The following is a 141,232-nucleotide window of genomic DNA, read 5'->3' on the forward strand; positions in this document are numbered from 1 at the left end:
CCTCACCTCCATAGAAACAGATACCCTGCAATCATTTGAGAAAAAATGAAAATCTAGTATGAGAGGAAACTGAACATTTCAATGAGAATTTAAATAGAGAGACCCAGCAACAGAAAAGCTGGTTTCTAAAACTGAAGGAATTACACACTTGGATGACACTGAAACTCTGCTGAACTAGCAGATTGGTATAAAATGTTTCTAAGGGCTGGAATGTAGCTCAGTGGTAGAGTACTTGCCTAGCAAGCAGGCCCTGGGTTCCATGTCCATGACTGCCAGTCTTTCTGTCTTTCCCTAGATAATCTGGAAATTTTGTCCAAGAGCCATGGGGTCCTACTGCCTATGCATTTGGCCAGGGTGCCTACAGCCAATCTGTGAATTCTTTGCTCTGCCAAACTAGAGACAACTGAGCTGTCACCAAGAGTTGTATGGTCCACCCTAGAGAATGGGGGGCTTTTCCCTGGCAAGCATGGCAATGTGGGTGTTGAATGCCCTCATGCACATGAAGCTCCTTCCACACTCCTCACAAGTAAAGGCCTCTCTTGGTTGTGATGATGCAGATGGGTCTTCAAACTTCTCCTCTGGAGGAAGGGCATGTGCCCTTCCCTGTGCATGTGCTGATGGACCTTCAAACTTCCCCGGATGCAGTAGCTCTTGTCACACTCCGGACACTGGAAGGGCTTCTTCCCACTGTGGACACGCGTGTGTTCCGTGAGCCGGTACTGCTGCGTGAAGTTTTTGCCACACTTCCTGCACAAGAATGGCTTCGTGCCACTGTACTGGAGAAGGTGGCTCTTCAAATTTCCTTTCAGACGGAAACTCCGGTCACACTGGGGACACTGATAGGGCTTCTCCCGCTGTGGACGCGCAGGTGTTCGATAAGCTGGGACTGGTGAGCGTAGGTCTTGCTGCACTGGCTGCTGGCATAGGGCTGCTCGTCCCTATGTATGCGCTGGTGGAACCTCATGGAGGCCTTCCAGAAGAAGCGCTTGTCGCACTCGGGACACTGGGAGGGCTCCTCTCCACCGTGAACCCTGGCGTGCTCCTTGAGGTGCGAGAGGCGGCGGAAGCCGCGGCCACAGTCCGCGCAGGTGAAGGGCTTCTGGCGTTGTGACTCTTGAGGTGCTGCGTGAGCCTGGAGCGCAGGGGGAAGGTCTTCCTTCACTGGCCGCAGGCGAACTCCCGCTGCCTGGTGTGCACCCCCGCGTCGCGCGCCAGCTTGAAGGGTGAACCTCTTGCCGCACTCGGCGCAGAAGGGCTTCTCCTCGCTGTGCAGGCGCTGGTGGGCCCTCATGGCGTTTCTCCAGAAGCAGCTCCGGCCGCACTCGGGACACTGGAAGGGCTTCTGCCCCGAGTGCTGGAGTCCGGGGCTTTCAGGCTTCTCTTCAGGCGGAAGCTCTTCTTGCATTCAGGGCACGAGAAGGGTTCTCCCGTGTGGACCCGCACGTGATCCGTGAGCTTGGTCTTGTGGACGAACTTCCTCCCGCAGGCCTCGCAGGAGAACGGCTTCTCCCCGCCCCGCAGTGCGTCCTCTGGTGGGTCTGCAGGGCGGCCTTCGGGGCAAAGGCCCTGCGGCATTCGGGGCAGCCTAAGGGCTTCTGGCCGCTGTGCTGGCAAAGGTGCGCCTGCAGGCTTCTCCGCAGGTGGAAGCCCCGGCAGCACTGGGGACACAGGAAAGGCCTCTCCCCACTGTTCAGCCGGCGGTGCTCTGTGAACTGGCACTGCTGGAGGAAGCCCTGGCCGCAGTCCCCACAGCGAAACGGCCTCTCACCTTTGTGCAAACACAGGTGCTTCTTCAAGTTGGCCTTGTAGCCGAAGGTCTTGCCACACTGAGGGCATGCGAAGGGCCACTGCCGAGTGTGGACCACCTGGTGAGTGAATAGGCTGCACCTCAGGTGAAAGCTCTTCTAGCACTCACTGCATGGGAACAGCTTCTTACAACCGAACATCCGTGTCCACGCGAGTTCCGATTTCCCTCTGGATTTGTTTTTGTATTTTGGACTTTGAGAGGTTCTTTCAGCGTTCTTGGAGTGGCTACTAATGTGCTTTACCAAGTCGTTCTTTATCTGGAAGTCTTTCCTGCAGACAAAGCAGGAATACAACCTTGGCCCTGGAGGAATTTCCATATCTAGTGGGACATCCAGACTTACGCCTTGGATCTTTCTTGTCATGATTAGACTCTGGGACTTGGAGCATTTTATTTGGAAATTCTTTTTCTTGGAGGCTTGGAGATTGTAAGGTGGCCCTTTTTGATAAGGTAGCACACAGGTCCTGATTCTGAAGACCACTTGAATGGCATTCTTGCTCTTTTGTCCTGAGAGTCCCCTGGTTATCTGTTTTCTTCGAGTCCAACAGTTCATCAGCAGAAGGGTTAACTGTCCTTCTGTTTTGTTGCAACACCTCTGATCACTGATTAATAGCGTTCTCTCCCTTGTTCCATCCAGATGATTAACTCTGGCTTAGGAGAAGTGTAGCCCAGGAAATCAAGGGTCTCATAATTGGCCTTCATCACTTGCTGGTAATTTCCTTCTGCCACTCCTCCAGGATCTCCCACTCTTGCTCCAAGAAATATAAGGCTACATCAGCCAAAGATCATGGTAACCGAAGACGGCTGGGCTATGACGGCTCCGCAGGGACCCGCCCGGCGGCTGCTTTGCCAATAAACATTTCTAAACCTTAGCATACCTCCACCACCATTTTACAAACTGCACTTTCACATGAATAAAACTAACTCTCTTCTGTTTTTCCAGGAGCCAGTCTGGTCAGTGCTGTGTGTTCATCTGAAATAGAAGCCTTAATAAAAGCTTTGCCAGTATGTCCTTTTGCCTGACTTGTTTCATTTCTACCATTGATAAGTAGCAGAGAGATATGAGAGGTGGAAACATAAGATTAAGGGGATAATTTTATACACTGGGTCTCCTGTGCTGACCCCACATGCTTTAAAAACAAAAAAAAAAAAAAACTTGGGGTTGGGGAGATAGCTCAGTGGGTAGAGTGCTTGCCTTATAAGCACAAGACCCTGGGTTCGATCCCCAGTGCCCCCCCCCAAAAAAAAAAAAAAAAATTTACCTGCTGCCCTCTCCAGGCTTAAGTCAATAGGATATGCTATATTCTTAGCAAAGGACCTATTATCTGCAGGAGTAATTTAGGCCCAAAGACCCCTCCCTGATGATAAAACACACACACACACACACACACACACACACACTACCATAAAGGGAAAGACTTACGAACTTTCCAGCCAAAGTTTCCAGGATTCAAAAAGGCAGAATTTTACAAGTTTTGGTTCCTTCCTAGTCCAGGAACATTTCTTACCACATCAAAAGGGAGTGAACCTTCCTAGAGCCAACATTTGCATCTTCAGCTGGAAGAGGATATCCAAATTCACTTAGTTTCAGTCCCCTTAAAACAAACAAATTTTAAAAAAAACCTGAATCTCTGAAACATGCTGTCCACTCAGCAGCTTTTATTGTATGCTTATCTCTCTTCTTATTCTCCAAATCAACTCCTGCTTGTGTGACCTGCCCAAAATCTTTCCTGAGAGTTTTCAAAGAACCAACAGTCTTTAGAACCCTGTAACCATTTCAGCTCCAGGGGCGACCCCATAGCCACTGTTGGTCCCAGCAAGCATCTTGGCTGCTGCAGTTTTTCAGCTTGCGAAGGGTCCCATGCTACAATACAATCACCAAGTAAAAGTGCACGGGTCAATTTTTTTCTTTCTTTCTTTTTTTTTTTTTTTTGAGCAGTGTGAGTTAAATCAATGTTAAGAAATATCATCATGTGGGAAAAGCACACATATATGCATGTAATTCTTGTTATTCTTGACTTGATCAAAAAACATGTATTTGGCCTAGTTTTTGTGGGTAGCCTTAATTTTAGTATTAAGTCAGAGCAAAGATTTTGCAAACCAACATGATGTCAGTTGTGGTGATAATCAAGCTACCTATAATTTTAGCTACCCCCCTGGGAGGCTGAGGCAAGAGGATCACAAGTTTGAAGTCAGTCTGAACAATTTAGTGAGACCCTGTCTCAAAATGAAGCTTCATTGTTTGGGGCATAAATATGATTATTATGCCGGTGCATGTCTGTAATCCCAGTGGCTCAGGATTCTGAGGCAGGAGGACTGTGAATTCAAAGCCAGCCTCAGCAATGTCAAGGTGCTAAACAACTCAGTGAGACCCTGTCTCTAAGTAGAATACAAAATAAGGTTGGGGATGTGGCTCAGTGGTCAAGGGCCCCTGAGTTCCATCTCCAGTACCGCCCCCCCAAAAATGTATAATTGTTATGTCTTCTTGATGTATAATTCCCTTAAGCAATATGAAATGTCCTTCTTTGTTCCTTCTGATTAACTTTGGCTTAAAGTTCACTTTATCTGATATGAGGATAGAAATCCCTGCATGTTCATGTGATCCATGTGAGAGATATGTTTTTTCCTATCCTTTAACCTTCAGTCTGTGGATATCTTTGCCTATGAGGTGAGTCTTTTGGAGAAAGCATATTGTTGGGTCTTGTTTTATAATCAAATCTGCCAGTCTGATTTGATTGAAGAGGTTAGGCTATTAATATTCAAGGTTATCATTAAGATATGATTTGTATACCTGGTCATGTAGGTTTATTTCTAGTTTTTAACTTAAATTAGTTTCTCCTTTGTTCGACTGTTCCTTTAGTGTAGTTCCTCCCTTTGCTGGTTTTCACTTTTTTTTTTCCATTTCATCTTCATGGAATATTTTGTTGAGAATGTTCTGTAGCACAGGCTTTCTAGTAGTGAATTCTTTTAACTTTTGCTTATCATGGAAGGTTTTTATTTTATCTTCGAATATGGAGCTTAATTTTGCTAGATATAGGATTCTTCATGGTCATTCATTTTCTTTCAAGTTTGGTATATGTTATTTCAGGACCTCCTAACTTTAAGGGTTCAGGTTGAGAAATCAGCTGAGATTCAAATCAGTTTCCCGATATACATGATCTGATATTTTTCTCTCACAACCTTTAAAATTCTATTTTTATTCTGTATGTTAGGCATTTTCATTATAATGTGCCTTGGCATGGGTCTGTTGTAATTTTGTACATTTGGGGTCCTACAAGTCTCTTTTAAAATATTTTGTTTTAATTGTAGATGGACACAATACCTTTTATTTTATCTTTATATGGCACTGAGGATCAAACCAAGGGCCTCACACATGCTAGGTGAGCACTCTACCACTGAGCCAGGACTCCAGTCCCATCCTATAAGTCTCTTGTAGTTGATTATCCATTTTATCCTTTAGATGTGGGAAATTTTCTGATATTATGTCATTGAAAAGAGTGTGCATTCCTTTTATTTGTAACTCTGTGCCTTCATCTTTCCCAACAAATCTTAAATATGGTCTTTTCATGTTATCCCATAATTCTTGGAACTTTCTGTTCATGGCTTCTTACCATCTGCTCTGTGCAGTTGACTTTATTTTCAGGATATATATTTTGTCTTCATTGCCTGAGGTTCTATCTTTCAAGTGATCTATCCTGTTAGTGATGCTATCAAATTTTTAATTTGGCTTATTGTTTCCTTCATTTTGAGGATTTCTGCTTTTTTTTTTTTTTTTTTTTTTTTTTGGTGTTGTTTTTGTTTTCAGAATATCTACCTCTTTATTGAAGTGATCTTTCACTTCCTGTATTTTCTCTCTGATTTCATTTCTTATATCGTCCTTTATTTCACAGCTCAGTTTAGCTTTGTATATTCTAAATTCCTTCTCTGACATTTCTTCCACTGTGGTGTCAATGGATTCTGTTATTGGAGTATCTTGGTTTGTTTGAAGTGGTTTGTTCCCTTGATTTTTTATGTTGTTTTTGGGTCTAACCATCTAACACTATGGATCTGAGGCAGTAGAGTTTCTACCTTGTGAACTGACAACATCCCTGGAAGTTTCCAATACCTCACTGTTTAGGGACAGACAAATAATAACAACAATGAATGCAAATGGTATACAGCCTTAAACCAAAATAGTTCCTACTATGATATCTACAATGTAAATTATCACAATAAACAGAAATAATATGATCAGTTATTGCTTATAATAAAAAACAACTAGTTTGCAAAAAAGTTTATAATATCAAATGGTGAACAGGTAGAGAACAAAAGTGATATATGTTGATGATTATGAGAGAGAAGGAGAGAAGAAGTGAAAAATTAAAGGAAGAGTAAAAGAGAGAACAATAGAGATTGGCTGTTAGCAGAAGAAAAGAGAGAATCAAGGAAAACAAGTAGGAGAAAAAATAAATACATGAAGTAAAAATCTTTTAAAAATTAAAAATAAAAATAAAAGAATGTAAAATAAGACTAAAATACACTAATCAAACATCCTAGTTCTCAAAAAACTAATCCATGAAAACTAATGGGCTTCAAAAATACTAGAAATATGCAGCAAAATAAAATTAAACCCCTATCTCTCACCCTGCACAAAACTCAACTCAAAATGGATCAAGAACTTAGAAATTAGACCAAAGACACTGCACCAAATAGAAGAAAAAGTAGTCCCAATTCTTCATTATGTCGGCTTAGGAGCAGACTTGCTTAACAAGACTCTACAGTGCAAGAAATAAATTCAAAAATCAATAAATGGGATGGATTCAAACTAGAAAACTTCTTCTCAGCAAAGAAAACAATCAATAATGTGAAGAGAAAGCCTACAACATAGGAGAAAGTTTTTACCACACATGCCTCAGATAGAGCACTAATCTATAAGATATATAACAAACTCAAAAACTTAACACCAAAAAAGCAAATAACCCAATTGATAAATAGGCTAAGGAACTGAGTAGACACTTCACAGAAGAAGATATACAATCAATCAACAAATATATGAAAAAAATGTTCATCATCTCTAGTAATTAGAGAAATGCAAATCAAAACTACTATAAGATTTCATCTCAGACTGGCAATTATCAAGAATAATAAGCAACAATTAAGTATTGTTGAGGATGTGGGGGAAAAGGTACACTCGTACATTACTGGTGGGAGTGAAAATTGGTACAACCACTATGGAAAGCAGTATGGAGATTCCTCAGAAAACTTGGAATGGATCCACCATTTGACCCAGTTATCCCATTCCTTGGCATATTCCTAAAGGACTTAAAATCAGCATTCTACAGTAACACAGCCACTTCAATGTTTATTGCAGCTCAATTCACAATAGCTAAATTGTGGAACCAACCCTTCAATAGATGAATGAATAAAGAAACTATGACAATGGACTATTACAGAGACTTAAAGAAGAATAAAATTATGGCATTTGCAGGTAAATGAATGGATTTGGAGAATATCATGCTAAGTGAGATAAGTCAATCCCAAAAAGCCAAAGCCCAAATGTTTTCTCTAGTAAGTGGATGCTGATATATAAGGGGGTTGAGGGGCAGTAAGGGAAGAATGGAGGAACTTTGGATTGAATAGAGAGGAATGAGGGGAGGGAAAGGATAGGGGTATGGGAAAGATGGTGGAATGAGATGGACATCATTTCCCTAAGTACATGTATGATTGCATGAATGGTGTGACTCTACATCCTGTACAACCAGAGAAATGAAAAGTTGTACTCCATTTGTGTACAATGAATCAAAATACATTCTGCTATCATATAAAACTAAAAAGAACAAATTTTAAAATGCTAGAAATGAGAAAAAACACATATGAATATGTACAAATGTCCATGTACCATAAAAGTCACAAGTAAACAGAGATAAATAATTTTAAAAAAGATCTTGATGAAAAGTTAAAGAATTTTTTCCATTGGTGTTCAAAAGATTCTCAGGTTCTGTTCTCAGAAGTTTTAGTGGGGTTGCCTGGAGCATGAAGCTCTACCCTCTGGATTCCTCAGTGAGAGTGGTAACCCACAGGCAGAACTCCTGGAGGCAAGATTTAGGTTTAGGAGGGCTCCAGGCTCTTCACTGAATGTCAGTTGTTCTGGAGATTTTAGATCAGCGCATCTCCAGCCCTCAGTACTTACTGGTCCACACTGGAAGACTGTTCCCCAGGGATCTCCCCTGGGTTCCACTTGTGTGGCAGGGGACCCAATTCTTAGTCTCCTACATCAGCTTCAGACTCCACTTTTCCAGGTCTTGGGTTCGGTCTCCAAACAATCTCTCCTGCCCCAGCCCTTCGGAGTTCCCAACCAGATGTGTCTCTCCCAGCTGGTCCTACAAGCAGTTGGAGGGAGATAAGTAGAGCTGGTGGGTTTACACCACTAGTTATCCCCTGTGAAAACCTCTCTCCATGTTTGATTTTCTCCTGGTCACTTAAGCACTCTGTGTTTTGTGGTGTGTGTTTACCGGGCCTGTATTTGAGGTCAAACTCAGGTTTGCCAGGAATCGGTCTCCCTCAGATGCCAGCCCCCTCGCAGCCACTGCAAAATTGTTCTTTCCTTCATCTTTCCCACACCTTCTGGGTAGATAGTAGCTTCTTTCTCCACACTTGGAATTGTGCAGCATGTATTTCAGATTTCCCAAGCAATGTCCTCGATCTCTAAATGCTCCATACTCAGACAGGCCTCCTGCCTCCCAAATATGTGGGCTCCATTAATTCCCTTATCCCTCCAATATGCTCACAGAGGGACCACTCTGGCTGGTGCTTCCAGCCAGATTGTGGCAGTGGTGTGCCACTGGGGATTTCTTCCTTATTTTATTATATCCAACTTCCTGAGACCCTGATCTGCTTTGAATGTCCAGTTTTAAATTCCAGTAAAGTCCTCCCCCTTGTTTTGGTTCACCCATCTTGCTGAGAATCTGCCTGTCAGCTTTCTTGACAAAAATACTCCAGGGAGCAGCCAGGAAAACAACCTCCTCTATTTCGCCATCTTGAAAAAGCCTTAGAAGTCCTTCCTATCTCACCATGAACCACAGAGTTTTCTGGGCACTCACTGGTATTTGCCCCAACAAAAGGGATTATTTTCCCCCTAATTGTTATTTTTAAATTTTTTTCCCTAATGTAATTGAGTAAAATATTTTTTGCTTGCATTAGAAAGCATATAGTACTCTAATGCTTTTAAGTCTATCAAGTGCTGTTTAAAACTCAACAAAGTTTAGATTATCACTGAGGTTTCTCCAAGTGTCTATAGGAGCTCTGAAAAGTGTAAGGCTATTTTTCAAAACAGTAGCCATTAGCCATATGTGACTATCATTTTTGTATAAAAGCATTTTTTTTGTTTTTACAGAATTAATTTTGATTTATTTTACACAAATGGGGTACAACTTTTTATTTCTATATGGAACAACTGAAGTGTGGCCCATCTGAATTGAGATGTAACTTTTAGTATAAAATGTGCATTTATCTCAAAGACTTAGGATGAAAAAGAGCATGTAGAACATTTCATCAATAATTTTAATAATTTTTCTAGTTGAACTATTTTGCATATATGGAATTAAATTATATAGGCTCTTGCCATAGCGCCTAGCTGAATAATTTTATTAAAGTTAATTTTATCTGTTTCTTTTGCCTTTTTAATGTAAGTTTTACATTATGCATGAGGCTTACACTACATTTCTACTGCAGAAACTGCCTTCCTCAAAATTAGTTTCTTTATGTCTTTGTCCTTAGAATGTTTTTTGTTGCTTCTTGCCACTGAACAAGGTACATGGGCTAAGTTTCTTTTAGTTGGCTTTTTATTCATCGTTCTGAATGTTTTTGATAACTCACTTAAAAGAACCTGATTGGTCACTTTTAGGTAGAAGGGCTTTGTCTTTACTTATCAAGGATATGTCTAGAGACCCAATATCCAAACTCTAGTTTTGTAAGAATTTCTCTGTGACACAAGAACAAAACAAATCTTTCATTTTTTCCTTTGTTTCCCAGTTGCAAATAATTTTTGAAAATGACTAATGTGTGCTGAAGGCTAAAAAACATGTTGTGTTGCTTTTCTGTGACTGTAACAAAATACCTGAGATAATAAACTTAAAAAGGAAAGTTTGGATTCATCATTTTGGAGTTTTCAGTCCATGGTGGCTTGACCCAGTTGCTTTTGGACATATAATAAGGCAGTGCATCATGGTGGAAGCACATGGCAAAATTGTACACCTCATGGTCTGGATTTAAAAAGGAAAGAGGAAAGAACTGGGCTCCCAATATCCCCTTTGAGCTCACACACCAAATGACCTAACTTCCTGCCACTAGGCCTTCATCTCTTAAAGTTTCCATCACCTCCCATTAGTACCATAGGCCAAAACTAAGCCTTTAACACATGGGTCTTTGGAAGAGATTTAAGATCCAAACTATAGCACAAGTCTTCCCTAAAAGGGAAGCTTTCAGATGAAGCTATGAGTTTTCCAAGGTTGGGAGATAATGTTACTTTTGCAGCAGGGAGGAACTTAAGTAAACTAGAATTATTTTCATTTAAATCTTTTCTAATATAGAAACAAATTTTTAGTGTATTTCGTCTTGCTTGGGAAAGTAATAATTGACTTTTTCTGTTTTGTAAGCATTTTATTTCCAAATGCTACACTAATGATAAAATGAATGATGGCAGTAAACCTTGAAAGCTACATAACTACTTTTTTTGTAGTGTACATAATCACCTCTGTGAAAAGAGCTCTGGGGAAGCTGGAGGTGCAGCTCAGTACTAGAGTACCTGCTTAGCATGCACAGGCCCTGAGTTCAATCTCCAGCACCAAAGCAACAAAGAACATGAAATGAAAAACAAGAACTCTGGGAATTTAGGAATTCAGACTTTACCTGAACATTTTTTGGTAATCACAAGGACTTTTAATAATGATGTCAAGTATGTGAAGATTTGGAATATTTATACAGATTGTATAGTTTTATAACACAAGTTCACGTGGGCACTAGAGGGTTCTTTTCTGAAGCACTTAAAGAATGAAATAGATGATGGAGAGTGAGAATTCAGCAGCAAATTTAATAGAAGCAAGCAAGGAAAGCTCCCACAGCATGGGAGGGTACACTTAATGACTCTCTGTCTAGTAGTCTTTATACTGCTTTGATGAATTAATTTTTCATTGGAAGGTCTCTCTTAATTGTTCTCTTTCTGACTCAATTGAAGGTGTGCAATTTTACTTTCTTATTTCCATAATGGGATGGTTTAATGTGTTTCTTAACCTGAGTTTGTCCTATACTTGTTCCTTAAAACAAAAGAATTGCTTGGATTCAAAACAATTCTTTGGGGTTGACTTATGGTAAGGTAATCAAGGAAGCCAGGGCAACAACAGAATGTATGAGCATCCAAGCCTTAGTGAAGCCATCCAATCAGGCAACCAAAAACAAAAAACACGCTTAACCTAGGTTTTTAATCTGGGGTGGTGGGATCACATTCTCTGAGGCCCCTATTTCTATCTCCTGCCTCAGTTTCACGGAACTTCAAAAGTCTCAGAGAAAAGTTAAAGCCTTTGTATAAGATACTTGGCACTATAGATACAACTGTATAAAATCTTATTTGTCCTGTTAGGTCCTACCTTCAAGTTTCTGAATTAGTTTGATCAGCTGGAAGATAGAATTTTGATTTCTTCATCCTTTCACTCATTTAATGATTAATTATTGACTAACAACCTTAAGTGACTTCATGATAAAGCAATGTCTCAACAACAGAATTATTGACATTTTGGGCTGGATCATTTTTGGTTGGGGTTGGAGGGCTGATCTATGCATTATGTCTAGCACCACCCTTCCTCAATTGTGACAACTAAAAATATCTCCTAACAATGCCAAATGTCTCCTGGGGAGCAAAACCCTCACCACAGTTGAGAGACATTGGTGATAATGGAACAGAACAGATGGGAGTTGGAGGTGGGGGTGGGAAACAAGCAAAAAAAGTAACATTTCAGATGGGATACATGAGTGGATCTGAGACATTGATGAGTAAGAATAGAGAAATCTCTGAGACTGTAAAATTGTAAGGACTGGGGGAAATGAAGGAATCAACAAATAACTCTGGTTTGGGCAACTGGAATGATCGTGACACTTTCACTGAATAAATAAATAAATAAGGAAGAAGTATGCAAAAGAAGAGTTGAATTTCAGACCTGTAGTTTCAGATGCAACTTGGGCTCAGGGACCTGTTGTCCAGGAGCAAGGTCAGAATGGAGAGGTGAATTTGAGTGGCAGCAGCTTAGTAATTGACACTGGAAGAGAAAATATGTCCCTTTTAAGGAAAGATCATTCATTTGCTGGAGAAAAGGATGAATTGGATAATTAAAATGCAATCTAATTCTTCTACATTCTACCAAGATTAAGTAAGCTGAAGTAAAGTTAAGAAAAACTAAAAAAGCCTCAAACCTAATTATTAAAAACTTTTCATTATATTTCATTCCTTCTGTGGTGCTGGGGACTGAATCAGAGCCTACAGGTAAGGCTCTATTACTGAGCTGTACTCCCAAGCCCCCATCTGAGTTTACTGAGTGCCACTAACCATGACATGATTTTAATGTCAAAAAAGCTGAGAAATTCACAACTTTCAAAACCTGCTTTTTTCTCCAACTGTTTAGTATGAAAATTTCAAACATACATAAAAGTTGAAGGAATTTCCAAGTATCCATATATCTACCATACAAATTATAGCTTAACATTTTAATATATATGTTAACTGTTATCATAGATCTGTTCATGCATCTGTTAAAGCATTTTATTTTTTGATGTATTTTAGAGAAAATTGCAGAGATTAGGATAATTAATCCAACTATGCAGCATACATATTATGAACCAGAGTTCAATATTTATTTAAAGTTTACCAACCTACTTTTGCTAATTTTATTTATTTATACATTCATTCATTTTTGTGTGTTGGGGATCCAAACCTGGGCCTTGTGCATGCTAAGCATATGCTCTACCACTGACCTATACATCAGTGCACCAATTTTTTTTGTTTAAAATCCTTATCCAGTTCTGAGGTTGTGTCTCATTTAATTTTAGAAGCAGAAATATGACATTCTCTCTCTCTCTCTCTCTCTCTCTCTCTCTCTCTCTCTCTCTCTCTCTCTCTCTCTCTCTTCCTTCTTTATTTTTGGTGGTACTGGGGATCCAACCCAGGCAGCATGTACTCTACTGCTTAGATATGTCATCAGCCCTGATACTCTTTCTCAGTCAGATGGACTTAAGCTTGGGCCTTGTCAAAGGCATTTTTGGGATTACTAAGTACCTCCTAAATATAAAGGAATACTTTGACAAACCATCCATATTTCCCTTTGTGATACTCTTACCTTTCCTCTAAAAAGTAAACAATATTGTGGTATTTGTTATAAAAAATTTGGGACCTAAATTTGTGGATTCAAATGCTGTTTGATTTATATGTTAAACACATAGAATTTTGGAGATTAGCATTTTAATCAACTCTAATCTCAGTATTTTCTGCTTCTCTCACTTCTCCTTTGTCTGAAGTTTGGAATGCCAACTTTGGAAATGACAGCTAATGTCCTGTTCTGGAGAAGCAAGGTCTGTGTAAAACATACGTGCAGAACCTTGTGTAGTAACCTTTCCTAAACCATGTGCTCAAGCACTTTAAAGTACTCAAGGAGATAATCAATTGTTCAAGGAGATTATCAATTATTCAAGAAACAGCAATCCATTCATTCAGCAAATATTTATTGAAGAGTCATATAGAAGCAGGCAAATTGGGGTTAAGGGTTGTGTAAATGACAAATATATTATGGCACCTTTAAATTGGAACTGTGCTTCAGTTTTTTCCTGTTTAAATTTTTTTTTTTTCTTTTCTCTTTAACTTTTTTCATTGCAGGTCCAGAGCTTTGAAGTTCGCGTGCATCTTCCAACCGAGGAACTATTTGAAAGGAGGCAATGCAGTCTATTTGCACCGTGAAAATTAAAGTTCCCAGAATAGAGGAAATGTTTTTCGTGCGTGGGTTCAGCGAAGAGCCGAAAGGGGGCCAAGGGGCTGGCAGCAGCGGGCGGGTAGCCAGGCCCAAGCTGCGACCCGCAGTCATTGGCGAGCGCCGCGCGCTCGACTGAGCATGTTCGCGCCCCGCTGCCAGGGCTGCAACAGCAGGGAAGGCAGCCACCCGAGCTGCCGCGCATTATGCAAAGCCGCAGCAGAGGTCAGCGGGGCCAGCCTGGTGCTTGTTGGCCTCTTCTCCGAGCGCCTCGCCCAGTTGCTTGACGTGCCCTGGAGACTCCCCTGGCCCGGGCCGGGGCTGAGAAGGGTCGAGATGGTCTGAGTACCCGAGGTGCAGCGGCGTAGAGCAAGATTGTAACATGGGGAACCAGGATGGGAAGCTGAAGAGGAGCGCAGGTGATGCCTTACACGAAGGTGGTGGCTACCGTGCCGAGGATGCTGTGGGGCCCAGGGATGTGGAAGCCCAAAAGTGAGCGGGAGCAAGAATGTGCTGGGCAAACACAGCAAGGGGGGAGGGGTAGCGGCGGGGAACCGGGCAAAAAGAAGAGCAAGTCGAACTCCACAGCCTCGGCGTTTTACAACCTGCGGATTAGGAAGAACCTCTCCAAGGGGAAGGTTCTGGCGGCCTCCGCGAGGACGTACTGGACTCCCAGGCCCTGCAGACAGGGAGCTGGACAGCGTTCATTCCCTGGTCACCAAGACCCGGGACCTCAGCCTGTCTGCTGATGAGAAGGGCCTGTCGGATACCCAGTGTGCGGACTCTTTTAAGATACCGGTCCTGGTGGTCGTAGGCCTGCCGAAACTGGTTAGGAGTGCAGGCGGTCGCCGAGGATTTGGAAATTGTGGCAGGGGCGCAGGATGAACAAAAGATCAGTTCGGGTTCAGACACGCATCTATAGCTTCCATTCGGCTGCGGAGCAAAAGGATTCTATTTTTTAAAAAATATTTTTTAAATGTTGATGGACTCCATTGTGTATATACCACATTTTCTTTATCCATTCATCTGTTAATGGATGCTCAGGCTGATTCCATAACTTAGTGATTGAGAATTGTCCTATGGTGAACATGTAAGCATGTATCTCTGAAGTATTCTGACTTTAACTCTTTTTGGTAAATACAGAATACTGGTATAGCTGGATTATATGATATTTCAATTTTTAGTTTTTTGAGGAACCTTCATACTGATTTCCATAGTGATTTCTAAACATTTGTACCATCTATAAAAGAACCTTTTCCTCCTATCCTCACCTTCCTTTTATTGTTTTTGTATTCTTGATGATTGCCACTCCTACTAGAGTGAGATGGAAATCTCATTGTAATTTTGATTTGCGTTTCCCTGATGGCCAAGATGTTGAACATATTTTTTGTATAATTATTGGCCATGTTGTAATAATTATATGTATCTGTTTAGTAAATTTACCCAATTATTGAATGGGTTGGGTTTTGTTATTTTTGGTCTTGAGTTTTTTATTTATATATTCTAGATATCAATCATCTGTTGGAAGAATATCTGTCAAGGGTTTTCTTTCATTCAATAGGCTGTCTCTTCACTCTCTTTTTTCCTTTGCTGAGTAGATGCTTCCAAATTTTATGCCATTTCATGTATTGATTTATGACTTTATTTCCTGATCTTTAGGAGTTCTGTTGCAGAAGTCATTGCCTGTGCCATATTGGAGAGTTGATCCTGAGTTTTTTTCCTAGCCATTGTAATATTTCTGGTCTTTTACCTAGGTTTTAGGCTATTTTGAGTTGATTTTATACAGGGTGAGAAATAGGAATCTAGTTTTGTTTGATATTCAGTTGTCCCAGGACCATGTGTTAAAAAAAGCTGTCTTTTCTCCAGTGTGTGTTTTTGGAACCTTACAGATGACTGTAGCTGTGTAGGTTTTTCTCTGCATTTTCTATTCCATTTTATTGTTCTACATGTCTGTTTTTATTCCAGTACCATGTTTTGTTATATGGTTCTATAATATAATTTGAAATTGGATATTGTGAATCCTCTAGCATTGCTTTTTATCCTCTTTTAGTTTGTTTTGGTTATTCTGGGTTTTTTGTACTTTCATATTAATTTTAGGGTTTTTTTCTAGTTCAGGAAGAATGTTTTTGGAATTTTGTTGGGCATTGCATTGAGTCTGTAGATTACCTTGTTAATATGGCTATTTTAATGATATTAATTCTGCCTACTCTTGCCTTGAACATGGTAGGTCTTTTCATCTTCTAGTGTCTCCTCAATTTTCTTTTTCAGTGTTCTATAATTTTCATTTTAGTGGTCTTTCCCTTTCTTGTTCAGTTTTATTCCTAGTATCTTAAAAGCTATTTTTAATGGAATGGTTTTCCTGTTTTTTTTTCTCAGTAGATTCATTATTGGTGTACAGAAAAACTTTTGGTTTTTATATGTTAATTTTGTTTTCTGATACTTTGCTAAATTTGTTTAGCAGGTCTGTAAGCCTTTTGGTTGAACCTTTAGGGTCTTTAAGTATAGGATCATGTCATCTACAAATAGGAATAATTGGATTTCTTGCTTTCCTATATGTATCTCTTTTATTTATTTTTTATATTTTCCTTGTATTTCTCTCTAGTTAAAATTTCAATTACTAAATTGAATACGATGATAAGAACAGACATTTTTGTCTTGTTCCTGATTTTAGAGGAAATGTTTTCAGTTTTTCCCCATTCACTATGATGTTGGATTTGGGTTTGTCATTTATAACACTTATTATGTTGAAGTAATTTTCTTTTATTCCTAATTTCTTCAGTTTTTTTTTCCCATAAGGGGGTGTCACGTTTTTTCAAAGGTTTTTCTGCATCTATTGAGATGAACATGTAATTTTGTCCTTATTACATTTATTGACATGCTAATATTGAACCACACTTTTTGTGTTAAATGTGTGTTGAAATTTGGTTTGCAAGTCTTTTATTAAGGATTTTGGTGACTATGTTCATTAAGGATATTGATCTGTAATTTTATTTTCTTGATGTGTCCTTAATCTGATTTTGGTATCAGGGTGATTCTGGCTTCAAAGAATGACTTTGGAAGTGATCCCTATGTTTCTATTTCACAGAATATTTCAAGGAGAATTGTTTTAGTTCTTCTTTAAAGATTTGGTATTCAACTGTAAACCCATCTGCTCCTGGGATTTTCTTTGTTAGTAGACTTCTTATTACTTCAATCTCATTGCTTGCTATTAATCTGTTTAGGTTGTCTGCCTTATTTCAATTTTGGTAAATCATCTGCATCTAGAAATTAATTCATTTCTTCTGGATTTTCCAACTTATTCGAGTATGTGTTTTCAAAATAATCACTGGTGATCAGTCATGTCTATTGTAATATTCCTGTTTTTCATCTTTCCCTTTCTTTTGGTTAGTTTGTCTTGGAGTTTATCGGTCTCATTTATCTTTTCAAAGAATGAACTTTTAGGGCTGGGGATATAGATCAGTGGTAGAAGACTTAGCATGCCCTGGGTTCAGTTCTGACTATTGTGACAATGAACCAACTCTGTTTCATCAATTCCTTGTGTTGTTATTTTATTCTCTATTAACTTTAGTTCGGAGGGGGTGGTTTGGGGTGGGAGTGAGGGGAAGGCACCCCGGGTACTGCCTGAGGAGCAGTGGTGGCAGCAGCAGGAGCAGAGGGAGAGAGGCAGAGCGGGCGCGCTTGTCACGTTCCCTCTCTCACCGTGGGGGCATCCTGCAGAACCTCTCCTTGGAAATACACAGGGAAACGGCAAAGAGGATTGACAGGTTTCACAGGTTCCTCGCTAGGCAGAGTGTTGGGACTAATGACATGTTAACTAACTCAGGCTGACTCCTTACTCCTTGGCGAGTGAGCAAAATCAAGGCTCAAAGGCGGTTTCAAAGGTTCATGACAATAAACTGGACCACCGTCAGGGATTAGTTAACAACAGTTCAGCAACGTGATCAGCTCGTGCTTGCCAATGGGACTCTCGCCTGTGTGAACCCCCAGCCTTGCTGACCTTTAAGCTGATTGGTTCCCACCTAGCCCCCACCCTACATAAAAAACTGTGTGACTTCCTCAATAAATGAGTTCCTGCTGTGACTGGCCTCCCTGACGTGTCTGATTGTCCTCCTACCCGAGGGCTGGGAGCGGGCGGTCAGTTGGCCCTACCTATCCTGGTCTGACCTTGTTGGGGAGTGTCCCCTTCCCTTGTGCTGGTCGAGAAGTAAAGGGGGCTTACGACCCCGAAATCTGGTGCCCAACTCGGGCCCCTCAAGGCTGATCTGCAGCCGAAGAGGCAGTTCGGAACTGAAAGTACTGGCAGATCGGGCCAAGTGAGTTCTGAGGTAAGGCATCCCTGAAAAGATGGGGCAAACACACACCACACATGGTGACCCTGTGCTCTCAGCTCTTAGACTCATGCTGAAGAGTAGGGGCCTTGAGTGGTCTGATACACGGATGGAAAAAGCCTGGGACACCTTTACTCCGGTGGCCCCTTGGCTCCTCGCCACTAATCTTTTTGACTGGTCCACATGAGATCGTGTAGAACAACTTGTTAAGAAGAGGGAAATCAATTTAGGGGAGGTTCCCCCATTGGGAGTCTGCCCTACATTATCTGCCTTTAAGGCCTGCTTCTCTCCAGGACCTCCCAAAGGGGGCTCCAAGTTTCTCCCCAAAGAGCCACCACCTAAAGAACCGCCGGCTCCTCCCATTGCATCTCCTTCCAGAAACTTGCCACATAGTAAACAACGTTGGGAGACCTTTAATGAGGAGCCCAATCCATCTCCATCCGCTCCTCCCAAGGTTGAGGAAACATGAGGGCAGCCAGCCTCTACACATAGGGAGGGCCCACTACCGCCCCGGGGAGGCTCATTGCTGCCATCTTGTATTCTGGGGCCACATCAGACTCCAATGAAAGCCCTTGCCCTCTTCCTTCCAGATGGCAGGAAATCTTCCCAGCGGCCTATTTTATGATACTGGGCAAGAACTCACTGACTCTAACCTCCCCCTCCCTGTATGGCCTTCCTGGTAAATGTTAAAAAGTTAGTTTGGGAAGGAATGACTACTGATCACAAATTGGCCTGTGCAGGGATGGAAGATTGCTCCATGGGAAGGTGGATTGTGGCTACCAAAGATATTGGCACACAGCTTCCGCAAGCGAGCGCGCAGATGGAAAGGGATTCCTTATCTTCAAGTCTCTTCTTTCTTGGGCTTCTCTGCTCTTCCTGCAAACTCGACGCCTCCTTCTTCTCCCGCTTTTAATTCCTCCTCCTCCTCCAACTTCGCCCCACCCAGCCCACCTAGTCCTCCTGCCATGAGGTCCCACATACGCCCATGTGGAGGGAGTAACCAGCCCAACCATCAGTGGCATGTCCTAGTAAGTAGTATGAGATAGCACCCCAGTCCCCACAAGTATTGGGAGATAATTGTTTCACAATTTTCTGCGTCCAAACCTGAATTGATTACTAACCAGGAATAAGGGTTAAAATGCCCTAGGCATCAAGTTTCTGCTGGAACATTTTAGCCCCTTTCAGATCCTGATCTCAGTCAAGGCTTACATTGAAATGTAAATAGAGAAAGCCTGAGGGCTCAGTAGGAGACAAGTCTCAAACCCAAAATAGAAAAAAAAAGAGCAAAAAGTCTTACCTGAACTCCAGCAAAAGTAAATTTTATGGTGCTTTACTAAAGTAATTAACGGCCATATCATTTTTCCAGGACTCTTGTTTTTTTTTGAATTCTACATTTTTTTTGAGCTCATGACTTTTTTGATCAGTTCTATTTTTTATTCAACTAGAGTTTTTGAACATGTGTTACATTGCAATGGAGATTCACCTATAAAGTTTCAAGGCCCTTCATTTTGTGTTATGTGTATGCTGTGCTGTCTGATGTCATGTTTTGTCTGTATCAAAACTGAGTGCTCCTAAAATTAAAATTTAAAAATGGATCCAAATACTTTTAATTCACATGATTTAAGAAGGTTCAATTTAAATTGGGTAAACTAATAGAAGTAAAATGTCTTGAAAATAACTTGCAAGTCTCTAGGTGGTCAAACTAATAAAATGTTGATGTTAATAAAATGTCTAACATCAATTTTTCTAGGATTTCCTCCAACAAGAAAAAGATGGCAAATACTGTTCAGGACACTTGTCTAATATCTTGTTGTTGTTTTTTTTTTTAAGAAAATAAGTGAATTAGAGTTGACATGCATGGGATTACTGTGTTTGTAGAGAAAATTATTTTGTGTCATCGCTAAACTAAAAACAAGGTTACTAAAAGTTATGTCCAAACAGGCATAATTCTATATACAAAGGGTTCTAAAGGTTTCAACTGTGTTTCAATTAGAGTACTATAAATAACAAAATATTTAATCTTATTAAAATGGAGTAATTTATATAAATTAAGAAATTTCATAAGAGTTGTTTCAGAATGTGAACAAAAAGGTCAACAGATAGGAAAGAAAAATATAAAAGGTTCTAGATATGGAAATATATTTAGTGAAAAACGAAATGTTTCTGGGTAAGAAAGTGCTTATGTGATAAAATACATGAGGGTCTAAATAAGTGCTGAGAAAGTCTGTAAAGGGCAAGTTTCAATAAGTTTGCATGTAACTAAGTTGGTTGTATGTATGTGACACAGTTAAAGCTATTTAAGGTTTTTTTCCTAAGGTGAAATACTAATGTTCTGATATAAACCAAAGTTTAATCTATATGGTAAAATGACAAGGATTTCTTAGAAACACTAATTTACTCTTAACTTTGTGTCTATTAAGTTTTATTCTTTAGAACAATTAGTCTTAAAAATTGGGATTTATACAATTATGGTTCAGCAACTGTTAGAGTATTGTACTACGTTACAGAGTCTAAATTTTTCTTTAAAAACTAAATTTGGTAAGATAAAAATGTCAAGGTAATTGTGAAATGGTCACTCTTTGTATATTAAATGTGTTCATATTTTCCAGGTATACAAATTTTTAAAGCAGGGAATTTATCAAGCTGCTATTCTCCAGATAAAACTTGTCTGTAATGGTGATTTTAAACTTATAAAGAGTAAATTTTATTGGGGATTTATCTCTATCATTTAATGTTCTATTATAGGACCTGTTATCAATAAGGTATATGTAAAATTTGTTACTTTTTACACTGAGAAAATTTTACGTGTAAATGTATTTCTAAAGGTTAGAGCCTGATTTGTTTAAAGGTTAATATTGTGAAACATAAAAATATTTTGCCACACAAAAGGAAAGTTAAAAGCTCTCTCAGTCTTTCTTTAATTCATGTTTTAGATATAATGTTAAATTGTGTTAACTAATGTTCATGTAGACTCAGGAGTCAATATATGTAAACTGCTTAAAATGACATTTAAGAAAGAGTGTAATTCACAGTAGCAAAAATGGGACAACAGTGATTGAGATTGGGGTCTCTGACCTCATGACTTTGAACAGTGGACTTCCTTGAGAGCTACCCAGAGCTCTTAACATTGCACTTTGCAGCTCTACCATCTTAGATCTACAGGCTCAACTTGATTCCTTGGCTGCTGTCGTCCTGCAAAATCGTCATGGTTTGGATCTTCTAATGGTGAAGGAAGGAGGGCATTGCCTGTTCCTTGCTGAAGAGTGCTATTTCTATGCCAACCACTCTGGACCACTCTGGCATTGTACAAGATAAAATCAAAAGCCTACAGGAAGATTGGAACATCGTAGGAGTGCGCTCCACTCTAATTTCCTCTGGACTGGGTTACATAGGTGGCTCCCCTACCTCCTCCCGCTTATAGGACTGCTAATCATCACTGTCCTTGTGTTCACCTTTGGGCCTTGCGTAATCAATAAGCTTATCCATTTACTGAAAAGCCAGGCTAAGTCTGTGCAGCTCATGATGGTCCGACAGCATTATACCACCCTTTATAATGATGATTGGGAGCCCTATGGGATCATGGATCACTCGTATCAGGACACTGGGGTCTAAGTGTCTCTCCCTTAAGCCCTGCTCTTCCTGAGGGGCCCGCCTGAAGTGCTAAGGTGGTAGTCAATGACGGGTAAGACCCTCAGAGGAGAACAACCTAAGACAGGCACACCTTCGAGTAAGGCGGACCCCCAAACTGCTAGGGTGATGGTCCATGACAGGTAAGACCCTCCCAGGAGCCACCTAAGACAGACACACCCTTAATATAAAACAAAAAAGGGGGATGTGTTGGGACTAATGACATGTTAACTAACTCAGGCTGACTCCTTTCTCCCTGGCAAGTGAGCAAAATCAAGGCTCAAAGGCGGTTTCAAAGGTTCATGACAATAAACCTGACCACTGTCAGGGATTGGTTAACAACAGTTCTGCGAATGTGATCAGCTCGTGCTTGCCATATTGTCCAATGGGACTCTCACCTGCGTGAACCCCCCTACCTTTCTGACCTTTAAGCTGATTGGTTCCCACCTAGCCCCCACCCTACATAAAAGCTGTGTTGTGTGACTTCCTCAATAAATGAGTTCCTGCTGTGACTGGTCTCCCTGACGTGTCTGATTGTCCTCCTAAACAGAGGGCTGGGAGCAGGCGGTCAGTCGGCCCTACCCATCCCAGTCTAACCTTGTTGGGGAGTGTCCCCTTCCCTTGTCGCTGGTCGAGAAGAGCAAGGGGGCTTAAGACCCCAACAACAAAACCGCTCATTACCATAACCATCTGCAGCCATGGTGGCGCAGTGCACCAGTTGCTGCGGCAGGACCTGCCGGGACCCTCGCCGGCGGGCACCAGCAGCCCCCGCCCACCGTGCCACCAGGCCAGGACCTGCGCTAGTGTGCACTGGTGGTCGGGCTGGTGCCTAGCCCAGAGCGGACCAGCGGCAGCCCAAACGCTGTGGCTGCCGCCTCCCCGCTGACCCCGCAATCTGAGGCTGTCAGAAATGACTCTGGTTCTGTCCATGAATAGATTCTGCGAGCCCATTGTCTTGGAAGGAGCTGCTGAAATTGCTGGGTACCAAACACTATGGGAGGCTGACAGCTACAGAGGCCAGAGCCCCCGCCCCCAAGGGCCAGCACAGGCTCCTTTGCAGGGAGACCAGGGAGCTGGTCCCCCATTGGCATGATCACATTGCAGGGGAATTTCAAATCCTATCACAACATCCAAGACCACATACTTTAGGAGGAAGTATGTGGAAGAAGAGGACTTTCACCCACCACTCAGCAGCTGTAGCCATAAAACCATCTCAATTTTTGAGGAACGAGCCCACGTCCTTTACATGTCCTTAGAAAAGCTAAAGTTTATTGATGATGCTGAAGTGTACCTCCAAAGATCTAGCCTTATAAACAATATTCATTCATTCCGTGGATGAAAAGACTCCACGGAGAAATCATCATGCAGAATAACTGGTGCTCTCCCGCCTGCTCCTTCAGTGGCACCTCTGCCCAGGAGTGGTTTATGGCTCAAGACTGTCCTTACCGAAAACGACCACGGATGGCCAAAGAGGAATGTGGAAAGTTTCATGCCTGCTGCTTTACCAAGAATGCGGTGGTCACTACCTGAATTTACCCCTTTCTGTCAATGCAAGTGTGGGAAGTGCTTCCTCCTCTTCTTAATCCTTCTCCTCCTCCTCTTCCTCTCCCCCTCTGCCTTTGTCGAGTTGTTCCCAGCAGGTGGATTTTGATGTAGGCGGGGCACCCATTTACAAGAGTGATGGCTAGATACCTTCCAAGGAAATCTTTGTCACTAATGTCAGGTCGCTTGGTGTTCAGGAAAAGGCCAGGTTAAGTGAGGAGAAAGCTAATAACACCAGCAGAGAAGGTGACCCCCTCAGTCATGAACCTGTGTGGGCAATGACCTTGATCTTGAGTGCAAAGGCCCATTTTATGATTATTTCAAGACTGGATATAATGAAAAAAACAATGTAAGTGAGTCCTGGAAAAAGTCTTTAAGGAAAAAGGAGCCTTCACTACGCAACAAACTGTGCTGCAGCAAAGGAAGTAAAATATGAACCATCTTTTCACTGAAACTTGGAAACATGCACAGCATGATCGATTAGCTCTCATAAATTTTATTTTGAATGGATTTTATAGTTTTGTACAACTTATAAAATTATGCCGTGAACTTATAGTGTCGTTTTAATGCCTGGAGAGCAGATTGCATAAAACATCTGTATAGTAGGCATCAGTGAGCTACTTATAAATGTGATGATTCTACCAAGAAAGTGATTGATTTAACACTTGAAAGTTTATCTTAGTTTTCTTTCAGAAAAAGACCAGTAGGTTAGTTTGGGAGACAACCTGCCCTTGTGATAGTTCCATGACCCTCCAAAGAGCCTGTCACTAGCTAAGAAAGTTCAACACATTTGCCAGTTCATTAGGTAGATATTTGGTAAGCAAATCAATATAACCAGCAAAAGATGTCTGCTTCTTCAATAAGATACAGTATTTTTTTCTGAATAAAAGACCGAAGACAGGGAGCTAGATGAAATGGCTTCATGGTGCTGTTAAGTATTTGTATTTAACAGTCTCTGTGTGACAGATGAAAATAGGATGGAATGGAATGAAACACCTGTCTAGGGGTGGCAATCACACTCTGTGGAGAGGGTATTCCCTGCAAGTTCCCGGCTTGCCTGTGAAGGGGGATGAGGCTTTTAGGGAGGTGGTGTACAGGGAGATTTTTGGTGCCTTACTTTATCTTAATTTTTGCCAATGTGAGAATTAAGGATAAATCAGAGTTACAGCAGAGATTTAACAAACAGGAATAAAAACACAGGGTGGACCTATATGGTTTGGAAACTTAACTTTGAACTATTGCATTCAGCTTGTGATTCAACACCTCTATTCTTCCTTTATTTTTGATGCCCAGTTGCTTTGGGTTTAGCATTTTTGGATAGGGATGGAGGACACAATAGAGAGCTGTTAGGAACAAGCACTAGCTGCTTGAGCTTTTCTAGGGCAATGATCTGTTGCTGGAATCTGGGTTTTCTGGGTTTGGGGTTGTTTTGTTTTCTTGTCCAATGATGTTCATGAACCCATGGCATGCATTATACTTTAATCTGTTTTGCATCATTTCACTCATTTAGATTATAAAAGCATGTGGTTTTTTATATATGACTTTTGCTGTTGATGAAGAAGCATGTTAATAAAAGATGTGGTGATTGATAAGATTTATCTTAAAGAATGTAAAGATTTTAGTTTTTGGAAAGTTGTTTTGGAGAAATGGGACTTGGTCTGTAATTACTACTGTGTATTTGACCGACAGTCTTCTCAATAATATCTTGAATTTGTACATTAAAAAAAACTTTAACTCTGATCTTTATTATTTCTTTCCTTCTACTGATTTTGAGATGACTTTCTTGTTTTATTAAGACCTTGATGTGCATCACTGGTTATATTTGGAATTGCTCTGCTTTTTATGTAGGCATTCATAACTGTAAACTTCCCTCTTAGAGCTGCCTTCATTGTATCCCATAGATTCTTGTATGTTGTGTTTCTCTTCTCATTTGACTCTAATAATTTTTAACTTCTCCCCTCATTTCTCTGATGACCCACTCATCATTCAATAGTGTACTATTCAATCTCCATGTGTTTGTATAGTATCTGTAGTTTTTCTTTATATTATTTTCTAAATTTATTTATGATCTAATAAGATGCAAGAAATTATTTCTTTTTATTTGTTAAAATTTGCTTTGTAGTGCAATATGTAATGTATTTGGAGAGAGTTCCTTGAGCAGCTTAGAAGAAAGCATATTTAGCTGTTGTTGGATAAAATATCCTATAGATATATATTGTCTATTTGATCTAAGGAGTAGTTTAATTCTGTAATATCTTTATTTTTTGTTTTAATAACTATTAGTGAGAGTGGTGTATTGAAATAACCCACTATTAATTTATTGGGCACTAACTATCCCTTTATGTCATGTAATTTTTCTGTTGTTCTTATTTTGGGCAGTTGAAAGGTTAAACCTGGGGCTCACATGTGTTAGGCAAGCACTGAGCTACATCCCCAGCTCCCCTTTATAAGAATTTATTTTGAGACAGGGTCTCACTAAGTTGCCCTGATTGACCTCAAACTTGCAGTCTTCCTGCCTCAGCCTCCCAAGTAGCTATGCTTACAGGTGTGTGCCACCACACCCAGCTGTAATGCTTTTTTATAATTTCTTTTTCTTTTTTGGTGCTGGGGGTTGAACTCAGGAGCACTCAACCACTGAGCCACATCCCCAGGCCTATTTTTTGTATTTTATTTAGAGACAAGGTCTCACTGAGTTGCTTAGTGCCTCACTTTTGCTGAGGCTGACTTTGAACTTGCCATCCACCTGTCTCAGCCTCCTGAGCTTCTGGGATTACAGGCGTGGGCCACCGTGCCCAGTTGTAATGTTTGTTTATGAATTCAGGTGTACCAAAGATTGGGGCATAAATATTTACAATTATTGTATCCTCTTGTTGGATTGTTCCCTTTACCAATATGCAGTGACCTCCTTGTCTCTTCTGATTAATTTTGGCTTGAAGACATCTTTGTCAGATATGACAGCAGCCCCTCCTGTTTGCTTTCAGATTCAGTTGTCATGGAATATTGTTCTCCATCCTATTGCTTCCAATCTGTGAATGTCTTTGTCAGTGATGTGTGTTTCTTGAAGACAACAGAGTTGGGTTTTGTTTTTCAGTCCAGTCTGCCAGTTTATATCTTTTAATTGAAGAATTAAAACAATTTACATTCAGTGTTATTAGACATAGGTATGTATTCCTGTCTTTTTGTTTTATTTTCAGTGTTTTTATTTGTTTGAGTATCTTTCAAAATGCTGCCCTAATAGTCATGAATTCCTTTAGCTTATGCTTATCTCAGGTTTTCATTTCTACTTTAGTTCTGAAGGATAGCTTTGCTGGATGTAGCAATTGAAGTTGGCAGTTAGTTTCTTTCCAGGTTCAGAATATATCTTTCCAAACTCTCCTACCCTTTAGAGTTTCATCTGAGAAATCTGTCATTCTGATTGGTTTGCTGTAACTTCTCTTTTACAGCTTTGAAATTCTTCATTCTGGAGTTTTGGTATTTTTAACTGTAATGCATCATGGAGAGGGTCTTTTCTCATTTTGTCTATTTGGGGTTTGAAATGCTCCAGTATCTTAATGTCCCTATTGTTCCTAATATTTGGGGAATTTTCTGCTATTATTTTACTGAATAGATTATCTATTTCAATAGTCTGTATCTCTCCTTCCTTCTTCAAACCTATGAGTCTTAAATTAGGTCTCTATAATGTTGTTCTAGACTTCTTATATACTCTGATTCTTGTTTTTACTTCCTTTTTACTGTCAAACACCTTGTCTTCAAGTCTCACTTAATCTAGTCTATTGATGAGATTCAACTGAGTTTTTTACTTGATTTACTGTATTATTCATTACCAAGTGTTCTGTTTAGTTCTTTTTCAGAATCTTATGCTTCAGATTTCCAATTTGTATTCTGCATTGCCTTCTTTAATTTATTCATTTGTTTACTCATATCATCTTTGAGTTTATTGGTCATTTTAACAATCAATTTTTTGAATTCTTTGCCTGAGATTTCATGTACTTTGATACCTATAGATTCACTTATTAGGGAGATAAGAACTTTTGGGGGGTTATTTTGTTGGCCTATTTCCTCATTTTCCAGTCATTCTATGTTGAGATTTGCACATCTGTTGGGATTCATTTATCTTCTACTTTTTAGTAAGCAGTTATCTTTTCAACATGTACCTTGAACTGGGGGTGTATCTCAGCACAAATGCATCTTCTTGGTATAATCTTGGTGGTTGGTTCAATCATCAGAACTACTTTGAGAGGAAAGTGTAACTACCAGTAACATCAGTATTTTTTTTGTGTGTGAAAGCACAGTTTATTTTCTCAGACTTTTGTAGTTTATTTTTACAAAATAGCAGAACAAATTTGGTTCTTTGTATTAATACAGAATATGTAATACATATTGAAATATATATATATGTACATAGCACTTAAGTTATAAAGGGGACAGCAAAGTCAGCATCACTTAAACAGCCACGTGTTTTTCACATAATTAGGGTTTCATCAGGAGCTAAATAAACAGTTTTCAGCTTAAATATATAGTCTTTGATGCTTTATCTCCACCAGTGTTTACAAAAGCTAGTCTAAAAACTATTACCGCCTACAAAAGTAATAAGTTTCAGAATATAATTTTGCTATCATGCCATAATAAAAACTTAACATTATAGAAAGCCAGAGGGAACTAGTCACTTCAGTGCAACTGCGGTAGGTAGACTTAATCGTGATTTTAAGAAGAGTGCTATGGGAATCCAAAAGGGATGCTTCTGGATCTTCAGTTGCCAGATGCTTTATGATCCAACCACCTCTTAATCCAGATTAAAATCATGCCACTAATCACCTAACTATGACAGAGGGATGTTGCATAGGGACTCTCTTCATCTCTGCTCTCTTCTTTTAGTTTCTTGGCTGCCTGTATTGATAATTTAATCTGCAAATCAAGTCTCTGTAGGAAATCTCTGGCTGACACTTCCTCGGGCTGTATCTCGGATTCCTGAGGACTGGGAGGAGGGAGGTCTTCCCCAGCCACCACAGGCTCCTCTTGTGAAAAACTGCTATCAACAGTTTATTTTCGTGACTTGGTACTTGAGCGCGATGCCCTGCAGCGTGTCTCCGGCTTGGACCAGGTGCTCCACCAGGCGCTCGATGACGCCGGCGCCCAGCGGTGCCCGCACGCTGGCAGTGCTGCCCTACGAGCGGGTCTTGGTGCGGGCCAGGCTCAGCGACAGCTGCGCCGCGCGGCGGCGGCGGCGAGGGGACTGAGGACCGCAGCGCTCGGGGCCGCCTTCCCGCAAGGACAACGTGGGCGAGGAGTCCGCCTGGTCGCCAGGTAGGGGAGCTGCCAGGGGGGCGGTGCCTCCTCTGCCGCCTCCGCCTCTTCCTCCTCACAGGGGCTGCGGCTGGTTGTTCCGCGGGGCCGCGGGCGGGAAGCCGAAGAAGGGAGCAGCGGGCTGGGTATGGCGGGAGTCTCCCCCCTGCAAGGCTTGCCTTCCCCGGTCGCCCGTGGCACAGGCGCACCTGCAAGGGGAAAAACGAAGTGAGAGCCCGCAGCAGTCAGGTGGACTGCGGCAGCTCCACCCTGCCCGCCCGTCAACTTCAGTATTTTAAGAGCAAACAATACTTACTATTAAAATATGTAGATCAAAAGGAAAAGAAAAACAAGCCAAGAAGGGAGTGAGGGAAAAGAAAAACAAGCCAAGAAGGGAGTGAGGGAAAAGAGAAAGAAGAAAAGGGGAGAGGAGGAAAGAAAAAAGAGAGGGGATTACAAATGGTAAAGACATTAAAAGATATCAAGAACAAAATCCAGTTAATAGGGGGAAAAAAGTGCTGCAGGCAGCAGCTTTCCATCTAACCCAGACCTGGCCTACTGCTACACCTTACTGGCATTGCTTCTGATTAGAGTTCAGATTGTCAATTGCTAAGGAAAGAGGCTTCCACCTTTCTCTGCTCTGTAGATCTGTAGATGGCCTCCTATGGCCATCCAGAGACCTGTAAGTCTCTACCACATTTTCACTTCAGAGCCCAGATTGACTCCAGGTGTTACTGGATCTAACGATCCAAAGAGATTTAAAGCATATGTGGCTGCTGAATTTTAGCTAGCTAGCTAGCTAGATAGAGTTGAAAAACAGGAAAGAAAACCACAGGAATTTCTGATCTCTTGCATAGAAGCTTAAACAATAAGGCACTTATAAAACTGGCTGCCCTTTCCACTTCAAGTGAATATACTGGGCAGTGCAGGGACCATCTTCTCCTGCACCAGCTCACTAATTAGTATTTGAGTATCTTTTCTGTTCAGATTTGTTTTGCTTAGAAGTGGAGCCTGCCTTTCTCAAAGTTAATGGGAAACTTTCTTTTAGCTCATTAGAAGGGAACTCTCCCTATTCCACCGCTGTCCTGGACCCAGTTCTGTGTATTCTATTTCTTGCACTAACTCTCTTACTCTAAACACCAGTATTTCTGGGTTTCACTTGGTTGCTAACTTTCTGAGTTGCACTCTAGCACTTCCCTGTGGTATATCTACTTCATCACGCAGCCACAGAACTATTGTCCCAATCAGTCTTGGAGAGAGCTAGTATGCAGGAGATGCCTTAGTCTGCCATTTCCAGAGTTCCCCCAAAAGACGATTTTATTAATGCAGTCATAGTGATTGAGTTGTTTAAAAAAAAGGCACGTTTTCTCTTTTAAAAGGATAATAGAAGAAACGGAACAATAGTAGGAGTAATCTTTCGTAACCCATTTTTAAACCTACATACTTCTAGGCCCTCTTTTTCCTGTAGACCAATGCTTGCCTGCTTGGAGAAGCTAAGTTTTATCAGCTCTCCTGATGGTGTTACATTTTACAGATACAAAGATATTCTACAAACCAATTATATCATACTATCCTTGCAGTGCTATTTTGGTTAAATGGTTTTGAGGGTATAAAATGTTTGGCGAGTATCCTGGCAGTTTATATGAGAATGTAGGATATGAGGATGTTGGGTATCCTTCTATTCTGTTTTTTAGAAAACTTCAAAAGTGTGTTGACTCTGTTGTGCCCACTCTTTTGGGCAATGAACAACTCAATCACTATTACTGCATTAATAAAATCGTCTTTTGGGGGAACTCTGGAAGAATAAAAACTTCCATGATTTAGGTGAAGAAACATATGACTGGGCTGAAAATGTGATCAAATGAGTGATCTCCAGAAACCTTTAATTTATGACTTGGAATATTTCTCTGAGGTGCCTCATTTGACTCTAAATTCACAGATCAGTTTTGCTATCATCTGCTTTGAGATAATAAAGACTGGTTGTGTAGCCTTAAGTTTAGCTTTAGGATACACCTCTAAGGTTTAGTCCCCAATTTCCTTTTGTAAGTCTCCTCTTGGCTTCCTTACCATCTTCAGTTACCAGTAGACTGCTAATCTGTATCCCTACTTGATAACTTTCTTTTGGGAATCAGGCATATCTCACTTATATGTTGCAGATCTAGGGGATTCACCTTGTCTAAAACCACACTTATTTTCCCCATCTTCTAAATACCCTCCTCCTGTGTCTCTCAGTGAGGACATTATTGCCCAATCTTACCATATTTCCTGATTCCTTCATTCTCCTCACACCTTATACTCAATCTTAATCTTTACACTTTAAATATCTCTTCAAAACCTGTTCTAATTTCTGTTGTATTACATCTTACTTGCATTGTCTTTTGCACAATTGTTCAGATCACTGTCACCAGCCTCTTCATCATTCTCCTGCCCTCAGTCTGGCTCTTTTCCAGTTCATTCTCCACAAGGCAAGAGAGTGAAGTATGTAAAATGCACGGTTGGAGCCAGGCAGCCAACTTGGGAGGGTGTTGCTAGAGAATTACAGGTTTGAGACCACTCTCAGCAACTTAATGAGACCCTGTCTCCAATAAATAAATAAATCAATAAATAAAATGAACTGGGATGTAGCTTGATGATAAAGTACCCCTAGGTTCAATCACCAGTACAAAAAATAAAATATGTAAAACACACAGTTGGGGGCTGAGGGTTCAGCTCAGTGGTAGAACATGTGTTTAGCATGTGTGAGGCCCTGGGTTCAATATGCAGCATCAAAAACTAAAAACAAAATAAAAGTATACATTCAAATAGTCTAATCCTAGTTTAGAAATATTTCAGTACTCCCATTTTGCCCAAAAGCTAAAGTTTAAAGTCTCCCTGCCCTCCCCCCCGCATACTGGGAATTGAATGCATTGCACATGTGAAACAAGGGCTCTATTGCTGATATATACCACTGGCCCTAAATTCTTGGTGTGAGCATGCAGGTGTGTGTGTGTGATGCTGGGAATTGAACCTATGGCCTCATTCATGAAATTATATTTAATATATATGTATAAATTAAATATTTTAATATATGTAGTATGTTGTATGCCATTATATTGCTAAAAAGAAAAAATCTTGAAATAATTTAACAGACTTTGAGCAGAAAATAAAAAGGACTCATAAACTGAGTAGCACTGAGAATGAAAAGCAGTTCAGAGACTTCTGCTGCAAAAGCTATGGACAGGGAGAATTTATAACCAGAAAATGGAAGTGACATACATAAATAACTGGATTGGTTACAATTTTCTTCTTGTCTTATTTGGACATATTTTTGGCAGTTTTTAACCTGTGTTTGGCTGAATGTCCAGCTGCTATGACAGGCCAAGACTTTCCTGTGATTGGCCAAGACATGGGGACACCAAATAAACTCTCAAGTTAGATTACAATTTGTTTACATATTCAATTGGGTTTATAGTTCCCTACAAATGGACTCAGTATCAGGATTAATTTAATAATATGTAAATAATTATATTATATTGCATATTATGTATGTGTCAGAAAATATGTAGTTGAATATACATTAATATTTAATGCTCTGCACTATGTCCCTTCATTGCTCAGTCTCCACTACCCTTCATCTTGTCCTAAATGAGTTAATTGATCATTCTTCAGATATAATATTTTAGATATCATATTTTAGATATCATGAACATTATTTTCAGTAAAAATAATCTATTTTGTCAATTCTTCATTTCATGACAAATTCACATCATCAATTCTTACAGAACTCTTCATTTTGTTACTGTTATTTTCATTTCCCAATCTAATATGCCTCATGAATACATGCTTTTATGTGTTTGGTATTCTTGAAAGTATATGTATTTTTGTAAGGTGTATAGTATTTCTGTTTGTGTTTAGTTTATACAAATACTCTTGAGTCACAGACATCATTTTTTTAAAACTCAACTGGCTTTGGAAAAAATACTACTAATTTTTTCTGGGTGAATTCCTATCTAGTTTTTTTGCTTCTTAGTGCTATGTAGTATTCTAAAGGGTGAAAGTTTTGCTGAGTTGTACAGCACCAGAGGGCACTATTCACCTTTTATTGCATGTGTTTAATATTCCCCTGCAGTTTTGCAATGTGGTGGCCCTGGGTGCATTCCCTAGATTTTATTCAAATGTTTGCACATTGATAACCGTCTATATTTCCTTATTTCTCAGGTCACCATAGAAAACACTCTGATGAATATTCCCACATTGAGTTCTACATGGGAATTTCTCTAACATGTATTACAAAGTAAGATTACTTGGCCATACAATGGCCTTACTCAATTTGTCTAAGTCTGTTGAGTTGCTTTCAGATTGCCTTCTCTACATTATAATCCACAGGCACAGTAAATTGCTGTTATTTAATTTCCACTAATACAATGGGCAAAAGTAGTCACTCATTGTTTTTTACTTTTACATTTATCTGATGACTAATGCCTTTGAGAAAACCTTCGCATACTTTTAGCCATTTGGGTTTACCCTTTTATGAACTGCCTGTTCATATCATTTTACACTTTTATGTAGTATTTCCTGATTTTTCTTATCATTTACAGGGTTTCCTACTATATTCTGGATATTTTTTCTGTTACTAATGTTGAGGATATATGATAGATTGTCACAAAGCCTCCTTCTGGTCTTCTTTCCTTTTATCAGAAGCTAGGAATCTAAAGTGACTTTTCTGAATCCCTTGCAGGTTGTGTTTCAGATGAAATTTAGGTTTGATTTTGTGACACATTTGGAAGCTCTCAGTCAGTCTTAATGTCCATTGTTTCTACTCGCAAGCAGAGTAGAAGACCTCTCTAACACTTCTGGGGCAGGGTTAGCAGGGGTCTAGTAGTGTCCAGGTCCTAACTTTGTGAAGATCCAGTGTAGGTATTATGTGCCAGTCTTTCTGGTGTGACTGGTGCAGTCACAGCAATGGGTCGGAAGCCAGCTGCATCCAGAGGTAACATCTAGAGATAGCAATGAGGCTTCCTGATCCTGGCAGCAGAAGTGTGCTTTTAGATCATAGAGGTGGTAAGTGCTTCTTTGATATCCTGGTCCTACCTTATGGCTTTCTGAATAATATCTAAAAAGATTTTAGAACCCTTTTATTCAAGTTTTCCAAGATTCTGTAAACCAAGTCACACCCTATAGTAAATCTCTTTCTGTTAAAATTATTTGGAGTAGATTCACTTCTTTGTAATCTCAACATACAGAATTGGTTTTAAATAGCAAATAGTTTCCTCTAATATTTATCCTTTTTAAATTTTATAGTATGGTTGGTTGAACAGAAATATTTTCATATAATCAGATACATATCTAAGATAGATTTTACTACTTAAACACCTTCATATGGTATTCTTCTAAGCAACTTACTAATTAGATGTTGCTTTCCCCCTACATTTCATATATATTCCATCTTAATATCTGAATTCCAGATGCAAATTTCATATTATAAAATCTGTATCTAAGGTATAGTTTGTACCGTTTTCCTCTCATTTAAAAAAGTGTTGCTCCTAAATCACAAAAAGTCTTCCTCCTATAATCTTCTATTTACTTTATCACTTTGCCCTTTACATTTAAGCTTTTGAACTAGAGTCCTCTTTAGTGTATGATTGTAATGTAGAAATCTAGTTTTATTTTTCTTCATATAGAAAACCAAATTAATGGACTTTTTTTTTTTTTGATACAGCAGATTGAACTCAAGGACCTTTTGCCATTGAGCTCCATCTCCAACTCTTCTTATTTTTTGAGACAGGTTCTACCTAATTTACTGAGGCTGGCCTTAAACACATGATCCTCCTGCCTCAGCCTTCAAAGTTGCTAGGATTACAGGTGTGCACTGCCATACCCAGCCTAAATAGTCTTTTTTTTTTTTTTTTTTCCCAATGATTTTTATTACCAGTTTTATGTCATACCATATAGATTAATCTGTTTCTGTGGTTTCTGTTTTCCTTTGTTGTGAATCTTTCTGTTGTAAGCCAGTACTACATGAGTCTTATAACTGCAAAACATATGATTACTACTCCCAGAGATGTACTCCTTTTTTTCAAAATTGACTTAGTTCATCATTATGTACCTTGTATGTAGTCTTCCCTGTAAATTTAGAATAGTGAGGAATTTGGAAGATGGTGGAAGCAAGCTGGGCAGTGAGTCCCGATTTCATCACAACACAGAAGGCGATGAAGGAAAAGCAGAATTGAGAGGTAGGTGACAAAATAAATGTTCTAAGACTTGATATAGTCTGATATCTGGAGACACTGGAAGAGTGGTTACCAGAGAAGAAAACAAACTTAAGAGTTCCCGAATCCCAAACCAAACCTGAGGATGAGAAGGGGAAAGGGGCAACAGAGGATGAGGGAAGCAAACATTTGTCTAAGTTCACTCACTTAAAAACAGTTGAACAGAGATAAAATTTAAAGCTTGATGGTAATAAAAGGCCCTCAAAGGAATGCAAACAAAATCAAATCATGAGTTGTGCAGCAGGAAGGGTCTGATCCCAGTGTTAACAGGTGCACAAGGTGAGCCATGATCACAACTGGCAAGTGTCCGGGCATTGTTTGGACACTTGTGGGATCTTGCATCAAACTTAGTTAACAGAAGAAATCAACGCAACCCAGGGCAGTGGAAACTAGAGTCCAGGTGAACCACCTGAGACCCTTCACTACAATACCTCGGAGAGTAGTATCAACTGGGGGAATACTTCTGCACCATAGAATGCCCATGGAAAACCCACAAACATTCTTGTGCTTACAGACAGCTGCCAGGATCTTCACTACTGTGAAAAAGATCCTAAAGAGGGGAGCAGGTAAACTGACCCACAGTAATCACAGGGACACTCCAGAGCCTACATCCTGAACTACTGCACACAATGGAAACAGCCAGACCACAACACTGCACACTCTGAGGAATCAGCTGCAGGCCCTGATATGACAAACCAGAAGCTGCTGGTAGGAGATTCAGAATATCTAGGGAATTGGCTTCTGTGCCCTATAGCTCAGGAGAGAGCCACAGCCCAAAACTGATGGAGATCTTTAAGTCCAAACTCCAAGGAAATCCAAACCAAGATTCAACAAGAATTTTCTTCACCTTGACATGGTATACTCTAAACAACTTTACTGTCAACTTTGAACACATAAGTAACTCTTTAATGTAATGTAAATTATCCTTCCTTTTATAGATTTCTTTTCTCCCTCTCCTGTTTGCCCAATCTTTCTTCCTGTCCCCTTCTAGCCCTCATGTAAGGTTACAGTACATTTACTAAATTTAACAAATAATATTTTGACCTATTCTAGAATTTTGTTATCAATTTACACCTGAATTTGAGGAACCACAGAGAATAATTGCATCAAGTTTTTGTTTTGTATAAAGCTGAATAGAATGAGGCTTGGCTCAGAAGTGATTATAGTAAATAGGGCACAGTGGCATCTCTTAAAGTGTTGCTGATATTGGGATCAGCAGAGGACACATTGACTTAAAATATCATTATCTGGATATTCATGCAACCCAGGGCTGTTAAGAAAAGGAAGCTCACAAAGTAGTCCTTCACTTAGAAGTATAACAAAAGACAAAAAAGCAATGGAAAAGCAAGGGAAGAAACCATCCCAAACAGCCCATAATGCTTCAACAATAAGACTTCATTGACACCACACCACAGTGGAGGAAATGTTGGCGATGGAATTTAGAAAGTTCATAGTTATACTGTTCTGAGGTAAAACAAGATACAGGAAGTGAAAGGTCACTCTAATGATTGAGATTCTGAAAAAGAACCAAACAGAAATCCTTAAAATGAAAAAATCAATACACCAAATTAAAAATTCAATGGAAAGCATCACCAATAGATTAGACCACTCTGAATATTGATTTTCAGATCTTGAAGACAAAGTGTGTAATCTTGAAAATAAAGTTGACCATAGAGATAAGATGTTAAGAGACTGAACAGAATATTCAAGAAATCTGAGATAACATTAAAAGAACAAATTTAAGATTCACTGGGATAGATGAAGGCCCTGAAATAACAAACTAAAGGAATGCACATTTTTTTTTTTTTTTTATCATTAAGCTTCACATTTATTTTGTATACTTTTCTGTACCTTTTTTTTTTTTTTCTTTTGGAGATAGGGTCTCATTATGCTGCCCAGGCTGGTCTGGAATCTGCTGGGCTTGCTATCTTGCCTCCGCCTCCCCACTAGCCAGGACTACAGAGCATGCAAGCATGCCCAGCTCATGTGTGCTGTTATTAAAAGGTTTAAAAAGTAATGATGCTGTCTACAGTAGTGGAAATGAAGATGGAGGAAGATGGTTGATTTTTGACTCTGTGAAAAATGGGTAGAGGGAAGAGATAAGGAATACATCAGAAGGAAAGGCAGATTAAGATGAACAGCAGGCCCAGGGGCTTAGGTCCAGTCCTCAGAAACACAAAAAAACAGAAACATGAAGAGTAGTGTTGAACACTCTGGTTAGAGGACACCTGTGATACTGAAGTGGTAAGGTCCATGGCTGCTGTGTGAAGTCAGAGAAGCCACTTATCCAGAATTGAGATTCCATTCCCCACAGGAGGCAAGTCAGTGAGGTTGATGATTCTGATACTGAGAACACTGGGTTTAAAACTCCAGTTCTGTTACTTCATGGTTATTTAATCTTGAACAATTACTTCATCCTTCCCTCCTAGCCTCAGTTTCCTCATGCACAGAGTCTGAAGTTTTAATTCCTCACAGAACTTCTGGTAAATCAGGACTAGGCACTTGAGATGTACGGTGCCTTGGTTATCAATTAACAATGAATGAGAAAACATAAAAGACCAGGTAACAATCACTGCATGGTTCTTACACCTTTGTGTAAGAACTAGCCCTTGGGCTTGTAAATCTGGCACTCTGTAGACCTGCAGTGATTACAACCCCATGTCCCAGGCAAGGCATGCCACTTGGTCCTCCTATACTGGTTTGTGGTATAGCCCAGGCACGTGGCTTCCTACCATCTTCCATCAAAAGGTGAGGACAGGAACTGCTGCACTGCTGTGCTGGCAGAGCTGATCAGACCTACTTGAAGCAAGCCTCGCAAACCTGAGATGATTACAGCTAACATTTACCAAGCACTAAGTGTAGGGCACTGTGCTGAGTACATCACCAGCATCACCTCAGTGGGTTCTCCAAACCTTAAGGAGGTGGGCGAGTTTATTATCTTACACTGAGAAAAATGAAAGTTTAAAGAGGTTAAATTCTTCAGGGTTACATATCTTGTATGGAAAGGCAGGGATCTGAAACTAGGCTGCTGAGATCCCTAGTTACTCTTGATACTGTTTTCGTCCGTTTTTTCTGGACCTCCCTGGCCGGGCCCCCAATCTGCAGGCAGCCAACATCACGGGCATCAGAGGCTGCCCAGCTGCAACACCTGCTCTCTGACTGACTGGTTCTACACAAGCGCTAGTCGAACAGCACAGGGCAAACTTGCCCTCTCAAGCTACCCCTGGCACTGGGCTCACTTAGCAGGCCCGAGGGATGGGGCACCTATTACAATTGTTGGGCAAGGGGTACCCAACAAATGCCCAGCTCTTGTGCTTTTACTAGGCTTTGAGGCCTCAGTGAGGCTGCCTCGAGTGTTTCTGCGGCCCTGGGGATGGCACCCAGGGCCTTGCTCATGCTTGGCAAGCGCTCGACACTAAGCTACATCTCAGCCTTCCTGAGGCCCATGGGCTCTAACTAAAGACCCGCAGATGCGTTTAGGATGGAATTTCCTAACTGCCCAAAGCCATCTTCATCCCCCATCCACGGCTGTCTTCTACTCAAGAGCACGTACGACCAGTGCGGGCTTGTAACGGGAGGTTCACGCACGTAGCCTGGACACTGGGGCAAGTCGGGGATACACCCTGGTACCTTAGCGACACTGGTCCAGGGAGGACAAGAGGCTGGCATGAGGCCGTGGAGACCCGCGAAGGCTAGGACCCAGGTCCCCGCTACGTTAAGCCTACGTCACCAGGACTCTGCCCCCGAGTCCGCGGCTGAGCCTGAGCCCCCAGATTCCAAATCGGCCCCGTGTCCCCCAGCGCGCCCAACCGGGTCCTTCGGACCCTGCAGGTGTACTCCGAGTAAACTGCGGCGAGGGCGTTTGTGAATTCACTTCTCCCTCAGTCCCCAACCTGGGGGCAGCAAAGCTGTTTTCCCTCTCCTCAAAAACGCACGGGACAGCAGGAAAGAACGGAAGGAAGGGGAGGGGGTCTGAAACAAGGAAGGTGGGAGAGCCAGCCGACCCTGCCACACTCGAGATGGCGGCAACGGCAAAGTGGGAGGTCGAGCAGAACGTGTAGCCGCGTCTCCTTCAGTCCGCTCCCGGCAGGTAAGAGCCCCAGGAAGCAATGGCCTCGCCGCGATCCGCGCCAGGGTCCGGGAATCCGAAGCCGGGCAGCGGTGGCCTCTCCGGCGCTTTCCGCTCGGGACTGCCGCTTGCCTGATGTCTTTCGCCACCGCCATCTTAGACCGGGTGGGCAGCCGGGCAGGTGGCTGGAGTGAGGTAGATGGGCCCGGAGAGCGTGGGCGGAGCGACCTCCAGGTTCCCTCCGCTGCAGCCACGGCCACCGCCTTCGTGTGGAGCTCCGACTCTGAGTCGCCTCAGCCCGGGGGCGGGAGCGCGCGGCCGGGTTGGGGGGCGACTGAGAGAAAGGAAGGAAGAGGGCGGGGAGTCCTCCCAGGAGGAGGCGGGGCGGCTAAGCCCCTCCCTCGGCGGCGGTGTCCGGAGGCGGTGCCGCCCCCTGCCCCGCGGTCTCTTTAGCGCAGACGTTCGCCGACCCGCGGGCATTGGGCAGCGGCGGATGGGCGGAGGCTGGATCACTGAGGCGATCACCATGGCGTTTCTCAAACTCCGCGACCAGGTAGGTGAGGGGCGGCAGGTCGGGATCGCGCCGCGCGGGGAGGAAGGGAAAGAGGGCGGGCCAGCGGTGCGAGCCGCCAGGGCGTCCGCTTGGCGGTCTTGCTGCGAGGGAAGCGGGATCCTGGGCCGGGGCCGGGCGCGAGGCTGCGGGCGGCTTGCTTTTCAGTGTAGTTCGCGCTGGGGGAGCCAAAGTGCAGCCCAGGGTTTAGCCGCCGCGCTGAGAGGGGCGGGTTCCGCGCTGGCCTCGCTCGCGTCGGGCGCGCTGCCGGTTAGGCGCCTCCTCTTTCCTGTCTCGTGAGGCTCGGGCTTAACCGGTGGCTTTCCGCTGCCGGACTGGAGATGTGCTAGCGACCGTGACCTGGGGTCACCACCTTGCTCTCCTGTTTGCTTCGTGGTACAGCTGGAGGCACATACTCTCTCGGGGAAAGGTGGTGGTGGTGTGGGGGGGAGGGGGAACCAAAAAACAAAAAAAGGCCTGGTTGATTCTGCTAGGGATTCGTTGTTACTCAAGTGTGCAAGTCCTCAGACTGTTTTCGTTTGACATTTTGTGCACCATCTTAGTTTTAGTTTAGGTTAGTTTTCTTGACTTAGGAAGAGCTGGTCAAATACCCGAAGTGCCACAGACTGTGACACTTGGGAACTGAAAAAATACTTTGTGTCTAGGAATGAAATCGCAACCATACCTGAGAGAGTCGTATACCTAAAAACCTGGGAAGAGGTGCAGACGTTTCAAAAGTGAGTACCCCTTTTTACAAAAACAATGGGGAACTTTTAGCAAATAGCGTACCTTAAATTCTGAATCCAGTTAATACCAAAGTGATTTTATGTTTAGAGTGATGATTGGCCCTATGTATCTTTTCGTATCAGGAGAACTTTAGCTGGCGTTAATAACATCAGGTCATGATATTTTGAAAAACTGTTTAAAGTTTATACTTTTTATTCAAATTAGATATACAGTATGTTAACCACTAACCACACGTGGCAAGTTAAATTTAACAAATAAGTTGTGTTCCATAGTTATGCTATTCATATCTCAAAAACTCAGTAGCCACAATAGCTGTTGATTATTTTATTGAACAGGACAGGTAAAGAACACTTAGGATTTTTCACAAAGTTTTATAAGACAACACTGTTGATAACAGGTAAAGCTCAGTTAAAGCATAAATCATATATAATTCCCTTCCAGTCAGTGTACATTATACTCTTAACAGAATGAAACTCAAGGTGTAGGTTTTCCATGAACTTTTACCAATTCAGTAGGATTTTGTGCTTTCATTTTTATTTCTAATCCTTGTTTTTGAAAAAGTTATTTTTGTGTTGTAGATTATTGTGTGCATTAGGAATTTAGTGGACTTTTAGGAGGACATCCTATTTTATTTGCCATAAGGTTTAAACAGAAACAGAATTTCAGTTGGAAAAGATAGTAGTCCCATTTTACATGATACCTACTAATATTTGGTGGTGATACTGTTCTTTAAAACCTGTATTTTTGAGAATACTTGGACAGGTTAATTAAATGGGCTGACTGGAAGGAAATATTGAGATTTATCTCTGTTCTACTAAATAATTGGTCTATCTGGTCTTTCTTTTGAAAGATTTTGAGGAATTAATTTGTTTTGCCTGGTTTAAAGGGAATACCTGTTTCTAGCAATCATATGTTAATATTTTATTAGCAGTTAAAAGTGACAGTAAAAGTGAAATGGAATGCAAATAGTCTTAACTTTTCCCATCTGCAGGAAAAGCAGCTAGATGAATTACTTTATTTGGAGGAAAGGAAAAGATCTGGATAAGTACAGAGCATTTTAAAGTTGGAAGGTTCTTGATGTAGTTTCTGACTCAAAAGCCTTACATACACTCGAGATCGGAAATAGTAGAATCTGCTTTTCTAGGTCTGTTTAAATATGCACCTTGTATTTTGTTTTCTTCCAGCTTTGTAAAATACAGTTTAATACATAGAAACTATAAATGGATAAGGGCTTTCTTTGTGCAAGTAAGTATTAGGAGGGTTCTAGATGGCTTAAATATAAAACAAATGAGTAAATAAAGCAGTTTTCATGTCCATTCAAAAATTTGAATGAAAACAGCATTCTCTCATTTTGTGCTGACATGTAATTATGGTTATAAGAAGTAATTACTACATTCTGTTTATCAGTAGATGGAAATAATTTTTAATTGTAAATAAAATGAAAATAATTTGTTTTCTGTCTGTAGGAGTTAGACACATGATTTTTTTCCCCTGAATTATTTCACTTTGGTTTATACAACATGAGTTAATATTCAATTGTAGGGTCACTATCATGATTTTTACCTTTTCAGTTAGTAAAAATTAATCATATGTGATTACATTGAATTTTTCAGCCGTAATAGGAAAGGTAGAAGGTCTTTGTTTAGATTAGGGATCACAAACCAAACTGGGAAACTAAATAGCAATTAACACTTGGCTTTAGTATTTAGAAGACAGTGGAGAGTGGTAGAAATGATGACCATAGGATGAAGTATGTTAGTTGCTGCTCTGCTCCAGGCCTTTCTTTGTTGCTGTGCGGATGTAATACTAGTTTTAGAACTCCATTTCTTTTAAGAAACCATAATCCAAATTGTTAGGCAAAATCTGTGAATGTGGGCAAGTTGGTAATCACCAATGGCAGTTAATGCTGCGATTCTAAAAAGGGGTCAGTAAGAACTAGTTTGTAACTGCTAATTTAGATCATTTGGAGAAAACTTAACTACAAAACAAGATTCCTGTTAACAGTTTTCAGGGCTGGGGAATGTAGCTCAGTGGTAAAGTAAGACTTGCTTAGGATGCATGAGGTACTGGGTTCAATCCCTAGCACCAAAAAAATTAAGTGAAAAATAAAAACAGTTTAAGATAGCAAGCCAGGCATGGTTATGCCTTCCTGTGATCCCATGGTTCTGGAGGCTGAAGCAGGAGGATCACAACTTCAAAGCCAACCTCAGGAACTTAGCAAGACCCTGTCTCAAAATAAAAAATAAAAAGGACTAGGGATGTGACTCAGTGGTTAAGCACCCTTAGGTTCAATCCCTAGTACCCCCCAAAAAGATGAAATAGCAAAATGATCATAAAGTTTTGTTTGTTTTTGTTGTTGTTGTTTTATTTTTTTAATGCCTGTGATTAAACCCAGGACTTTATGCATGTTAAGCGAGCCTTCTACCACTGAGCTACACCCCCAGCCCCATTCATAAACTTTTGTATGATATTTAAAGAGTTCTTTTAAAAAACTCTTCATGGGGGCTGGGGTTGTGCTCAGTGTGGGGGACCAAGTTTGAGCCTCAGTCCCACACACACACACACACAAAAGTAAATAAAATAAAGATTGTGTTCATCTACAACTAACAATTATATAAAAAGAACCTTCATGTATATGCCTTTTCGCTTCCAGTGTATATGTATAATCTTGGGTAGTATTTCTATTTTCACAATTTGTTTTAAAATGGAGTTAAATTTTGTAGAAGTACTAAAGGATAGTAGCTTTTGTTTGGATTTTTTTCTTTTGTCCATTCGTATATAGTAAGTAGGTTCCTTGAAGTCTTATTTTTCCCCCATTAAAAAATTTTAATTAATTTTTATTCTAATTAGTTGTACGTGACAGTAGAATGTAGTTATACATTTTGATAGATCATGGAGTGTAGTTTCTCATTTTTCTGATTGTATAATCACATTGGTCATGCAGTCTCATATGAACAAGGTAATACTGTCTGTTTCACCCTACTATCCTTCCTACCCCCATACCTCTTCCCCTCCCTTCGCTCACCTCTACTCTGTTCTTCCCTCCCCTCCCCACCCTTATGGTGAATTAACTTTACATATCAGAGAAAACATTCGGCCTTGGTTTTTTGGGTTTGGCCTAGCATTTACCAGCAAATGCCATAATTTCATTCTTCCTTAAAACTGAGTATTATTCCATTGTATGTATGTATATGTGTATATATGTACATATCACATTTTCTTTTTCTATTAATCTGTTGAAGGGCACCTGGGTTGGTTCCATAGTTTAGCTATTGTGAATTGAGTTGCTGTAAACATTGATGTGCATAATGTACATGTTTATGGAGATACAGTGTAATATTTTGTATGTTGTGCAGTGTATAATGATTACATCAGGGTGGTTGTGTAGCCTTCATTCGCCTTAAATATTTATCATTTCCTTGTGTTGGGAACATTCAAAATCCTCTCTTATTGCTTGTTGAAATGTACACTTGCATATTTCATTTTGCTATAAAAATATATGATTTATTATTGTCAACCTTAGCATACTGTTATGGAACCTTAGAATTATTTCTGCTATGGAACTGAACCCCTGTACCTGTTAACCATTCCCTATCATCTCCTTTGCCTCCCAGCCTCTAATAACCACTGTTCTCTCTAATGAAATCAGCTTTTTAAGCTTTCACATAAGTGAGATTATGCAATATTTGTCTTTCATTTGAATTATTTTTTTGTAGCAGCCATCTTTGTGTGTTCCCTTCTAGATTGTTGGTTATTATGTGAGGATTCTTGGTATGTTGAAGGTGTTTTTGTTTTGAACAGGGTTGACATATATTAGTAAGTGTTGAATGAGAGAATAACTTAAGGACTGTTTTGAATAGTTAAAAGTTCTTACTTGATCAGAGTGGTGCCTTGTTTGACATTTCAGTAAGGGGAGAGAGAGAGAGAGAGACAGACAGACAGACACCCTTGAGAAATCCTACTGGATTTGTAGAATGCATGAAACACTTGAAGAATACGGATGCCCACCTATTTAAGTATATCATGTTCTTCCTACTTTATAGTGGAGACTATGCAGGAGCTAAGGAAAAAGTAGCTACCATCTCTGCCTGTAGGGGTTCTTATGGCTAGAAGAGGAGAAAGACACACATAAATATAGGGTGTGGGAGATGCTTCAGATGAAAAGGTTTGTCAAGGTTGAAGGAAAACATGAAGACTGTTATTTGAAAATGTTGATGAATAAACAGTTCAAAAGTAAAAAAAAAAAAAGAAAGAGAAAAAGGAAGTATCACCTGTGACACTACTGAAATCTAGAGAATCATCAAATTATTTTGAAAATTTATACTACAAGACAAATAATGAAATTGAAACAGCCATCAAAAACCTTCCAACAAAGAAAAGCGCAGAACCAGATGGATTCTCAACCAAGTTCTACCAGACCTTTAAGGAAGAACTAATACCAATTCTCCTTAAATTATTCCATGAAATAGAAAAGGAGGGAACTCTGCCAAACTTATTCTATGAAGCCAATATCATCCTGATACCAAAACCCGACAGACACATCAAGGAAAGAAAACTTTAGAACAATATTCTTAATGAACATAGATGCAAATTTTTTTTTTTAACTTTTAGTTATAGATGGACACAATATCTTTATTTTATTTATTTATTTTCATTTGGTGCTGAGGATTAAACCCAGTGCCTCACACATGCTATGCAGGTGCTCTACTGCTGAGATACAACCCAAGATGCAAAAATTCTTATTAAATATTGACATCACATACAAAAATACACTAAAAAGATAGTGTACCATGATCAAGTGGGTTTTATCCCACGAATGCAAGGTTGTTTCAACATATGGAATTCAATACATGCAATTTAACATGTAAATAGACTTAAAGACAAAAATAACATGATTATCTCAGTAGATACAGAAAAAACATTTGACAAAATACAGCATCCATTCATGTTTAAAACACTAGAAAAACTAGGGTTAGAAGGAACTTATTTCCATATTGTATACGTATATGTATATGACAAACTCAAGGCCAACATTATTCTGAATGGAGAAAAACTGAAAGCATTTTTTTCTAAAATCAGGAACAAGACAAGGATATCCACTTTTACCACTCCTATTCAACTTATTCCTTGAAACCACCAGTCAGAGCATTTAGACAAGAAAATGAAATTAAAGGGATATGAATACAAATAGAAGAGCTCAAATATTCTGTTTACTGATGACACGACCCTAAATTTAGAAGACCCAAAAACTCCACCAGAAGACTTCTAGAGCTCACAAATTAATTCAGCCAAGTTGCTGGATATAAAATCAATACCCATAAATCAATTGCATTCCTATACTTCAATGATGAATCTGCCGTAAATTAGGTTAGGGAAACTATCCCATTTGCAATAGCCTCAAAAAAACAAAAACCAAACAAACAAAAAAAACAAAAAACAAAGCAAACCCCAAAACAATAAAAACTTGGGAATCAATCTAACAAAAGATGTGAAGGATCTCTACAAACTATGGAATACTAAGAAAGAAATTGAAGAAGACACAAGAAAATGGAAAGACCTCCCATCTTCTTGATAGGCAGAATTAATATTGTCAAAATACCATATGACTGAAAGTGCTATACAGACTCAATGCAATTTCCATCAAAATTCCACTGACATTCTTCACAGAAATCAAAAAAGCACTCAAAAAGTCATTTAGAAAAATAAGAGGACCAGAATAGCCAAAGTAGTCCTTATTGGGAAAAGTGAAACGGGGCATCACAATACTAATCCTCAGATTATACTTCAGAGCTATAATAACAGAAACAGAATGGTACTGGCATCAAATCAGGCATGAAGACCAATGGAGTAGAATAGAAGACAGAGAGACAAACCCACAGAAATATAGTTATCTGATACCTGAAAAAGGTACCAAAAATATATGTTGAAGAAATGATAATCTTTTAAACAAATGGTGCTGAGAAAACTCAAAATGAATCAAAGACCTAGGAATTTTTCCAGAAACTATGTACCTACTAGAAGAAAATATAGGCCCAACACTTGTAAGATGTAGGTTCAAATTAACTTCCTTAACAAGGCTTCTAGAAAATAGGAAATAAAATAAAATATAATAAACCAATAAATGGCATGTCATCAAATTTAAAAGCTTCTTCACAACCAAGGAAACAATCAATAGTATGGAGAGCCTACAGAATGGAACTAAATCTTTGCCACCTATATAGCTCAGGGTGTTAATTTCCAGATATATCAAGAAGTCAAAAAGCTTAACACACACACACACACACACACACACACACACACACACACACACACACACACTGGGCAAAGGAACTAAACAGACACTTCTCAAAAGAAGAAATATGAGCAGTCAAGAAATATATGGAAAGATATTTAACATCTCTAGCAATTAGAGAAATGCAAATCAAAATACACTGAGATTTCATCTCACTCCTGTCTTAATGGATTATCAAAAATTATCAGGAATAAAAGTAACAATAAATGTTGGTAAGGGTGTGGGAAAGAGGGTAAATTCATGTCTTATTGGTGGGACTGAAAATTGGTGCAATCCCCCTGGAAAGCAGTATGGAGAGTCCTCAAAAAAACTAGAAAAGGAACCATTATATGATTCAGTTATTGTACTCCTCAGTAAATACCCAAGGGATTTGAAATCAACATTCTACAGAGATGCAGCCATATCGATGTTTATAGCAGCACAATTCACAATAGTCAAACTAGGAACCAACCTAGGTGTCCTTCAACAGATGAATGGATAAGAAAAATGTGGCATATGTACACAATGGCAGTATTAGCCATAAAGAAGAATGATTTGATGACCTTTGTTGCTAAATGAATGGAACTGGAGAGTATCATGCTAAGTGAAATAAGCCAGTCTCAAAAAGTCAAAGTTCTAATGTTTTCTCTGTTATGCAGAAGCTAATCCAAAATAATGGGTGGGTTGGGGAGTTAAAAAAAAAGAAAAAGAAAAAGGAAAGAGGAAGAGGAGTACAGGGACTGAATTGCAATAAATTATATTCCATGCTTTTATAATTATGTCCAAATTGATCCAGTTGTCATGTATAACTAAAAAGAACCAATAAAGAACAAAAAATAAATGTGTTCAGGAATGAAGTTAATACAGAACATCAATGGAGTGACCACTGCCATGGAGAGGTTGAAATTGATGACCATTAATGTTTCTTCCAACTAGAGGAGTCAGTGATTTTTTTTTTTTAACTTGGAAAAATAAGAGCAGCAGCTATGGTCTGTGTGATTCATTCCTTTTATTTTTATATATGTAAAACTCTTTTTCAGCCAGAGATTACCTTTTATTAGTTTCATTTTCATGGATGATTATTAAGGTTTTTTTTTTTTTCCCTAAAGGATTTTATTTCTGAAATTTGTATTTTTTCCCTCGAACATTATTTTGTTTCATGATTTTTTTTAGGAAACGTACCAAAGCCAGGTGTAGTAGCAAGTATCAGAAGCCCCAGCTTCTTAGGAGGCTGAGGTAGGGATGTCCTTGAACTTAGGAGTTGAGACCAGCCTAAGTAACACAGTGACCCTGTCTCCACAAAACAATCAAACAAAAGTCCATGAAAATTCCATAGTCTTTGTCATATATGTTCTATGATATTCTTTGACCAATTATTTTGTGTATGTCTGTGTGTGCGTGCTTGTGTGTGTTTTGGTGTTGGGAATCAAATCCAGAGCCTTGCACATGCTGAGTGTAAATTCTACCACTGAGCTGTCCCCAATTTTATTAGATTTATTACATTTCTCTATTGTTGCCATTTTCAGCACTTGGTTAATTTGACTTCATTTGTTCCTTCCTTCCTTTCTTTTTTATCTTCCCCAGGGAAATATCTCTTGATGGAAGCCTAAATTGAATTTTATATAAATTTTAATAGATTGTAGTGACTATAATCAGAGCTCTGTATAAGAAAGTCACTTTTTTTATGCTTTCTTTCAGTGTGATGTATTTGCAGTAACTGAGGTAGGGCTCATGTTTTTACCACTCTTAGACACATCAACTGTGTGTCTCCATTTACCACAGTCAATGTCTCAACATACTTACAAAGACATGTTTTGAGCACTAATGAGGACTCAGACAGGAAGGGCTCTTATGCAGGGTATATACATCAGAAGTGTGCATGGGTTCAGTGGGCATGGATTGCTGGAGGGAGGCAGAGTTTTAATCTCCTTTGTGCCTGAATCTCATGAGTATGGTCATCCTGCCCATGGTGTATGGACAGGGTATTGTTCTCCTATGTCCTGTCATTTGTTTTCCTATGATTTGTCCAGCTATTGAACCATTTGTCTTTTTCCTCAAGACAACCCTAAATATTTATCCTTGTCTTCCTTTTGCTATAAAAATTACAGTATTTTAGATCTAAAACTGGGCATGTTCATTTCTACATGATTATAATTACCCCCCTTTTTTTCTAATCTGTGTTTGTTTTCTTATTTAGCTAGCATGGGCCATAAATATGAGAGATATGTAATATGATATCTTTGTATTCACCAATGTGATAAACAGTTATTACCAATGACTAATTATAGATTTGCTTGTCAATCTCATCTCCCATTTTTCAATTGTCAGATAGTACAGGGTTTCATAGGAAGTACAGATTATAGAAAGGTTTCAAATGGTGAAACATTTGTTCCAATTCTCATTTTGTATAAATTAAGAGTGGCCTGGAAGAAACAGAAGCATGTTGACACTTCTCAAAACACAGCAATGATCTTGTTCATCTCTTAATCATTTTAAAATACACAAAAGGAAAACATCAATGATATTTGTAGGCTATTACCACATAAAATTAAAATAGATAATTACAAGTGAATGCTAGGGCTGGAATTGGCTTGTGGTGTAGCACTTGCCTAGTATGTTCAAGGCCCTGGGTTTGATCCCCAGCACCGAAAAAGGAAAGAAAAATGCTAGCCCTCGGGTTTATGCCCTTGAATTGAAGGAAAAGAAGTGGAAAAGAAGTTTAGGACATAGGACACAGCATAAAATTTACCCTTAGCCACTCCCTCTCTTGTATAAACTTAGTCATACTACTCAAATATTTGAGTCTTGATTTCTTTACAGGTAAAATTAGAGGTCTGAGCTAAATGATCCCTTTAAGATTTATTGGGGCTCTAACACACTGAAGATCAAAAGAAGTGGAGGGGTCAGGGATGTAACCCAGAGGTGGAGTGTTTGCCTAGTATGCACAAACCTCTTCGATCTCCAGCATTGGAAAAACAAACAAGCAAAAAATATAGTAGTGTAATGTCACTGAGTTCTTTTACCTATGTATTTATTTATTTAGCAGCATTAGACACTGAACCCACAACCCTGTATATGCTAGGCAAGCACTCTATTGCTGAGCTAGACTTTCTTTTTTATTGTTTTATTTCACTTTATTTTATATTTATTTTTTCTTTTTTTATAGTTTTGAGACAGAGTCTCACTAAGTTGCCAGGCTGGTCTCAAACTTATGATCCTCTTGACTCAGTTTCCTGAGTAGCTGGGAATATATGCATAAGCCATCCCCACCCCAGGTTATCAATGAGTAATTTGATCCTAATACAAAAAATTATTCATGTGGGGAATCAATGGAAACAGAAAAGTTATATGCATTATTAAGACTAATAAACAAAACTCCTCTGTGTCTCCACAGGAAGGTTTCTGTATTGAAAGTTTCTGTTGCTATTTGGATACTATTTTATCTCAGGTAAACAGGGACAGAGCTGAAGACTGTCTCTGCTCTATGTAGCCACCAGTTAGAAGCCTGTGCTGTTTCTCTTGTACAGACCTGGGTGTACCTCCTGGATCTGCTTGCTGTGTTGTTATTGAATCCTTCTGGTTCCTGCTCCCAGCCAGCCAGTTTATACAGATAAGAAGTAAGGTTTGGTTTAGAAACCAGTTCATTCTCCAGTTTAGATTCAGTGCATCCTGTTTATTTGGAGATTGTGTCTCCATTAAATCCTCAATCATCAATTTCTTGGAAAGAAACAGAAGTTTGTGTGTCTCTCCATTCTTCTCCACTGGTCAAATTATATTTCCTGGGATTTGCTTTACTGCACATTTATGTGATACTTGGAATGTATACTAAAAAGGGAGGTGTTCCAAGTACAGAATAGAGGAGAGGTAGATAAAGAAGTGCAGTTCTGAGCATGCAACAAGGAATTACATCTAGAACACAGGGAAAGAACTTGCTTTTGTCCACTGCTGGGTTCATTTGCACAGTGAAGAAGAAGAAAAGAGGATGGGTTACAGGTGCTTTCACATACTTGCAGTTTGTCTTAGATTCTTCCATTTTTCTCAAATTATTTGAGAAGATCATTTCATCTTTGGAAAGAGTGGTTGGCCAGGAGGTGAATGTATGAAATTGTATTGGAGGGTAGAAGCTTAGATGAGAATGTAGAAATGTATTGTTGCTGAAAACTTGGTCCTTATCCAATCCAATAACAAGGACACAGTTTTAAGAAAAAGGAAGAAGAAGGTTTATTGCTTTGCTAGCAAAGGAGAAACACAGGGGACCCCTGTCCCAAAGGCTGTGATTCTGCCCATCTGTAGGAACCAGGGGACTTTTTAAAGAGATGATTCAAAGGTTGCACTCCATATGTTCTCTGTTGGAGTTGTAATTCACTTGTTAATTTGGGAGTTAGTCATTTCTGAGATCTTACAGTATCATCCCCAAAGTCTGGATTACTTTGTTCCTATGGTGGGTGTGTACTTAGGGATAGATAACTAGGACTGGGACAAAAGATCATCCTGTTTACCCTGAGATTAAGGAAGGGGAGAGATTAGGGAGGAGCAGGGAGAGAGGTAAAGAAAGAAACATCCATTTTGAAAACAAGTTCCAGTGGCAGAATAGCAAGGATTATGTATTCAAAGCATAAAGTGGACCACTGTTACAATATTGTACTTAATTGTGTTTTTTTTTGTTTGGTTTTTGAATGGAGGGGTGTTAGGCAAAAATAAAAAATGCAAAAATGCATCACCAGATGTTAGGGGCAGTTGTGGCTCCCTGATAGCTCCCAGAAAAACGCTCCGCAGACACGAGATCTCACACAAGGGACTTTATTTATGCGGTCCGCTCAGGGAAAAAAGAAGGGGCGAAAGAGCAAGATGGCGGCAGCATAAGCTGAAAATTCTGTAACGTAAGAGGCGGGCAGAGCGTAGATTGACAGGTGGTTGGGAAGAGGGAAATTCCTGTAACGGGCTTTATACCTTATATTCCCCCATTTCTTTCTTTATAAAAAATAAAAAAATCTTGCTCTCCAGTTCTTTTTGAAGCCTTCTCTCTCCTTCCTGCCTAGGTGACTGGGGTTGGTTTTGCAGGTGAAATGTAAAAAGTTCATTCTCCTTCCAGGCTTCCAAAGGCAGATGATTTTTATGGACTTCATTTTCTCGATCTGACTGATCCCCTATTTCTACACTGCCTGTTCCCAATTCTGACTTCATTTACCCCTCTAATACTAGGAACTCCTTCACTGCTGTAGGGAAAAGGGGTGATTACCAATCTGGCTTCTTCGAGCTGGAAGTAGGCAGCGTGGGGCAAGCAGTTTGGAGGTTCCTTTTTAGAAATCGTGTCAATTGAGGGGTTCATGGTAGAGTCCGGTTGGGGGAGAGCAGGCTGTAAAGGCATCTGGGGATGGGTGCTTCAATGAGAGAAGAACAAAAAGACATGAGTACTGAAATGAGATTGATACAATATAAATGTTGCCGGATCTGGAACATGCTAATGCATATTATAAAGATGACAGAAGTCAATAATTCCTCACCAGGGTGTGGAAAAACTGAGAAGTTGTTCCCATAACAAGGCCTAGCAAAGACTGGAGAGGACAGGCCTTTATTTGGGAGCTTTACTAGCAAACATAGATTAAGCCTACCTGTGTCTGTAGGCCTTAAACTGACTAAAAACTTCTGACTCTGGCAGTTTCTCTTGATAGTTATTATTATTTTTAAAGGCCCAAGAATGGTTGTATTTTGGTTTTAACCACTTTGCTAGGTGTTTAAGATCAAGCTGGTCAAAGTGACCTGTTCCTGTCAAAGAGTCAGCTGAGTTTCCACAGGGGTCACTCATAGAGAACTTAAGAGCAGCTTCTTAGCTCCATTAGTGCCATTTGGTTAGGCAGGGTCTTCTCGATGAGGTGGCTTTCCTTGAAAGCGCCAGGGATGTCTCCCTTTTTCCATGACCCTCCTCTGTAGCAGATGCACTGAGTGGCTTTTCCTCATCAGTCTCCTTGGTCAGGAGGTTGTGTGACCCAGAGTTGCAAAGCTCTTTGGAGGAGTCCTCTTGTTCCCTGGGTTCAGGCTGACTTTGAGGGCAAGACCCAAATATGGACTTTTCTTGACCTCTGTATTTAATCTCTATTTAAGTTTGATCTTAACCATCAAGCAAGTCAGTCTCATCAGTCATAAAGTAAGAGTACTGGGCTTTAGCTTTAATGTCTATAACTTTTACAGTTATTTACCCCCTTTTATCTAATTGGGGTTTACATTATCTGTTCTATAGGTGATGGCTTACTATTCCAAGTTAATTTATGATGTTCGCTCTTGAAGCAGTACTTCTGCAAAATATTGATCAGGCAACAATTCGAGTTTACAAGGAAAATACAAAATGGAATCATCAACAGTAAAACATTCAGTTTGTGTACTAGCTATCTTGAATTTTGGCTGAGTTCCTGTTTGAGATCACAGTACTACAAACAGCAGACTTTTGAACACAACTTTAAATGAGTTAAAGTCAGGCTTACTTTGGAGCCATTGTAATGTGTAGCAGGGTGGTGAGGCAGAGCCTTATCTCAGGTAATGTGGGGCTTTTCAGTGAGGGGCAAAGGAGTATATAAACACAGATTTTGAAGATTAAGCTGAGATCAGATGGAGCTCTGTTCTCTGATGGAAATGCGGATCTAAAGAGTTATGTCAGCAATCTTTATATGTGTGCAATGTTAGGTTCCAAACTTACTGTAAGGTGGGCAGGAACCAGAGAAGGGAGCTGATGAAACACTGGTTATCTAGCATAAGAATTCCTTCCTGCCCAAGAGCTGTGTGCCTGAGATTAATGTACTGCCACAGTAGTTAGGCATCTTGTGCCCTTGCACAGGAGCACTCCCAGGCACCAGGAGGCATGCCACAGCCATGAGATCATCAGAGATCCCAATTTCAGTCACTATTGTTCCGTTTTTGCTACTGCACATTACATTCTTTCTTGAATGTCATTCATATACCCTATTGATGACAGGTTCTATAATAGAACATTAAGTGATAGGTTTACCATTACAGACAAGTTTAATTTGGAGAATAGCAGCTTGATAACTTTTCTGCTTTAAAGGCTCGTATACCTGGAAAATATGAACACATTTAATATACAAAGAATAATGTTTTTAAGTATGTTACTCCATGGAATAGCTTTATAAAGTAATCAGATGTCTCTAACAAACACATTTGAGTAATCCCATACATGTTGCTTATTGTAGAAAAACCAAGATATCAGACAAATGTACCAACAGTATTTGCTGTCTCTTTCCTGTTGAAGAAAAGGCCTAGAAAAATTGATGTTAGACATTTTATAAACATTATTATTTTATTAGTTTGACCACTTAGAGACTTGTGAGTTAATTTTAAGGACATTCTACTTCTATTAGTTTACCCAATTTAAATTGAATATCATTAAATCATGTGAATTAAAAATATTTGGATCCATTTTTAAAATTTTAATTTTTATGCACGCTTATATTTAACATAAAAGCAAAGGCCTTGTAATATTTATCTCCATTGCAATGTAATGGATGTTCAAAAATAACTCTAGAGTTGGATAAAAAGAACTGATCAAAAATCATTAATCTAGGTATGTAGGATCAAAATTGTGAGCTAAAATACAGCATTTCCTAGAGGAAAAATGATAATGGTTATTAAGTAAAGCATGAGAAAATGTGAAGGAGGGAAAAGTTGAAAGGGAGAAAAGTATTCTGAGTTGTAGCCCAGGAGAAATTTAAAATGGACACTTTTTTTCCTTGGGTTTGAAACTGGTCTCCTACTGTGCCTTTCTTCATTTACATTTCAATGTAACCCTTGACTAAGATCCGAATCTGGAATCTGAAAGGGGCTAATATGTTCTAGCAGAAACTTGATGTTTGGGTCCTTTTAATTCCTTGAGCCTGCGGGGAGAGCTAAGAAGGAAGAAGGAAAAGATTTAAAAATAAGTAATCAACCAAGAGAACGTGTTTAGGTTTTTCTCCCTCCGCGCCAGCCATCTCCCGTAAAGGAGCTAGAATGTGTGTACGAGATCACGTGGTGGGGGGACTTGGTGGGCTGAATGGAGGAGTGGAAGGAGAAACAGAATGAGGCAAAGGAGAGGAATGAACAGGAGCTTCTGCAGTAGGAGGCCTGTAAGGAGATGACTCATCAGCTGGATTAAACTCAGAAGAGAAAAAAGGATTAAAAGGGGGAGAAGAAGCCAAGAGAACATGTTCAGGTTTTTGAGGAGAGCAGAGATTAGGTTTAGCATGAAAGAAAGGAAAAACACGAAGAGGTAAAAAGTCTCTTTCCATTCACCAGGTCGCCCACATATGTACTTAATTATAACTAGTATAATTAGGCATATAATTATACCTAGTATAAAGCTAGAATTTAGGGTGTCGTAAATAGACCATTCTGACTTACTATCTAAAGGACAGTTTAGCTCTAATTCAGGGAATAGGTGAAGGTGTTTGAGATGGTTTAAACATCTAAGGGTCGAGTTTGCTGGGCTGGAAGTCTCAGATCCCATGGTGAAGACTGAGACCCACCTAGCTAGTGATTAATGGTGTCCCAAAAACCACGTACCAGGCAACGACAAGGTTAGTACAGAGGCCTGGTCGTCACTAGTACCAGTGTCTAATCAGGCATTAGCCGAGAGAGTTTGAGGACCTGGCCAGGATTTCGAGCAAGACGAAGAAATATAAAAGAGCCTCAAACCCTGAGAAAGAATCTCAGCACCATAAAATCAGGAATCCACCCAGCAACTAGGACCAGCTATAGGGACCAAGGAGGTACCCCCACACCTCGGCAGTCTTGAGAGCACCGGATTTAATGGCTGCTTCTCAGATCAGCCGAGATGTGTTTAAGTGGTCAGGCCTGCCTAAGGGGAACTCACCAATTTTGGAGTCCAGTGTTGCATGCAGAAAGCTGGGCGTCCAGGTAAATGGAAGGTGAACCTGTATCTGCGGGCGCTGGGGCTATCAGATGGGAATCCGCTTGTTTAGTCAGCGGAAAAACCCATCCCGGGTTTCGGCACCAGATGTTAGGAAAAATAAAAAAATGCAAAAATGCATCACCAGATGTGGCTCGCCGATAGCTCCCAGAAAAAATGCTCCACAGACACGAGATCTCACACAAGGGACTTTATTTATGCAGTCCGCTCAGGGAGAAAAGAAGGGGCGAAAGAGCAAGATGGCACGTGGCTTCTCCCAGATATTGGAATCTTGCGGACTGGGAGGAACCAATAGCATGTTAGGACATAACGTGGGAGGCAGCAAGATGGTGGCAGCGTAAGCCGGAAATTCCTGTAACATAAGAGGCGGGCAGAGCGTGGATTGACAGGTGGTGGGAAGCTGGAAATTCCTGTAATGGAAGAGGCGGGCGGAGCGCAGATTGACAAGTGGTTGGGAGGCGGGAAATTCCTGTAACAGGAGAGGTGGGCAGCTTTATACCTTACAAGGGGTGTTTTACCACTGAGCTACATTGGCAGTTCTTTTTATTTTTAATTTTGAGACATGATCTTGCTAAGTTGCTTAGGGCCTCATTAATTTGCTGAGGCAGGTCTAGGACTTGCATTCCTCTTTCCTCAGTCTCTCCAGTCACTGGGGTTATAGGCATGCATCACCCTGTCCAGCATTAATTGAGGATTTAAAGTAAATATGTTATGGAAATTGTGCTCAGCAAGAGACCAAGCACCACTGGAAGGACTGGAGAACTCAGGTTTATTTACATATGGGAACCCAGATAAACTAGTTTTCTGAAGTTCTGGGCCCAGAGCTGAGATTATATGGGGATTTTATAAGAAATTTGACATAATTTCTTAACCGTTACAACATTGGTGAGTTTGAATTCTTGACCTGTGTGACCAAATCCATGCACAGAATTTAGAATAAGTAGTTCACAGGTGTAGAACAATGATAGTAAAACACTTGCTAGTGTTGTCTGGAAGTGGCCTTCCCCACAGATAGCAGTAACTCAAGATAAATTGAGTTCACCTCCCTAAGAGCTATATTTTTAAGAACTAAGCCTATGAGGTTATAGTTTAGATAGCAGTTAATTGGCCTAGCAATTAAGTGATCTAGCTACATTTTTACAGAATTTAGAAAATCACAAAGTATAAGAATGACTTTTCACAGGCATCTATTGCATCTCTGGCCTTGAAAGCCTGGCACAGGGGTCTTCATATTTCAATAAGAAGTATTCAGACTCCTGGAGACAGCTATTTACAACCAATTGGTAGCAACCTGACCACTTGGTTAATTAGTTTCCCTGTAGAAAGACTGACAGGGGAGGAAATTAACCCTTTCCCCAGGCATTGGTTCTTTAACATAATGTTCTTATAATTTCATTTTATAATCAGGTCTGGTTTCTCCATCAAATACAGGCAAGGCATGTGTCTTTTACAACATTTTGTTTCTCAGGGCAGGCAAAGAGAAGGTGGCTTGGTACACTGAAACAAATGGTGGTTTTACAAGGCAAGTGTGATGGAAATAACGAGTGAGGAAACTTACGTGTTTGCAGGATTTAATTATAGTAGAGTAGTGTGGAATTTAAGGAAATAAGTAAAGGCAGAACATGAGCAATGTGTCATGGGACAATAGTTGGGACAACTCCTTCAGAGTTAGCAGTGGTAGGGATGACTGGTTCAAGGTTCATGGGGAGGATGGAGCTCTCAAAGGAATTAAGAGCTTAAGAAGGTAGTGGTCAAGAATTAGAGGTTCCTTCCAGGCAATTGTGCATATATTGATTTGTTGATGGCATAATGTAATTGGTTATTCCCTCTTTGGCAGACACTCCTTGAGGTCCTGGGTAAAAGGTGGTAAACAAATAGTAAAGTCTGCTGAAATGGAACTTACCTTTCACTAGAAGACAGACCAGACTTACCTAAATTCAAGGGTTAAACTCTGAAGAAGAGTAAGGTGAATACTGGGAAAAGAGTGGCAGAATGCACTTTTAGAAAGGGTGATCAGGAAGTTCTCTCAGTGGAAGTGACAGTAGAGGAGAACCTGCATGAGAAGAGTGAGTGAGTCCTTCAGATAACCCTAGGGAAGAGCGTTCTGCCTACAATAGGGGAGTGAGCTCAGTGTGCCCAAGGAGGAGGGGAAAAGGCGAGTGGGCAAGGGAAAAAGGGACTGAGAAAAGGTGATAGGTGGGCAGGGGTTTGGAGAGGAGATAGCCTTTACTCTGAGGGCAGTGAGAAGCCACTGGAGGGTTTGCAGTGAGCTTTGAAATTAATCTGGAGGTGATAGAGTTCCTGATGATGAATAATTTGAGGGTGTGATATGGGAATGTTCATTATTCGGGAGTAGAGAAATTACTGACTGGAGGCAGGGAATCAAGGTTTCAGATGAAGCATCTGTCTGGTCACTGGTGTGTTTTCCATGTGGATGTCAAAACCACTGGTATTGAAGACAGATGGAGAGTAGGGCAGGGAGTTAGAAGTTGAAGTGTAGTATTTAATCATTGGTGTGGAAGGAAATTATAATAAGTTGGTGAATGGCAGGAAGATAGGGACAGCAGGTGTTAGCTAGTGGCAGGAGTTTTCAAAGGAGCTGAGAGTTTTGAAGGAGAATAAATAGAAAGTGCAGAAATTAAGAAATTTACCCTTCTACTTCCTGTCCCTTAAGTATGTGGGATTTGAAATAAATTGCTTTCATCTGAGAGGACTGCTGGACCCAGAAATCCTCAAGGGGAAGCTAGGTTACTGTTAATGCAAGACCGTGAAGTTTCTTTTTAAAAATGGATAGAGCAAGGTCAGTGTGTTTTTCCAGGGCATATTTGGCTGAGACATTTTGAGCTGTCGCAACAGGAGTTGGGTGGTTGTGCTGCTTGCTTCTAGTGGTAATGACTGGAGATGCTGCTACATGCACAAGACAGGACCACTTGACTACAGCACAGAGTTACTTGTTCAAGGTGTCAAGTGTCCTGGTGGGAAAACCCTTGATAAAGGAATTTAGGAGTATTTTCTCAACATAGCACTGTGGTTTCAGTAGTTCATATTTCCCTCCCATGTTCCATGACCATTTGATGTGCACATACACATTCACTCACACATATGCAAGATGCTATTGCCCTTATTATTTTTATCTCTTACCATGTCTAGTTTGTGGGAAAGAACTATGGTAGACTTAGGTCTGTTTTCATTCTGGGCTTGGTGGCACCCTCCTATAATCCCAATTACTTGGAACCTGAGGCAGGAGGATTGCAAGTTTGAGGTCAGCCTGGGTAATTTGAACCTGTCTCAAAATTAAAAAAAAAAAAAAAAAAAAAAAAAAACCTGGGGATTTAAGTGGTAGGGCACCCCTGGGTTCAATCTCTAGTATCAAAACAAAAACCCAAACAAAAAACCCAAACCAGAGAAGAATTTGGAAGAATGCAACAGCGACCTTATGTTTCTTTCAAATCCAAAAGTGTTTAATTTGGCCCTTTATGGAAATAATTTGATGATATAGATCAACTTTTCTTTCTAGTTCTTATTACTGGAATTAAGCTTTGGCTGCTTGACTCACAACCAGCCAATTAAGTTGAGAGACAAGGTGTTGAGGCAAGGAGATAGATTTTATTGGTAAAGCCAGCTTAAGGAGAAGAGGACTTCACTGTCACAAAGCCCTTCTGGTGGGGAGGGACGTCCAGGGGCACAAAGGACTTTTATGGGGAGGGAGAGGAGGTACAGTGAGGCTACAGGCTGGGTTAAGGCTTTATCAGGTAGGGCATGTCCACTGGGGACAGCTCCTGGATTTTCTTTTCAGATAGACTGTTGCTCTTCCCCAAGTTAATTTATATGCTTTGCATTAGTTGATGAAAAATAAATGTACTTTACCATAGAATTAAAGAAAAGAGGGGATAGTTCAGGTGTCACCAGATGTCTTGGGTTCTAAAGAATGCTCATTTAGCAGTTAATGTCCTGAACTATTTAGGTGAGGCCTCTTTTTAGAATTTAGAATATCAGGCAAAAGAAATTATTGAGGGGCAGGCAGAAGGACACAAGGTAAGGGGGAAATGGAGGACAAATCCTCTGTTACATTCTGATCTTGATGTCAATGAATCTGTGTCACAGTCAGAACATTGTATACATCCAGAATTTCTCCAAATATTTATAATTGCTTTTTACGTGCAAGTGACCAGATTTGCAGGATATATACTGGCTGTCAGTTTACAATTGAAGTAAGACACTATGTTACTGAAAACTTGGTTCTTGTCCTGGATGCCAGTCCAATAACGGACACCGTTTTGAGAAAAAATGTTTATTGCTTTGCTAGCAAAGGAGAAGCACATGGAACTCCTGTCCTGGAGGCTGTGATTCTGCCCATCAAGGGGATCAGGGGGCTTTTAAAGAGATGATTCAAAGGCTACATTCCATGTGTTCTGTCCAGAGTTATAATTTGGGAGACAGTCATTTCTTTGTTTTATTTATTTATTTTATTTTTTATTTTTTATTTTTGGTACTGGGAATTGAACCCAGGGGCACTTAACCACTGATTTTTTTATATTTTAATTTAGAGACAGGGTCTCAATAAATTCCTTAGGGCCCTGCTAAATTGCTGAGGCTGGTTTTGAAATCGCCTTCCGAGTCACTGGTATTGCAGATGTGTGCCACCGGGCCTGGTCATAGTCATTTCTGCTATCTTCTGTTGCCATCCCCCAAATCTGAATTACTTCATTCCTATGGTGGGGGTGTGCTCAAGGACAGAAAACTCTGGCTAGGATGGGGAGGAAAGGTAATCCATTTCTGTTTGAGATTGGGGGTGGGGTGGGAGATTAGGGCGGAGCCTGGAGAGATGAAGAGAAAGAAATGTCCATCACAGTGGCAGAGCAGCAAGGGCTATATTCAAAGCATGAAGCACTGTTACAAGTAGACATTTTAAAAATAAAAGGTTTCACAACCACTTTTTAGTTAAAATGGTTAATTACCTAAAGGAGCTTTTATTAAGGGTTACAAAAGGACACGGAAGAAGGTAATTGGAGGTTTTTCTGGATCAGTGATTTTTATCTAAATTTGAAATATAATACAATAATTAGAGATGAGAGGGAGGGCCACAATAGGGCAAGAACCGAGGAGGAGCAGTTGTGACTCTGGAAGGGACCCTGAGGTTTTGCATTTCCTTTGCTGTAGCTTTTGAATACAGACACAAGCTATATATATTTCTGAAGAATAGAGAGCCAGTAATGTCAAAAATAGATTAGGAATTGCATCCATGGTTCTCACATCTGGTTAAAAAAATCAACTGGAGACCAATAAAATACTGAAGCCCAGCCTTTCAACAATTCTGTTCTCCCCAGGTGATCTAAGGCACAGCTGTAACAATGGCCACCTCATACTGTGGTCCTCCAGTGATGCTTATTTTAAAATGGACATGTTTATTTTTCCTTTTCTCTCCCTCCTCCTCCCTAACCTGCGCGTGGGGATCAGGATTACCTTTTTTCCGCATCCTAGCCAAATTATCTGCCTATGAGCACACACCCTCCACAGGAACCAAGTAATTCAGACTTCTGGGATAAGGCCAGAAGATCTAAGAATTGGCTGTCTTCCAAATTAACAAGTGAATCACAATCCCCCACAAGGAACACCTGAAATAAATCTCTTCTTTAAAAACCCTGTGTTCTCCCTGATGAGCAGAATCACAGCATCTGGGACAGGGGTCTCCAGTGCTTCTCCTTTGCTAGCAAAGCAATAAAACTTATTTTTCCTTTTTTTCAAAATCGTCTCCTAATTATTGGATTGGCATTGAGAACCTTGGACTGGGGGACCCATGTTCTGTAGGGTCCTCAACCAGTGTCATCTTATTTTCTCTCTTTTTCTGTCTCTTTTCTGGACACAATAATAAAAAATCCCTTAACTCTAGACTCATTGTAGAATTATGCTTCTGAGGAGCACTCTAGAGCATTTTCCTTGGAAAACTCTTTCTTTTTCTATGAGTAGGTGTCTCTGCCTGTCTCCTTGTCTCCTCATTTCTCATCCTTCTCCATTCCCAGGTCTGAGATCATGAATGTCAGTCACTGACATTTCTAGGCCCAAATGGTGGCTCCTTGAGTTACTAACTGCTTGCTTAGAGAAACATCTTCAGGGTAAACAAAAAAGAAAGGAGGATTGCTAATTAAATCTAAAAGGAAGGGTGTTCATTTAGAGGGAGTATGTACAGCTGGTAACTTGGGCCATTCTCTTTTGAGGCAGGAGTTACTCGCTGTGGAGAAGAAAGCCCTGCCACCCTTTCCTATGTGGTATCTCAGGCCTCATACCGCAGTTGTGCTGCCTTTGAGAGGCTCCTTTCTGTGCATGTCAGCTATGGAAAACCGCTGCTTGCCGCAGGGGCTGCTCCAAGCAGCTCCCCTTACGGAAAACCATGGCTTCTTTGCCTGACTGCTCCAAGCGGCTCCGCTTACGGAAAACCACGGCTTCTTTGCCTGGCTTGCTCCAACTGGCTCCGCGCCGCTTCTCGCTCCTACAGCCCGACCAGCGGGACGAAAGACACGACGTACACTTCAAAGGTTCATGAAGCAGCTGCCTGTTTATTCAAATAACACCCTCAATATATAAGCAGTCTCATGCATAAGCAATTGTAACCAGATATGTCTATCCAATCCTGTTAAAGATCAAGCAATCACTCACTCGAGCATACATGTAAAGTATATCTGTCCACACGCTAGGCAGCTGAACTGATTATCATACAGCCATTTGTAAATGCTTTCTGCCTTTCTCCGAGCATAATCAGGACGTCGTTTGCTCTCTGCCAGTCGCCATCTTTAGATGCACGTGGCGTAACCCTGGGCCCCGGGTCTTGCCTGTCTCAGTCAGCAGTCTTGGAAACAGTGCTGCTTCCTGCTTGTGTCTACCTCCTCTTCCCTGGAGAGCTTCTAACCAGATCATCTACCAGTGTTCTTACCTAATGCCCTTGTTTTATCCACAGGGTGAACTCTGTTGGAGAAACTGTTCAGCCAGCAAGAGAACAGGCCTCCAGAAGCAGAGAAATTTTGCTTATGGATCATTGCCATGGGTCTTCTACTTCCTTTTAGTGACTGCTTCAGGGAACCATGTCATCAGAATGCCCAGTCAAGTTCTGCTCCATTTGATGTAAGTAGGAGAATTCATTCTGTTTGTGAGATGGATTGCAGTTGAAATAGTGACTGTGATGTGTGTCTGCCAGCTCACCCTATAATTTGTGACACAAGCCTTCCTCCCCTGGGCCACTCAGTAGTTCAGTTTGTCTGTTTCTATGCTTTTCTTTTTGACTAGAGCATTACGTACATTTGCCAAACCTCTTTTTTTTTTTTTTAAACAGATAGTTTTCTAGCCTGCTGTAATCAGCAGTGATTCTAAGATGACGTTTAAAATTTTTTTTTGTGAGGCTGGGGATCGAATCCAGGCACTAGGCAAGTGTTCTACCATTGAGCTACACCCACAGCCCATCAGGGAGATTTTAAAATGGCTATAAGTCAGTATTTCTGACTTTGCTGTTTATAGGCATTCTGTCAGAAACATCTCCATAGGACGAAGTAGTCCCAGTGGGCCACCTGTTTCCATCAGCCCTAGAATGCTGTTTCAGTGCATTCTCAACTCATTTATTTTCTAAATATTATCATAAAGCAGCATTTTCTGTTTTCTCCCCAGCTCACATTCACCAGGAATTAATACTGCTGAACAGTAATTTGAAAGGTATATCCATAAATCATAACAAACATCAGCACAGCTGGATTATCATTGTCAAGCCAGAGTACTCTGATCTTTCTTAGGTATGTGGTGCATGTGTGACATGGGTTATGATACATAAGATACCTGTGAATTTCTTATGAGAAAATGGAGTATGGTTGGTTCACTTGTGCAGAGCCCAAGATTTGAGTATTTGAGAGCAAGGTGTTCTCACCCACAAGGGTTATTATTTGTTCCATTGTTACCAACTACCGCCTCTTATCGACCTTCTTCAACATATATGCTGTGATTCAGGGAGTAAAGTAATGGGGACTTTTAAAGGACAGTGAAAATAAATATGGTAGTAAATAATAAAGGATTTACATTTGCCTGTTCTTCCTCTTCTTACTGACTACAACCTGTAATCTTCTATCTCCCTTCAGTATTAGCCAAATAAATGGCATAAAATATTCTGAGGTCTTCTTGGTTCTTCCCATCTAAAAGAAAAATCTCCAGATAATGCTACAACTTGTGGCTTCCTTCATAAGATTAATTTAGGACTGGGAATATAGCTCGGTTGTGTAGAGTGCTTGCCTTGCAAACATAAGGCCCTGGGTTCAATCCCCAGCACCTCAAAAAAAAAAAAAAAAAAAGATTAATTTAAATATTTCCTACTGCAGTTTGTTTGTTTTTAATGGTGGCTAGTCATTGCGAGGTAGATCTTTTTTTCCTGTTGGAAGAATTTTAATTTTTTCCTCCTCCTTTGAGAGATTTGTGTTATTGTAGAGACAGAATGGGAAGGACTATGGTGTCTTAAGTGTTGTAGGGCTGCGTTCTGGAAGCTATATCAATTCAGCAAGTTGGAATTATAATAAATATAGTACAGAGAAAGGCAAATGCTAGCTAGGTCTAGTACTTGCTTTCTGACTAAAACTATTCCTAAATTAACTACATTTTCTTCTGTTAAAGCTCAGAAGTAAATAGTCTCATCAACAATAAATGTGGGGTTATAGTAAATAGGATAACCCTCTTTTTCTCTCTTTAAATTTTTCTTATTACATGTTTGTTTTTGTGGTACTGGGGGTAAATCCAGGGCCTCCTGCATGCTAGGCAAGTGCTCTACCACTGTACTGTACCCTAAACTTTGTCTTTTTAAAAATCAACTATCCTATCCTGCCTACTTCTTAAATCTCACCCTATTCCATCCTTATCTTAGGGATTAATGATTTTTTTTTTTTTTTTTTTTTAGCTATGTTATTCTGGGGGACAGTTGGGTGTGGCGTAATGAGAGAAAAACACATAAATAACATCACTTATTATCCTAGGCAACAAACTCCTCAAAATGGAGTTTCTTTCCCCCAATTTGGTGTAATTTCATTTTTTCCTTACCATGTTCATTCATTGTCTCCCCCCCCACCACCAAATTGAACACAAACTAAGAAATTAGAGGAATTGTCAGAGCATTTTTTAATGCATTTAAATATCAGTTCAGCAACAGAACCATACATTTATTAAACACAGATTGTCTTTAAAACCCAGAGAAGTAATCATACAGGGGGCCAGAAGATGGAGGTATCAATGGAGGATGGAAGGAAGGTGCTTATTTCTAGGGAGAGAAGTTTGATAATTAGTCTCTCTGCTGAAAGTAACTTTTGGGGGCATTTCTAACGAACAATTCTGTTGTAGTCAGTTGCCCTTCAAGAAGGAGTGCCCCATAGGAATAAGTTCACAATTGGCACCTTTCCCATCCCCTAGCTTTGTAACTTTATTTCCTTTTCCAACAGTGACCTGCCCCTCTCCCTTTCATAATTAAAGAAGTTTTTTGTTGTTTGGTTTTTTTTTTTGTTTTTTTTTTTTTTTTTTTTTTTTTTTTTGGTACTGGGGATTGATCTCAGGAGCACTTTCGTCCCTAGCTCTTTTTTATTTTTTATTTTGAGACAGGTTCTCCTTAAATTGCCCAGGTTGGCCTCAAACTTGCCATGTTCTTATCTCAGCCTCCCAAATTGCTGGGATTGCAGGTATGCTCCCCCACACATGGCTAGTGAAAAAGAATTTTGATGTGGGGATATTACAGGTGCAGTTTGTGGACTGGCCTACTTCAGTTAAGCCTTTTGATTTTGGTCCCATGTTATCATATACATTTTGGATTATTGAATGCTATAGAAAATATGAATGAAATACCCATTGTTGCTGACATTTTAACTTAAGTTTTTAAGAACTTTAAAAGACACAAATAGGTTTGTGTAATCATGTTAATTTATTTACAAATGTTTATTAAATATATTCTATGTGACAGGTATAACAAAAATCATTATAAAATAATATAACAAAGATGGGAGACCTTAAAAAAAAAAAGAAAGCAAAGAAGCAACAAAAGAAAAGAGCCCAGTGTGGTAACCAACCCCTCAGTCTCTCATACTGGGAAAGCTGAGGCAGTAGGATCATAAATTTGGGGTCAGCCTGGTCAGTTTAGCAAGACTATATTAAAAAAAAAAAAAAAAAAAAGGGGGGGTGGGAGGTGGTTGGTGGTAGATATAGCTCAGCTGTAAGTCCCTTGCTAACCATGTGTGAGTCCCTGGGTTCAATCCCCAGCAACAACTGTCCCACACCCTCACGCTGCCCCCCAAAGTTTGCAATCCAAGAAGCAGCAGCCATTGGTACCAAAAAATAAATAAATAAATAAATAAGGAAAGTAAGTCTAGAAGGAACAAGGTTGGGTGAGGGGGCATATTAGAGAAAGTTACTGCCCAGGCTCCTATTCCTCTGCCTATGTAAATGAGGGATGTTGGAAGTTCAATCCTGATTGATTGGTTTTATGTAAATGAAGGTTTGCAATCATGACCATTCCTGATTTGTCGATATTTGCATATGACTCTATGTAGGTCTTAGCAGCAAAATGAGACTTTACAGAGAATAGGAGCCTGTTTATCCAACCAGTAAAATGCCTCAGGTAAGGGTCACAAAGATAAGTGAATGGTTCCTCCAGGAACACAGGATACATGTAGGATCCCACAGTCAGCAAATGGCTGTCAGGCGCCATTTTTAATTTTAGGCACAGTTTACCATTTGGGACACTCGTTGGAGATTCAACTTTTTTTTTTTGGTGGTGGGGGTCACTGGGGGCTGAACACAGGAATACTTTGCCGAACCACATCTCTCAGTGTAAGAACCCAGAAACCACTCCGGACACGGGAACTCACATAAGAGGGTTTATTAAGCAAACAGAGCGTCTCCCTGCAGGGTAAGAGAGAAAATGAGAGGAAAAGAGAGAAAGAGTCCGTGCAAGAAAGAGTGTGACAAGTGAGGAGGAGAGAGAGAGAAAGTGAATAGGAGAGAAAAAGCATGAATGTGAGGAGAAAAAAGAGAGCATGAAAGTGAAGAGGAGAGAGAGAAAATGGCGGGGACCTATCCTTAAGCAAGTCAAATTTCACAGGTTAACAGGACCAATAACGGAGGAGGATATTTGCAAGCTGACTTATGAACCAATAGCTAGCTAGGATGTTCACAAACTGACAAGAAGTTGGGAGGCAGGGAAATGACAGCAGCGTAAAGGGCAGAGAGCAGCTTTATGTTATATTACACTCAGCCCTTTTCATTTTTTATTTTGAGACAAGGTCTTGCAAAGCCTTGGTTACAAGACTTTTTTTGAACTTGCCAAGGCTGGCCAGCAACTTGAAATCTTCCTGCCCCAGCTTCCCAAGTAGCTGGGATTATAGCCATACACCCATGCACCCAAGATTCAGTTTTTCTTGAAGTTCACATGGGCAATGTTGTAGGTTTCTGAGATATGTTAGCAAGCAAGAGAAATTATTTTACTGTTCTCTTGAAATGTATGTCCTACTCAGGGTGGGGGAATGAAATGACAGATGAAAGCATAGGTTAATTGTTTTTTTTGTTTCTTTTTTTTTTAGATTATAGCAAATGCTATGAAGGAAATAAACCTGAATAACTCGCTAGCATGAACAGGGTGGGGTAGGATGAATGCAGAGTGAGTCTCTCTGGGGACCTATGAGGCCCAATGTGAGGAAAGGTCTTTCTAGGCAACTTCAGATAAGTTCATAGTGCCATGAAGGAGCACAAGCATGACGTGTGTGGGCACAGCATGAGAGGGTCTGTGTGGCTGACGCTTAGTGAGATAGGGACAGAAAGGTCTCATGAGCCAGAAAAGCAGTGTCTTTAAATCCGTGGAAAAGCTGGCCGGTTGGCACATGCCTATAATCCCAGGGATTCAGGAGGCTGAGTCAAGAGGCCAGCCTCAGCAATTTAGCAAGGCCCTAAGCAATTTAACTAGGCCCTTCTGAAAATGAAAAATAAAAAGGGATGGGGATGTGATTCAGTGGTTAAGTGCCCCTGGATTAAATCCCCAGTACCAAAAAAATCAGTCAATCCACATGGAAGGAATATGTTTTTTTTTGTTGTTGTTGTTGTTGTTTCTTTGTTTTTAAATCTGAAAGTGGGAGCTTCTTGGAGGCTTTGTACAGGGGGGAGAAATTAAAATATTTGCATTATATTTCATGTAGATCAGTCTGCCTATTCTTTGGATACTAGGGTGTAGGGATTATAGTAGAAGCAGGAATACCAGGTGGGCTGTTGCAGTACTTGAGTGGGAGGAGTGACAGCAGCTTGGGGTAGAATGGTGGCCAAAGAAATAGTTATATTTCAGGATGGATTCCAGAGTTGGATCTGATGGGACTTATGGCGTTTAGACTTCTGGTGGGTCAGATGTGAGAACCAAGGAAAAAGAAGAAATCAAGGATGACTTCATGGTTTGGGTTTGAAATAGCTGGGCAAATGGTTGGTTGTACCATTTGCTGAGGATAGAGAAGATAGGCCAATTTTAGGAGGAAAAATATAAGAACAGAACTTGTATTTGTTATATACTTTCCTTGAATTAAATTCTTTTTATTTTTTTCAAATACCTACTTTATTCCATGACAAACACGAGCTTTTGTTTTTGCTGAGTAGAATGATGTTGGTTTTCAAAATTAGGGTCAGGATACTTAAAATGGTTTCATCCATCAAAAGGACTGGTAGAAATGATCTCACTGATAAGCGAATGATGACACATAATGGGGGGTGGGAGGGGGGCAAGAATGGAGGAAGGAAGGACTGTATAGAGGGAAAAGAGGGGTGGGGAAAGGGAAAAAAACCAAAATGAATCAAACAACATTACCCTATGTAAATTTATGATTACACAAATGGTATGCCTTTACATCATGTACAAACAGAGAAACAACATGTGTCCCATTTGTTTACAATAAAAAAAGTATAATTTTAAAAGTATATCAATTATCTAAAATATGGAAACATAAGTCTCATACTCTGTGAGTATTAGAATAATTAATTCTGATGGCAAAAATGGAAGTAACTGATTTTTTTTCTTTGTTTTCCCAATTATGGCTTGTTAATTTCATTTAGGATGCTATGGAAATTTATTTACTTACACAAAAAGAATGTGGACTTGGGTTCAATCATAAGTAAATACAAAGCCAAAAGTCAAAAAAAAAAAAAAAAAGTACTGGTAGAAATAAACATTGTCATCCTTTAAGAGCCTAATAAATATGCTGGTACTTCATTCTATTTCCAAGTGGTCTGGGGATCCAGAAACTTATCACTTTACTTTTTTTTGCCAGTATATTCACATTTGCCTTTTGCTTTTGTGGTTCTCCCCCCAAGCTTTGTATTTTCAATAGAATTCTACGCTAGAGCTATTCCAAAGTTATCTAGAGAAAACAAATTCCTTATCATTTTTAGTTTCAGGCCATTGCCATGCCACTGTGGAGAAGCATACCTGTCTTCAACCTATCTCTGAAGGGTTTTTACCTCTTACGTGTGAGTGGAGGTCATAATGCAAGAACAAGTCCAGTATATGGTCCCCTTAATATTGCTTTTCCTCTTAATATATTTATAGTGAGATCCCTTTTTCTACCTTACATTCACTGTCAGCTGTTTTCAAACCAACCACACTTACCTTGCATAATTGTTAATTATCTATTCATAAGGCTTTCTAGGATTTCTTTATTCATAACCATGTTAAATATCACAAAAATTAGGCAAGTTTATTTGACCTGAGCCATTCTTGCAGGAGTATGTGTCTATAGCTACTCAATCCTTCATGAACTGATCTCAAATGCCTGTCTAGTGGAATCTATTTGGATTTATGTTTTGGATGTTGCAGTTAACTTGATTTTGTCAAATTTGCTGATGTGTTATTTTTGGCTTTTTGTTTTGCAGTGCTGGTGATTAAACCCAGTGGTGCTCCACTGAACTATATATCCTCAGCACCCCATCTCCCCCCACCCCTTTTTTTGGAGACAAGTGGTAAGTTGCCAAGACTGGTTTTTAGTTTGTGTGGGGGATAGGGATTGAACCCTGGGGTACTGTACCACTTACCTATATCTCTAACCCTTCTTATTATAGTTTGAAACAGGGCTTTCCTAAATTGCCAAGATTGGCCTCAAATTTGTAATCCTTCTGTCCCAGCCTCCCAAATTGCTGCATTTACAGTTGTGTACCACTGTACCCAGCCAGAAGTGCTGATTATGAGGTGATTCCCATGTTTACCAGATGGGCAAGAGCTCCTTGGTGTGTATGTAAAAGAGCATAGGTTTGGATGAGTGTGTGAGTAAAGAAGACATGAAAATTCAAGCCATAAAAGACTAAAACAAGATCTTAAACTTGCTGAATGGTGTCATTAATCAAAACCAAGAGCAACTATAAGTAAACTAAAGAAATGTAATCTATTCATTGTCACCAATAGCCAGGACAAAAGGGAATAAACAGAAGTGATTATTTTTGTTTGAATTCATTTTTTTTTTTTTCAGAGCAAGAAGAATATTTAGAAGCTATTTATTCACTCTGAAAAATAGATTCATTTTCATTTGTCTTTATAGGTTAAATACAAACTTGCTTAAATTCTGATGATTGTAAGATACCCCAGTAATGATCCTATAGATGATAATGATCCTGTAGATTACTGTATCCACTGTTTTTATATTCAGCTGTCAAAATAAGATACTAGTTGTTCAACTAAAAAAATAAAAAAGCTATTTATTCAAGCCCCTCCTCACACAGTTTTTTTCTTGAGAAACAGTAAAAGCTATGACACATCTTTCATCTCTGAGGGAATATACATATATACATACATATAATTGTTCCTCAGTATCTGCTGCGAATTTGTTGCAGGACCTTTCACTATACCAAATTCTGCAGATGCTAGCATCTAAAAGTATTTTCATCTAACCTATGCACATATTCCTGTATACTTAAAATCATCTTTGGATTACTTATAATACCTAATAGAATGTAAATGCTATGTAAATAGTTATTATACCGAATTATTTAGGGAAGAATGATAAAAATGTTTGTACATGTTCAGCATAGATGAAGTTTTGTTTTGAATATTTTTAATTCAGGGTTTGTTGAATTTGCAGATGCAGAACGCAGAGATGGAGGGGTGATTTATATATACACATATTTTACTATATATTTTTGAAACATTTTTGTGTATAGTAATAACTCATCAGGTTGTTTTTTATTTTAAATGTGGTATTAAATGATCCTTTTTGACCAGCTTTAAATTAAAAAGACATATTTTGTTTTTAGTTGTAGATGGACACAGTACCTTTATTTTTATGTGGTGCTGAGGATCAAACCCAGGGCCTCACGCATGCTGACTGCTCTAACACTGAGCTACAACCCCAGCCCTAAATTTTTTTAGCTGACATTTCTTTTCCTTACAGATACTTCTAATTTTAGCATAGAAGTCACTGGTAAAATTTAAGATTTTATTTATTGGAATTCATTTTATAAACATGTATTAAATCTATTCCATTAGGCAGGTTTCTAAGATCTATGTTAATGAAGTGAACAAAATAGATTTAAACTGAAATCCCTTCCTTGAGTTTGACTCATTTTAGGTTTAATTTTAAGAACTTAGAAAAATTCCTGATTTCTGTATCCACATGGTTAAAGAGCAAGTGAGCTGCAGGACAAGCAGCAGGCCCTGCTCCTTGCCCTAGCCCTGCTCCATTTAGTATGACTCCCTGTTTTCCCTGCTCTTGTGTAACCCTGTGGACCTGGGGTATTTACATTTGCTGATGCCATTCTTAGCATTGTCATTGCCTTCTGACTGTCACAGGTGAGGATTTAGCTCACTTATACCCATGTTCTTTATAATCCCTTTTTAATCCCTCCCTATTCTTTATAATATAGTTAATATTGCTTTAGTTTCTCTTTAGCAGCCTTTGAATTTTAAATATATGCCTATAGTTTTTTGCTATTGTCCATCAACTTTGGATAATATCTCTTGCTGTCCCACTTACCTTATGAAATTATACCTTATCTTTTGTTCTCCTGAATCTGAGCCACATCTGCCTTCCAGTTTCTACCAGATGCTATTTTTTCTTTGGAGGGGGTTGCGGGGGCAGTGCTAGGGATGGATCCGAGAACTTTCTATTTCATAAACCTGAGCTTTACCACCAAGCTACTTCCCCAGACCTAGGGCATACATTTAAGGTTAATGTTTTATCAGTACATTTATTCTAAAAGTTGGGAAACATGAACTGCTTTTAAATATTGCTTTGCAGAGGCAGGTAATGTGTTCTGATTCTGTTTCCTTCTCACTATCCCAATATTACAGTGACACTCAAAAGAGTTGTTTTTCAGGTCAAGTTCAAATGAATTTTATATTTTTAACAATCACTTGCTCAAAAGTGTTCCAGGTATTCTGTGTTTAGTTTACATGTAGTTTGTCCCTTTCTTCTGCAGGCTTTACCCACCTGGCTCAAGAATTTGTTGTTGTTTTTCTTCTCCTCTCCTTTGTTTTTTTTTTTTTTTTTTTTGCTGTATTGGGAATTGAACCCAGGATGCTCTACCACTGAGCTACAGCATCAATCCTTTTTTATTTATGAGATAGGGTCTTGCTAAATTACCTTTCCTCGCAGCTAGGATCACAGGCATGGATCACTGTACTTGGCAGAACAGAGTTTTTGATTGCCTCTTATTTTCTTTTTGGGGAGAAGAAACATGACTCCCCTCCTTCCATCTGCTTAATGTCTTTGAGTTTCCGTTTAATGAAATTCCTTACCACCACCACCCCACCACCCCCAACCAACCCAGGTTCTCTAGCATGCAAAGTGAGTTCTGGGTGGCACTCTTTCACTGAGTTATTTAGATATTTGCTTTTTCACCTCTTTCCTTCTCTTCCTGCCCTCTCCATCCCCACCTTTTCAGTTACTCGAGACACAGATGAAAAGAAAGGCTCAGTTCTCTACTGGCTTATAGTATACCATATAGAATAAGACATGTAAAATAATTCTTGAAGCTCAGTTATTGAAGAGGGTTTCATAGACTATCCTGGATATCCTACTTCCTCCTGTGTGAACTTAGTAGCTTAGTTTCTCAAAGTTATTTCTTCTCTGTAAAGTGAGGAATAATATAGTAGTTTCTGAGTAAGGAGGAAGCATGATATAAGTCAAGCATTTTGCATAGTCTAGGGCACATAGAAAGTGTTCAGTGTGTTTGCCATCACCAGAGATCCTACTCATGTTTGGGGCCCCACTAGAGATATGTACACCAGCAGGAGCAAAGGGGAAACATTAGCAGGGTCACTTTGGTAGTTCAGGAGACAATTCTTGGGGCAAGACTTAAAGAACATAGGCGTTTACTTCAGGGAGCAGCTTTAAAAGAAGAGGTCTGTGTACTAGGGAGCACATGTGAATTCATGGGGATTCATGAGAACTTGGTTTATAAGTATTTCCTCAAGTGTAAGTTGATAGAATGATGGGTAGAAAGGAGGCCAGACATGCAAACAAGAACATTTATGTCACCCTGGGGATGCTTTTGAATAACTTTGAATTGTTGAGTCATAAACAGATAGGTATTTACAAAATATTACTTTGGTAGTGGCAGAGTATAAAAGAGATTGAATAAAGTTAAAATTAGCATCCAGGTGATCAGAAAAGAACCTAAACTGAAAACAGGTAGTGGGGCTGGAAAAAGATAAGTATGAGGAATATTTAGGATTGATGGGAATTACCATTTGATTGGATGCGGGGAAGTAGAATAGATGACTTCTTTAGGTTTCTGATTTGCATTTCTGAGATAATCTACTAAGAGCCAAAATACTAGAGGGAATAGGTTTTAGGGAAGATGATAATTCTTTTCTGGACATATAGAATTTATTCTTTGAGACATCATGGTGTCAGTTGATAGAGGGCAAAGAAACTAATATTGATGGCATATACCATAAGTTATGTGCTTAAAAAAAGAGTGAATCAGTAGTTTAAGAGAAAGTTAATGAATCAAAAGATTTAAATGCTTTGTCTCTTAGATTTTTCTTTTTTCTTTTGGGGGTCTGTGTCTCTCTATGTGTGTGATAACTGGGGATCCAACCCAGGGCCTCATATGCTAGGCAAGTGGTCTTCATATGCTAGGCAAGTGGTCTACCCCTGAGCCATCTCCTCATCCCCAAGATTAAAGTTTTTGAGGACAATGAAGAAGAAGTGAGAGGGGCTAGGGATATAGCTTAGTTGGCAGAGTGCTTGCCTCACAAGCACAATGCCCTGGGTTCAGTCCACAGCACTGCAAAAAGAAAAAAAGAATAAGTGAGAATATACAGCTAATGGATTCACTGAAGCTTGTGGCCAGAGGGATGGTATTGTTGTTAAGGATTTCAGAGATGGAGGTGTTCCCCTGACTGAAGTCCACTTCATGGTAGAGAGAATACTCACTGTCATTAGGACACTCAGGAGTGTTGACTAGAACATAACTTTCCATTGAGTCATAGAAGAGTCAGCTTGTAAAGCACACACAGGACCATATGATAGTCCTGGGCAAGTACAAGGCTGTACTGCAGAGGTCAGTAAATGACTGAGATAAGCAGGGATAAATGTGACACAATTGGATGAGTGACCCTCAGAGGTGAAGAGGGTTTTACACAAAGAGGACTTGGAATATTTCCAGATGATAATAGAGGGCTAAATTGTAAGGCCATTTTGCCTGAGAAGAATGGGATAAATTAGCTGTCACATCAGTTATCATTTGTTTGGATTATTGTATTGGCCTTTTCATTACCTCCTTGGGTTTGCCTAGTCTCCAGTCCAGTTACCTTAATCTCCCTTGGTTCTTATTTCATGTCCATGTTGTTCTCCAGAGGATATTTGACAATGTCAGAAGATATTTTTGATTGTCACAATGTGGGGAGGGTTGCAGCTGGCATCTAGAGGGCAGAGGCCAGAGATGCTGCGAAGCATTCTACAATGCACAGGATACTCCATCCATCTCCCAACAAAGATTTATCCTGTACTGATGACTATAGCACTGAGGTTGAGAAACTCTTTAATCTATATCTGATCATATCATTTTTTATTCATAAGCCTTCAATGGTTTCTCTGTTTAAATAAAGTCCAAATTCCTTAGATCTCATGGTCTTTCTCTTGCCTTCAACCCTTTCTACTTTTCTAGCTTCTGACCTGCTCCCTTTTCTGCTCCTACAGATTTTATCCTTCACCATGCTGAAGTGCTATCGGCTTTCCTGACTGTCCATGTTTTCTCACAACTGTGGGTTTCTCTGCTTCTGTTATTTCTCCATTAAGTTACATTCTTTTTCATAGGATGCTGTTCATAGTTAGATGTCCTCTTTCTCAGACAACTTCTTTAGCCATCTAACTCTACATTGTTTCTCTCAAAGGACCTATTGCACATGTTACAATTGACATTTACCCAAACGTAAATTAAATTTTGTATAAAGATGTCTCCTTGAACAGTGCAGTGCTGAGTCCCTGTGTTTAACTGACAGGTCTCCTCAGAGTGGTTAAGAGCAGATTCTAGTCCTAGGCTGTGTTCTAATCCCATTTCTTCTACTTAGGTAAGAAGGTGTTGGAATGTTTATCCAAGGTCACAGTAAAATTTTTATGTATAATAATAATTTTTACTTCTGGAGTTATCTTGAATTAATTTATCAAGCAAACATTTAGCACAATGCCTGGCACATAAGTGCCATGCAGTTATTAACAATTATTACTTTTAATTATTATCTTCAAAGTTTCGGTCGCAGAATGTGGCATAGCAATTCAACAAATGTCTTGTGAAGAAGAGGGCTGTCAGGAATCCAGGGTGACCAAAGAGAGAAGAAACTGGAGATCTATAGAGTGCCTTGTCTTGAATGATCAAGGCTTACCTATGTTTAATAATCATGAAAACCCATGGAGGGAGGGAAGGAAGATGTGATGGAATGTGAATTTGTTTGGGAATTGGTTGACTTGAGAATTGACTCTGTTGGATCTCTACTTCTGGGCTCATTGCCATCATTCTTTCTTATTCTGTTTACTATTCTTGATTTTACTGCTCTAATTACCACATTCTTACCCCAGTGCTTGCTCCTCCCCATCTTTATGGAGAGAGTAGAATGGAAATGGAAAGAATAAGAAACGCTATGAGGAAGTAACTGCAAATTGTAAAGGCGCACCTGTCATGCCTGCCTACCTGAGGTCATTTTCATGACCACTCCATAGTGACCAACTTCCCTAGCTTTGTCTATAGATTGTGACCATTCAAATATTGACATATGACTAACTATTTAGCTTTATGTATGCATGTGTGTAGGGCATACTTTCTAGATGACATGGCATGAAGGAATGAAGTATACTGCTTTCTATAACACCTCACCCAAGAATAAAGACATCTCTTTCATCCGGAATTCCTAAGAGAGAGGAACCAGAATGGCCTGGAGATTGATTTGCTATGTATCATTGCTCTTCTCTTTCAAAGAACTCTTCTAAATGGAATAAGTTTGATATTCTTACTTGGATAATTCTCATGGGGTAGATTACTGATGGGAACAAATAAAAATATCTCTAGGAAGAAATTTGCTAAGTTTTTTCCGAAAGACATTTTTCACCTATTTTCATGTTTAATTATAAAATGGATTTGTTTTTTAAAGAATATAAGTAGATATATATTAAGACATTTCATTTCAACTTGACTTCATTCTTTGAAGGTTGTACACTTCACTTACATGATTTTGGAAAAATTTCCCTGTATTAATATATTTTTTAAACAAAGATAGTCAAGCAAAGTAGTTTCTCATAATCAATCTTTCTTTTCTTCCTTTTTTTTCCCTCAGGGTACTAGGGGTTGAATTCAGGGACACTCTACCACTGCGCTACATCTTCAGCCCTTCTTCTCTATTTTTGAGACAGGGTTTCAAAAATTATACTGAGGCTGGCCTTAAACTTGCCTTCTGCCTTAGCCTCCTGCTAGCTGAGATTATAGATGTTTGCCATGGTGCCTGCCTAGTAATTGCTTTTTTTTAATTAGCATTTTTTTAAGTTGTAGATAGATATAATACCTTTATTTTATTTTATTTTATTTATTTCATATGGTACTGAGGATTGAGCCCAGTGCTTCACACACGTGAGGCAAGTGCCCTACCACTGAAACATGATCCCAACCCCTCGTCATTGCTTTTAACCACAGGGTTGATTAATTGTATACTACCAAATTATGTCCTCTGTGTTTGTAGTTAGATAGTTCAGTGTGAAATAGAGTTTTTATTATATATTTTAAAAATTACTATTTTTGGGGGTTCTATGGTTTTGAAAATTACTGTCATGTTTCTTTTTATCTCTATAATTTGTCCTGTTACCACTCAGTGAATGTTTATGTAACTGAATCCTATAGCAATTAGTATCCAGATTTTTCTTTTATATACATATATTTTGTTTGTGTGTGTGTATAGTTTTAGACGGATACCTATATTGTATTTATTTATTTTTATGTGGTACTGAGAATTGAACCCAGTGCCTCCCATGTGCAAGGCAAGCAGTTACTGAGCTACAATCCCAGCCCCACATTTTTCTACATATGTGTTTGAGCATATGTTTTAACTATACTTTGAGATTACTATGTTTAAGCTTCTTTTGAGATTTTTCTGATCTGATATGTGAATTAATAAATTTCTAATACATCTTACTTTTTGCTTTATTTCAGAAGGGAAAATAGGCAGTCTTCTGCACTATGTTCAGTTTAGAAGTCTTACTGCAGTCTTATTCCTAAATGGCACATGTGCTTAGCATGTGTGAGGTCCTGTGTTCAATCTGAGAATAAGAACCAAAAAGTATTGTTGCAGAAGTAGTAATGGTAATTATTTTTATTTCTCTGAACACATTTTCTGAGCTCAGAAAATGCAGCCATTCAATACTGGTATGGACTTTAAAATGTTACCCAACCATGAAGTTCATTTAAGTTTAGAAAAATGAATTTTTAAAAGACACATTTATGGCAGTCACACCTTTAAAGGAGGGTGTACTTTGTTTTTTCTCATATAAGAGGACTGTGGTGTTTCAGATATCCGTTTGGCTTTCAGAAACAGGTACTTTTTATCACCCATTTGGCAAATAGTGTTGGGTGACTCAGAATTCATTTTGAATTTCTGTGATGGACTTTTTATTAAAAAGGGTGACTCAACCCAACTTTTCTGTCATGATTTTCTTTTCTATCCTTCTGCTGGCTATGCACTGAATATCAATCAGTTCTGTTGATGGAACTTGCATTTCTTTTGACCTTCTTTCCCTTATCTCAAGAACCAGGAGAAGTGTAGCACTGGGAAGCTGTGACAGTGCAGGTACCTTGTACTAAGAGAACATCACCCCAGCCAGGAGGTGATGAAGGCAAATGTCCCTTCTTGCCAAAAAGGGACACTTAGGGCAATGATAATGTGAATTTGGGTGAGAAAAAAATGATGGCGTTCAAGTCAAATGGAGTCTATCTTTTCAAGCACAGATTTGGAGCAGTGAACTTGATATCTGAACTTGAATAAAGTGAAAAGTTCTGGACAACAATATTAATCAAAAATAGAAAGTGAAACCTCAGACTCAAAGACTTCTGAGTTTGGAACACCTTGCTGCCTTTTAGTGAACTTGAAAATGTTATTTCCCCTGTAAACTGTTAACCTCAGAAAGATAATAATTTAGTGCTAAATGCTATTCAAACTATAGGTATATCCCATTGCATATTGTCATGATAGATATCACGAGGGATGCTAAAAATCTGAAGTTGGGGAGAGTATGCAAATAGGTGACCTATTAATAAATTCTTGGTCTCTTTCAGCTATATTTAGACACCTCAATAGTTTGATAGCAGTTTTTGTTTGAAGTAAGTGAAAATAAACATATGCATATTAATAGTAACTTTCTGAAGAACTCACTTAAAACTTAGTTCACTTCCCAGTTTATAATAGATTATTTTCATTGTAAGACTGATAAAATGATGTTCTTCATCCATACACATAACCTGACACCAACACATTGATATCAACATTGCATTATTTGACAGAGAGAAGGAAATAGTAGGAGATTAAAAATAGAAGCACAGTGTTAATGTGAAACATTCATTTCTCTGTTATAATATATTTTCCTATCATTGCATAATCTTTAACTAAAAGAAAGGGTAGTATTTTAACTTCCTTGTTGCCAGAACTTTTCAGCAACTTTTCTTTATGTTTAAATTGGCTGTATTTATATGTAATACTTTGTAGAATATTATTACTTTTACCATTTTAGCCAATAAAAATGAAATAATTCAAGTAATTAGTTGTCTTATTGATTGTTTAATATATGGAATTGATTATTTACTATTCATAATTTTTGTCTTCTTATTCCAATTTCAAAGCCTTTCCTAACACACAAATGCAAATTCTGAAAGTGCCAAAGCATTAAAATAATTAAAATAGATTCTATGATATAATCTGTCTTTACTCATGATTGCACTTAGTATATCATTCTAGTCAGATGTCTTTGTAAATTAGACTAAATATCATTAATAACATTTTATGTGAACAAAGATGCTTGCATATCACCATAATTAGGTCTCAGGCAGTTTTGTTTTTATAATTGTCTCACTTGAATGTATGTATTTTCTTCTAAAAATTTTTTTTAGGCTCTGATTAGGAAAGCTAGCATTTCTTCCTGTGGAAGAATAACCTTATTCATAGGTATGTCAGAGATACAAAGTATGTCAAATACCTAAGGTGGGGGGAGGGCAAGTCTCAAATTCCATGAGTTTCATCTCAAGTTTCATTAGTATACTGAATTTTTTTACTTGATTTTTATAGCTGGGTTGAAAGATTTCTTTAATCTTTCAGCCATTTTCGATTTCAAATGTATTTAAGCATGTGCTTGCATTTTAAAATATGGACTGGCCTTTGAAATAATTTTTGTGCTCACATTAAAGTCTAAAAAAATACGATGTAATGGTATAGCCATTATAGAATTCATAAAATTTCTCAAAAAATTAAAAGTAGAACTACAGCATTCAGAAAATCAGCAATCCTACCATTGGGTACATATCTAATGGAAATAAAATCAGTATGTTAGAGGGGGCTACTGCACTCCCATGTTTACAGTAGCCAAGAGATGAAATCATCTTGTATCTACCTATAGAAGAATGTATAAAGAAAATATAGGACACACACAGAGGAATACTATTTAGTCTTAAAAATGAAAGGATAAAATCCTTTTATTTGTAACAACATGGATGAACCTGGAGGACATTGTGCTAAGTGATATAATCCAGGCCCAGAAAGACAAATATCATAATGACCTCACTCCTATGAAGAATCTGAAAAAGCTGATCTCCTAAAAGTAGAGAATGGAATGGTGATTACCAGAAGTGAGGAAATTGGGACAGTGGGTTGGAGAGAGGTTGGTCAAAGAATATAAAATTGCAGTTAGGTACAATAAGTTCAAGAGATCTGCTATAAAACATGGTGATTCCTTAAAAATGCTGAGTAGATGAAAAGTATTTTCAGCATAAAAACAACTGTAAGAGGTAATGTATATGTTAATTACTGCGTTGATACATTCCACAATGTCTGTATACACACTGTGTATACATAGTGTATACACACTTCAAAACACTCTATTGTACAAAAGAAATACAATTTTATCTGTCAATTTAAAACAAATAATAAAAATTTAATTCTGGAAAAACAGGATGTCATTTAAAGTTTTCTATCTTGTATTGGTTTTGAAATTTAATAAACTCAAGATTTCTTAAAGTAAATGAGGTGATATTTTTTAAAGTACAATATATAAAATTTAGAATTCTTATATTGAAACAACATATTTCCTCATTTATTATCAGAACAACTATTACATAAGCACCTTGAATCAAGGCATTAATTCTTTGAATTCATCCATTTAAAAGTAATATATCGACTCCAATAAAGCAAGCTAGATATATCTTGTATTAAAGTAAAATGTGCATTTATTATAAATATCAAAGAAACACTAAATGTTTCCTTTGATGTTAAAAATAAATCACTTTCCATTACCTTACTTTCTCTTCAAATGATATATTCTATATGTGTCAGGTGGAAAGGACATTGTCAGGGAAACAGAGTTTACAGAGTTCTCTCATTTCAAGGTCTTTATGAAACCATAGGAAATACTATTACCAGCATCCAATTAGTTATAGTGGAAGATACCAGGCCTTGGGGTGTCATTGGAGGGAGAGGTCACTCGGTAGTATACGGTAGGTCTCATCAGGAAGGACTATATTGGAGCAGACCCAGGGGATTAGACAAAATTTCAATCAGTCAAGATAAGCAAGAAGGAAGATTTTCTGGACATGTATGAATGCTAGAGTAAAGGCTCAGAAGAGAATGCCAGTGTGCTCTGTGTCACTAAATGATCCAGTTTGAAAGAACTAGTTCATGTTATAAAGGCAGGGTGAGTCCTGAGGAGCAGCCTTTCTATGAAGGAACAGTGAAAGCTGACCTACAAGCCCTCATTAAGCAGTGAGCTGGGTGATGGACAGACACCACAATCAAAGCATGCCTTAGTCAATAATGTAAAGAGCTGGAGTAGTTTTCAAGCACACAGAATAAAGCCAAGAGACAAGAAGAGATGAAAATTTCTGTCTGTTACCTCCCCAAAGAATCTCCAGCCTCACTTTGTTCCAATCTGATTTCCAGATTTGGAGAATGATGTTTGTTGTAAGGATCAAAAACCATGGAGCAAAAGTATCTAACAGTATCTGGGGCACAGTAGTAACAAATGAATGTAGCTATTACAGTTTTATCAGTTTCCAAGGTAAACCTGTTCAAAGGATCCTCCTTAGAGGACTTTGAAGACAGAGCCCTTCCTCCTTCTCTAGCCTGATGGTTCTCACCTTGCCATATTAACTACATTTCTTCAGGTGTGTCCAGCTACGTGCTGCAGGACCTTTGCATGAATTCTCCTTTTCGAAGTCCCCTCCATTATTAGATTCTACATATTCTTCAAGACTAAATTCAAGAAAGGGTTACCATCTTTCTAAAACATTCTGTGACTCCATTCTGTTCATTTCTTTAATGCCCTGCATAGACCTTTACTACAGGTTATACAGCAAAATAATATTTTATTGTAATTTTTTAAATCTTAGATTAGGTTTAGCTTTACCTAAAAATCACAAAATTGTAAGTTTTCCCAAATCTCACCGCCAATTTTCCCTATTAACACCTAGCATTAGTCTGATTCCTTTGTCACAATGAACCAGCATTGACATGGGTTAATACAATATTAACTGAGCTACTTAATACTAATTACAGAATTTAATATTAATGTTAACTGATGTCTACACTTGATTCAAATTTCCCTTGTTTTTGCATAACTTCTTTTTCTGATCCATGATTCTTTTTTTCTTCCTCTGTACAGGGGGGTATTGAAATCAGGGCCTTGCACATGCTAGTCAAGCACTCTACCACTAAGCTCCATCCCCAGTCCCAAGATCCCATCTCTGATAACACATCACATTTAGTTGCCCTGACTCCTCTGATTCCTCTAGAGTGTGAGTTTCTCAGATTTTCCTTATTTTCATGGCCATGTTGATTTGGCAGGATACTGGTCATATATTTTGTAAACTTCCTGAATTAATATTTGTTTGATTTTTTTTTCTCACAATTAGACTTCATTTATGTTTTTTGTTTTGTTTACCACAGAGGTAAGTGGCATTATCATCATTCCAGGCAACCTTTGATCTATTTATCATGTCTCTTACTTTATCTTTTCCAGAATGTGGTGTAAATGTAGTTGTATGTGTCATTTTTAGACTGCCTTCTTTTAATTGATATGCATTTATGCTTGTTGCTATTGATGTAAAATTCACAGTAAAGTGGCAAAGCAATAGTAACAAAAACGGCATGGTATTGGTACCAAAATAGACAGGTAGATCAATGGTACAGAATAGAGGACACGGACACAAACCCAAATAAATACAATTTTCTCATACTAGTCAAAGGTGTCAAAAATTTACAATAAAAAAAAAATCACGGAGAATGCAAAAAAAAAAAAAAAAATGCAATGGAGAAAAGATAGCCTCTTCAACAAATGGTGCTGGGAGAATTGGAAATCCATATGCAACAGAATGAAAATAAACCCATATCTCTCACCATGCACGAAACTAAACTCAAAATGGATTAAGGACCTCAGAATCAGACCAGAGACCCTGCAGATTATAGAAGAAAAAGTAGGTGCAGATCTTCAACGTGTCGGCTTAGGACCAGACATCCTAAGCACAAGGACTCCCATAGCACAAGAAATAAAAGCAAGAATCAATAACTGGGATAGATTCAAACTAAAAAGCTTTCTCTCAGCAAAGGAAACTATCAGCAATGCGAAGAAAGAGCCTACAGAGTGGGAGAATATCTTTGCCAATCATACTTCAGATAGAGCACTAATCTCCAGAATCTATAAAGAACTCAAAAAACTACTCCAAGAATACAAATAATCCAGTCGACAAATGGGCTAAGGAAATGAACAGACACTTCACAGAAGAAGATCTACAAGCAATCAACAAACATATGGAAAAATGTTCAACATCTCTAGTAATAAGAGAAATGCAAATCAAAACCACCCTAAGATTCCATCTCACCCCAATTAGAATGGCGATTATCAAGAATACGAGCAACAACAGGTGTTGGCGAGGATGTGGGGAGAAAGGTACTCATACATTGCTGGTGGGGCTGCATATTAGTGCAGCCACTCTGGAAAGCAGTGTGGAGATTCCTTAGAAAACTTGGAATGGAACCACCATTTGACCGAGCTATCCCACTCCTTGGCCTATACCCAAAGGACTTAAAATCAGCATACTACAGAGATACAGCCACATCAATGTTCATAGCTGCTCAATTCACAATAGCCAGACTGTGGAACCAACCTAGATGTCCTTCAATTGATGAGTGGATAAAGAAACTGTGGTATATATATACAATGGAATACATACTCAGCCATAAAGAATGATAAAATTATGGCATTTGCAGGCAAATGGATGAAATTGGAGAATATCATGCTAAGTGAGATAAGCCAATCTCAAAAAGCCAAAGGACGAATGATATCGCTAATAAGTGGATGATAACACATAATGGGGGGAGGGAAGGGTTAGTGTTAAGGTTAGAGTTAGTGTTAGGGAGGGGGCAAGTATGGAGGAAGGAAGGACTGTATAGAGGGAAAAGGGGTGGGGGGAAGGGAAAAAATAACAATGAATCAAACAACATTACTCTGTAAATTTATGATTACACAAATGGTATGCCTTTACGCCATGTACAAACAGAGAAACAACATGTATCCCGTTTGTTTACAATAAAAAAAATACATTATAAAAAAAAAAATTCACAGTAAAGTGACTTTCCTCTCCTGCCACCCTTTCATAGTGCACTCTTTGGAAAGGAGTTGCTAAGCACAGTCCAAACTTAATGAGTGAGAAATCATACTCCATCCACAGTGTAGTATCTACATAAATTATTTGGAATTGTTTAGCAGGAGAGCTTTGCCTATTCTCCCTGTTTGTTTATATATCCAGTCATTTATTTTTGGCAGCATTAACCTGTGGATTTTTTTAATACTCTGGGTTATGATTCAGTGCTATTTAATTTTTTTTGCTAAAATAGTTTCATCTTTGACCATTGGAAACTCAATTGGCTCCTGTGTCTGTTTGAAGTTCCTCAGTGCTTGTGGGAGTTTTTTGTTCGTTCATTTGTTTTTATGTTTTAATTTTTATCGATATTTTACTTTCTGGCACTACAAGATAGTAGTATCTTGCCCCAGTCCTCGATTTCATTATTTCTCCAAGAAACTATAGTTCATTTTATACATAAACCGAGGTCTAGGTGTGCTCATTTCTGTTGGAATTATTTCTTCTCAGTCCTCTCTGTTGACAAGGAAACATATGTGCTTGTACTAACCCTTGTGTATACCCATCCATAAAAATTTCCATAACATAAGCATCTGTATATCAAGGTGAACATATGCTAACACTTATATGGCCAAATCTAGCCCATTATCATATGAATTGTTCTATGTTACTGGGCTATAACCTCCCACATGAGCAACAAGAAATAGTTCACATCATTTGCCATCCATTTACTTGTTTTTTTCCATGGTAGCATACATATGATGGTAATCAGCATGGCTAGCCCACACACCCAACTAGAGCACAGTACTTATGAATAGTTTTTTTTTTTTTGTCTTCTCAATTATTTGGGCAAATACCTGGGAGTATGCTAATGGTGACTTTTTTCCCTTGATAAGAAAGTAGCAAAATGTCTTTCAGTGTGGCTCTATCATTTTTCTTTCCCATTAGCAATGAATGAGAGTTCTTAATGCTTTGCAACCTCAGGTTTTATAATTTAGGTACTGTAATTCATTTTTGTTTTTTACTCATTCTGATGGACTCAGGGTTTTTCCATTGTTTTTTAACTTGCATTTCCTTAATGACTGACTGATATTTTTAGCATCTTTTTTAAAATTTTCTGTTTTTTAGGTACACACAACAGTATATTTTGACATATTTACATACATGGAGTATAACATTCTAATTAGGATTCCATTCTTGTGGTTGTATGTGATGTGGAGTTTGGTGATATATTTATATGTGAACATAGAAAAGTTATGTCAGATTCACTCTACTGTCTTTCCTAGTCCCATTCTCCCTCCCTTCCCTTCATTTTCTTCTGTCTAATCCTCTAAAATTGTATTCTCCCCACCACCTCTACTTATGATGTGTTAGTATCCACATAACAGAACCATTCAGCTGTTGGTTTGGGGGGATGGGCTTATTTCACTTGGCATAATAGTCTCCAGATCCACCTATTAACCAGCAAAAGTCATAAAATCATGCTTTATTGACTGAGTAATATTCCATTATGTATATATACCACATTTTCTTTATCCATTCATCTGTTGAAGGGCACCTAGGTTAGTTTCATAGCTTTGTTATTGTGAATTGAGCTGATATAAGCCTTGATGTGGAAGCATCATTGTAGTATGCTGATTTTAAGTGGATTTTATCCAAGGAGTGGGATAAATGGGTCAAATGGTGACTCCATTCCAAATTTTTTGAAGAATCTCCATAGTGCTTTCCATAGTGATTGTATCAATTTGCAGTCCTACCAGCAGTGCATGAGTGTACCTTTTCCCCACATCCTCACCAACATTTATTATTACTTGTATTCTTGATAATTGCCATTCAGACTGGAGTGAGATGGAATCTCAGTGTAGTTTTAATTTGCATTTCTCTAATTGCCAGAGATGTTGAGCACTTTTTCATATATTTGTTGACCATTCATATTTCTTCATCTGTGAAGTGCCTTTTCAGTTCCTTTGCCCATTGGTTTATTTATATTTTATATTTTAGTTGGTTTATTTATATTTTTGGTGTTAAGTTTTCTGAGCTCTGTCTGGGAGGTATTCTGCCAGGGTAATGCAAGGTGTGAGATCAATAGCTTCACTGCTGGAGGGGATGTACTTGATGTGATTCCAAGCAAAACTGAAAATAGCTCCAGCCTCTGGATATAGTTGGCAAAAAGTGGGACAAATAATAACCCAGCAGACTAACCAGGAAACAGATCCAGAGAATGAAACAGTCCTAGTAGGTCTCGATAGGCTTCAATATAATCTGACAATGTGAAAGTCTTACCTATACACAAGGATGCATGCATACTCGGGAGGGAACAGAGCTCTAGCTACTCATACATTCCTGCCTGAGCATAGGTAGAAGAGACACAAGAGGGTCCAGTGGAAACTATGAGACTTGGAGGATTTATAAAATGCCTAAAGACTTAAGGAATTCCCCAGTTGACAGACATATGTCAGTAAAGAAGTAGAAACCTTATTGACCCAGGGTGTTTGAGCCCAGCCTCTGACCAATGATTGGTTAATCATCAATGTATGCTGACATAGGAACATTATCTAGAAAGCAAGCCTTAAAATAAAAACAAGAGAGAAAAATCCAGAAACACCTGAGCCTAGATTTCAGCAGTTGTGCATGGTAGAGAAGATAGACTACAGAGAATAGTACTCAGCAAGAAATTTAGCAAACAGAAAATAGCAGTAACAACCCCTAATATGTATAGGGGGTAGAAGGGAGAGTCAGAAACTTCAATACACTATCAAATTATCTGATTTTCAACAAAAAATATGACACACTTTGAACAAAAAACTGTCACTCATAATCAGGAAAAATAAGCAGACAATTGAGCCCATTACATGGGCACAGGAATTGTATTTAGTAGGGAAATACTTCATAGTTGCTATTTTAAATATATTAAAAGAAATGAATTATGTTTAAAATAAAGTATGACAGTGACTCAGCAAATTGAGAATATCAGTAAAGAAAGAGATTTTAAAAATAAAAACCAAATGGAAATCCTAGACTTGAAAAGTATATGAACTGAAATGAAAAATTCACTAGATGGGATCAACAGCAGATTTGAGATGATAGAAGAATCAGTGAACATAAAGTTATACCAGCAACATTATTCAGTTTGTAAAACAAAAGAGACTGAAACCCCTATGAGACTTTATCAGCTTTAAATACCTAATTAGATGAGAAGAAGGTTTTCAAATCAATAACCTAAGCTTTTAGCTGGGTCTGGTGGCACATGTCTTGTAATCCCAGTGATTTGGGAGGCTGAAGTAGGAGGATTCCAAGTTTGAGGCCAGCCTAGGCAATTTAGCAAGACCCTGCCTCAAAATAAAAAATAAAAAGGGCTGGGAATGTAGCCCAGTTGTGGACCATCCATGGGTTCACTCCCTAGTACTGGGTGGAAAAATAGCCTAAGCTTTTGTCTTCAGTCACTAGAGGGAAAAACAGCAAACTAAACAAAGTAAGGAAAAGAAATACTAAAGATTAGAGCAGGAACCAATGAAATATAAGATAAAAAACAATAGAAAAACCAGTGAAACCAAAACTTGGCCTATATAAAGATTAACAAAATTGATGAATTCATAGCTGGATCGATCAGGAAAACAAAACAAAACATAAATTACCAATCTCAGAAACGAAACAGAATGTATCACAGTTAACTCTACATCAGTTCAAAGGATTATTGTGGGGGCTGGGGTTATAGCTCAGTGGTAGAGCGCTTGCCTAGCACGAGTGAGGCACTGGGGTTGATCCTCATCACCACAAATAAGTAAATAAAATATGTCCATCTACAACTGAAAAAAATTTTAAAGACCTTTAAAAAAAAGAATTACTGTGAAAGCAATAAAAGAATACTCTGAAGAATGTTGCCAACAATAAATGTTGCCAAGGATGTGGGGGCAAAGGTACACTCATACATTGCTGGTGGGAATGGAAATTGGTGCAACCATTATGAAAGCAGTATGGAGATTCCCTAGAAAACTTGGAATGGAACCACCAGTTGACCAGCTCTCCCACTCCTGGGTTTATACCCAAAGGATTTAAGATCAGCATATTACAGTGACTACAGCCACATTAATGTTTATAGCAGCTCAACTCGCAATAGCTGAACTATGGAACCAACCTACGTGTCCTTCAACAGATGGATAAAGAAACTGTGGTATATATACACAATGGAATATTATTCAGCCACAAAGAAGAATAAAATTATGGCATTTGCAAGTAAATGGATGGAATTGGAGAATATCATGCTAAGTGAAATAAGCTAATCCTAAAAATCATAGGCCAAATGTTTTCTCTGAAAGGTGGATGGTGATATATGACAGGGGTGGGAGGTAAGAGACGAATGGAGAAACTCTGGATTGTGTAGAGGGAAATGTGGAGTGGGGGAAGAGCGTGTAATGAGACAGACATCATTACCTATGTGTATGATTACATGAATGTTATGAATCTACATTGTGTAGAACCAGAGAAATGAAGAGTTGTACCCTATTTGTGTACAATGAATCAACGTGCAGTCTGTGAAAATAAAAATAAATAAGACAGATGAATGGATAAAGAAAATGTGTATATATGTGTGTGTGTATATATACATATATATAAAGAAAACGTGATATATATATATATATAAAATGGAATATTACATACATACAATAGAATATTACTCAGCCTTAAAGAAGAATGAAATTATGGCATTTGCCAGTAAGTGGATGGAGCTAGAGAATATCATGCAAAGTGAAATAAACCAATGTCAAAGACCCAAAGGCTGAATGTTTTCTCTGATCAGTGAATGATGATCCATGATGGGGTTGGGGAGGGCTAGGAAAGAATAGAGTTACTTTAGATTAGGTAGAGGGGACTGAAGGGACGGGAAGGGGGTATGGTGACAAGAAGGATAATAGAATGAAGCAGACATTATTACCCTGTGTACATATGTAACTTCACAATCAGTGTGCTGCTACATCACATACAACCAAAAAAATGAGAAGTTGTACTTTATGTGAAATGTGTCAAAGTGCATTCAACCAGCATATATAACTAATTAGAACAAATAAAAAAAAAATCCCCGAACCCTCTAAAAAAAAAAAAAATGTTACCAATAAGTTAGACAACTTAGATTAAATAGAAAAGTCTATTTACCAACACTATCTCAATAGCAAATCCGAGGGCTGGAATTGTGGCTCAGGGGGGTTGCGTTTGCCTAGCACACATGAGGCCCTAGGTTCAATCCTCAGCACCATATAAAAACAAAATAAAGGTATCGTGTCCACTTACATCTAAAAAATATATTAAAAAAAGAAAATCTGAGTAGACGTAAATCAAATTAGTAATTAAAAATCTTTCACAAAGAAAAGCTCACATCCAGATGGCTTCATTGGTGAATTTTTTCTTTTTTTTGTTTCTTTTTCTTTTTAGTACTTGGAATTGAACCCAGGAGGGCTTTATCACTAAACTATATCCCCAACACTTTTTTATTTTGAGACAGAGACTTGCTAAGTTGCCAAGCCTGACTTCTAACTTGTGATCCTCATGCCTCAGCCTCCTATAAAGGCACGTGCCATTGTGTCCGGCCTTTATTCGTGAATGCTATCAAAAATAAAAAGAAGAAATAATTACAACCTTTCACAGGCTTTCAAAAATACAAGAGAAGGGAATAGTTCCCAATTTATTTTATAAGATAAATACTGTCCTGGTACCAAAGGTAGACAAAGATATAAGAAACTAAGCCTGGCATTGTGGTGCATGCCTACAATCCTAGCTAATCCCAGCTCCTCAGGAAGTTAAGGCAGGAGGATCACAAATTTGAGGCCATCCTGGGCAATTCAGCAATACCACGTCTCAAGATACAAAATAAAAAGGGCTGTGGATCTGACTCAGTGGTAGAGTCCCACTGTTTAATTCCTAGCACTGCAGGTGTGAAAAAAAGAATAGAGCTTCTTGGGAAGTTGAGACAGGAAAATCACTTGAGCCAGAAGTTTGAGACTAGTCTGAGGAACATAACAAGACCCCATCTTAATGAAATAAAATAATTTTAAAAATTTGTTAGCAAACTGAATTCAACAACATATAAAATGGAGTACACACTGTGGTCAAAGGAGATTTATCCCAGGAATGCAATGGTTTAACATCTAAAAATCAACATAATATACTGTATTAATAGAATAAAGGATAAAATCTACAGTTATCCCAGACACAGGAAAAATCATTTGAAAGAATTTAACACTTATTCCTAATACGTACTCTCAACAAACTAGAAATAGAAGGTAATTGCTTCAACCTAAAAGAGAATCTGAGAAAAAATTTTAATAGACTCTTAGGCCACAAAGATACAAGAGGCTGAAATGCATATTAAAAAGGTGATTTGACTGTATGAATCTTAAAAATGTAAATTAAAGCCATAAAGGATAATACATCACACCTAATAGAATGGTTGTAGTTAACATGATGGGCAGTAAAAAGCACTCGATGTGAACCAAAAGCAACACCTGTACATTGATAGCGGTAATGTAAAATGGTGCAGTCACTTTGGAAGTGTGGCAGGGTTTTGTTTGTTAGCTAAGTTAAAATAAATTTAGCATACATCCCAGCAATTCCTCCTAGGTATCCACAAAAGAGAAGCAAAAATGTATTCCACAGAGAACATACATGAGTGTTCATAGATGTGTGTTATTCGTATTAGCCAAAAGATGTAAACAATTTCAAATGCCCAGTAACCCAGAATGGTTATGGTTAGATCAAATGTAGTATATATGTTCAATGGAATGCTTTTCAATGTTTGGTATTTAAAAAAAAAAAAAACTTCTAAAATAATTCGCAACATGGCTGAATCTCAAGAACATTATGCTAAGTGAAAGAAAGAAGCCAGACCATGTGTTGTTTGATTTCACTTATTAATAGACTGATTCAGTACTGAGACTTGAACCCAGGGCCTTGTTCATGATAAGCAAGCACTCTACCACTGAGCTACCCCTTCAGCCCTGTATGATCTCATTTATATGAAATATCCAGAAAAAGCAAAGGTAGAGACAGAAAGCAGAGTAGTGATTGTCTAGAGTGGAAATTGATTGCAAGTTAGCAAAAGAGATTTAATTTTTTTTATTTTATTGGTTCTTCGTAGTTATATATGACATTAGAATCTATTTTGATAAAATTATACAAGCATGGAATATATCTTATTCTAATTAGGACCTCATTCTTGTGGGTGGGCATGATGGTAGGATTCACTTAGGTATTTTCATATGCATACATAGGAAAATCATGTTAGATTTATTCTACTGTCTTTCCTATTCCTATCCTCACTCCCTTCCTTTTGTTCCCCATACAGGGAGTGTGGGAGGAGGAAGCTGTTCACCTCTTGGAAGCCAGGAAGCAGAGGGAGAGAAGGGGCCAGGATCACACCAACCCCTGAAGGGCGAGCCTGCAGTGCCTGACTCTTCCCTCAGGCCTACCTCCTAAGGGCCCGCCACAGCCTGGAAACCATAGGACACAAGGCCAACGTTTGAGATCCAAACCATAATGGTGATGATCCTGATAGAAAAGAAATGATGCCTGCTGTGGTTTTGATGTGCACTTCTCTAATGGCTAGTGATATAAACATCTGTTCATGTGATAGTTGATCTTCTTTGGGGAAACTTACATTATTTTTAAAGGCCCACTACAACTTTGATCTAATTATTAAGATTATCACCTACCCCTCCAGTCTGATATGACCAGTCTCAACTCCAAGGCAGTTTTTATTTATTTGTTTGGTGCTGGGGTTGAACCCAGGTCCTCACACTTGCTACACATATTCTCTACCACTGAACTATTCCCCAGCCCCAGTAGCAAAGTTTTAATAGATTCTTTTTTAAAAAAATTTTCTAATTGTCAATGGACCTTTATTTTATTTATTTATTTTTATGTGGTGCTGAGAATTGAACCCAGTGCCTCACACATGCTAGGCAAGCACTCTACCACTGAGCCACAACCCCAGCCCCTTAATAGATTTTTATTTGTAGCTTACTGCAAATGGTAATATATTTAATACATGGCAAGTTAATAAATGATAGAATTGTGCATCAGAATAGTCTAATATTGCCATAATGGTGTAAAATATGAGTTGAAATTGAAAGAATGGGAATGTTCAAGGGAAAAATATAATTTTACCATTGACTTAAACAAATCAATTGCACAAGGATAAAATGGGAAGATCTAATTTGACCTCAGTAATAAGTGCTCAAGTTTAATTGGAATGCATGTTGAATTAGGCCAACTGTATGGTTTAGTCTGTTTTCAGAATTTCACTGCAATTTGCACTAATAAACATACAGCTACTCTATCACCAAAAATGAGAAATTAATGCATTCTGTATCAATATTTTATAAATATTCCTGGTAGTATACTTTAAGAGGACTATGGACAACTGAGTTTTAAAAAGTGGAGCTGCAAATGTAGCAGGGGTTCTGGGAATCTTGTCCAAAGAGGAATATATTTAGTGTGAAAAGGAAAGGCTGAGGAGATGTATGACCCCTGACTTCAAATATTAGACCTAAAAAATACATTTCTAGGCTACTTTTATTTAAAATGTTTCATTTTGTAATAATTTCATTCTTTAAAAAATAGCACAGATAATAGGGGGCTGATGTATTATTCACCTAGCTTTCCCAAATGTCTCCCTTTTATTCCTATGCTTTCTTCTATTCCTACATCCATTCCACGAGTCCCCAACTGTGGGCTAGGTTTCATAAAATCTTTTGAAGAATCACATGATTCCTGCTCTTTACAGATAGGAAATAATTTGGAAGCATTATAAGACAAAACATAATCAATTGATAGACTGCTGTATGTGGTTGTAAATACTAGGCTTGCTTGTGCTGTTTCCTAGCATTGCCCAAGTTTTCCAAAAGCACTTTCAATTTAAGATGTTGCTGATCTTCCCTGTCATATCAAGTTGTGAACTGATCTTTTCCCTTGCTGACTTTTCCACTTGACTGAAAGGAAAGGATTCTATAAATTTACTTTATCAGTGCATGGTTTCTATATTTGGTGTTACCCCAAAAGCTCAATTCAAGAAAGTTTAGTGATAAAATGATCAGGTTGCAAGAAGTTTAACCTAATCAGTGTATTAATTCCCTGATAGGGATTAACTTGGTAGTAACTGTAGGCAGGTGTGGTATGGCTGGAAGAGGTGGGTCACTGGGGTGCAGTCTTTGGTGTTTATATTTTGTCCTCGTGACTGGAGCTCCAGCTGACTTGCTCTCCCTCTTGCTCTCTTTCTCTCTCCCACTCCTCCTTCCTTTCTGATGTGATGTCTTGAGCCACTTCCCTCCACCACACTCTTCTGCCATGATGTTCAGCTTCACCGCTAGCCTCAGGGAATGGAGTCAGCCTTCTATGGACTGAGACCTCTGAAATTGAGCACCCCAAAATAAAACTACTCTTCCTATAATTGTTCTTGTCAGGTCTTTTGGTCACAGCAGTGAAAAAGCTGACTAAAATAAGGAATATCAGTACTACAAAATCTTGCTTCAAGAAATAATGAAAATTCTTTTAGAGTTTGCGTGTTGTGTTTCTTTCTGTTCAAATTTGCCTCTTTTTGATGTAGATATGTTTCAGGGTGACAAGTGGCTAGGGAACTCTTATTCTTCAATATTGTATTACTATTAAAATTACTTAAGTAATTAAATTAAAAAGTTAATTAAGAAAAAATATATTCATATATATTTAGTTGCTGAGGAATGAAAAAGATGGAAGAAATTTAGAACAGAATAATTGTAGTAGGCAGAAAATTATTGAAGCTTATCTAAATTATATAATAAAGTAAGTGTTCCTATGTAGAACATAGACATCCCCATTTAGATTAAAACAGAAACAACCTAGGGTGGTGGTGCACTCCTGTGATTCCAGTGACTTCTGAGGGTCAAGCAACTTAGGCCCTCAGCAACTTATCAAGACCCTGTCTCAAAAAAAAGCAGGGGGGGGGGCTGGGTATATGTCTCAGTGGTAAAGTGCCCCTGGGTTTAATTCCTAGTACCAAAACAAACAAACAAATAACCCATTTGCAGTTAAATATTATCTAATGTTTGGTTTGATATATGGAATGTAAAGACCATCTTGGGCATGGATTTTTTTGCCCCATGTCACTGTGGGGAAAAACATGACTAGTTTTCTTTAGATTTTTCAAGGAATTTTTATATTGGACAATCCTATCTTTCCCAAAGAGAGAAATGGCCCATTATAAACCCTCATTATCCAGATCGGAAGTGGTGATTGAGAATGATGTAATGATCATATGTTAGATTACAGAATATAAGCCTCCTGACTTTTAATGTAAATATTTTATTGGGTGTATTAGGATGCTTTCACTTAATGGGAAAAAAAATCATAGTAATTGATTATTGGCTTCTGGGTATATGTACTTTGGTCTTCTGCTCTGAGAGTCAGTTCTAAATTGAAACTGACTCCCAAAATTAGAGAATTCAGAAGAGATACAGCAATATCTGTACCTTTTTGAACCATACATCTTTGCTTGGGTTTCCTACTGTGGGAAAATTATTTTTCTTTTGGAATTTTTAACTTACTTCATATTTTAGTTTCTATAGACACATCAGATCAGCAAATTTTAGTATTTCTTTATTATATTTTTGCCCATCTAAATATGTTATTCTTTCGCAAATCTTTCCCTAATTTATCTAGAGGAAATTTGAGGTGAATATAACACTTTAAAAATACTTTAAGCCTAAAAACTTAATATTCAATTCATAGTTAATGAAGGACATGTTCAGTATAGGGATAATTTCTCTTCCTTTGAAAGTGTTACTTAATTAAAATCAGATGAGAGTAGAAAAGAAGGTATTCAGAACACTAAATAAAATGGATGTGCTTTGTGAAATTGGCAGAATTCATCAATACATGTAACAATGATTTATAATTGCATTTGGTCCTAACATAGCAGTATAGATCAACAGAGGCACAATAATATAAAACACTAAAGTGAAAGGGTTAATTGGCCTTGCTGGGTTCAATTTGCCATTCTAGTGGCACTTTCTGTTGTCTGTGTAAACAGAGTTCCTAAGTACTTTTCCACTAAGCTGCCACTCTTATTTATACTGTTGAACCACCATTGAGGGCTGGATCAGTAAACCAGTTGCCAGGCCTTTTCTTCCTACTTTTCTGCCCACTTCATGCTTTTTTCCTCCAGTTGTTGCTGCATATCTCCCTAATCCTAATCTTTCCTTAGTCCTTTTGCCTTTTTTTTTTTTTTTTTCTTTTTTTTTCTTACTTAAGGATTCATGTGCATGGATATTATACCTAGTTCTACCGAAATGTACTTAATTCCCTCTTACCTCTGTTTTCATTTTATCAGTTCATACCTCAAAACTTACTGAAACGCTTTGAAATTTTTTTTCAAGTAACATTTTAAAAACTCTTTAAAAATTAAAATATTGTATATATAGCTAAAGTCTCCCTGAAAGCAAAACAAAGACTAGGTCACTCCCCATATCAGTGAACCACAGCAGAATGCAAATCTTAAAATTTTATGAAAATGGGCATAAAATGGAGAAGATATAAGGGAAAATGGGGATAGAGTAACCTTAAATTTAATGTGGTTTCCAATTCCTAAAAATTTTCTGAGAACTGAAAATTTTTGTTTTTGAAATCTGTTAAATGACATGTTCAGTCATGTTTTCTTATTTACTTTTAATATGTTCTAGTTATATGCAAGCACAAGGCCCTGAGTTCAATTCCCAGCACCGCAAAAAAAAAAAAAAAAAAAAAATGCTCTAGTTATTCTTTTTATAATGGAAATACTGATTTTATTAGTATCACCAATGCCAAACAAGACTTCAAAACAATTAAAATATTTCATAAAGGTATTTTCACATTTGCTATAATCATAGTAAATATATTTCTTGGCATAAAGGCACAGTCTTTGGCGTTTAAAATATCCCCAACTGCAAGATTATGTATATAAAACTCCCATTGTTGTTTAAGTAATAGTGGATTAATCAAATTAAAAGTTATACTATAAAATAAAATGGAAATAATTTACTCATAAAATTCATATTGAAATCATCTTTATTTATACACTATTATCCTCAGAATTCTAATTTAATTAAGCTTTGGTTGGAGCAAAAATATCACTTAACTAAAAGCAGTTACTTAAACTAAAAATAAGAAATAAGTCATTTTGAAGAGAGATAAAAAATATTGTCAGGTTTCTTGTTGTGGTTCTGGATGTTCAATAGCAGGCTTATTTGAAGGTGGAATCAACCCTGAAGGGAACTCACTTCTACTTTCAGAATGTGGGGGTAGGGGGGTAAAATTCACCTCTTGGCGGAGGATAATGAGGAAAATGTCTCAGTGAATAGACATTTGGCATTGAATTGGAGGCATTGGTGGGCCAGGTGGAAAATAATCTCGAGATGCTCCTCACAAGTTTCTTGGAGGAGGTGAAGGAAAAAAAGGTGCTCTTCCCATGAACTCATTCCTTGGATCCATTGGAAACAATGGACCTCTGACTCCTCCATTCTGTTTCTTGGAGGAGGTGAGGGGAAAAAGGTGCTCTTCCCATGAACTGATTCCTTGCATCCATTGGAAACAATGGACCTGACTCCTCCATTTTGTTTCTTGGAGGAGGTGAGGGGAAAAAGGTGCTCTTCCCATGAACTGATTCCTTGCATCCATTGGAAACAATGGACCTCTGACTCTCCATTCATGTTTCTCGGAGGAGGTGAGGGGGAAAAGGTGCTGTTCCCATGAACTCATTCCTTGGATCCACTGGAAACAATGGACCTCTGATTTCTCCACTCATGTTTCTTGGAGGAGGTGGAAGGAAAAAAGGTGCTCTTCCTTGGATCCATTGGAAGCACTAGACCTGTGATTGGAGCAAGAGGTGAAAAGCAAAGTCACTGCCACTTGCTTGGTTTTCAGCAGGGACAGATGAATCTAGCACATTTGAATTATTAAGATCATCTTTGGTATCATTTCTACTGGATTCCATTTCTGAAGACACAGACCCATCCACTTTATCCAAAGAAAGCATATTAAAATTTCTGAGTTCTGCTAGTTCCCATGGTCTACCATAATTAGAATAATATCCATCTTGCCTTTGTAGAAGAGAAGGTGGATCAGAATATGGTGCAGAGATCATCCTCTTACCTTCCGGTTCCCGTGGTGATGACAGGGGCCCAGTGTCAGCAGGTGCTCTATGAGGATCAGTTACCATATCATAGCTAGATTCTCTTCTTTCATTGCTAATCTGATAGCCCAGAGGATCCTCTGGACCTCTTGAGCTTCTTCCTCCTTCCTCTGGATGTAAAGGTGACAATCTGAGTGGACCCTTCTTTTCCAAAGGAATAGCTCTCATTTCACATGAAGGTCCACTCAATGGTGAGGGACCATATGGGGACTGCCCTCTGGCAAATGCTGTATTCGAAACATCAAGTGCACAAGGATCTTCTTCTAAAAGTTTGAATTTAAACTGCATTTCAGTTAATTTTTGTCCGTTGTGAGCATTTACTACCTTTAAATACTTGAGATTTTTTTCAGCACTCCAAGCTGCCAGGGCATTATCACGTGCTTTTTCCTCATAGGAAATACTCTGCCTCTGTTAATAATGAACGGTTGCATCCAATTCTTCCTCAAGATCTTTGGCTCACTTTCTATAGGTCTCCAGCTCTTCAGCTGCATGGCTGATCTTTTTATCACCTTTGGAATACCTCTCCTCTTCCTCTAACTGGCACTTTTCCACTACTTTTAATTTCCTGTGGAGTTTCATTGCATTTTCTTGATATTGTTCCATCTTTACTTTAAATTTCTGTCAAAGCTTCTGAGTCTCATTTTCAAACTGTGTGTTTTCTGACTGCAAAGATTCTTGTTCAGTCTGAAGATTTTTAGTATGTTCTATAAGACCTTCTTTTATGTACTTCAGATACTAAAGTATAAATTTGACTTCCTTCTCCTTCTAATATTTATAAAGAGGCATTTAACTCAGCAGCATAAACCAGTTCCTTCATAGCTTCTTTTGGCTGATTACCTAAGTGAGTACCAATTTCTGATTCACTCTTCATCTCCAGCTCCAAGTTACCATCATCTGTTAGGTCTTCTCCAATCACAGGAGCCTGATCTTTCATCTTTAGCAAGCATTTGGTCAGAGACTTAATGTGATTGTGACTTAATGTGATTTTCTTTATCACGCAGAACTTGTTCTGCTTGTACTTTAGAGTCTTCAAATGCTATTTTCTGTTTATTAAGGTCACTCACTTTTTCCTTCCATACTTCAGCTTCTTGTAAAAGGCGTTTCTGACTTTCCTGCAGTTGGGAATTTTCATTCGAAGCCTCTTTCATTGCTACCTTAAGTCCTCCTTCATTCATTTGAAGAATTCTGAAGGTTGTTTTAGCTTCAGTTACTTGTGATTTGAGGGATTTTGATTCCTGTTCTAGGGACTTTACCCATTTTGCCATATCTGCGGTCAATTCATCCTGTTCAGAATGTTTAGATTTCTCTTCTTTTAGCTCTTTTTCTTAAAAGAGTATTTTATCCTCAAGTTTAGATTTGGAACTATTCAGCATTTCATGTATTATCTCCAAATGTTGCACTTCTTTTGATGCCTTCTCACAATTGGCATCCTTTAAAGATAACTGTAAGCCTTCATGCTCTTTTTGAAGAAGGCTAACTTTATCAAGTAGTTTACATTTTTCTTCAATTAGTTCAGAAAGTTTTAGAGCAAGCTTTTTTTCCTCTTTTCCCATAAAGCCTGCTCCACAAAAACAAGAGAACAGTAAAAAATCCAATAGCTGCACATATTACCAGCTCCCAATGAAAGGTATCAGGATTAGGGCCTGGTCTTTCATCTTCAGGCAATGCTGGCACAAACCCTGAATATTTTTTCCAGACCCAGGTCCCGGTAAGACTGAGGGGCGGCCCTTGGCCCCTGCCCTGCACCAAAACTACTTTGGTAACTACATCCTGCCCAGTCAGGAAAACAGGCTGCAGATACCAGACTTTGGGTGGGAGTCCAAACTTTTACCATGTGATCAAGCCAATCACTAGTAACAGAATTCTGGAGGAGGGTGAGGAGACAGGAAAACCGGCCCCCAGGGTCTTTGTGACCTCACTTCCCTCAAGGACAGTCCTGGCCCCACCCTCTCAGCTATGCCCTGCTCACACCCCAAATAGCACAGGATCAAGCTGGTCCCACTGGAGCCCACTTCCTTCCCACCCCTCTGGTTTAGGCCAGGCCTCCATGGTGCTTATTAAGCTCTACTTACTCTGTGCCATCAAAATATCATCCAGTTGATATAACTAAAATTCTAAAGCTTAGTAAACCTTTTTGTAAGAGCTTTAATGCCATATATTTATATTTGTACCACATGCCCTTTTGTTTTAATGACTCATTCCTTTCTGTCCCCTCCCCTTTCCTTCCTTTTTTCTTCTCCCTTCCCTCCTTTTCCCTTCCATCCTTGTCCTTTTCTTGCAGTGTTGGGGGTTAAACTCAAAGGCCTTTTGCATGCTCGGTAATATCTCTACCACTGAGCCTCATCCCCAGCCCTGTTGACACTTTCTATGGAAGTAATTTGAATTACTTCTATAGAAAAACTCTCCTGTTAGACTATTTGAAAAGTAACTTTAGAAGAGTTTCTAACATGGGCACAAATTACTTATGACAAGTTATTTCTTTAAAGTACAATATATCTAATGTTTTTAAAAAGGAGCATAAAATGAGTTGTTTTTCAAGTCAGTTTTTCTAGCCTCCTATTTAAGGCACTTCAAAATCTTTTTTCAGATGTTCTTTTCTTTTGACTTCTCATAGGACTTAGAAACGTCTACGTAAGCTGGTGGTTCTGAGTATATAGCAAAGAAAAGGATAAGGTATGACTCTTTTAAATGGTTTTAGCTTCTGAAAGTGAATTATGTTGTTCAGATAAGTAGTTCATTGCTTCGTGTAAATAAAAGACATCCAAATACATTTTTATTCCAAGTTATGCTGGAATTGTTGATGAACCAGATCTAATGTTTGAAGGAAAACATTCACTAGTAGTCATTGGTTTTCTAACTATCTCTAAATACATGACAAGTTCAAGGCATTATGCTACCATGTATGATGACACCAATTATTCTTTACACTTCTATGGCCAGAGTTCGAGCAGTGTAAACTAAAACACTTATCCTGTTCTGTATGGTATGAAAGTTTAGGAATTTTAATGAATGTAATTACATTCGTGAGGTAATGGATATGTTAATTAGTTTGTGGTAGATATTTCACAATGTATATATGCGTATCAGAATTTAATTATCAGCTGGGCATAGTATCACACACCTGTAATCCCAGCCACTGAGGAGACTGAGATCACAAGTTCAAGGCCAGCAGCCTCAGCAATTTAGCAAAGTCCTAAGCAATATAGTGAGACCCTGTCTCAAAAAAAACAGACCAGCCAAAATATCAAGGTTGGAACTTAGATATTACAGTGCTGTAAGTTTGAACTATCGATTATAATTCAATAAAGTTAGGAGAAAAGTTTAGAAGCTATATTTTCTTTTCAAGTGTTAGTATGACATAAAATATGGGAAAGAGATCATAAAAATAGACAAATTAGATAAAGCAGCTCTAAAAATATTTAGGGTAATTGTTCAAATTTTTTGGCTGATAATTTTATCTTTTAATCAGTGTACTAACTATGCCTGAGAAAATAATTTCAGGAATATTTTTGTGGGAGTAGCATAGCAGAAATTGAATCAACTTTATATTCCATCGTGATCCATGTTTGGAAATAAATCTTTGGTCTGTCAACTTTAGATAGTGATGCTCAGAAGGGAGGGAGTTTGTCCAGATCTACAAAGGAAAACATTCATTATGGAAGGACAGGAACAAATATTTGAACAGGGTTACAAGTACTTTCTTCCCACTTGATAAATTTCAGATCTTTATTTTAAAATATTGATTAGTCTGTCTTATAACTGAGAATTTCCCATTTGCTTTCTAATTGTAGTGCTATTTCTACATTCTTGCTTTCTAAAATATCTCATATTTCAATACTTATTAATGAATATGAAATTTTTATGGTTTTGTCCTACTGGCTTCCTTTAAGCAACTTAGTAAAGGAGAAAAATGAAAATAATTTATTAGATAATTTATTAGATAACTTTCAGAAGGATAAAATTTGAAGAGCCATGAAGAGAATTTATCTAATTCATGCTATTCATCTCATTTTTATTTGATAGTATAGATTATATTAGTGTAACTTTAATTATATTTTTTTAACTTTTTATTTGTAATAAATATTTGTAATAAATTTGCCCAATCAAGAAAATTTAGAATTACAGGTGCACACCTGTAATCCCAGCTACTCAAGAGGCTAAGGCAGGAGGATCACAAGTTTGAGGTCAGCCTTGGCCACTTAGGTGAGACCCAGTCTCGAAATAAAAAATAAAAAGGACCAGCGATGTGACTCAGTGGTACAGCACTTGCTTAGCATGTGCAAGGCCCAGGGTTTCATTCCCAGTATCACAAATTTAAAGAAGAAAGAAATTAAGCAAACTTAGAAACACCAGAATTCTGAATAGCAAGAAATGCTCATAGAAATAAGTGAAATTGTTACTAAAAATCTTCATGGTAGTAATGATCATTTAAGAAAGTAACTTCAACAACTAAAATATTTTTACTTCTTATCTCTCCCTTCCTAATTGTAGATAGGTTAAGATGTAAAGAAAAATTGCGACTGGGTGTATAACTTAATGGTAAAGCACTTGGCTTAGAAAGCTTGAAGCAATGTGTTTAAACTTTAGCATCATAAAAAAGAAAAAGAAAATCAATAGCTGGGTAAATTGGAAATTTAGCAGAAAAACATTACACTTTCTGAATCTGAACTGTCAGGGAAATGGCAGTGCTGTAATATTGGGTTAATCATCAGGTTATTTATTCTACAAACTGCATTAAGTTCTTGGTCAGAAAATGGAGTTGGAGAAGGGAACCAAATTTCTTTGATGATGTAGTGGAGTTTGATGATAAGGTTTCTTATAGTGAATTAGTAAATGTTGTTTTGTTATAGCATGTTGTATTTCATATACTACTTCAAAGAAAAACTTACTGCCAAAACTTTTTACCGTTTACAACTTTTATATTTCTCTGAACTTTATCACAACTAATGATATATATCGTATTATTTATAACTTGCACATACCTGAAAATGGATATATATGTGAAATAAATTGGTTAAGGAATTGCAAACATTCCGTACACTTAGATTCCAACTCTTCTGAATTGCTTTTTGACTTAATCATCATTGATATTCAGGTTTTATACAGAGTCTTTATGCTGTGCTTTTAAGAAGAATCAAGAACCATGAATGCAGAGTTTAAGTCAGGTTTGCAATTACACCTGCTCCTTTCCTTGCTATGATGTTGCCTCCTGATACCCCTTAGAAGTTGAACATAAAGTTTAAAAAATGTATGCAGTGCACCTACTTTCTCAAACATGATTGCTTAGCAATTGAAAGTACAACATAGAAACATTTGTTGTTTATCCTTGTGATCTTGTGGCTGGCTGGGAGCTCTGAGTGGCTGCTACTGCCCACCATCTCAAGAGAATATCTTCCCACCTATTGTTAGCCTGGGAAAAGATCAAAATTTTAAGTTCATTTCATAATGAATCCATACCACTTTTGCACTTGTAAACAAAAAAATCACAAGTTGGATCATCTTAAGTTGGGGACCATCATTCTGCTGCATTGACCTGCTTTTGATGTACATTTTGAAAATGTTGATAATTATCCCTCCCCCTTACTCTCTCTTCGAAATTGTTTGGTTTTTAGTTAAGAATATGTCAGTATTGTCTGTAGGATTTTTTTCCAACTCAAATTCTACAAGTTTTATGCACCCACAGGGAATTACAATTGCCTCATTATTGTCACTTAGTAGTGCTACTACAGCTTTTGTAATAGCCAAAAATCTTAAGATGTACTCTGAATTTAGAAGAATTTAAAGTGTGGTAAAAATGTTCATTTTAAAATAGAGTGGCCCAGAGCTTAGAATTGGGTTATTAATTATATGGTTTTGGGTAAGTGACACAAGCTCTCTAAACCTTAGCTTTTTAATTTATGAGATAAGTTGGCCTCATAAGGCTTTATTTTTGTGAGATTTCAATGACAGTACATATGTAAAATACATTGCTTAATAAATGTTAGCTATTACTTTTGAAAAATAGTATACTTTCATTGAGCTCCTTGCATATTCTTTTCCTTTAAGAAAGTTGTAACCTGTAGAGAGGAAAGGATACTGATAAAGTTAGGGAGCTAATGGCCAAGTGGAAATTCTGGAAAGTGTTTCTACTTGAATGTTATTGATGTAATGTAAAACTATTCATATGCATTTGTCAATAAAGAATGGTATTGTTTGTAATGGACTGATTTGGAAACTTGACACTAAATTATTATTTATCCTTGTCTTAGAAGGTAACAAACTGTCTTAATTGTACAGATATATAACTTGTCATACTGGGAACTGTGTTTACTAACTTCCCTTGAAGGTTGTTTTGGCTTCTGTTAAGGTTCTGACAATGGATCGTGAACAAACATCATGTGACACTTCAGTGTTAGCCTTAAGAAAGAATGCCTGGGTTTGAGGTTATGGCTCAGTGGTAAGGCATTCATCTAGCATGTGTGAAGCACTGGGTTCCATCCTCAGCACCACATGAAAACAAATAAGTAAAATAAAGGTGTTGGAACCATCTAAAAGTACAATAAAAAAGAAAATAAAAAAGAAAGAATGGCTGTGTATTCCCCACTATTTCTCCTTCTTGTGTACTGATAGCTGACTCAAATTTGGATATAGTGAAAATTCTGTATTGAGTTGCCTTTCCAGCTGTACACTGCTTATTTCTAGACTATTACATGAAAAGGAAACAGTACTAAAATAACACATTATTAAATATAATATTCAAGCCAGTGTATTTTAGGATTTCTTTGTTTATGGGGTCTTACTGTCTACCCTAACTAATAACATTTCAAGAACAAACATAGTTAAAAAGGGACCAGTTAGTACCTCTAGATTTGAAAAATGGAATTGAAATAAAAATGCAATGAATAAGTAAGAAGAACCAGGGATACAGTGAGAAATGGTTGGTTCCAGGCCTGGAAAAGGGAAAACAGAAGATGAACCTCGAACTGTGGTGCCAAAAATAAGGAAATGCTTAAGATATGGTAAGATCAGAGTACTGTTCAGCAATTTAAAAAGAAAGAAAAATAATAACAGGAATGAGCTTCAAAATATTATGCTAAGTAAAAGAAATCAGACTCGGGCTGGGGTTATGGCTCAGTAGAACAGTGCTTGCCTGGCATGTGTGAGGCTCTGGGTTTGATCCTCAGCACCACATGTAAATGAATAAATAAATGTTCATTGACATCTGAAAAAAATATTTTTAAAGAATCAGACTCATAAAACTACTTGTTACTTCATTCCATAAATATGTTAACTTTAAACAAGATAACTAAAGACACACAAAATAAATATTTATACCAAGTTGGATATTGGAGCAGGAATTGACTGCAAATGGTCATCAGGAAACTGTGGGAATAATGGAAATAGTCTAAAACTGGATTATGGTGCTTAACTGTACACATTTATTAAAAGTCATTGGATTATGTACTTAAAATGGATGAATTAGATGGTATGTAACACATTTCAGTGAGGCTATAAAAACAAAACAAAAATGATGGATGCGCAAGAGGAGAGAGTTAATATTGTGACACAAAAGAAAAAGAATAAGATGTCCAACAGCTCTTTTTCTATACTCTAAAAATACTTAATTCTGGACTATCTCAATTAATCTCACTTCAAAGTTTATTGGTGAATACTAATTTTAAGAGTCTGCATCATTTAACTTTGCTTTATTCAGACAGCAATAAAATGCTATTTTCTCATGAACCTGAATCTCACAGCTCAAAATGTTGTCCACTGTCTCCTCCTTAATTCCAAAGTTTTTTCTCAACATTTGTGCTTGAAATTTTTCAAACCTTTAGAAATGTTTCAAAATTATACAACAAAGATGCCCTCCAGGGGTTGGGGATTTAGCTCAGTGACAGAGGGCTTGCCTAGCACTTGCAAGGCCCTGAGTTCCGTCCTTGGCCCTGAAAAAAAAAAAAAAAAAAGCCATCCATCTGAATTCACTAGTCAACAGTGCCAGACTTGCTTTATGCATGCACAGGAGCATGTGTATACATGCATGTATGATGCAAGTACATGCAGTATACTTAATATGCTACCTTTGAAATATTTTGCTTGAGGATAATTACTACTTCCTTTGTAATTGTAAACAAAACTGCATATTCTTAAACTTATTTATTGGCTTTACTCAGACCCTGTAGCTATTAGTAAAAAAAACTTCATGAAATCTTTTATGTCACAAGAGTCTGAGCTCAAGTCACCCGGGCCTTCCCCTAAATGCTCACTGCTAAGTCCCTCTCCTTGGACCTACCAGTTCCCTCTCCCCAATTCTTAGCATCTCCTTCTCCCCACCTCTTTCCCCCCAACCCAGATTCTCCAGATTCTTCTCTTTCATGTTGGCATCACCAACTCATCCAGTCTAAGGACTCCTTCTCTGGATTCTGTTAATTATGTGTAAAATCTCCAAAATACATATGTGCATGTTCATGTATGTGTTTCTCCTACCAATTTATATGTAAATCTCCAATCAATTTAACATTTAGGTTTAAGTTTTCTTATGTTGTTATATAAATATTTTATGTAAGTTTCTCTCTCTCTTTCTCCCCTAGAATAAACCAGTAAGCTATTTGGGGGAACACATCCATCTGTGGATTGTGTGAGTGTGTGTGTGTGTGTGTGTGTGTGTGTGTGTGTGTGTTCACTAGCACCATTCTATGAACTTTTATGAATATAGATGTAGACAATATTTGCAAGTGACTAGAACACCTCGGTATTTATAAAATTTCATATAATACCTTATATATGTTGGCCATTTGATAAACACTTTAGATCATAATATTACTTACAAGGCCAACATAAATTCATTCCACTCATAACCAAGTCTATTTGGGAAGGTCCTGTTTTGATGAAAGAAGAAGGGGTAGGAGGACAAAGTAAAGTTTTTAGCATATTGATGTAATTGTTACTAATATTATAATACTGTCATTGTGGCTTAAGGCAACATCACTCAGAAAGATTAGGAAAAAGATGGGTCATGAGTAATTAACACAGGAAGAAAAAAAAGTCTAATATCTAAGACATCAAAGTTAATATCTTGTGACCCCTAATAATTGAACTTGGGACTTTATTTCTCTTACAGAGGTGGTAATTTCATACAGAGTGACCGTTTCTTCCTGAGCAGTCAAAAGTCAGAAAACCAGTCAGGCATAAATCCAGCTGAAGCTCCTTAAAATCACTCTTCAACCAGTTAAGCGACCTACCGCTGAGCTTCGAACAAGAAAGTGAATTCCTAGAGTTTGGAAAGAGTACTAACAATCATTAGAAATAAGGAGGCCAAAGGAAATAAATGTCACACGGCTCAATCAGTCTTCACTGAAGTGCAGGTGTGGAAGGGTGACTGGGCCAGGCAGGTGAAGACAGACCAGAAAGAAAATCACCCAGAAACAAGACATAATGAACAGCCCCATATTGGTGAGGGAGAGATAGCATCCTTGAGAACAAACTCAACATCTCTAATTTCTATGATGACTGGGATCTCAGGGTTTCATATAGGCATGAATGCACGTGCGTGCACACACACACAAACTCATCTGCACAAGTATTAGGTTGAACCCATATTTACTCAATACTTAGGTGTCTCAACACTTTGAAATGAAACCAGCTGCTCTGTTTGTTTTACATTTAAGACATCTCTTAAAATGATGTGCAGTGACTTGCTCGTCTTAGAAACAACTGTTTTGAACTCTGAAGAGACTCCTTATGGCGGGAAGGGGACACTTACTGAGCGGGACTATTTGAGGCTTCACTTGAAATCGCCAGCATCCCTCTTGCTTTTTTCCTACAAAATAAAGCTTCAAAGTAATGGGAATGTACAGACTGAAGAGGTAGAAACTCTCCCTCTAGAAAAACACAGGTGGGTCTACTAAATGCAAAATGAATTGAGAGGGAATATAAGTTTTGCTTCCTGGCTATCAAAAACAGTTTGGTGGACTTGTGCCAAAACTGGAAATAAAAGTGTGCTATTTTCTCCCTGCGCCCTCCAGAGTTGCCTTTGAAGTCACATGTGCTCCACAGGGCACAGACGGAAACAAAACTCTAGCTCTTTTAAAATTTTATTGTATATGGTTTGATATGAGACATTGTTCTTCAAACGTTTACAAAAAGTCATTTTCAACTACTTCTTGGGTATGCTGAACTTTTCTCTTATACCCTGGAATTTAAATCCATGTTTCCCTCTGGTTATACCTCTTGGTCCCAGAGACAGCCTCAGGGACTTGGCCTAGTCACTTGGACCAGGCTCAGGTGTGCCTGGATGGGTGAGTTCCAGCTCTTGGCTTGTAGGGACTGAGGCTGACTTTGCAGCCACCTGGCATACCTTGGCCAACTCTGGAGCCTTCTGGTCACCCCCCCCCCCCCAAGCAGCTCCCTGTGGGGCCTCCGGCCCTTCTCAGCTCACATTCTGTCTTAGCAGCCTATGGAATGAGGAACAGCTGTCCATTCTTCAAGCCTGATACCCTACAGAAGGGAAGAAAACTATCACATTTGGATTAAAAATTATCTTCAAATTTAAGGAATTCCTTAATAAGCCTCATTATATCCTGAAGTATATAAATATTTGTATTTTTTGTTTTTTTAACTAGATAACTGAGCTTAGATTGTGAAACTATCCTGAGTCAATATTAGGAAACTAGAAGCTAAAATATTAAAACAGAAATAGTTTGTATTTTAAAGTGCATTGATTCACACACTGTGTCAATTCTAAAGAGAAAAAAATAAAACAAAATGCTATATTTTTAGCATAAAAAGTTTAAATGTATTATATATTAGACTATGAAATATTTTCTCTAGAAAGGAAACTAAAATTAAAAGGAATCTTAAAAGTCAACTAATAGAGTTAAAGAAGAGATTAATGGCTCACACTAACAGTAGTGTCTAAGAAACATACAAGCCAATCAGAAGGCAGCTCCACTGACCAAAGCAGGACAATTGGAATATCAAAGGGAATAACTGTAACTGATTCAAATATATCAAATCTATAAAATTTATGGATTTATAATGAGTTGATGAATTGTTCATCCCAATCTCTCCTCACCTGGCCTCCAAAAGAGTGAAAAACTCTGAACACAAGCGGAGGTTGCTAGGATCCCAAATGAGTAGTCTAAAAATTAACAAATGAAAGGAAAGACTAAGGAATGAATCCATCTTTTCCTTTCCAAACTATTTTTCTAAATAATCAAATAATTGGTGATAAGAATTGAGTCCATATAAAGAATCCCAACTAGTAAATGGGCAGAGAATGATGGAATTTGATATTTTTCATTGTATCACTCCTAGGGAAAATCAGTAGTTGCAAAAACCATGAGGTGGAAGGTGGATTGGGAATTTTTAAAAATGATCCAGATGAATGCAGCCAAGGTTAGCAAGGTTATAGGCAGGTTTAACAGCTGGTTGAAACCCTATGCTATCTGAAGGGCCATTCAGAGAATGGGAGCACCAGATGAACCCATTCTCTGACTGGCTGCAGATGACAATGCTGTCTCAAAGAGCTTTAGACTGAAGAGATGTGGAATATGAGTCATAAATAACTAATAAAAAAACAAAAAGTCCTGGAAGAAACCAGTGGGGGGGGGGGACAACTTAACCAGTACAGGAACAAAGATATGAATTCCAACCCACTTTCTCAGAAGCCATGCAAGCAAGAGGAAAATGTGTGGAGAAATGTGTGGAAATGTGTGGGAGAAAAAAAAAAAAAAAAAAAAAAACTAGAATTCTGTACCCTGCTCAATTATCAAGTTAAGGAGTAATGAAGTTTTTCTAAAACAAAAACTCAGGGAACATGTTACCAATACACATATCCTGCAAAAAATATTAAAAGGAGTTCTTTGGAGTGAAGGGCAATGATGATGGTCAGAAGCAAATGTACATGAAGAAGAGGTATATCGAGAATGAATAAGTAAAGGTAAAATACAAAGTTCATTTTTCTTATTTTTAATGGAACTAACAGGTAACAGTTTGTTCAAAATAAAATACCAAAAATGTGTGTGCTTATGTATAGATCTTATGTGTGTGCACAGATGTGCCTGAGTGAATATGTGTATATGTGAAATAAATGACAACTTGGTACAGGGACTGGAGAAAGGAATTCAAATTACTATTATTTTAATGTGCTCACACTACTCATGAGGGCTACAGTATTATTTGAAAGGGGACTTGGGTAAGTTATAAATGTACATTGCAACCTCTAGGGCAACCACTAAAAAAAGCATTTCAAAAAGGGTATGATATGCAGCTGATATGCAAAGAAAGGAGAGAAGTGGAACCATTAAAAATTACAATTAGAAACACAGATGCCAGAAAAAAAGTGAAAGACAAAAATAGGAGCAAAAGAACAAGGAATGACAAATAGAAACTGTAATAAAAAGCGCAGATATGAATCCAGCCATCTCAATCACCACTTCGACCATCAGTGCACTAAATGTACTGATTGAAAGACAACTGTCAAAGTGGATTAAAAAAAACAAGACCCAGCTATATGTTGTCTTCCAAAAATCCATTTAAAATATGAAGATAAATATGTTAAGTGTAAACAGATGGAAAAAAATACTAACAATAATCAAAAGAAAGCAGGAGTAGCTACAGCAGTTTTAGATGCTAGCAGAATTAAAAGTCAGCAACGTTATCAAAGATTTTTTAAAAAAAGTTATTACCCAGTGATAACGAATTCAGTTCTCCAAGAAGACATAACAATTTTTAAGGGGCATATATTTAATAACAGAGCATCAATGTCCATGAATCAAAAACTAATAGAACTACAAAGAGAAAGAAATGAAGCCACTATTATAGTTGGAGATTTCAACACCCTTTGTCAGAAATGAACAGACCCAGCAGACAGAAAATCATTAAGAGGGTAGTTGAACTCAAGAACACAATCAGCTGAATATAATTGACACAAAGACCAGTTCAACAACAGCAAAATATGCACTTAGCTCACCTGGAACACTTACTAAGACAGGCCATATTAAATGCACCTTAACAAATTTAAAATAGAAATCACAAAATGTCTACTCTCAGAACACAGTGGAACTCAACTAGAAATCAATAACATAAACACACTTCTGCATAATATGTGGGTCAAAGAAGAACTCTTGAGAAATTTTATTTTTAACTAAATGAAAATGAAAGCACAACTTATCAAATTTGCAGGATGCAGTGAAATTTAAAAGCAGGGAAATTTAAAACACAGAATACATATATTAGTAAAGAAGTATGATCTAAAATCAACTATTTTACCTTCTGCTTTAAGAAACTAATAGAAGGAAGGATCAAGTAAATCCGCGGTAAGCAGAAGATGCAATTTTGGTTAGGAAGGTCAAGTCTTCCCTATCCAGTGACCTACAATTAATAGAGAAGTAATCTTTGCTATCTACGACCACCAGCACAGTCAATACAAAATGGTTAAATACAAATGAGATGAATTCAATTGTTACATTCTGAAAAGAATACCATATACGTATTTTATCAAAATGAAATACTATTGGAAAAGAATTGCAAAGAATCCATGCTCCAGCAGAAAGTAAGTTTTTTAGCGAAATTAAGGTTCTGATCCCTGAAGGAAATTTCCTTGTCCATTTGTCTGTGAAAGTCCTGTCTTGGTCTCTGGAAGATTCTTTCTTTTCCATTATTCTTTCTGGCCATATATGAAGTGGACATAGAAGGCAAAGTGCTTCAACAGGAAAGCAAAGATCTATTTGCCTACTTCCTGCTGGTATAAATTAGGGAGCTAAGAGTTACTCAACTACTTAAGTGTCAAATAACATCAAATCACCAAAGGCTTTTGCAAGCCAGACTTTTTGGATAACAAATCCTCTCAAAAACTCCATAGGTCTTTTGTCTTCTGTCTGTGCCACAAGAAAGTAACCACAACTATAAGATTTTGTTTGTTATAGATATCAAACTTGTCAACTGAGTTCTTTATTTTCTGGCACCAGTGGCAGATAAAACTTTCTCTCTCTTGATTTATGGCTAGCTACCCTGAGGTCATCTGATTCACACCAGGAGGATGTTTCCACCTCAATGACATCAGTGACTTGAGATATTCCTTCTTACCTGACTGATTTCAGCTTCAGTCACTAACTTGGTTGGCTAAGGCTAATAAAATATAAACAAAAGTAATAAATCATTTTCAAAAAGCTGGTTCTGCCACTTCTCTTTTCCCTCTGTCACAAAAATGGCAATGCCCTCCTACCCCAAAATGAGTGTCTCTTCAGCTTAAATCTTGGATATGACTGAGGGTGTGGAACACAGCCACAGCCAACATGAGTAAGAAATAAATCTTTATTTTATAGAGAATTGAGACTTCATATTTGAAACTGTACATTTTACTTGTTCAACTGACTGGTTCAGGTAAAAAAAAAAAAAATCTTAAATCTTGCCTGGGCTAGCTTCCACAGTTGAGCCAAGAAAATCTAGCAGGAGGTTATTGAGAATGACAAGCTTACCTCTTAATGTTTGGCACATGGGAGCAATTTTTTCCAACCCTGCAATGCCCCACATTAGTCATTTCAGATGAGGAAAAAAGAACCTTCAATGGATAAACTATAGACTCCCTTTGAACTCTAAATACAAACTAACTTGCACCTTATTTGATGCCCCCTTGTAGATCCTGCTAAAGAAGCAAGTAGTATTCAACTTATATTAGCAATCTGATTCTTTCTAACCACTTCCCTGAAGATATAGACTGGATAGAGAAATTGATGCCATATAAAAATTATCAGAGATGATAGTTTCACCAAATATTGTACCACTGTATAATTAAGAGTCACTGGTTTATTTTTAGCTTATAATGTTTTTTAAAGTATGTTAGCCAACCACTTAGCCAATGTTATACATTTAAGCTTCTTATTATAGAATACCCCATTTCAGGCACTAAATTTTGGCATTTTATAGGGTATGGGTTAAATATTTATAATGAAGTAAAGTCAAAATACAATAGCTCAAAGGAGAAAAACATATATTCTCTTCCATGAAATAACATGGAGCTACACAGGTGGCTGGGGGCAGAGCAAGTCGCAGTTTTCTCCACAAGGTCATCCAGGGCTGATATCCTCAGGACAGAGCTTCTATATAAATTCAAGGCAGTTGCTGACATTCCAGTCAGTGGGAGAGAAAAGAGGATGGGCAAATGAAATCCAGGACAAGCACCTTTAAAAAGACAATCAGAATGGGGTATATTCCACTTCTGTTCATAAATACCTGGCCCAAACCTAAGGACACAGCAATAACTAACATCAGAAGATGAAACCTGAAGTGAGTGTCTAAGCGGGTAGCCATGTGGTCACAGTGGAGAGAAACAGACTCAAACATGACATAAACAAAGGCTACACAATTTATCTCATTATCTACATGGATTCAAATTAGAAAATGAGATAAATGGGAGGCTTAACACTCAAATCTCTTTGTATCAGAATGACAACATAAATCCTACCATGCTGGCTATCTCTTGGCCTACTTTGGATACAGTGGTCTCAAAAAGTATATTCTAAGTAGCAAACAGTGTTACCTTTTGGTCAAACAAAACTCAGTGAACTTCCAGTGAGTTTCAAATCTGAGCAGTATTATAAACAATTTACTAATGAATTCAAGTCACAAAATTAGACTCTGTGCCAAGAGACCTATTTAGTCATTTAAACATAGATAAGGTGAATTTACAGAGAAATTGTCAATTTTAGTTTTTGAAGAAGATACCTCAAGAGTCAGCATAGTTCAATGAAAATAGTCAAAGTTACATTATGAGTTGGGTGACCTTAACTACACAATTTAATCTCCCTAAACCAGCTTCCTTATCTATAAAGTGGGAATACTCTACTACATAAAGTTTTTAGGAAGATTAAGATATCTTCCTAAAAAGATATTTTTAGGGATAACCAATAATTAGTGACTTTAAATGGGTCCCAGGCATCAAGATCCATCTTCAAACCCTAGATTTGCTCATCACCAACTTGCTCTAACAATATGCATTTGACCTATGTATGTTTCCTTATCTGTCAAATAATGAAGATAATGTAAGCCCTACATATTTCACAGGGTGTTTGTTTGTGACAATAACATATGAAAACTAATGTAAAAGGGATCTTTGAACTACAACCAAGTGACTAAGATTGCTAATTGCAGGTAGAAAAAATGAAGGAAATTCATACTAGTCAACCTGTTATAATTCAGGACTGTATAATGACTAAACTAAATTAAGTAAGAAAAAAATTTTATAGTTAAAAACAAACACAAAAGCACTACATTCAGTGACAACCAAAAATATTTAAGGTTATGATACCTCATTTCAAGAATTCCTTTCTATAGTGGAGATCGCGTGTGTCAACATAGAAATGTGGAGTATATTGGCTGAATCCTCATGCAAAAGACAATATCATTATGGTCCTGGGTCTTGCTATGTTCCCAAGGCTGGCCTCAGACTCCTGAGCTCAAGAGATCTTCATGCTTCAGTCTCCCAAGTAAAGAGGACTACAGGTGCATGTCACCATGTCCAGCATTCAAACACTGGCTGTAGCTTCTAGCCTCTAACTTGGCTCTTAACAATCCTCACCTTCTAATACTCATGCATTTGTGGGGTCCCATTGCACATTTCATCAAGGTTGGTCTGAATGATCGTTAGAATATAAGGAAGTGATAGTGCATGACTCATAGGACTAGCTCTTCTTGGACTGTCCACTCTGGAGGAATCCAGCCATCACATTGTGAAGACGTTCAAGCAGCCCAATGGCAAGTCTGTGTGGGGAGCAACTGAGGCTTCCTGCCAATAGCCAGGACCAACTTGCTAACTATTGAGTGAGCCCTCTTGGAGATGGATTCTCCAATTCCAGTCAAGCCTGCAGAAAACTGTAGCTCCAGCCTACATCTTGACTACCATCTCATGAGAGACCCTGAGCCAGAACTACCAAATTAAGCCTCCCCCAAATTCCCAAACCATAGAAACAGATAATAAATGCTTATGATTGTTTTAAGCTAAAAAAATTCCTTTCTATGCAATAAATGAACCAAATTAGCACAGCTATCCAACAAACTAAAAGCAACAAAATAAAACCTTTTGATCCAGTTCAGACATTTGCCACTTAAAACTACCACCTCCACTGGAGAAAGCAAAAAGAATAAAGGAAGAAAAGGAGGGAAGAAATGAGACAGGCAGGAGAAAGGAATAAAAAGAGAAAGAGAAGTCCATAAGAGAAGAATAGGAAAAGAAAAGAAGGGAAGAGGAGAGAAGAGCAAAGTAGAACAAAATAAGGATTTTGATCTTAAATGTCCCACAAAGGTTCATGTGCTAAAAGGTTTTGATGCCAGCCTGTGGACTTACTGGGAGGTGGTGGAAACTTTAAGTGATGGGGCCTGGTAGAAGAAAGTCTGGTCACTGCAAGGAACTGAAAGGAATATTGGGATCCCATTCCCAACCTCCTGCTCCCTCTCTCTCTCTCTCTCCAGTTCTACTCCCCAGAGGTATATAGACCTCTTCAACTATATACCTCCCACCATGATGTATTGTGACTCCACAGAACCAAAGCAATGAGCCAAGCAACCACAGACAAACTACACTGAAACCTTAGGCCAAAAGAAATATTTCCTAGTTATAAGTTTATCTCAGAATTCTGTCCCAGTGATATAAACAGAACACAGGGTGGGAGGGGATGTGAGGGAGAGGACAGGAGAGGAGAGAAAAGGAGAGATGAAATAAAATGAAGTGATAAGAGAGATTATACAATTTTTCAACATCAGCAGCATTGACATTTTAAACTGATTAATTTTTATTGTTGTTGGGAGGTTGTCCCATGAATTGTAGGATGCTTCTGCATCAACCCACTAGATACCACAACACAGCACAGAGTTGTGACAACCAAAGATGTCTCTAAACACTGCAAAATATACCTAGGGTGGGTTGGATGAGACAAAATTATCCTTCTACTGGTCTAAATTCATAGCACCATACTCCAATATTTACCTCACATTTACCTCTCTACAGACTGGTGGCTCACAATGGAGCTTGAAACTAGCAGCTTTGAAACATAAGAACCAAATGAACAAATGTTGCCTGTAGGATGGAAACAACTTAAATAGAACTACAGTTATTGTGGGTAGCTGTGGTTAAGCTATACCTACCACCATCAGCAAAGGAATAACTTGTTTGTGTTTAATAATACTAAGAATTTGTTTTGATCATTCTTTTGGGGTGACAACTTGGTTGACCTGTTATTAAAGCTTAATCTCACCTAGACTTACTAATTATTGGCCATTAGTGTTTATGTGGAAAAAAATAAAGCTAGGGATTTTAATTTCTAAAGAAACTATGAATCATAATTCATAAATTAAATTTCCATAAATTATTTAAATTATTCAAACATTTACAGTGTCAAAACTAATAATTTAGTTATCACTCCTAATATACATGAGCAAAATGTAATATGCAAAAATAAATGTTAACTAAAGAAGTGGAATTTTATGAAATACATTTAAATGCCTGGAATGTTCCATCGATGGCTATACACATTGTTTCCTACAAAAAAGTTTCCATATATTTATATTAGCACTCTTACATTAAAGGAGCTTAAAAATTTGCTTGTACAAGTATAAATTTTAAAAGAAATTGCAATTTTATTCGACTGAAATTTGTAATTTATCTAGGATGCTATATTTCACACATTCAATGTTAGAGTGGCTTCTCTTATATTCAAATAGAACTTACTATCACATCTGCTCTTCTGGGAGCCACCTGATACAATCAAATAATTATCAACATGCACTCTCTAAGCCTGAACTTAAAATTCCACAAAACCTGTGCAATGAACATGCCAATAGCTAATTATGCTTTATACCATATATGGGTATCTGATGTTCTATGGAAGTTAACTGCAAAAGTGATATGAAGAAATACCAATCATTTCAAGTTCATTAAATTAGGTGTAGACCCTGCACTGGCCTCACCCACCTGCACCTTGGTCCCTCCCTTACAGAAGGGCTTGCTCTGGCTCTGAATGGACACCTGACCCTTCTCCACATCCAGCGACTCTCCTGATCTTCCAAGACTCAAATGCCACAGCAAACACCTAAGCAGAACTGCCAGAGGCCAGTGAGCACTCCAAAACCAGGAGCAGCAAGGATCCTCACAAACTTATGATTTTCCCCTGCGTGGGTATCATGGCTGAGTTAAGTCATGGGACCTGCGTTCATCCCAGAAGTCAGGAGGTCAGGCAGCCTGATGTAGGTGCTGTCCCCCAAGTCTCCACCCCCATCACAACAGCAGGAGAGAGGCCTGGACATCCAGGCCCCTTGCTGCTCCCTGGTGCCTGGCCTCCAGCATGGGCCCTGCACCCAGGAGCAGACTGCCACTGCTGCTTCAAGGGCTTTGGGGGCACGGACTCCCAATAGGAAGCATAACTCTAAGGACAGCCTGTTCCCCGGGGTGAGGGCATCCAACAGAGAAGACACATGCCATAGGAAACACAGCAAACAAGCTATCACCAGGGTGTTAGAGCAGGACACCAGGGTTCTGATTTAATTTTTCCACACCTTTCTTCCCTCATGTGTTCATTAAAAGTTGCCCATGTGTGAGAAGAGCCTTTGCTTTCCACCAGGTGCTTTCGGGTCTCAAGGCAGGTCCTCCACCCTGAGGAGTCAGCTCTCCCATGGGCCCTCGCTCCTCCCTGGTACAAGCAGGCTCTACCTCAGCCCACCCTGCCCAGGCTCAGCCCCGACCATAACTGACTCCATCCCGACCCTCACTCCGGCCTGCCCCCTCCTTCTGTCCCCATGCCCATCTGACCTGCCCTGCCCAGGCACCGCCATCAGTCCTTTCCTAGGAGTTTTAATTTTTCTTTTTTCCACTGGATTTTCTGTTCCTGGTAAATGAAGCACCCTACAGGTCCACTTCTATTACCTTTAACAAACTGTGATCTAAACATGTATGTGTGTTTCTTCACCAGTATAAACTTTCCAGCCCTGCCCCACCCATCTGGCGATAAACTCCTATGTCCAAACCAGCTTCTGCTGGGGTATGCTCTCCAAAGGAGTTCTGGTGACAACATGACTCAGTAAGAGGAAAAAGGAAGGTGTGAAGAACTGATAACAGAGTATTAACATGACTTCTGGTGTGGGAGTCTCACTCAAAAGCAGAACAAAGTAAGCATTGTGGTAAAAAGTGGATCAAAAAAATCTGGCTTGAGGCAAAAATAACTGGGAAAAGAAACCTGAGAGGGGGAAAATATTAAGGAGGAAGTATAGAAAAATAGCAAGAATCGCTTTTAAAAACTTCCTTGGAACCACTGCAAATAGGCAAGGTCAGGGATTTTGCAAAGCAGCTCCAATATATGTAAATCCTAAAACAATATTTTATTTACACACATTGGGAAAGAATAATGACAGGGGAATATAAACCTTATCTTTTAAGATGTGAGCAGATTACAAATAAGCATGTGTTTTATTCCAGAAAAGCTGTAAGCAGTTATGGTTTTGGAAAGTTTCGGATGGGTAAAATTTATACATTTTAATATCATAAAATGTTTCAGTAATCATTATCAAACAGTTTAAGATACATTCATAAAGTTTACACAATTTCAACAAGGTTTTTGTTCTGTGGAGCAGTGCTATAGAAAAAGTAGCACAAATTAAAAGTTTCACACATTTGTAAAATAGTGATATTTATGTTTTTTCTTACAAAACAATTTAAATATACCTTTAAATTGTCAATTTCATTATTTACATGTTTATGAAAAGTTTTATGCATATCATTTCCAAAAATAGGAATAATTTTAAGTGAGATTCTAGATACAGCTGAGATTATCCCACAGGTAAATATCTGTCATATATTTTTTAAAGTGCAAAAGGCTAAGAACTCTGCACCAAATGTTTTTAATGCACTTTTGCCTCAGAAAAAGAGTTGCAGAATATATTTTTTCTTATTCTGTTTATTTTCCCCTGATACTTCATATATATATATATGTATGTATATATATATATATATGTATATATATATATATGTGTGTGTGTGTGTGTTATATATCTCCTCCGTTGCTAAATGCAGAAAAGAAATAAATTCCTTGAATCAAAGGCTGACGAACAGAAAGGGTATTCAAGCAAAGAGGGTAACTTTGCATGTGAGGGAAATTTTTGTAGGAAAATTCAAATTTGTGTAAAAAACTAGAATTTGATCACAAAGAGTATAAGAAGCATGGATCAAATATGTTTACATTAGTTGGGTGTGGTGGCTCAGGAGGTTGAGGAAGGAGGATGGAGAGTTCAAAGCCAGCCTCAGCCAAAGCAAGGCTCTCAGTAACTCAGTGTGACCCTGTCTCTAAGTTAAAAAATACAAAAAAAAAAAAAAAATAGAGCTGTGGATGTGACTCAGAGGTCAAGTGCCCTTGAGTTCAAACCTGGTCCCCTCCTCCATACACACCAATTGTTGATATTAGAGAAAGGAATTATAAGAACATATTTTTCTTTAAAAAAGTTAAAAACCTGGCAAAGGTGTATTCCTGGTAGGACTGCGGCCTTCACTCTTGCCCTGGGATTTTCAGTTTTTCCTTGTGAGTCTTTCATTTTGAGGTCTTGCTACCCACAGCAATCTGGCCTTCAGAGCCCTCCCCTTCATATATGTAACCCTTTCCTTGGTTCTATATAGTAAGTTGAGAAAAGCTGAAGAAAAAATTAAAAAGTACTTAACACTTTAAAGAAATATATTCGATGGGGATGGGGTTTTGGCTTAGTGGTAGAACACTTGCCTGGCATGTGTGAGGAACTGGATTCAATCGTTAGCACAACCTAAAATAAATAAAGGTATTGTGTCCATCTACAATTTAAAAAAAATATTTGAAAAGAAATATAATGGTAATATTTTTTTTTTATTGTAAACAAATGGGATACATGTTGTTTCTCTGTTTGTACATGGCGTAAAGGCATACCATTTGTGTAATCATAAATTTACATAGAGTAATGTTGTTTGATTCATTCTGTTATTTTTTCCCTTCCCCCCACCCCTCCCACCCCTCTTTACCCTCTATACAGTAGTTCCTTCCTCCATACTTGCCCCCCTCCCTAACCCTAACTCTAACCCTAACACTAACCCTTCCCTCCCCCCCATTATGTGTCATCCTCCACTTATTAGTGATATCATTCGTCCTTTCGCTTTTTGAGATTGGCTTATCTCACTTAGCATGATATTCTCCAATTTCATCCATTTGCCTGCAAATGCCATAATTTTATCATTCTTTATGGCTGAGTAATATTCCATTGTATATATATACCACAGTTTTTTAATCCACTCATCAATTGAAGGGCATCTAGGTTGGTTCCACAGTCTGGCTATTGTGAATTGAGCAGCTATGAACATTGATGTGGCTGTATCTCTGTAGTATGCAGATTTTAAGTCCTTTGGGTATAGGCCAAGGAGTGGGATAGCTGGGTCAAATGGAGGGTCCATTCCAAGTTTTCTAAGGAATCTCCACACTGCTTTCCAGAGTGGCTGCACTAATTTGCAGCCCCACCAGCAGTGTATGAGTGTACCTTTCTCCCCACATCCTCGCCAACACCTGTTGTTGCTCGTATTCTTGATAATCGCCATTCTAATTGGGGTGAGATGGAATCTTAGGGTGGTTTTGATTTGCATTTCTCTTATTACTAGAGATGTTGAACATTTTTCCATATGTTTGTTGATTGCTTGTAGATCTTCTTCTGTGAAGTGTCTATTCATTTCCTTAGCCCATTTGTCAACTGGATTATTTGAATTCTTGGAGTAGAGTTTTTTGAGTTCTTTATAGATTCTGGAGATTAGCGCTCTATCTGAAGTATGATTGGCAAAGATATTCTCCCACTCTGTAGGCTCTTTCTTCGCATTGCTGATAGTTTCCTTTGCTGAGAGAAAGCTTTTTAGTTTGAATCTATCCCAGTGGTTGATTCTAGCTTTTATTTCTTGTGCTATGGGAGTCCTGTTAAGGAAGTCTGGTCCTAGACCAACAAGGTGAAGATTTGGACCTACTTTTTCTTCTATAATCTGCAGGGTCTCTGGTCTGATTCCGAGGTCCTTAATCCATTTTGAGTTTAGTTTCGTGCATGGTGAAAGATATGGGTTTAGTTTCATTCTGTTGCATATGGATTTCCAATTCTCCCAGCACCATTTGTTGAAGAGGCTATCTTTTCTCCATTGCATATTTTTGGCCCCTTTGTCTAGTATGAGAAAATTGTATTTATTTGGGTTTGTGTCCGTGTCCTCTATTCTGTACCATTGATCTACCTTTCTATTTTGGTACCAATACCATGCCGTTTTTGTTACTATTGCTTTGTAGTAGAGTTGAAGATCTGGTATTGCAATACCCCCTGTTTCACTCTTCCTGCTAAGGATTGCTTTAGCTATTCTGGGTTTCTTATTCTTCCAGATGAATTTCATAATTGCTTGCTCTATTTCTGTAAGGTACACAATTGGGATTTTAATTGGAATTGCATTGAATTTGTATAGCACTTTAGGTAGTATGGCCATTTTGACAATATTAATTCTTCCTATCCAAGAACATGGAAGATCTTTCCATCTTCTAAGGTGTTCTTTAATTTCTTTCTTTAGTGTTGTATAGTTCTCATTGTAGAGGTCTTTCATCTCTTTTGTGAGATTGATTCCCAAGTATTTTATTTTTTTCGAGGCTATTGTGAATGGGGTAGTTTTCCTAATTTCTCTTTCTGAAGATTCATCACTTATGTATAAAAATGCGTTAGATTTATGGGCATTGATCTTGTAACCTGCTACTTTACTGAAATCACTTATGAGTTCTAAGAGTTTTCTGGTGGAATTTCCAGGTTCCTCTAAATATATAATCATGTCATCAGCGAACAGGGATAGTTTGAGTTCTTCTTTTCCAATTCGTATCCCTTTAATTTCTTTGGTTTGTCTAATTGCTCTGGCCAGAGTCTCAAGAACGACGTTGAATAGAAGTGGTGAAAGAGGGCATCCCTGCCTTGTTCCAGTTTTTAGGGGGAATGCTTTCAGTTTTTCACCATTTAGAATGATATTAGCCATGGGCTTAGCATAAATGGCCTTTACAATGTTAAGGAATGTTCCCACTATCCCTATTTTTTCTAGTGTTTTGAGCATGAAGGGGTGCTGTATTTTATCAAATGCTTTTTCTGCATCTATTGAAATAATCATGTGATTCTTGACTTTAAGTCTATTAATATGGTGAATTACGTTTATTGATTTCCTGATGTTGAACCAACCTTGCATCCCTGGGATGAAACCCACTTGATCATGGTGCACTATCTTTTTAATATGTTTTTGTATGCGATTTGCTAAAATTTTGTTGAGAATTTTTGCGTCGATGTTCATTAAGGATATTGGTCTGAAATTTTCTTTCCTTGATGAGTCTCTGTCTGGTTTAGGTATCAGTGTGATATTGGCTTCATAGAATGAGTTTGGGAGGGTTCCCTCCTCTTCTATTTTATGGAATACTTTGAGAAGTATTGGAATGAGCTCTTCTTTAAAGGTTTTGTAGAACTCGGCTGAAGACCCATCTGGTCCCGGACTTTTCTTTGTTGGTAGGCTTTTGATGACTTCTTCTATTTCAGTACTTGAAATTGGTCTATTTAAATTGTTTATGTCCTCCTCGTTCAGTTTAGGCAATTCATATGTCTCTAGAAACCTGTTGATGTCTTTGAAATTTTCTATTTTGTTGGAGTATAGATTTTCAAAATAGCTTCTAATTATGTTTTGTATTTCAATCCTGTCTGTTGTGATATTTCCTTGTTCATTCCGAATTTTAGTGATTTGGGTTTTCTCTCGTCTTCTCTTTGTTAGTGTGGCTAAAGGTTTATCAATTTTGTTTATTTTTTCGAAGAACCAACTATTTATTTTGTCAATTTTTTGTATTGTTTCTTTTGTTTCAATTTCATTGATTTCAGCTCTGAGTTTAACTATTTCCTGTCTTCTACTACTTTTGGTGCTGTTCTGTTCTTATTTTCTAGGGCTTTGAGCTGTAGTGTTAGGTTGTTTATTTGTTGAGTTTTACTTCTTTTATTAAATGCGCTCCATGAAATAAATTTCCCTCTAAGTACTGCTTTCATAGTGTCCCAGAGATTTTGATATGATGTTTCTTTGTTCTCATTTACCTCTAAGAATTTTTTAATTTCCTTCCTAATATCTTCTGTTATCCATTCATCATATAATAGCATATTGTTTAATCTCCAGATGTTGGAATAGTTTCTGTGTTTTACTCTTTCGTTTATTTCTAACTTCAATCCATTATGATCTGATAGAATACATGCTAGTGTCTCTATCTTTTTGTATTTGCTAACATTAGCTTTGTGGCATAATATATGGTCTATTTTAGAGAAGGATCCATGTGCTGCTGAGAAGAAAGTGTATTCACTCTTGGTTGGATGGTATATTCTATAAATGTCCGTTAAGTCTAAATTATTGATTGTGTTATTGAGATCTATGGTTTCTTTGTTCAATTTTTCTCTGGAAGATCTGTCCAGTGGTGAGAGAGGCATGTTAAAATCACCTAGTATTATTGTGTTGTGGTCTATTTGGTTTCTGAAATGAGAAGGATTTGTTTGACATACATAGATGAGCCACTGTTTGGGGCATAGATGTTTATGATTGTTATATCTTGCTGATTTATGCTTCCCTTAAGCAGTATGAAATGACCTTCTTTATCCCTTCTCACTAACTTTGGCTTGAAGTCCACATTATCGGAAATGAGGATGGATACTCCAGGTTTTTTGCTGAGTCCATGTGCATGGTATGTTTTTCCCCATCCTTTCACCTTTAGTCTATGGGTATCTTTTACTATGAGGTGAGTCTCTTGCAGGCAACATATTGTTGGATCTTTCTTTTTAATCCAGTCTGCCAGTCTATGTCTTTTGATTGATGAATTCAGGCCATTAACATTCAGGGTTATTATAGAGAAATGATTTGGTTTCCCGTTCATTTGGTTCATTTTTAAAATTTTGTTTATTTATTTGTTTGACACAACTTGTTTCCTCCTTTATTTGACAATTCCTTTAGGATAATTCCTCCCTTTGCTGATTTGCTTCTTTGTTTTTCATCTCTTCCTCATGGAATATTTTGTTGAGAATGTTCTGTAATGCTGGCTTTCTTTTTGTAAATTCTTTTAGCTTTTGTTTATCATGGAAGGATTTTATTTCATCGTCAAATTTGAAGGTAAGTTTTGCTGGGTATAAGATTCTTGGTTGGCATCCATTTTCTTTCAGGGCTTGAAAAATGTTGTTCCAGGCCCTTCTAGCTTTTTGGGTCTGGATTGAAAAATCTGCTGATATGCGTATTGGTTTCCCCCTGAATGTAATTTGGTTCTTTTCTCTCACAGCTTTTAAAATTCTGTCTTTATTTTGTATGTTAGGTATGTTCATTATAATGTGCCTTGGTGTGGGTCTGTTGTAATTTTGTGTATTTGGAGTCCTATAAGCCTCTTGAACTTGATTTTCCATTTCATTCTTCAGATTTGGGAAATTTTCTGATATTATTTCATTGAATAAATTGTTCATTCCTTTGGCTTGTTTCTCTAGGCCTTCCTCAATCCCAATAATTCTTAAATTTGGCCTTTTCATGATATCCCATAGTTCTTGTAGATTCTGTTCATGATTTCTTACCATCTTCTCTGTTTGTTCAACTTTGTTTTCAAGGTTAAATATTTTGTCTTCAATGTCTGAGGTTCTGTCTTCCAGGTGTTCTATCCTATTGGATATGCTTTCTATGGAGTTCTTAATTTGGTTTATTGTTTCCTTCATGTCAAGGATTTCTGTTTGTTTTTTTTTCAATATCTCTAACTCTTTATTGAAATGATCTTTTGCTTCCTGTATTTGCTCTTTTAACTGTCGATTGGTGCGATCATTCAATGCTTGCATTTGCTCTTTCATCTCATCGTTTGCTTCTCTGATCATTTTAATTATGTACATTCTGAACTCCTTTTCTGTCATTTCTTCTGCCATTCTGTCATTGGGTTTTATTGATGTAACATCTAGATTTGTTTGCAGCATTTTCTTTCCTTGTTTTCTCTTATTGTTCAGGTATCAGTGGACTGCTGAGATATTGCAGATTTCCTCTATTGACTTACAATGTCCCTGAAGATTTCTATATATATCCCCCCCTTAGCCTTCAGTAGGCTGAAGTCATGGAGGAAGTTGATAATGCGGTGCTCCACAAGGAAGCTGCCTCTCTAGGAGTGGTGGCCTTCAGGTGGGGTATAATCCCTGCTAGTGGGCAGAGGTGCCTCCACTTGTTAACCAATGGTCATCCAAAGGAGACCTAGGCTGCGGGCTGAGGCAAGGCCTGTTTGGGCCTGAGTCTCTGGTTTTACCGTCCTTGCGGGGAAACCTCACCCAGCAGGGAAGACTCACACGGTGGGGAGGTCTCACTGGTCAGTTCCCTCCTAGAGGTTCCCCTCAATTTACAGCTACCGCCTGGGCTGGGCTGCCTTCCTCTGCAACGTTCCCAGGGGCCCGGCCCTATCTCCTGGGCCTGGGAGCCTCACCCTTCACAGATGAATCTCCTTAGGCTGCCCCTCCTCAGAGAGGAGGCCTGGAACCTTCGCTCCGCCCTAAGCCTGTCTCTGTGCGGCTCTTCCACCCAGAAGCCTCCTAGATCCTGGGACCCTGCTCTGCACCTAATCACCTGGCTGTGTGGCCCCTCCTCTGAGCAGCCACCTGTGGCCCCGAACAATCACTCTGAGTCCCAGAGACCTGCCACAGGCCTCTTCCTCCAGACAGCCGCCCAGTATTCTGGTGCGGTCACTAGGAGTCCAAGAAACTCACTTCGTGCCTCCTCCTCCCACCAACCACCCGTAGCCCTGGGCAATCAATCACTCCGAGTCGAAGTGACCCTCCCCGTTCCTCCTCCTTCTCCAGATAACCCCCCGGGTGTTCAGGAGCAGTCCCTCTGAGTGGCTTTGAATCCACGTGACCCACTGCACGGGTCCTCTGGGCAACCGCCCGGAGCTCTGGTGCGGCCACTCAAGACCAAGCGTCCCACCACACTTCTCCTCCAGGCAGCCCCCCTGTGTTCAGGAGCTGTCACTTTAAGACCAAACAACTCACCACTCGCCTTCTCCTCTGAGCAGCCGCCTGGAGCGCTAATGCAGTCACTGCGAGTCCAAACGACCCGCCGCACTCCTCCTCCTCCTCCTCCTCCTCCGGGCAGGCCCCGGGGTTCAGAAGTGGTCTGAGTCCAAACAGCTCGCCACGCAGCCCCTTCTCTGGCAACCGCCTGTAGCTCTGGTGTAGTCACCCGAATCCAAGCGGCCACGCTCCTCTTCCTCCTCCTTGTCCTCAGGGCAGGCCCCGGGGTTCAGAAGCGTCGTTCTGAGTCCAAACAGCTCGCCGCGGAGCTTCTCCTCTGGCAACCGCCTGTAGCTCTGGTGCAGTCACTCCGAATCCAAGTGGCCACGTTCCTCCTCCTCCTCCTCAGGGCAGGCCCCGGTGTCCTGAGTCCACACAGCTCTCCTCGCCACTCCTCCCCTGGGCAGCGCCGGAGCCCCAGTGGTTGCTCCGAGTCCCAGCGCTGTGCCGAGCGGCCTCCTTTACGGCGCTCCCAGTTGTCCGAGTTCACTGCTCCAGCCGGGGGAGGGGCGTCTCGCCGGCAGTTCTACTTCACAAAGTTTCCTGCGTTCCGGGACCACCGTCCCATCCGGGATGCCTCCCCAGGGGGTGAGAGTCACCCGGCTGCTTTGAGTTGGTCCCAAGCGTCTCAATATCTCCTCTTTTGAATCCTGAGTTCTGGAGCAACACGTAATGCAGCCACCCTCTAGGCCGCCATCTTGAAACCCCGTCTAATGGTAATATTATTAAGGTTTGTTATGTATCAAGCACTTTAATTCTTATTCTTGCACTAGGTGAGGTACTATTCTTATCCCATCTTACACATGAGGCAAGCAAAGTATAGGAGACTGAGTCAGATGTCCTATGTCACATAGCTACTGAGTAGCATTCAAGATTTGAACCCATACTGCAGAACACACAACCATAATCTCTGATCTGTCTTGAGTCTCATATAGTAAAACACATATGATTCAAGAAACAGAGTAACTTAGAAAGTACAAGAAAAGTTATGAAAATTTTAGCTACAGAAGACTGACTTTTATCCACTATTTACCATCCTGTCTCCACTGAATGATTCTATTTCATTTTTAGGGTGCTTATTATGACCCATGAAGTTGATTTTGTGAGCCATTAATGGGTTATCAGTCTAAAAACTGCTATTCAGAACCCAAAATATAAAATATCAGATTGTTTCACATGTAACAAGAGTAATTTTCCCCAAAATCCAAAGATGGGGGAACTAATGTTTCAGTAATATGTGTTTTCTGTGTTACAATGTTAAATATATTTCTTACTATTTTTTTTTTTAATTTAAAAAACAAATTTTTAGAAGTATTACTCTAACTACATCTGTGGTCTAAATGTAAAATGATCCCCAAAGGTTCATATGATAAAAGCTTGGTTGTCAGCTTAGCACTAAAAGGTGGTGGAACTTAAGAGATGGAGCTCTGTCCCTAGGGGCTTGCCCTAAAAGGGTAAAGTGTGAGGTTAGTCTTCCTTGCCCTTCTCTTTGCTTCCCAGCTACAAGGAAGCAAACACCCTCCTCAATCGTGCACTCCCTGTGATTGCATACTGACTTCACACAGGTACAATAGCAATGAGACCATGAACTAAAACGTCAAAACCAGGAACCAAAATAAACCTTTATAAGTTGACCTGTTGAGGTATTTTGTCACAGTGATAGAAAGCTGACTAATACAGTTGTATTAGCCTTGCCTTATTTCTATGCATTGTTCATCTTTTGGGATCAACACGCACAAAAAAAATTCTTAAATACCTTTCCAAGTTCCAGGGCCTGGTCTGAGAGAGCTTTTTCAGGTAATTGACACAATCAATAATCAAGTCATTCCTGATTAGAGAAAGGTCCTTGTCTCCGGTACAAACCCACAGGAATCCTAGTAATATAATAAACATTTATAGATCAAGATTTACATAAAGGGCTGGGGTTGTGACTCAGTGGTAGTATGCTTGCCTAGCATATGTGAGGCCCTGGGTTTGAGCCTCAGCATCACATTAAAAATAAAGGTATTGGGTCCACCAACAACTGAAATGTGTGTGTGTGTGTGAGTGTGTGTGTGTGTGTATTTAAATAGAGTGGAAGGTTATTCTCACAAAGGAGCAAAGATAGGGAGCTTGAAGGAAGGAAGACCTGGGATAGATTTGAAGAGCTATGAGGAATGTATAATAATCACACAATCTTACTCATGTCTTCAGTGACATAGTTTGTAACATATTCCTTCCCCCTTTTATTGCATCTCTTCCCTCAATCCTTTATGCGGCTAATTCTTCTCCTTTTTGATGTATACTTAGAATTTCCTCTGAGAAGTCTTCCTTAAGCTTCTTTTTTCTCTTTTCATTGGAAATTGAAATTTTAATTGCCTTTTCTGCTAGTCTGCAAGCTCTATGAGAGTAGGGACAACGTTAGTCTGGATCAACCTCAAATCCTCTACTTGTAGCTCAGTACCATGCCCTAAATAGGGAAATATGTGTGCAGGAATGAATGCTAGAAAATTTCTTTAGGAAGGAAAAACATATGAATGGCAACATAGCAAAACACTGAACTGGGTTGGCTCTGTTATTATCTGGGAAATTTCATGCAAGTACAAAACCTTCTCCAAATCTTGAAACGATCACACTAATTGATATTCTTTTTTAAAAATTTATTTTTATTGAAAACAAATGGGATACATCTTGTTTCTCTGTTTGTACATGAAATAGAAGCATAACGTTTGTGTAATCACACATTTACCTAGGGTAATACTGTTTGATTACTAATTGTTTTTTTTTTTTAATGGTAAAAAAATGGGATACATGTTGTTTCTCTGTTTGTACATGGAGTAAAGGCATACCATTTGTGTAATCATAAATTTACATAGGGTAATGATTTGGGTTTGATTCATTCTGTTATTTCTTTTTCCCTTCCCCCCGGCCACTCCCACCCCTCTTTTCCCTCTATACAGTCCTTCCTTCCTCCATTCATATCATCCTCCATAACCCTAACCCTAAACCTCACCCTAACCCTAATTCTAACCCCTCCCATGCCCCCATTATATGTCCTCATCCGCTTATCAGCAAGATCATTTGCCCTTTATTTTTTTGAGATTGGCTTATCTCATTTAGCATGGTATTCTCCAATGTCAACCATTTGCCTGCAAATGCCATAATTTTATCATTCCTTATGGCTGAGTAATATTCCATTATATATATATATATATATGCCACAGTTTCTTTATCCATTCATCAACTGAAGGACATCTAGGTTGGTTCCACAATCTGGCTATGGTGAATTGAGCAGCTATGAAAATTGATGTGGCTGTATCTCTGTAGTATGCTGATTTTAAGTCCTTTGGGTATAGGCCAAGGAGTAGGATAGATGGGTCAAATGGTGGTTCTATTCCAAGCTTTCTGAGGAATCTCCATCCTGCTTTCCAGAGTGGCTGCACTAATTTGCAACCCTACCAGCAATGTATGAGTGTACCTTTTTCCCCACATCCTCGCCAACACCTGTTGTTGCTTGTGTTCTTCATAATCGCCATTCTAATTGGGGTGAGATGGAATCTTAGAGTAGTTTTGATTTGCTTTTCTCTTATTACTAGAGATGTTGAACATTTTTTCATATATCTGATGATTGCTTGTACATCTTCTGTGAAGTGTATGTTCATTTCCTTAGCTCATTTGTTGGCTGGATTATTTGTATTCTTGGTGTAGAGTTTTTTGAGTTCTTTATAGATTCTGGAAATTAGCGCTCTATGTGAGGTATGAGTGCCAAAGATTTTCTCCCACTCTGTAGGCTCTCTCTTCACATTGCTGATAGTTTCCTTTGCTGAGAGAAAGCTTTTTAGTTTGAATCTATCCCAGATGTTGATTCTTGCTTTTATCTCTTGTGCTATGGGAGTCCTGTTAAGGAAGTCTGATCCTAAGCCAATAAGGTGAAGATTTGGACCTACTTTTTCTTCTATAAGATGCAGGGTCTCTGGTCTGATTCCAAGGTCCTTAATCCATTTTGAGTTGAGTTTTGTGCAGGGTGAGAGATAGGGGTTTAGTTTCATTCTGTTACATATGGATTTCCAGTTTTCCCAGCACCATTTGTTGAAGAGGCTTTCTTTTCTCCATTGCATATTTTTGGCCCCTTTGTGTAATATGAGAAAATTGTATTTACTTGTTTGTGTCCCTGTCCTCTATTCGGTACCATTGATCTACCTGTCTACTTTGGTACCAATGCCATGCCGTTTTTGTTATTATTGCTTTGTAGTAGAGTTGAAGATCTGGTATTGCGATACCCCCTGCTTCGCTCTTTCTACTAAGGATTGCTTTCGCTATTCTGGGTTTCTTATTCTTCCAGATGAATTTCACAATTGCTTGCTCTATTTCTGTAAGGTATGTCATTGGGATTTTAATTGGAATTGCATTGAATCTGTATAGCACTTTTGGTAGTATGGTCATTTTGACAATATTATTTCTGCCTATGCAAGAACATGGGAGATCTTTCCGTCTTCTAAGATTTTCTTTAATTTCTTTCTTTAGTGTTCTGTAGTTCTCATTGTAGTGGTCTTTCACCTCTTTTGTGAGATTGATTCCCAAGTATTTTATTTTTTTCGATGCTATTGCGAATGGGGAAGTTTTCCTAATTTCTCTTTCTGAAGATTCATCACTTATGTATAAAAATGCATTGGATGTATGAGCATTGATCTTGTTACCTGCTACTTTACTGAATTCACTTATGAGTTCTAAAAGTTTTCTGGTGGAATTTCTGGGTTCCTCTAAATATATAATCATGTCATCAGTGAACAGGGATAGTTTGAGTTCCTCTTTTCCAATTCGTATCCCTTTAATTTCTTTGGTTTGTTTAATTGCTCTGGCTAGAGTTTCAAGAACGATATTGAATAGAAGTGGTGAAAGAGGGCATCCCTGCCTTGTTCCAGTTTGTAGAGGGAATGCTTTCGGTTTTTCACCATTTAGAATGATATTGGCCATGGGCTTAGCGTAGATGGCCTTTACAATTTTAAGGAATGTTCCCACTACCCCAGTTTTCTCTAGTGTTTTGAGCATGAAGGGGTGCTATATTTTATCAAATGCTTTTTCTGCATCTATTGAAATAATCATGTGATTCTTAACTTTAAGTCTGTTGATATGGTGAATGACATTTATTGATTTCCAGATGTTGAACCAACCTTGCATCCCTGGGATAAAACCCACTTGATCGTGGTGCACTATATTTTTAATATATTTTTGTATGTGATTTGCTAAAATTTTGTTGAGAATTTTTGCATCGATGTTCATTAAGGATATTGATCTGAAATTTTCTTTCCTTGATGTGTCTCTGTCTGGTTTAGGTATCAGGGTGATATTGGCTTCATAGAATGAGTTTGGGAGGGTTCCCTCCTCTTCTATTTTATGGAATACTTCGAGAAGTATTGGAATGAGCTCTTCTTTAAAGGTTTTGTAGAACTCGGCTGAGAATCCATCTGGTCCCCGACTTTTCTTTGTTGGTAAGCTTTTGATGACCTCTTCTATTTCATTGCTTGAAATTGATTTATTTATGTTGTGTATGTCCTCCTCGTTCAGTTTAGGTAATTCATATGTCTCTAGAAACTTGTTGATGTCTTCGAGGTTTTCTGTTTTGTTGGAATATAGATTTTCAAAATAGCTTCTAATTATGTTTTGTATTTCAATCCTGTTTGTTGTGGTATTTCCTTGTTCATTCTGGATTTTAGTAATTTGAGTTTTCTCCCTCTTTCTCTTTGTTAGTGTTGCTAAGGGTTTATCAATTTTGTTTATTTTTTCAAAGAACCAACTATTTATTTTGTTAATTTTTTCAATTGTTTCTTTTGTTTCAATTTCATTTCTGATTTTAACTATTTCCTGACTTCTACTACTTTTGGTGTTGGTCTGCTCTTCTTTTTCTATGGCTTTGAGCTGTAGTTTTAAGTCATTTATTTGTTGATTTTTACTTCCTTTGTTGAATGCTCCCCATGAAATAAATTTTCCTCTAAGTACTGCTTTCATAGTGTCCCAGATATTTTGATATGATGTGTTTTTGTTCTCGTTCACTTCTAAGAATTTTTTTATTTCCCTCCTGATGTCTTCTGTTATCCATTCATCATATAACAGCATATTATTTAATCTCCAAGTATTGGAGAAGTTTCTGTTTTTTATTGTCATTTATTTCTAATTTCAATCCATTATGATCTGATAGAATACAAGGTAGTATCTCTATCTTCTTGTATTTGCTAACAGTAGCTTTGTGGCATAAAACATGGTCTATTTTAGAGAAGGATCCATGTGCTGCTGAGAAGAAAGTGTATTCATTCTTTGTTGGATGGTATATTCTATATAAGTCGGTTAAGTCTAAATTGTTGATTGTGTTATTGAGATCTATGTTTTCTTTATTCGATTTGTGTTTGGAGGATCTATCCAGTGGTGAGAGAGGTGTGTTAAAATCGCCTAGTATTATTGTGTTGTGGTCTATTTGATTTCTGGAATTGTTTGACATACATGGATGAGCCAATGTTTGGGGCATAGATATTTATGATTGTTATGTCTTGCTGATTTATGCTTCCCTTAAGTAGTATGTAATGTCCTTCTTTATCCCTTTTGACTAGTTTTCGCTTGAAGTCCACATTATCTGGAATGAGGATGGATATTCCAGTTTTTTTGCTGTGTGCATGTGCATGGTATGTTTTTTCCCATCCTTTCACCTTTAGTCCGTGGGTATCTCTTTCTATTAAATGAGTCTCTTGCAGGCAGCATATTGTTGGATTTTTCTTTTTAATCCAATCTGTCAGTCTATGTCTTTTGATTGATGAGTTCAGGCCATTAACATTCAGGGTTATTATTGTGATGATTTGTATTCCCAGTCATTTGACTCATTTTTGTATTTTGACATGATATGGTTTCTCCTTTATTTGGCTATTCCTTTAGACTAGTTCCTCCCATTGATTTGCATCATTGTTTTTCATCTCTTCCTCATGGGATATTTTGCTAAGAATGTTCTGTAATGCCAGCTTTCTTTTTATAAATTCTTTTAACTTTTGTTTATCATGGACGGATTTTATTTCATCGTCAAATCTGAACGTAAGTTTTGCTGGGTATAAGATTCTTGGTTGGCATCCATTTTCTTTCAGGGCTTGGTAAATGTTGTTCCAGGCCTTTGTAGCTTTTAGGGTCTGGATTGAAAAATCTGCTGATATTCTTATTGGTTTGCCCCTGAATGTAATTTGATTCTTTTCTCTTGCAGTCTTTAAAATTCTGTCTTTATTTTGTATGTTAGGCATTTTCATAATAATGTGCGTTGGTGTGGGTCTGTTGTAATTTTGTATATTTGGAGTCCTATAAGCCTCTTGTACTTGGTTTTCCATTTCATTCTTCAGATTTGGGAAGTTTTCTGACATTATTTCATTGGATAGATTGTTCATTCCTTTGGTTTGTTTCTCTAAGCCTTCCTCAATCCAAATAATTCTTAAATTTGGTCTTTTTCATGATATCCCATAATTCTTGTAGATTCTGTTCATGATTTTTTACCATCTTCTCTGTTTGGTTAACTTTGTTTTCAAGTTTAAATATTTTTTCTTCAATGTCTGAGATTCTGTCTTCCAGGTGTTCTATCCTATTGGTTATGCTTTCTGTGAAGTTTTTAACTTGGTTTATTGTTTCCTTCATTTCAAGGATTTCTGTTTTTTTTTTTCAATATCTCTAACTCTTTATTGAAATGATCTTTTGCTTCCTGTATTTGCTCTTTTAACTCTTGATTGGTGCGATCATTTAATGTCTGCATTTGCTCTTTCATCTCTTCCTTCAATACCTGCAGTTGCTCTTTCATCTCTTCATTTGCTTCCCCGATTGTTTTAATTATGTACATTCTGAACTCCCTTTCTGACATTTCTTCTGCTGTGCTGTCATTGGGTTTTATTGATATACTATCTAGGTTTGTTTGGGACATTTTCTTCCCTTTTTTTCTCATTTTGGTCAGATATCAGTGGGACTTTCCTCCTTAGCTTATAGTGTCCCTGTAGATTTTCAGTATATCACCTCCCAGTCTTCAGTAGCCTGAAGTCTTGGAGGAACTTGGTCATGCAGTGCTTCCGAAGAAAGCTGCCCCTAGCTCGCTACTGGGTCCAGGTTTCGGGGCTGGTTTTGTGTGGAAATCCTCTCACTTTGCGGTCCTGCTCCTAGAAGCTGACTATAGACAGGGCCTGCCCCCGCCTGGGCGAGCCAGGCTGCTAGGGGAAAGCCTCTCTCTGTCCTGCCTTGGTCCCAGAAGCCACCTGTGGGCCAGGGCCTGTGGCTGGGTTCAGGGCTTGGGGTTGGCTCTGTGCGGAAAAGCTCTCACTGGGCGTCCTGCTCCAAGAAGTTGGCTGTGGGTTGAGCCTGCTGCCGGAGGGAGCAGAGCTGCTTGGGGAAGTCTCTGGCTGCCCTGCCCTGCTCCAAGAAGCTGCCTACAGGACAGGGCCTGCCGCTGGGTTTGGGGCTTGGGGTTGGCTCTGTGCAGACAAACTCTCACTGGGCGGGCCTCCTCCTAGAAGCTGGCTGTGGATCGAGTCTGCTGCCGGAGAAAGCACGGCTGCTTGGGGAAGACTCTAGCTGCCCTGCCCTGCTCCAAGAAGCTGCCCCTGTCCGGGCCTGCCACCTGGGCCAAGCTTCACCCAGTGGGAGACACTCACCCCATGGCTCTATGTTGGTCCGAGTCTCTCAATACCTCCCCTTCTTGAATTCTGGGTTCTGGAGCAACGGGAGATGCAGTCACCCTGTAGTCCACGATCTTGGATGCCCAGATTCCATTTTAATTGACCAATCATACCTCCAGCTAAAATACCTCCAAGAGTAAATCTGGGATATCACAGGTCTTTCTCATTGGTTGAAAAGTTGACTTCAGACCTTACCACAGGATTGTGGTTGGAATGCACCACTCTGAAGTTCAGGCACTGCCATCCTGAAGGATTAAAAGGTTAAGTTCTCAGAAGTGCAGAGGCCATGAGTTTCTCCCTTACAAATGGTACTAAGGCTTCACCCAAAGCTCAGGCTCCTCTGACCTGCTTTCTACTGCATGAGGACAGAGTGAAGGTCCTCATCAGCCAATGTTTTGATCTTATAAAAGAACCTAGTGTACTGAGTAAAAACTGTAGGCAGGTGAGGCAGGGCTTGAGGAAGTGGGTCACCGGGGGCATGCCCTTGGTGATCAGAGCTTGTCTCCCTGTCCCTTTCTTCTTCTCCTTTCTGGCTGCCATGAATGGAGCACTGCTCCTCCACCACACCTGTCCTCTTCACCATCAGGTTTTGCCTCTCCTCCCGCTAAGAGCTTTGCAGTCAGTTGACCATGGATTAAATCTCTGAAACTGTCAGCTACATGAACCCCTCCCCCCTCAAATCATTCTTTTCAGGTATTTTGGTCACAGAGATGCAAAGTTGACTAGCACAGGTGTTCTGCTATGCATTGCTCAGTAACAAACACCTTCTCACTTACCACTATGCTGTACAGAGTGCTTATTACAATGACATGAAGAAACACCATTTAGGTGCTGGAAAATGTTGCCACTCCTGAACCATTAATAAGAAAATGCCCCTACATCTCAAAGCAGAGCTTGTCTCTGTCTGCACTGCAGGTACCCAACAACTTAAACATACACTGATATCCTCCAAAAAGAACAAAGCTATTTCTTTCCAGTGTGCTACCAAAACTGTACCAAAATATCAGAAGAGAGGGACAATGTCAACAAAAATAAGATTCTGGACAGATCAGGGGAGATGTTTGGAGAGAGGTTTGAAGTGCCATGTCATTTAGAATCTCTTCAAATGAAGCAACTGCCCATTCTGTATGCTCCAATACATCCACCTGCCCGGAACTTCCATGTGGACACATTCTGAAAGACAGAACATACCACACAAATGCAACAGTCCCAGGATAAAGCAAGCACAAAATCCCCTTTGCCTGATAGCTCCACCTCTCCATATTCACCTTCATAAACCCCTCACACTATCTGCTGTGGAGGGAGATGTTCCTTAATTTCCAATCTTTTAAAAGATCCCTAACCGTTTGTTGAAAGACTAGGATGTCTTTAAAAAAAAAAAAAAAAAAAAAAAAAAAAAAAAAAAAAAAAAAAAAATGTAACCCACTTTCTCCCCAACACTAGGGGGCAGGCTGCAAAAGTCAATGCCAACCCTGTGACATGGAAAAGAATATCCCACCACCTGGGAAACAACCTTCCCCTTTCTTATTACATAACAGAGATGTTTTATGCTTGTTTCAATAAGGAAATATGGGGTTGGGATGTAGTTCTGTGGTTAAAACACTTGCTTCACCTGCATGAGAATTCAGAGTCAACCCCTGCCAAAAAAAATTTTAAAAAGTAAAGAAAGGAGGGAGGGAGGGAGGATAAAGGAAAAAGAAGGGAAAGGAAACCAGCTACTAACTCGTTCTATTGTTGAATGATTCTAATAAAGCAAATGATAAAAGAATGTTCATTCTTTAACTAGGCAATATGCAAAGACTATCTCTACAGTTATCCACTGAACCATAGAGACATTGAATTTTCTATGTTTGCCAGGCCCTTCTCATTTGAAAGAGAACATCCCCTATTATCTCTATACCTATAAAGGATACAGTGTTGGCTATACCACAGTTGGGACCAAAATCAAGTTCATCAAATCTAATAAAGACCACTTTCTTCAGAAAGAAAATTCAGCCCCTTACACATTTCACAAACCACCGCATGCACTTAACTCTCAAGCAGCTTGAAGTTTTAAATAAGCAAAAGTGACATTTAAGTGTTTTGGTGTTCCATCAAATCAGTGTTTCCTATGCAAGTCTTAATCATCATTATTTTAATAAATTAATATTTTTGAGAAAAAATTGGATTTCAAAGAGCATAAGAGAGTAAGTCATTTCAGTTAGCTCCTGATGCAAGCAGACAGGTCTTCAAAATTTATTAATGAAAGAGGTAAATAGACTCTATACTTACTGGATTTAGTCCTTCAACACAAAATGAGAATTTTAATAAATCCTGAGGTGGCTCCCCACAACTTGCTGATACTAATATTCACTTGACATTTTTATGTGCATTTCCTCAACTGCATTATCTACCATTCAGAGGAATTCCTGTGAGGATCTGAGATGATGCATATAAAATGTGTATTGTGGCATGGAACACAGAGATGCCCAGCAATTGACATGTAATCAGTAACACCATGCAGCACAGAAACACAGTTAATAGTGCTTGGGTATTATCAGGGCAGGCATGTCCTGGACCTTGCTCCTGGCACAAAGCATGCCACATACATGGTTGGCTCTCAAAAGAGAGTTATGCAGCTCCCTCTGGGAGCTCCCAGGACCAAGGACCCTTAGCATCTTCACACTGTTTGACCCAACAGTTCAAGTTTTAAAAAGGGAGTAGTCAGCAATATGCAGAAATATTTAAAGATAAAAATATTCATTTTACCAGGAAAAAAGATGCTAAATACTCAAACATTAGGAGGGGGGTCAGCTGATCATCAGATATCTTAGTAATGAAATGTTCAATTATGATAATAATTCTACTAAAAAGAAATGTAGTAGCACATCGTTTTATTGAAAAAAAAAATTAGACCCCACACAGTATGTAGTTGACCCTACTTGGTATTAACATAATACAAATATGCTGTAAGTTGCAGTGCGCACACACAGAAGTGTATCTGAATGGTGGACTGTAAATTAAATTTCTCCCTCTCCACATCACAGTATCTTCTTTTGAATGTTTCTATAATGTTTATTAGATGTAGAATATAAAACTTAATTTTTAAAAGAAATAATAGTTACTGTCTCTACTCATGAAAAAAAAGTACTACCTAATCTGCCAATGATACTAAAAATAAAATTACAGCATAATTTTTACAGTAAAACATCTTTCCCAATTTTGACTCCACCCTCTCTACTCTCAGCCTGATCTCATGTGCTGTCACCTTCACCTCGTGAGGACAGTTCTTCATGCCTGGCACAGGAGACATGTCAGGAACGCACGACCAGACAGGAAACAAGCTCAGGGACCCTGGTAACACACTCAATGGCTGCTTAGTTCTTGGTATCTAGGCCCTTGGTTTCCAGACCCTACGTATGAGCTGTCACAAGATTCCATATCAGCTTCCAGCATGAGAGTCCCTGAGTGGAAATCACAGAGGGCACTGGACACTAAAGAGAATTAGAATGCAAACTCTTCAATACTGACAGATTATTAGGTGTAGAGTGTCAGAAAACACTGTCAGACCTATTGATTTGGGCAAAAAATATTAAGAACTACGGTATTACGTAACAGGAATTACAACTGAGACATTCAAAAAGCTTCAAATTATCGTTAGATAACAATACTTTTGTTTTGGAGTTCTGCGAAGCAACTAGGTTCACTGCTTCAGCAGCCCGTTGGGGTAGGGGGGTCCTAGGAAGCTGCAGGCCTTTATAGCTGTGCCTTCCCGCAGCTCCTAATGCCTTCAAGCGTGGCAGCAGACCTCAGCAGCTCATCATCCATTTCTTTTTTCCCCTAACTGGAAAAACTAACTCCGCAGCAAACCAGGAAGCAGAACGCCAGTGCCGCACCACAACACCAGACGCCAAAACGTAACACTTTTACTCCGTCAAAAAGCTAGGCTAAGGATTTATATAGCCCTTGGATCACTGCTATTGGTTCCAAACTTATGCTAATTAGGGTTCGAAAGAAGAACCAATGACATTCCAAATTTATGCTAATTAGTGCGTGGAAACGTACTAATGCTATTGGTCAGGGTTTTTTGAATATTTATAGTAGATTCATAGATTCATTCATACCAGTTAATCAACATATGAATGAATGGGCTGTGATGTATCTTAGTGGTAAAACCCTTGCCTGGAATTCATCAAGCCTTGCTTGGGTTCGATCCCCTGTTCCAAAAAAAAAAAAAAAAAAAAGAGAGAGAGAGAGAGACAAAAAAGAGAACTCCACCAAAAAAACAATAAGAAAAGGAGAACGTGTGAATAAGCAAATTTTATCAACACATAAAGTCTTATTCAAGACACACTGTGAGTCTGCTCTTTCACACTTTAGTTCAACTTATTTCCTGTGCAGCCACTGCCATGGGGGAAATCATGCACCTGCAGGCTGGGGAGTGTGGCAACAAGATAGGTGTCAAATTCTGGGAGGTGATCAGAGACAAGGATGGCATCAATCCTACCAGCATGTACCACAGTGACAGCAATCTGCAGTTGGAGTGCATCCAGCTGTACTTCAAGGTCACTGATGGCAATTACATACCCCGCCCTGTGCTTGTGGACCTGGAGCTCGTCACCATGGACTCGGTCTGCTCGTGCCTCTTTGGACAGATCTTCAGGCCACATGACTTCGTCTTTGGTCAGAGTGGTGTTGAGAACAGCTGGGCCAAGTGGCACTACCCTAAAAGGCGTGGAGCTCGTGGACTGTGCTTGATGTTGTGAGGAAGGAGGCAGAGAGCTAGGACTGGCTGCAAGATTTCCAACTGACCCACTTCCTGGATGGGGGGACTGGGTCTGGGATGGGTACCCTCCTTATCAGCTAGATCCTTGAATAGTACCCACACAGGATCAAGAACATGTTCAGTGTTGTGTCCCCTGCCCCAAAGTGTTGAATACAGTGGTTGAACCTTACAATGCCACTCTCTCAGTTATCCTCTTGCCTCAGCCTCTGGGTAGCCGGGATTACAGGTGTACCCACTTTCTACACTTAAAAGGAGGAGGAATATGCAAAAATCACATTATATATTAAAGATGACATACGACAGGATTTTCCTGTATGAGGAATGCATTGTGTCTCAACACTGGGCTTTTGTATTTAGCATGTCCTGTCTTTCCTTGGGTCATAGTACAAGGTTCGTACATTTAGCTTAGTAATTCATAGATGCTCATGATTTCCCCATCTTTTACAACGTAATTTGGTTAACTCTGAACTACATCCCTGTCATTTTAGTGATTGACAGCTAGGGCATCTATTGCAAAGACTAAACCCTGGAGTGTAGAAACCATACTTGCATGTAGTATGCTGAGCCCTGCCTGCTGTGAATAATCCCCTCTCATTCCTGACAGCTACTGGAGGATGGTTTGATTAATCATTAGATGCTTGAACTCTGGTGTCACTCCCTATGGGGTGCATGGTAGCGCTCCTTTTCATGAGCTAATCCTTAACATTTCTTTGCTGATGTTTCTTATAGTTACATGTTTATTTATATGGTTTAGTGATGACCTCATTTTACCTGTTTCTTCAAAAATCAAATTAGAGGGATAAACCCCCTCCTTCTCCCATATTTGCACTGTGTCCATTTCCAGTATACAGATGAAGTAGGGTGCAGAGAAGATGAGAGAACAGTCTCTGGCCCAGTGGGGGCCTGGGGTCAAGGACTTGCTCCACCAAGGCAATTTTTCTGAAGTTACTCAAGTTCATAGATCTTAGTCTTTGTTCTCCTTGTTCAGTGATAATGTATCTATTTTCTGGCATGATGTGGGGGCTCAGTGACAGCATTCTGATGAAGACTTCAGCACCACCTGTCCAGCAGAGCAAGCACTATCTGGCTTCTGATTGCTGGCTTTACAGTATATCATGAAGGAATAAACAACTTTGTTCATTGACTCCTGAGAAGTGACAACTATTAAGTAAGCAGGAAATTATTCCATCATGTCCCTTGCTTTGGATGGAGGCATGATTTGAGGTTAAAAAAAAAGTGATGCTTTGTCTATGGCTTTCTCCCATGTAAATCTTGTCAGATGACTAACTTCAGAACTGAAAGGTCACCTGCATCTGGTATAGCACTAAGGAGTTCTGACACTTCTTTGGGAATAGCACAGATCACTAGAGTGTGCAGCCAGATGTCCCTGAGTGGATGGTGTGGGTCAAGTTTTAGTGTCTGTTTTCATGTTCAGTTGATATAATATTGTACAAATTCCAGGTTTTAATCTATGAATAAATAAGTCATGGTTTGGAAATTAATCTTATAATAGTGTTTAAACAACAAACAACATGTTTTTGTTGAATGTTTCTTGGGAAGTTAACAGATAGATGTCACTTCTCAGGATTCAATGAACAAAGTTGTTAATCCCTCTATGATATACTGTAAAGCAAGCAAACAGAAACCTCAGAGAGTGCTTGCTCTGCTATACAGGTGGTACTGATTTTTCTCCTGGCTAAGTATTTTTTTTCTTCAGCATCATTTGTTGGACATTGGCACATATATGGGGGCAGGAGAGGGAGAAATGAGGGACACAGGATATTGGAGAAGAGCCATGCAGAGGGAGAGAGACAGTAGGTAAGGCCAAGGCACCATTTTTGTCTAAAGGACAGGTAGTCCTCCCTCAGCTCCCTCTTCTGTAACTTTTTCTTTTTGGTTTCTTGCTTGTAGCAGTCTTCCCAGTCCTGAATGTTGTGAATCTTTATGTTCCATCCTGCATCCTTTATTCTTCTCCAGCAAACTCTCTGCAGGTGTTCTTATCACACCATGATTTAATTACCACACAGGTGCTCAAAGTGATCACCCAGTGGTGATCCTTAACCTAGACACCTACTTTGAGGGGAGGAGGTGTGCATCCTAGCCCTCAGGTGACATGTTCCTCAGTGCAGCATAAAGTAGTACCACCTGAAGCCTCTTTGGCAACTGTGCTCCTGATGACTTGTCTGGGTGCAGTCAGGAACCGGGAGTCATCCTGGAAACCTCCTTTTGTCTTAACCCTGTGTCCAGCCCATCATTAGTGCCTCCAAGTGCAGCTCCAGCCTTTCCTCCACCACCACCCCCATGCACACCATCACTGTTACCCAGACTACTAACAGTCTCCCAACTTGTCCTGCCACCCTCTCTCTACACTTTGCACATGGAATCCCACCTTTACACACATGAACACATGTGCATCCACATATGGGACGCCTAAAGTCATTTAGCAGCTTCTTGTTACTCTTGAATCCCATATCCTCAGAGGAGCTGCAGGGCCTTCTGTCTGTGTGCCTTACCCTCTCTTGCCTTGTTCCATGTGTTTCAGTCCCTATGACCTCTTCCTTCCAGTGAGTTCACTTTTTGCTGCCTTGTCTGTTCTCTTTCCTTTCCCTAGAATGTTTGCTGTTTAATACTCAAACAGCCTCTTCCCTGCTTATAAGCAAATGTCACTTCCTTGGCAGGGATTTTCCCACCACTTCCTGTCCATTCTTAGAGCATTTTAAGGAATTTTTATAGCTCTCACTACAACTCAAATCTTCTTGTCAAGGTGATTTGATATTTGCCTTTCCTGTGAAACTCTCACCTTCATGGAGGCAGACGCTATGATTATTTT

General features: G+C 38.8%; 1 protein-coding gene and 3 pseudogenes across 9 annotated transcripts; 2 read left to right on the forward strand and 2 right to left on the reverse strand.

Moving 5' to 3' along the window:
- The first annotated feature begins 22,569 nt into the window (after positions 1 to 22,569).
- Positions 22,570 to 24,514, forward strand: LOC306642414 (SERTA domain-containing protein 4-like; annotated as a pseudogene). Its single transcript has one exon. The product of its transcript is annotated as an SERTA domain-containing protein 4-like (transcript).
- Positions 24,515 to 27,230: 2,716 nt separating this feature from the next.
- On the reverse strand, positions 27,231 to 39,040 carry LOC306641922 (lysM and putative peptidoglycan-binding domain-containing protein 2-like; annotated as a pseudogene). The gene is made up of 3 exons: positions 38,831 to 39,040; positions 28,649 to 28,777; positions 27,231 to 28,578 (listed from the first exon to the last, which is right to left on the reverse strand). The product of its transcript is annotated as a lysM and putative peptidoglycan-binding domain-containing protein 2-like (transcript).
- Positions 33,433 to 92,373, forward strand: LOC306642428 (uncharacterized protein). Of its 6 annotated transcripts, none has more exons than XM_079108209.1 (5): positions 33,433 to 39,438; positions 62,323 to 62,486; positions 63,024 to 63,145; positions 69,276 to 69,362; positions 91,051 to 92,373. In XM_079108209.1, exons 1-3 carry the CDS (start codon positions 39,085 to 39,087, stop codon positions 63,058 to 63,060), a joined length of 555 nt encoding a protein of 184 aa, XP_078964335.1. In that variant the 5' UTR covers positions 33,433 to 39,084; the 3' UTR covers positions 63,061 to 63,145; positions 69,276 to 69,362; positions 91,051 to 92,373. The 6 variants fall into 6 exon arrangements, with proteins under 6 accessions (XP_078964335.1, XP_078964333.1, XP_078964332.1 ...); XM_079108207.1 differs by lacking the exon at positions 63,024 to 63,145 and adding an exon at positions 68,796 to 68,951; XM_079108206.1 differs by lacking the exon at positions 63,024 to 63,145 and adding an exon at positions 68,796 to 68,873.
- Positions 92,374 to 96,159: 3,786 nt separating this feature from the next.
- On the reverse strand, positions 96,160 to 98,733 carry LOC306641923 (melanoma inhibitory activity protein 2-like; annotated as a pseudogene). The gene is made up of 2 exons (XR_013766830.1): positions 96,501 to 98,733; positions 96,160 to 96,220 (listed from the first exon to the last, which is right to left on the reverse strand). The product of XR_013766830.1 is annotated as a melanoma inhibitory activity protein 2-like (transcript).
- Positions 98,734 to 141,232: the final 42,499 nt, after the last annotated feature.

Source organism: Sciurus vulgaris (genome assembly GCF_902686455.1).
Source record: "Sciurus vulgaris genome assembly, chromosome: 12".
NCBI classification, from domain to species: domain Eukaryota; kingdom Metazoa; phylum Chordata; class Mammalia; order Rodentia; family Sciuridae; genus Sciurus; species Sciurus vulgaris.

Coding starts and splice junctions, on each gene's coding strand:
- LOC306642428 (XM_079108205.1), top strand. CDS start 39,085: ATGGGCCCGGAGAGCGTGGGCGGAGCGACCTCCAGGTTCCCTCCGCTG. Junction 39,439..62,322: donor TTCTCAAACTCCGCGACCAG/GTAGGTGAGGGG, acceptor TTTTATCCACAG/GGTGAACTCTGTTGGAGAAA. Junction 62,487..74,196: donor CAAGTTCTGCTCCATTTGAT/GTAAGTAGGAGA, acceptor GTTGTTCTCCAG/AGGATATTTGACAATGTCAG.